Genomic DNA, 144,179 nt, shown 5'->3' with positions numbered 1-144,179 from the left:
AGTTCATAAGTCACTGCAATATGTAAAGTCTACTATTTTCATCAGAACAACACTAAATTTGTCTTTCTACTGTGAAGAACCCAATAGAAGGTCTATCACGTCACTAACAGTGTAATATCGTTCCTGTTTTATCAGTTTTCTTCTGATGATGTCATTATCTGCAGTAAAAGATGATTTATACCTGTTGTCAAAGGAGCTTTATAGACTGCGCAGAAGTTCCGTATCTACAGTAATTGATGCACCAACTCATTAGGACTTCTTCGATACAATAAAACGATTTTGAAAATTTTCCTTTGTGCAGTTGGCGACTGATGCAGTGCAGTTAGCGACTGATGCAGAGAGGGACTAAATCGACACAGCAGCAGCACTAAGTTTTGAGGTTGCACCATAATTGTGTTTTCTAGGTTACAACATTATTACTGTCTAGACTAGTGAGAATCCCGTGCTGTCGGAATCATTTTGCAACTACTTCATTATTCACCAGTTAGGGAGTCATTTTAAGTGGGCTTTGCTGAAAGTAATGTGAAGCTACACTTTCTTATTGACTGGTAAAGGTAATCACAGTTGCACTCACATCTGCAGTACCTCTTCTGGTATGCTATGTTCGTACTCAGCCTGTTTCTATCGTCTCTTCTATCGACTCTGTCAGCCAAATAGGCCTTCATTAGTATTATGCTACATATACACACACACACACACACACATCACCACAGTCTCTGGCTGCCAAGACCAAATTGTGAGCAACAGCACATGATGGGAGAATCAAACTGGGCAGTGGGGTTAAGGAGGAGGCTGGGCCAGGAAAGGGGCGGTTTATCACGATAGGGGCGGGGGACTGTAAAGAGCTGCTTTGTTGCTTTTAGGAGCATACAGGGATGAGGTGGGGAGACGGTAGTGCAGCTAGATGCAGTTTTGGGGCTAGATTTGGGGGGGGGGGGGGGCACGCGAAAAGGAGGAGAGCAGTAAAACGACTGTGAGTATGTTGGTGGAATAGAGGGCTGTGTAGTTCAAAATGGTTCAAATGACTCTAAGCACTGTGGGACTTAACATCTGAGGTCATCAGTCTCCTAGACTTACAACTACTTAAACCTAACTAACCTAAGAACATGACACACATCTATGCCCGCGGCAGGATTCGAACCTGCGACCGTAGTAGCCACGCGGTTCCGGACTGAAGCGCCTAGAACCGCTCGGCCGCCGCAGCCGGCGGCTGTGTAGTGCTGGAATGGGAACATGAAGGGGGATAGGTGGGTAAAGGACAATGACAAACGAAGGTTGAAGCCAGGATGATTACGGGAACGTACGGAGTGTTCCGATCTGCACAATCCAGAAAAGCTGGGGTTGGGGGAAGGATCCATATGACACAGACTAGAAGCAGTCATTGAGATGAAGAACGTTGTCATGAGCAGCGTGCTCAGCAACTGGTTGGTCCAGCTGTTTCTTGGCCACAGTTTGCCGGCCATCCATGTGAACAGACAGCTTTTTAGTTGTCATGCCCATGTAGAATGCAGCATAGTGGTTGCAGTTTAGCTTGTGGAACACATGACTGGTTTCGCAGGTAGTCTTGCCTTTGACAGAATAGGAAATGCTTGTGACAGGATTGGTGTAGGAGGTGGTGGGAGGATGTATGAGACAGGTTTTACACCTACTTCCATTACAAGGATATAAGCCATGTGGCAAGGGGCTGGCAGCAGGGGTTGTGATGGGATAGATTAAGGATATTGTGGAGGTTCGATGGGGGGCGGAATACTGCTATGGGAGAGGTGGGAAGGATAGTGGGTAGGACATCCCTCATTTCAGGGCACGACGAGAGGTAGTCGAAACCCTGATTGAAAATGCGATTCAGTTGCTCCATGGAGGCAGTGGGTGACTAGAGAGATAAGCACAGGATATCTGATTTTGTTCAAGGTTAGGAAGGTAAATAAAACTAATCACGTATGAATGACCAGGTAACTAACTCGTTTCATACCATTTCGATAAAAAAAAGTTTAAATGACCTACAGAACATATAACTACGTCGGAGATACTGTCGTCGGAAGGTTGCTTATGTTGTGACCTTGACACGAAGCAAAATTAAAAATACATTTATTAAGTCTATGACACGACAGCAGAAGACACAAATAAAATTTGTAAATGAGGATTAAATTTCTTTATTATATATGACAGTATTAGCTAAGAAAGCTGGTATTGCCAGGAATTCATTTATAGCTGTGCACTTCTTACGTGTGAAGTTTATTTATGACTCACAAAGATACTGTGTATACAGCGTTTGAAGCATTATGATAGGGGATATGAACAGAAAGCTTGTTTGTTGTATTAACACACGAAAGAGCCACGTAGAGCTGGCCATGTGAAAAGTAGCTGACACTAAGGTCCGCGACAGCAACACCCAAGTTCTGCCTTTGTGCTTTGTTTATGATAATGGCTTAACACAATCTCAACCGAATTTGTTCTCGTTTAAAGTAAAATGGTAAATTTTTAGAAATAAGCGGGACTTGGGATACAAAAACTGGCTTCTCTGAACAACTTCCTGTCAGAATTTCCGTTTCTGCGTTACTAAGTTGGAGAGAAGTAACTTAAAGCCACTGTAAGCGAAGAGTTTTGAGTAGCGAGACAATGCGTGACACTCCAGATCAGAGTCACGTCGCACTTCGCTTTCAGAAAGAGTTTTCATTAAGTCTCGCCTCAAGATCTTCATTGAATTATTGAGACTACTTATTCGTCGGTCTTTTAACCATTCTGTTGTATTCAGAAAGAGCCGCCAGTTTTATACGAATTTTTATTCGTAAACAAAACGAAATCAGTGTAATGAAGCACCTAAATAACAGAGCAAACTCAATAAATTCGTTTTTTCTAGCAAAGAACATAAACGTAACCTATCGGAAGAAGCCAACCAGTCTAGTTACGTTTTTACACTACTGGCCTTTAAAATTGCTACACCAAGAAGAAATGCAGATGATAAACAGGTATTCATTGGACAAATATATTACACTAGAACCGACATGTGATTACATTTTCACGCAATTTCGGTGCATAGATCCTGAGAAATAAGTACCCAGAACAACCACCTCTGGCCGTAATAACGGCCTTGAGACGCCTGGGCATTGAGTCAAACAGAACTTGGGTGGCGCGTACAGGTGCAGCTGCCCATCCAGCTTCAACACTATACCACAGTTCATCAAAAGTAGTGACTGGCGTTTTGTGACGAGCCAGTTGCTCGGCCACCATATACCAGACGTTTTCAGTTGGTGAGAGGTCTGGAGAACGTGCTGGACAGGGCAGCTGTCGAACACTTTGTGTATCCAGAAAGGCCCGTACAGGACCTGCAACATGCGGTCGTGCATTATCCTGCTGAAATGTAGGGTTTTGCAGGGATCAAATGAAGGGTAGGGCCTCGGGTCGTAACACATCTGAAATGTAACGTCCACTGTTCAAAGTGCCGTCAATGCGAACAAGAGGTGACAGAGATGTATAACCAATGGCACCCCGTACCATCACGCCAGGTGATACGCCAGTATGGCGATGACGAATACACGCTTCCAATATGCGTTCAGCGCGATGTCGCCAAACACGGATGCGAGCATCATGATGCTGTAAACAGAACCTGGATTCATCCGAAAAAATGACGTATGGCCATTCGTGCACCCAGGTTGTCGTTGAGTACACCGTCGCAGACGCTCCTGTCTGTGATGCAGCGTCAAGGGTAACCGCAGACATGGTCTCCGAGCTGACAGTCCATGCTGCTGCAAACGTCGTCGAACTGTTCGTGCAGATGGTTGTTGTCTTGCAAACGTCCCCAACTGTTGACTCAGGGTTCGAGACGTGGCTGCACGATCCGTTACAGCCATGCGGATAAGATGCCTGTCATCTCGAATTCTAGTGAAACGAGGCCGTTGGGATCCAGCAAGGAGTTCCGTATTACCTTCCTGAACCCACCGATTCCATATTCTACTAACAGTCATTGGATCTCGACCAACGCGAGCAGCAGTGTCGCGATACGATAAACGGCAATCGCGATAGGCTACGATCCGACCTTTATGAAAGTCGGAAACGTGATGCTACGTTTTTCTCCTCCTTACACGAGGCATCACAACAACGTTTCACCAGGCAACGCCGGTCAACTGCTGTTTGTGTATGAGAAATCGGTTGGAAACTTTGCTCATGTCAGCACGTTGTAGGTGTCGCCACCGGCGCCAACCTTGTGTGAATGCTCTGAAAAACTAATCATTTGCATATTACAGCATCTTCTTCCTGTCGGTTAAATTTCGCGCCTGTAGCACGTCATCTTCGTGGTGTAGCAATTTTAATGGCCAGTAGTGTAAAATACAAAGAGAAATCAGTAAATCAATGGTGTAAAGAAGTAAATCCACTGTTGGCTTATATTCGTAAAGATAAGATTGTGGTACTTATTTCTGTAAACTTTCTAAAACACATCTGCCACATAGAAAAATAACAGTGCCATCTTTTTTGGTGTGTTACTAAACTAACAGCGCCATCTATTGGTTCTTTTGTGCGCTACGCCATGATGACTAAAAAATCCGAACTACTAAGCTGACGATTTTAGATAACACTTTAAATTGCGATATTTTTTTCATGACCAGAGTTTGATGAAGTAATGCCTATACGTTACTCCAAGCTATTCGAAAGTTACCTGTGAAACGACGCAGTCATGTTTTCGATTCATGAGGGTCAGCAACTGATAAAAAAAATGGGGCCCCCGGGGTCCCAAGGTCGCGATGTCGGCGTCACTGTCCCTCCGAGATAATTTGTCCTTTAAGGACAATTATCTGAGCAAGCACCCACGCCAGCAAAAGGTTGGCGCGTGTAAAAGTTGTCTTTTTGGAGTGACACACATGTCAGTATTGATAACTGAAATTGCTTATCAACCGATTCAGTATATAATCGGCATGAAATTGTTGTCTTCACAGTATGTCCTCTGAATCCACTGCGAGAACGTCTATTGTCTCTGACGAGCTGCCAAAAACAGTAAGTACATTTCTGTATAATAGATTGGAGTTTAGCGTGTTCTAATAGACAGACAAGTTAGACACAACTGTTTTACAGTTTTATTACAGATAAAGTCTTCTCATCTGTAACCTACTGTAAGGGAAGTACTGCAGTGCGATCTTGACACTCTACATTTGTGTGTTGGTGAAGATGACACGATAGCTAAATATTTTACATTTTTCACGAAAACCAGAGGTGCTGCTGGTAGATGAAGAACGCACTAGCGATCTCCCGTTGCTGCATGAGCCAGTTTCACAGCACCTTTTGGGGCAAGTGGCCTGTAACGGTCTTTTCCCGAAGAAAACGGGAGCTGATAGCCTTAAACTGCGTGACTGCACAAAACACGCCACAGTCTGAGGCTCATTAGGATTTCCCTCGAAAGTCGTCCTCTTTCGTAAGCTGTGGCACTGCTGTGGAAAACTCGAAGTGACTCAATTTGTCCTTAGTCGTCAGAGGTTGTAGTAACTGCAGAATATGAGATTTCTATTTCGATTGAACCGGTAAGACGTCACACGCTGTCGACTGCGGAATACTGAGCTACCTCCTTGCTCGACGTGCAGCCTGGAAAACTTACGTGCACGTGGCCACTCATTTCTTCAGTCACTGTCAGCATTTTATAGGGACGTACAGTCCTTGTTGACTTTGCGTATCGGTACATCTAGCACTTACTGCATCTTTCTGAAACCTCGTTCTCATGTTTCGCTTCACCGCTGTAACAGACGAGCACATCACATACATGCACAGTATTTTTCACCATATTAAGTGATAGGTAACTGTTACACTCTCCTGGGTGAATGTGGTAACTGCTCCTATTAAAGCTTTATGAGTTCGGCCATACTATTTCGTCAAAAATTGCATTTACAACGTTAGACTTAAATAACTTTAAGACTATTGAAACGGTAGGGAGTTGGTAGGAGAGTGGACAGGTATTGGACCACCAAAGGAAATATATTTTAACAACAGTTTACATAAAAAACAATCAAAACATTTACGATTAGAAAAATACATCAATAATCAAACGAGAGTAAATGAAAAATTTTAAAGTTAATAAAAAATATTAGCAGTTCAGGTAGTTAGCAAGGAATAAAGATCAAGAATAACCAAGTAAAATGGCTGATCGACAAATAATAAGTGACTTGCATTACTAAGCTTAAAGTTTTGAATTGTCGTTGTGACCAACAAGGAATCACAATTCACAAGTAGTGGGGTAAAGTGTTTTCTGGTGCACTTTTGATGTCAAACTGATATGCTAATTAATGAAATTTGTCAATTAAGCCACCAATCCTTCCCCCTTCCTTTAACCTATTGTTGTACTAAGTAGTTGGTGACTCCCTGGGGTACCTGTTATTATGCTGATTGATTTATTACCCCCTGGGGTAGTCCGTCATTCTAGGAAACCCCCCACACTCTGGGCAAAAGGACACTTTTTTTTTCACCCATCCCAGCTCAGTTCTGAGCCTCTTTTCTGCCTCCCTCCCACACTTCCCCTTCCCATCCCCCATATGGAAATTGACAGGAAAAAGACAGCCTGTGCTAGAAAGGAAGGATCTCATGGTATGAAATTCAAATGAATCTCAATAATAATAATATATTGTTCAGTTCAATTTCCAAATTTTTTATTTGATCAGTTTGCGGGAGACAGTCTTCCCCACCTGGGGACAGCTGCACTTTTGATAGATTGCTTGCATATTTGTCCAAAAATATCTCATCAGATTGATTGATCATGTGGAATACTGCCATTTGTGGGAGAAACACTTGTCATATGTCTGATGTCTTGAATGCACTATTGTGTGATTACACAAGCACCTCCACCACCGCAACCCACATCTGTGGGAAAAAAATCTTTCTAATCACACCTTTGTACCGACAGCAGGTCGAACATGCACGGAACTGCAGCCATACCAGCTGCCTTGTGTATTCCTATACATGCTGGTTGGGAGAGAGGTCCACACACAGGGCTGGCATGTGTGCCACACAGATTGGAAGTTGTGCTAATCCTCAATCAAAGTGTCAGGTGATGGCAACAGTTTACACAGCTGTGTCGACAGGTAATAAGTAGTAGGAGGCACTAGCTTTTTGCTGCCACAATTATCAGATGTAATGCCGTGATTGTGCTATAGATTGGCAGTGGGAATAATATATCACAAAAAATCATCACCAATAAACAGCTAAACATTCCACAAAGATCGCAAAAATCGCTACGTAACGCATACACTCCAAATAGACCCTATAAAACGTGCACCACTGACAGCTCCAAGCAGATGCGTGGTGATAGAAAAATAACTCCCTTACTGCGCTTTTGCTGGGACAGTCATGCCAACACTTCCACTTGACATGGTGTCTAGAAGTCTTGTGCCCTGGTCCATGGACAACTAGCAAGCGATGTCAGTGTCCTAAGCACTAACTGGTGATCACACCACCAAGAGTGATGTGGTCCATCCGCACTTGTCTAGACAGACAAAAGCAAATTAAGTAATTATATTTTAAAAAACACTTCCCATATATCAGGGGTTTTGTATGCAGAGACATTTGAGAACACAATCAATCTCCTCCAAATGCTGCTGGTAACCCATGTGATAATGAAGGCAGCCAGATGCATACTGAGCAGTAGTTTGCTATTCAGCCACCCAGAAGATGTCTTGAGAGAGATGTTGGCATCCTTTGATATTTGATACCAAGGAAACCACGTCCATGCCCTCTCAAGTGGCTACTTCCTGTTGAACAAAGTGTCAAGTGGCGACAACCCTTTGATATATGATACTTGGGAAAGTACCTACACCCTCTCTCAAGTGGCAACTTCCTGTTTTTGTGTAAACCAACGTCTTACGCAGATGGAGGTTTTCATCCCTCCTCAGAATACTGTGTTCCTATTCGCTAATACTGGGGACAAACGGAGGGCTCATGCAATAGCAGTATAAAAAGTAGCAGGAAATAGTCAATTTGTATTATCCTATCAAATTAATTGTTTAACAATTTTACAGGCATCAAACACATCACTTAAAACACCGCCACCTTATGATGATCGTTTTTCATAATAAAACACATTTTCAGCATTTGTGAATCACATACAGACATAATGCAAATGAAGTAGTTAAATTTCCACAAACAGATAGTAGTGCTAAATAGTATATATGAGGTCTTGTATACACCAGCGTTTGAGAACACAAGCACTCTCCTCCACGACTGTTTCCACTAAATATATCTGGTGAAAAAACGTTCCAATCCCACACACTCTGTATTGTGGAGCACATGTCATCTGATGGCTTCTGGAGACCCACGACTGCACCAACCACGCCGTCAGTTGCAATCATACCAGACGCTTTAGGTCCAGATAGAGGGCCACCATGGCCATCCAGCCACCAATCAGTCGATTTACATGAGGGGGATTGATTGTCCAGCACAAACAATTGTCATATTACATGTTCTCGCAAAACACACACGTTCATTTCTGTTGCTGCTCTGCTAGAATGCTGAATACTTCACTACTGAACCGTTCAGAAGGCGCCGCTGTAGGGGCGTGCGCCCACCGCTTCAGGCAAGAACCGACAGGTCATTCCAGGACATTCCTTGTATCCGCCGCTTGCACGAGGCTAAGTAATGGCTTCTGGTCAGCTGCTGGCTGTGGACACTGCAAGACAAGCAGGTTCAGCTTGGACATATAGTTCTAACTCCAACTGACATAGATTCCCCAGATTAAAAAATCTACTTTACGCACTCCAAAATGGGGATCTTTTTGTCCTTAAACCTCGAATTTCTCATGCAAAATGTAGATTCCTACCTTTCGTATGAGTTATTTTTGAAGACTGGAGAAACTGTATCATACAAATGTTCTGACGTTGCTAAATTATCGTTACTTGTTGTGAAAATACAGTAGAGCAGTATGACATAAACTATATTTCCTCCAAGTATTTTCTTGTCTAGTAAAAAAAAAAATCTGTTCTTATCAGCTTAATATCTGTTATGTCCTGCGTCACAGCACTAGAATCATAAATTCGGTATTATAGCTGATTTTATTACTGTGACTATCTCTCCATGTGTATGTGGGAGATTAAAATTTCATTAAAAGATTTCGCCACTGTGGGAAAATGACTAATTAATGATGTTAATGATCCAAATCGCAAATCATATCAGTGGTACTCTCTCCCTTGCTTCCAGCCGCCTGGTGGCACATCATTGATTTCAAATTGATTGGCTAATTAGGTAAATTGATCATGAGAGCCCCTTTGAATGGTGAATAATTTTTATCTTGCAGTTGGATTATTACACTCGCCAGGTAACTCAAATCGGGATCCCTGGAGAGACGGTGATGTTCTCTTCCAGGAACCCTGTTGAGAACGAACATTTGAAGCTGACTATAGAAGGATTCCTCTGCCTTACGTAAAGATCACGAAGATAAGATATGAGAAATTAACGCTCGTAAGGAGGCATATAGACAGTCTTTCTTTCCCTCTCTCTATCTGCAAGAGGAATAGGAAAGTAAACGAGTAGTAGTGGTACAGGGCACCTTCTGCCATGCACCGTACGATGCCTTGCAAATTATATAATGTAGGTAGATCTAAATTCACTCTACCTATTAAGATGTCAGCCATCAATTTAGTGACACAAAGTTCACAGAAGAATGTTATCTCTTATTTATCGTGAAAACAAAAGACGGATCACCTGCTGCTGATTGACTCTTGGTGAAAATCTTCATATTAGCCACACATTTTCTCACTATAGTCACTTTGCGAGACATTTGTGAGAGGCTGTACTATGTTTGTCCACAATACTTAGAAGAAACGGTATAAAGCTCACATCTCAACTCCCCTTTTGTTAGAGTATTGTTTACCTGCTGTACTCCTACAAATCCAACAGTCTTCAATATATAGCATTTGAATCCACCGGATTTGGACAAGTAAGAAATGTCCCTCGCCAAATCACAGACCCTTGATAACTCTCTCGAAAGCCCATCAAGTTTTGACAGCACTGCTCCATTAGTTACATGACTGTCTAGTGGCGGTGGTGGTGGTGGTTAGTGTTTAACGTCCCGTCGACAACGAGGTCATTAGAGACGGAGCGCAAGCTCGGGTTAGGGAAGGATTGGGAAGGAAATCGGCCGTGCCCTTTCAAAGGAACCATCTCAGCATTCGCCTGAAACGATTTAGGGAAATCACGGAAAACCTAAATCAGGATGGCCGGAGATGGGATTGAACCGTCGTCCTCCCGAATGCGAGTCCAGTGTGCTAACCACTGCGCCACCTCGCTCGGTGACTGTCTAGTCCTTCACCCATCACTGACTAGGTAGCGAACTATCACAATGAGAAAGATAGCACACTAACGCGCAGAAGGGAATTCACAACTATTCAGAGCATATGTAGACTGCAAAAAGAAATTCAGAAGCATAACACATCACAAAATTCATTGATATTGAATGACTGTCTATATGTATCTTCCTGTACACGTCCTAATCACTTTTATCGTATTCCTGTGATCACTACATTACGAATACGACACTGCAAAGAACCACCTGGAAGTTTTTTTGCCATATACAGATTGAGGTGGTGGAAGCGGTGCTTGTGCAATCGCATGTTGGTGCATACATGACGTTGCATATCTGTGCTTTCCCACAAATAGCAATATTCCACACAGTCAATCAATTTGATGATATATTTCCCTCCAAATATGCAAGTGATCAATCAAAAGTGCAGGTATGAGCTCTACCCAAATGGGGGATTCTTGTCTCCTGCAAACTGGTCAAACAAAGAATATGCAAATTGAATTGAAGAATGTAGTATGATTATTAGTGTTGCTATTACTATTATTATTATTATCATTATTATTATTAAAATATTAATTTGAATTTCATGTCGTGAGATACTTCCTCTCCAGCACACTGAGTCTTTTTCATGTCTATTTACAGGTGACGGAGGGGAAGGGGGAAAGGAGGCTCAGAGCTGGACGAGAAAAGGGTGACAAAAAGGGTCCCCTTTCCCAGAGGGGTGGTGGAGGATGGTGAGTGGGAGGGGGAGAGGTTTCTCAGAAGGACTGATTATCCCCAGAGGTCATAAATCGATTAACATAACAATAGATATCCCCAGAGAGTCACAAATCACTTAGCAGAACAATAGGTTATGGGGATGGGGAGATGGAGGAACTCTTTAATTGATGAATTTAATTAATTGGTACAACAATTTGATATAACAGTACACCAGAACCTCCTTTACCCTACTAATATCACTTAATTGCTTTGTGGCTTTGGTCATAAGCAGAAGAGGAAATCAGGTAACAAACTCAGCAACTGCAAAATTGGCCCATTATCAGAAGATTCACACATACAGTAAACAGTAACAGATTAAAAACATAAATGCTGAAACCAGTGATTTTGCGCAATAAAACCTAATAATAGCGAAAAAGGCAATATCAAATTTTAAAAGGGTTACAAATTTTACATACACTGAACTTTAGTATTATTCAAATAAATAAAAACACGTATAGGTTAATTGAGATAACGGTCGGTGGCCACGCAAACAAGTTTATAATCAGTGGAGGCGCTTTAAGTTTTATCTTAAATTCTCCTAAAATACAAGGAATCCATTAGTAGGTATTGTGAGGTATATAGCACGATGGTCAGACAAACAATAAGCAGAACAAACACTACACGTCGCCTCTAGGCAGCTTTTCTTTACTTAAACAAAAACATTATTTTCATGTAATCACATGCAATTTCCATAACTGAAAAATTTTTCAAGTAAGCTTTTGTTACAAGAATACCTCGAACAAATATAGATTAAGAACATAAATACTAAAATTAACATTATAAAATTTTAAAATTTTGCTGACAATGAGCCGGCCGCTGTGGCCGAGCGGTTCTAGGTGTTTCAGTCTGGAGCCGCGCGACCGCTACGTTCGTAGGTTCGAATCCTGCCTCGGGCATGGATGTGTGTGATGTCCTTAGGTTAGTTAGGTTTAAGTAGTTCTAAGTTCTAGGGGACTGATGACCTCAGAAGTTAAGTCCCATAGTGCTCAGAGCCATTTGAACCATTTTTTTTTTCTTTTGCTGACAATGAGCTCTAACGATATTTTAAAAGAAAGGCATGTGCGTAATCAATGGCCGGCGACCATGTAAACAAGCTTTACAATTGGTAAAGGTGCTTTATGATTTCCCTGGAATTTGTTGAAAATACAAGGAGTCCAAAAGTAACTACACCCCAGGTTCCTGCCCCACATTGGTCAAGTGAAGCAGTAGCCTGAACCTATACTAAAGGACACCCTTAAGCGGTGATTGTTAAATTTATTAAAAGATCCAGAGACACGTTATAAATAAAGCACATATAAATTAAATAACTGAAATATTCCTGACGAGACCAACGCTAAATCTCAGGGATAGAAAACAACGGTTTAGCCGCTCAAATACACAAAAAGAGGGCAGCATGACAAAATGAACAATTAAAAATCATTAACAGACAGAGGGATAGATCGACAAAAACATGAGGCAAGTAATGCAGATTTAATGTACTCAGCTGGCCAGCCACCTGCTCAAAATTAGGTACCTTTTATCAGTTGTATTACAAAACTGTTTGCCGGCCGCGGTAGCTGAGCGGTTCTAGGCGCTCAGTCCGGAACCGCGCGACTGCTACGGTTGCAGGTTAGAATCCTGCCTCGGGCATGGATGTGTGTGATGTCCTTGGGTTAGTTAAGTTTAAGTAGATCTGAGTTCTAGGGGACTGATGACCATAGAAGTTAAGTCCCATAGTGCTCAGAGCCATTTGAACCATTTTGAACAAAATTGTTTAATAAATGTCACAGTCATATCGCCGATAAAAAAATTAATAAATAATGGGTAAACAGGAGTAAACGTTACTCAACTTAGGTATAAGCCAATGCTCAACCTTCAATAGGCCAAAATCTGAAAGCAACTGGACCATATCTAAGGGCTAAATAGTATTCGAATGAAAACTCAACGACTTACTTCACATTATTTTCGGTGAAGCATGACCTTAAAAAAATTACAGCATGAAATTTACAGAGCGAAATTAAGAAAAGCGCCTTAAACTCACTGCAGGCTGCCCGCGCCTTTCAGTAACGTGGCGACACACAACAAACTTGATGCACATTCGCGACAATTTGCCAAAGCATGCAGTACATGAAAATCACCGCCGGGCCCACATTACTTGACTGGAGAAAAGACACAAATACCAACATGGCGCGAAAGGGCCCAGGATGCACAAAATTAATGTTGCTATCAAAGGTCCTTGCTAAGGTTGACAATAGGGCAGGCAACGGTTCCCCTGGCCAGAATTTCTTCTTTCAACGACTGAGTAGCTCTCGGTTAAATTTCCAACCGGCAGGATGGCACCGAAAACACTCCACAGGAGAGACCGCATCTTCCCAGTAAGGTACAGCCAAAATGAAGCTCTCTCGCGCCCCTGGTAAACACGGACCTCCAACCACTCCTGCTGCCAGCCCGTCACCTCCTTACAGCAAACCGAGCATGGGTATGTGTCTCGTCTGCGGCGACCCACGTACGCAACTCTGGGGGCCCAGCGTCCCCTTGTCTCCCAACAACGGGCCAGAGGCAAACCTAGCGCAAATACAATCGATACCATCAAAGATGTCATGCGCTCACTGCATATCTATAAGATAATGAAAATTGTTTTTCAGAAAGTCAGAAGACAGGTCACAAAGCTGTTTTTACTTTCCAGGTATCAAATACTTGACGAAAAATGTGGTTACCATATAGGAAGTTGAGAGTGTATCCTCGTTCATGGAGACGAGCTCGGATACCCAAGCACAACGAAACTTTCAGACGCAGTATGAATGAGATCAATTCGTCCAAAGATTTGGGAACAAGTGCTCATCTTAAACTCACCAGACTAAATATTAGTCACCCGTTAACAGAGCACATTGGTCACGCTCCAATGAGCGTGTTTAGAACAGGTACCAGGCAGCCATGTAATCCTCCACCACTGTCGTAGGTCGTGGAAATCAAGTGGTGCGTATGGACAAGCCACTTGTCCAGAACCGGAATAGTAAGACGAGCCGACGTGAAGACATTACAAGATGGCAGAGTGGAGCTATCGTTGTTGGACGTACCCATGGCCACAGTATGAGTGAAGTTGCCCGATTTGCTGGTCCATGAATGTGGACTGTCCAACCTGTCCACAAGGAATGGTGTATAACTTAGTCATGTAACACTGCCTAATAACAGTGAATGCAGGTTCATCTCAACTGGTTCACGAGCGAATATTACGATGGGAACTTAATATAATGAACATTTGGAGTCGGTCTTTCGGAAAGAGACGCTGCTCACAGGGCACATAATGCTGTTCGTCTTCACAGGGTCAAACAACACAGACACTTGACAATCGCTGACTGGAAGTGTGTAATGTTGTTCGACGAGTCGCAGCTTTACCTCTTTTTTTTTATAGGGGTCATTGACTGCAAGTTTGAGCCAATGAGGCGTTTAACCTGCAACTTGTAGAGGGTAGAGCTCAGCGGAGGTGTTTCTGTGACGTTTTAGGCATGTTCTTTGTACCATGGTTTGTGCCCACTCAATCAGATTACCGTGAACATGTATCCGGATGTTTGTTCCAACATTTTCGGTGATCGAGTTTCACCCTTTTTTCTATATCTTCATGATGCCTCTGGCAGAAAGCTACAATGACACAGACATGGTGTGCTGGTGTGTTATCATTTTGCAATACGAACCCAGCACTGAAGTGTCATCTCCATACTCCGGTATGAAAATTATGAGGCTCCATAGAAATCCTGCATTTGGTGCTGAAGATCCCGATGCCTCGGATCCAGATTCCACCCTAGGTTTCCCTTCCTCACCTTCTTCGTGCAGCACGTCGTTGGGGAATTTCCACTGTTGCTCGTAATAGACACCTAGAGACAAAATTGAACGTGTACAGAAGGATGCCTACTGGCTTTCTCGATACAGACCTCCCACATTCTTCCAAGGCTATCTACAAGCTGTAGCTGGTAGGCAGTGATCAACATCCAGTATTGTCGACCGAGAGCGACCACTGTGAAGCATATTCCAGTGCTTTGTATCTCACTAAATCAGCTGAGAGCCAGAATGACACCTGTTTGGCGGGCATCATTCTGGTGCTGACAAGCATCATTGTCTTAAGCTTTTGATTGTGCCACTCCATTTGAAATTGTACACGAGTGTTCATAGGCGTAAGGATATTAACCTGGTTTCTGCCCTGAAATATACCTCTAACCACTATATATGACCAATTAATAATGCAGTCAGACAATAAGTTTTGGAGATGGCAAAACTTATGCAATGTGTAGCGATGGCTGGGTGGGCGTTGGGAGTGGGGGGGGGGAGGAGATATGGGGGTAGCTGCGAGGGGGGGGAGGGTGTTACTCGTGTAGCGGCACCACCGTTAAAGATGGGTAATATTTCGGAATGCACAAGTTACAGTGAGTCGCGGGCTTGTTGACAGTAAGTTACGCTACCAGTGGTTGGGAAGTACAATGGAGGCCATAGGGCCGTAGGCTCGCTGAAAAGAGTAAACACAGCGGTTTGCATGGTGCAAGTTAAAGGCAGAAGGGGCCCACTGGCCGAACCCAGGTGTTATGAGTACATGACTCGGAGTGGTGCGTTAGCAAAACATAGGCACAGAGCCCCGTATAAATAGACGCCAGTTCACTAACAAGGCGTTCAAGTGTGACAGCTCTCCTGGATGGCAGGGCGTGTAAACCACCAGCTAAACACAGCAGCAGATGATGTGCCACCGTACCAGTCCACGGCGGGTTGCTGGTTCGGCCCTCTGAGGCCAATGCGGGTTCCGCAGCCAGCCAGCAGCTGGCCACACAGCACCTCGCTTGTTGGCTCCCAACACATGCTGGAGGGATCCCAAGGGGAGGGCCGCAGATTCGGACGCCAGATCGCGAGCACTTGTTGTCGCCGCAATCTTAGCCACGCTAGAGAGGAAGCAGACAGCGGGCCACCCTTCGAGCAGTGCTGAGGCAACAGGGACGCAGACCGCTGAGTCAACTGCTGACGCCTCCAGACATCGTCACAACTTCCCAGCCATACAAGGCCTACACACCGCAGGGCGTCGCATGGGTTGCTGTGGCAGCCATTCCGCGCCAAGCCGTTTTGCAGATAGCAAAGTGGTGTCCTCAGCATTGTGGGACCCGGTGATGCAGACCGACAGAAACTGGGGCTGTAACAGGAAATAATAAATCTCTTGGGAAAATCGGACGAGTTCACACGAAGCATCCCGACAGTTTCCATCCTCGACCAACATTCCTCTACACTCGGAAGTAACACGAGTGATTTTTGAACCAGAATACTGACTTCGAACTTCATACTATACCGCTACAAAGTGCATTAAAACTGTGCTTTAGGGGCTCCATTTGTCCATGATAAATATATTTGTCGTATGTTCCCTATGCGACGTAATAATCTGATAAAGGGAGAGCTTGTGTGGTGGAATCTATGACTTATGATGACACCATCACAGCTACCGTATATCTGGAAGAATTGCATTGGTGACGCCCTAACTAAACCACTGGAAAGTTCTTACAGAAGATAAATGCAAGCACTGTTAACGCACATAGCGTAGTCCCTGAACAAATGAGGTAAGGTACACTTGGGGATTTGTGAATAAAGGAAAGGGTGTAAGGTAACGAATTCACGAAGCCTGAAGGTTTGATAGATCCAGCGTAATCTACGAATAATAAGGTATACAAAATTAACGTCATTAACAAACACAAGAATCAGATTAGAGCGTTTAACATCCCCTCTGAAGATCATAATGGAAAATTAAGTAAAAATAATTTACACACTTCTGAAAAAAAACCCTTGCAAATGAGAGAATCTAGTTGTAAGTCAATAGAATTTACGGATGGTTAACTCAGAGACGGGTACCGATCACCAAACGATTTGATAAGATTAGGAACGAGAACAAAGGCATAACAAACATTACATTTTCCCCTGAATTCCGAATGCAAATTGCAACGTGGAAAGAACACGATTTTACACAACCCCAGTACCTTCGTGATTTGCAGTCATGTAAATACAAACCGAATACTCGCAGCTTCTTGCAGTCTCATCATTATGCTGGTCAAATGCAGAATACAGAAAACAAACGTCTAAGTGAAGTGTGATAGAACCGCTCTTATTCCCTGTACGTACATAAATGATCTGACGGCCACGGTGAGCAGCAATTTACGGCTGTTTACTGATGCCGTTACGGTGTACTGAAGGAGCCGCCGTTGAGTGACTGTAGGAGTATACAAGATGATTTAGGCACAATTTGTAATTGATGTAATTAATGGCAGCTTGCTCTAAATGTAGAAAAATGTAGGTTAATGCGGAGGAGTAGGAAAAACAATCGTGCAGCACTCGAGTACGACATTAGTAGGGTGTTACTTGAAACAGTCACATCGATTAAATACGTAAGCGTAACGTAGCGAAGCAATATGAAATGCTACGGGGATATCAGGCTGGCAGTAGGGAAGCCGAATGCTCGAATTCGTTTTATTAGGAGCGCTTTGGGATGTGTAGCCCATTTATTATGGCTCTGAGCACTATGGGACTTAACTTCTGAGGTCATCAGTCCCCTAGAACTTAGAACTACTTAAACCTAACTAACCTAAGGACATCACATACATCCATGCCCGAGGCAGGATTCGAACCTGCGACCGTAGCGGCCACGCGGTTCCAGACTGTAGCGCCTAGAACCGCTCGGTCACACAGGCCGGCTCATTTATTATAAAGGAGAAGACATATGGAACGCTAGTGCGGCCCATTATTGAGCACTATTCGATTGCCACCAGTTTGGTTTAAAGGAACGCATCGAAGCAATTCAAAGGTGGTTTAAATGGTTCAAGTGGCTCTGAGCACTATGGGACTTAACATCTATGGTCACCAGTCCCCTAGAACTTAAAACTACTTAAACCTAACTAAGCCAAGGACATCACACAACACCCAGTCATCACGAGGCAGAGAAAATCCCTGACCCCACGGGGAATCGAACCCGAATTCAAAGGTGGCCTGCTACATTTGTTACCGATAGGTTCGATCAGCACGGAAGTATTACGCAGATGCTTCGTGAACACGAATGGAAATCGCTGGAGAGAAGACGACGCTCTTCTCGCGAGGCACTATTGCAGTAGTTAAGAGAACCGACGTATGAGACCGAGTGCAGAACGATTGTACTGCCGCCAACGCCCATCTTGCGTAACCTCTGGCGTGCCGCAGGGGAGTTGGGTTGGGTTGTTTGGGGGAAGAGACCAAACAGCGAGGTCAACGGTCTCATCGGATTAGGGAAGGACAGAGAAGGAAGTCGGCCGTGCCCTTTCAAAGGAACCATCCCGGCATTTGCCTGGAGCGATTTAGGGAAATCACGGAAAACCTAAATCAGGATGGCCGGACGCGGGATTGAACCGTCGTCCTCCTGAATGCAAGTCCAGTGTGCTAACCACTGCGCCAGCTCGCTCGGTGCAGGGGAGCGTTATGGGACCATTGCTTTTCACAATATATATAAATGACCTAGTAGATAGTGTCGGAAGTTCCATGCGGATTTTCGCGGATGATGCTGTAGTAAACAGAGAAGTTGCAGCATTAGAAAATTGCAGCGAAATGCAGGAAGATCTGCAGCGGATAGGCACTTGGTGCAAGGAGTGGCAAATGACCCTTAACATAGACAAATGTAATGTATTGCGAATAAATAGAAAGAATGATTTTTGTTGTATGGTTATATGATAGTGGAACAAACACTGGTAGCAGTTACTTCTGTAAAATATCTGGGAGTATGCGTACGGAACGATTTGAAGTGGAATGATCATATAAAATTAATTGTTGGTAAGGCGGGTGCCAGGTTGAGATTCATTGGGAGAGTCCTTAGAAAATGTAGTCCATCAACAAAGGAGGTGGCTTACAAAACACTCGTTCGACCTATACTTGAATATTGCTCATGAGTGTGGGATCCGTACCAGATCGGGTTGACCGAGGAGATAGAGGAGATCCAAAGAAGAGCGGCGCGTTTCGTCGCAGGGTTATTTGGTAAGCGTGATACCGTTATGGAGATGTTTAACAAACTCAAGTGGCAGACTCTGCAAGAGAGGCGCACTGCATCGCGGTGTAGCTTGCTGTCCAGGTTTCGAGAGGGTGCGTTTCTGGGTGAGGTATCGAATATATTGCTTCCCCCTACTTATAACTCCCGAGGAGATCACGAATGTAAAATTAGAGAGATTCGAGCGCGCACGGAGGCATTCCGGCGATCGTTCTTCCCGCGAACCATATACGACTGGAACAGGAAAGGGAGGTAAAGTGCCCTCCACCACACACCGTTGGGTGGCTTGCGGAGTATAAATGAGGATGTAGATGTAGAACTACCACGAAAATAAGCTGCGAGAAATTAGGGCTCGTACAGAGACATTTAGACAGTTGTTCGTCTTTAGCTCTTCTTGCCAGTGGAACATGAAGGGAAATGACTAACAGTGTTAGCTGGTATATCCCTCTACGCACCGTACAGTAGCCTCGCAGGGTATGTACAAAGATGTAGAGATCACTTCTGCTCGTTGCGCTGACCAGGAGGAAAGTGCTTTATACGTGCAGCCGAAAAATGCACGCCGAGAGCTCTGATTGGCCGGTACCAGTCAAAGCTCTGGCGTTTCCACAAGAGATGCCTGCCCTTTCCTGTCTGCAGAGATGTACCACTCGTCGGCTATGATTATCTGTGAGTTGACAAGTGACATACTCGTGGCGCGCGGGTGCGCGTTTTAGCCTTCGAAGGACGATCGCGCGACAAAGCGGCCGCCTTTTAAAGTGACAATGCACGTACGGCGTAAGATAGAAATTACTCTTCCAGACACGTACGCAGACTGAACAATGTGTACAGAAGCTGTGCTGTCCTACTCACTACTGCAGGCACGACACTCTATTGAACTACACTACAGGAGGACCGCGTCTACGCGTCATCACCGATTTCGTCCAGATTTATAGTATGTGATGGGCTTGCCCTGAAATGAATGTTACACAGATGGAAGCGCTATACAGCCAAGAAATAGCATTTTTGGCGAGGGTCGGGCGCGCCATGAGCGATGTACTGGTAGATTACGTTTGGGTAGTTTCCAGGCAGCGGTTGAAGCAGCGGGAAGAGTACATAATGATAATCCGGGGGTCATGGGATCAAGTCTGAGTGTAAAACCTTGTTTTCTTTTATTTCTTTTTATCTGCAGTTCTTTTACTTACACTACGAGTAAAGTGAAATAATGTTCAATATATTGTATTTATTAATACTTTCAGAAAGGGTATGAAAAGGAAACGCAATGGGAAATTTGCGATTGCAAATAAATTTCCAGGAAGGGATATTAAGGTGTACATGAGAACGGTATGTATAAAATTAGATACTTCATTATTTTACATTTTACGGTGGTGGGGTGACATTCATTGTAAAAACAGGGGAAGCGGTAGTTATTTCAGCATCTTGCACACGTTATAAAGTAGAATTTTTACAATTAAATGGTACTTTTAAAGTTTCTGTAGAAAAGCATCTTGGTTCACTATCATAAATAGGTTCACACTCATCACAATCTTCGGCAGAAAATCGTGCGTATCTCATAATTTCGTCAGATAAAGGAGAGGACACCCGGTTATGTACTGTGGACTGTGTTTTGATGTAGTCTTCTTGGGATGCGATTTCTTTTCTTCTCTCGATGAGCTAAGAGAAGTTTTAAAACTTTTTGATCAAATTATTTACCTGACGACGAAAATAGACATCGGAGGGCTGCAGTAGCGGAGTGCATTTGAGCGGTATCATGTTAATACTGCACATCACAACTCATTCTCATCTTGAAAAATCTCCTCTCTCGATTATGAATTTGTTTATACCCACAAGAGTCAATTAATTTAATGAATTTGTTCTCCTGTAGCTAGAGCTTTATTTGCAATCCCAAATCTTCCTGTCTAACAAAACTTTACCATCTGGCGAGCAAGAAGTATCAGACAGGCGAAATAATCTCATACTTCAAGAAGAATATAATAATTCCAATCCCAAAGAAAGCAGGTGTTGACAGATGTGAAAATTACCGAACTATCATTTAAATAAGTCACAGCTGCAAAATACTAACGCTAATTCTTTACAGACGAATGGAAAAATTAGTAGAAGCCGACCTCGGGGAAGATCAGTTTGGATTCCGTAGAACTGTTGGAACACGTGAGGCCATACTGACCATACGACTTATCTAAGAAAATAGAATAAGTAAAGGCAAACCTACGTTTCTCGCATTTGTAGACTTAGAGAAAGCTTTTGACAATCTTGACTGGAATACTCTCTTTCAAATTCTGAAGATGGCAGGGGTAAAATACAGGGAGCGAAAGGCTATTAACAATTTGTACAGAAATCAGATGGCAGTTATAAGAGTCGAGGGGCATGAAAGGGAAGCAGTGGTTGGGAAGGGAGTGAGACAGGGTTGTAGCCTCTCCCCGATGTTATTCAATCTGTATATTGAGCAAGCAGTAAAGGAAACAAAAGAAAAATTCGGAGTAGGAATTAAAATCCATGGAGAAGAAATAAAAACTTTGAGGTTCGCCGATGACATCGTAATTCTGTCAGAGACAGCAAAGGACCTGGAAGAGCAGCTGAACGGAATAGAGAGTGTCTTGAAAGGAGGATATAAGATGAACATCAACAAAAGCAAAACGAGGATAATGGACTGTAGTCGAATTAAATCGGGTGATGCTGCGGGTATTAGAATAGTAAATGAGTTTTGCTATTTGGGGAGCAAAATAACTGATGATGGTCGAAGTAGAGAAGATATACAATGTAGATTGGCAATGGCAAGGAAAGAGTTTCTGAAGAAGAGAATTTGTTAATATCGAGTATAGATTTAAGTGTCAGGAAGTCTTTTTTGAAAGTATTTGTATGGATTGTAGCCATGCATGGAAGTGAAACGTGGACGATAAACAGTTTGGACAAGAAGAGGATAGAAGCTTTCGAAATGTGGTGCTACAGAAGAATGCCGAAGATTAGATGGGTAGATCACATAACTAATGAGGAGTTTGAATAGAATTGGAGAGAAGAGAAATTTGTGGCGCATCTTGTGTAGAAGAAGGGATCGGTTGGTAGGGCATATTCTGAGGCATCAAGGCATCAAGGCATCACAAATTTAGTATTGGAGGGCAGCGTGGAGGGTAAAAATCGTAGAGGGAGACCAGGAGATGAATACACTAAGCTGATTCAGAAGGATGTAGGTTGCAGTAAGTAGTGGGAGATGAAGAAGCTTGCACAGGATACAGTAGCATGGAGAGCTGCATAAAACCAGTCTCTGGACTGAAGACCACAACAACAACATGAAAATTCTAATGAATACAAAAAACCGAGCATTATTTCGGTTTATTTGAATTGCTAATAACATAAAACTGAAAATAAAAAAGTGGTTCCGTGCAGAATGTTTACGTAAGCGGTTCATGTCTCGACCGATCCGTGTTCAAAATGTCGTTTTTCTCTACACACTTGCCCATATGGAGCTCCTACGTCTGTCACTTTCATTTCTCGGCAAGCCCTATATATAACATAAATATGGGCGATATCGGTGACGACAGATAGGCGCGGCACTCTTGTAAGAATAGGCGATTGTAAGCAGCAATCTCTTTCTGTCAAAAGAGTACTGAGAAAGCGGATTACGCTAAAAAAGAAAGAAATAAAACTAGAAAAAATGTCAGATCATAAGGTTGGAGAAAAACAGTTTTTGAGCAGCTGTATTAACTTTCAAGAGCTCCCATCACTGTTTCGATTCACAGGTAAGCCATTAAACTGACTGCTAGCAAGTACAGGGTGTGGCTGAAGAACGAGCTGTGTTAATTAGTCTCTAAAAGCGAAATGGTATTTTGGCAGCACTCAGTATCTGTAATTTGTTTCAAGTAATTACGCCATTTGCTGAAACGGAGCATCAGAGTGGGCTGTGAAGGACTTTCACAGAAACGTTGACCGTGTTCTGCTGCTAGAGGGAAATACCGTCGTCATTTCAAACTTTGTCCTGTACCATCCGCACATGCAGTCACGTTATGAGTGAAAAACTTTGAAGCAACAGGAAGTACACTTAAGCTGAACTTGCAAGGAAGGTCCAGAAGTTGTCGCTCATAGGAACGAATAGCGGGGATGCAAAATGTTGTAACCAACAGTCCAAAGCGTTCTGTGAAACAAATTGCGGCAGTGGTTGAAATATCCAGATGTAATGTGCACAGAATTTTAGTAAATGATTTACAGTTGCAACCGTACAAGATACAGACTGTGTAACAATTACATGAAAGTGATTACGAAAAGCGAGTGATTCGGTCTGTTGAACTGTTGACTAAACTTAGGGACAATGAACGCTTCTTAAATTTGCCGTTACTGTTGCGAAGATAATACCCACGAACTCCATCAACGCAGCTTACACAACCAAAAACTCGCAGAATGGTGTGATGTCTGTTCAATGTGCATAACGGCCTCTTTCTTTTTTGAGGTTGAACGTGGACGAGCAATCAGTCACATCTCAGCCGTCTGCTGTCATGGTTGACACATTCCTAGAACCTGATATTGTTCAGTTTCGTACAAATCGATATTGCTTTCAGCAAAATGGTGCTCAAATTTCAATGGCAGCAGCTGCCAGAGTATTTGGTAACCAAATCATTTCATGGAATGGGGACATCTAATGGTCTCCCAGATCTCCATACGTGCCGTTCTATGATTACTTACTTTGGTGGTTCCTGGAACACAGGATGTATGCTAGTGGTCTACACACAACTGCGGAACTACGAGGGTCACTGGAAAAGAAATGCACACAATTTTTGTAAAAATACAGTCTTCATGCTGCATGTGTGAAAGTTTTACAGTGTGTAGATACATCCTTCCCGCTTGTTTTCAAACTTATTTCAACCTGTTCCCGTGAGTGGCGCCGTCACAGCATGTCTTCAAGATGGCTGCTATACTTGAAGTTCGTCAGAAGCAACGTGCTGTCATAGAATTCCTGTGCTGTGAAAACGAGACAGTGGGAAACACCCACAAGAGGTTGAAAAAGGTGTATGGAGATGCTGCTGTCAATCGCAGTACAGTTAGTGCGTGGGCAAGCAGGTTACGTGATGAAAGCGGGCACGGCAATATTGAGGATTGTCCTCGCAGCGGCAGGCCTCGTACTGCACACACTCCAGACAATGTGCAAAGAGTTAACGAATTGGTGACTGCTGACAGGCGCATCACAGTGAACGAATTGTCACGCTACTTTGGGATAGGGGAAGGAAGTATCTGCAGAATTGGCATTAAAAAAGGTTTGTGCCAGGTGGGTTCCCAGGATGTTGACAGTGGCTCACAAAGACACAAGAAAAACGGTATGCAGCGAACTTTTGGAACAGTACGAGAATGGTGGAGATGAATTTCTTGGAAGAATTGTGACAGGTGATGAACATGGCTGCATCATTTTTTATCAGAGACAAAGAGGCCATCAGTGGAGTGGCATCATGCAAATTCACCCAAGAAAAAAAAAAAAAATTCGAAAGCACACCTTCTGCTGGAAAAGTTATGGCTACGGTATTTTTCGACTCCGAAGGACTCTTCAAAAATGGCTCTGAGCACTATGGGACTTAACATCTATGGTCATCAGTCCCCTAGAACTTAGAACTACTTAAACCTAACTAACCTAAGGACATCACAAAACACCCAGTCATCACGAGGCAGAGAAAATCCCTGACCCCCGCCGGGAATCGAACCCGGGAACCCGGGCGTGAAGGATTCTTGCTTGTGGCCATCATGCCAAGTGGAACCACCATAAATTCTGATTCATATGTGACGACAGTGAAGAAACTTCGAGCTCAACTGAGTCGTGTTCGACCACATCGGCAAAAGCAGGATGTTTTGTTGTTGCACGACAATGCACGGTCACATGTCAGTCAAAAAACCATGGAAGCGATCACAAAACTCGGATTGACAACACTGAAACACTCGCCTTACAGTCCTGAGATGGCTCCATGTGGCTATCATCTCTTTGGAAAACTGAAAGAATCTCTTCGTGGAACAAGGTTTGAAGATGATGGCTCCCTTGTGCACACTGCCAAACAGTTGCTCCGACAGGTTGGATCGGAATTTTACCGTGTGGGTATACAGGCGCTATTTCCAAGATGGCGTAAGGCAGTTGAGAGGGATGGAAATTATGTGGAGAAATGAAAATGTTGTTCCTAAAGGATGTATCTACACACTGTAAAACTTTCAAACATGTAGAATAAAAGATGGATTTAAAAAAATAGCGTGCATTTCTTTTGGAGTGGCCCTCGTAAAAGACACCATTCGTACAGAAATCAGAAATATTGCTAGACAGATGCATCCGTGAACGATTTACGTAGTAGATTGTCTGTGTATCAACGTAACAACGGTGGCCGCCTACAAGACATCATTTTCAGAAGTTGAACAGGGCGTGAAATGGCAGTATTCTAGTGTTTCTTTGTCGTGATTGAAAATGTTTTACAATAAAACCATCGACGTACTTCGCTATATCCAAATCGGCCTGTGTTTGTACCACACCATGTATAAAACAGGAGACATACCATCTGCGATCAAAAAGTAACGAAAATTTTGTCCCATTCAAAGTAATCCACCTCAGATATAATACACCTGTGCCAGCGGTTTTTCGAATCTTGGAAGCGCTTCTGGAGCTCAGTTTTCGGTATGGTTTTTCGCTCGTTCAGCGATTATGTTTTTATCTCATCAATGGTGGCGAAACGAAGTCCTTTCATGGTTTTCTTTAGCCTCGGCAATAGAAGCAAATTGCAGCGTGCCATGTCGGCCGAATATAGTAACTGAGGCAACGTTAAAGTTTTGTTTTTTTTGCCAAAAAATCGTGAACAACCATTGAGAAGTGAGCGGGAGCATTATCGCAATGCAATGGCCGCGAATGGTTTTGCCACAATTCTGGTCGTTTTCTTCGGACTGCTTCACGCAAACGGCGCATAATGCCCACGTAGTATTCCTTACTGACCGTACGACCATAAGGCAGGGACTCAAGATGCACCATCCCATTGTAATCGAAGAAATCAATGAGAAGAACCTTCAAATGTGATCGAAGTTATCGAATTTTTTTGGCATTGGCTCTTTAGGCAGTTTCCATTGGAATGAGTGAGACTTGGTTTCGGCGTCATACCCGTGTGCCAACGTCTCTTCGCCTGTTATAAAGTCCTTTAGAAGTCATGGACCGTTGTCGACTTCATTCAGCAATTCTGAGCGATGTATATGCGACGTCGTTTTTGGTCGAAAGTCAGCAATTTCGGAAGAAACTTTGCTGCCACACGTTTCATGTGCAAAACATCCGAAAAAACTGCTGGCGTGAGCCAAGGGATACGCCGACGTCATCAACAGCATCACTGATAGTGATTCGGCTATTTCCCAGAAACATCTTCTTTCAAAAAATGGTTCAAATGGCTCTGAGCACTATGGGACTTAACTTCTGAGGTCATCAGTCCCCTAGAACTTAGAACTACTTAAACCTAACCAACCTAAGGACATCACACACATCCATGCGCGAGGCAGCGGTCGCGCGGTTCCAGACTGTAGCGCCTAGAACCGCTCGGCCACCCCGGCCAGCCATCTTTTTTACTTCTTCCACATTGTCGTCAGTAACTGATGTGCTAGGGCGTCCAGGGTGGTCGTCGTCTTCACCCTCTTCTCGAGCCTCTGTGAAATGTTTATACCTCTTGTAAACTCTTGTCTTGCTCGTAGTAGATACACCAAAAGCCACAGCCAACATTTCGAAAGTGGTGCTGCACTTTCGAGCAAAATTTAATGACTATTCTTTTATCCATCTTTTTGGAAAGTAAAAATTCGGCGAGACTCGAAAACAGGTACAATCTTTCCGACTACCAACAATAAATTAAAAATGCAGAACAGCTGAAAATGCAAACATACACCAGGAACATGTGTACCAACAAGATAAAAAAAATTGAAAATCGGATGTATGAAGAACGCGAAATTAAAGAATTCGCTTTACAAAAGTATTCATTTTAATAGCTGTTTTTCATCACACTATGTCTAAATAATGGTAGAAGTTCCAAATGTAAGTAATTTACAAATCCTCAACAAAAAGTTTATAGCACAGTGTTATCCAACACGCATGAGTGGCGCGGTCAGCTTGGTGGGTCCACAGGGTGTCCAAGTGGTTGCGGCAGCGGCAGAGGCGGTACGCCCGCAGGTGGCCCGTTAAACGGCAGGTCGCGTGGCCCCACCGCGAAACCGCCGTAATGAAGCGCCGCAAGCGAGGCGGAAGGCGCTGCCCGCGGGGAAAGTGGACGGACCCCAGCTCAGCTGCCAAACGGAGCGTCGCCGAACAGCAGAAAACAGCGGCGCCGCTTTCGGAAAAACTTTCGATTCCCCAAGATCCGCACCGCGCCGCTCCAGCTGATTCCCTGCAGACACTACCGGCCGATAGGCGGGCCGCCCTTGGTGCCCCGCTGTAACGTCAACAGTTGCCAGAACGCTTGCTGTGGCCGTGAAAGGTCTTTTGTTTACTGTGTTACTCCACTGCCCTACTTTTCAACAATCGGCACGTTTGTAACCCGATCCGTTTGCGATGTTGTGAAAGCTGTCCATACACATTTGTGAAATAAGCTCACCCGATAAAGATAGTCACCACAGTGAGCACGCACAAATGAAAAGTTGAACCTTTACACATGGGGCACTGATCACGTCACGTGCTCAACCGTCGAGGCCAACGAGAAAGACAGGCCGCGGCGCGTACGTCACGAAGGTAGTCCTGCGCTCGCTCGCTCGCTCAAATCAGCAGAAAAACAACGTTTCTACACCTTTAACTCGTAACTAGGCGTGTCCGTAGAAACGAAAACTGCATCTTCTACTGGAATCCGCTATTATGGAATCTCACTGTTATTAGTCCTATAATGATGGGAACTCAGATTGGAATGTATACCGCAGAAACAGGCTGGACAGTGATGGGGGAGGCGTCTTTATAGCGATAAGAAGTGCAATAGTATCGAAGGAAATTGACGGACATCCAAAATGTGAAATAATTTGGGTGAAGGTCACGGTTAAAGCAGGCTCAGACATGGAAATTGGATGTCTCTATAGGCCCCCTGGCTCAGCAGCTGTTGTGGCTGAGCACCTGAAGGATAATTTGGAAAATATTTCGAGTAGATTTCCCCACCATGTTGTAGTTCCGGGTGCAGATTTTAATTTGCCGGATATAGACTGGGAGACTCAAACGTTCATAACGGGTGGCAGGGACAAAGAATCCAGTGAAATTCTTTTAAGTGCTTTATCTGAAAACTACCTTGAGCAGTTAAGCAGAGAACCGACTAGTGGCGATAACATATTAGACCTTCTGGTGACAAACAGACCCGAACTATTTGAAACAGTTAACGCAGAACAGGGAATGAGCGATCATAAAGCGGTTACCGCATCGATGATTTCAGCCGTAAATAAAAATACTAAAAAAGGTAGGAAGATTTTTCTGTTCAGCAAAAGTGACAAAAAGCAGATTTCAGAGTACCTGACGGCTCAACACAAAAGTTTTGTCTCAAGTACAGATATTGTTGAGGATCAGTGGACAAAGTTCAAAACCATCGTACAACATGCGTTAGATGAGTATGTGCCAAGATGGAAAAGAGCCACCGTGGTACAACAACCGAGTTAGAAAACTGCTGTGGAAGCAAAGGGAACTTCACAGCAAACATAAACATAGCCAAAGCCTTGCGGACAAACAAAAATTACGCGAAGCGAAATGTTGTGTGAGGAGGGCTATGCGAGAGGCGTTCAATGAATTCGAAAGTAAAGTTCTATGTACTGACTTGGCAGAAATTCCTAAGAAATTTTGGTCTTATGTCAAAGCGGTAGGTGGATCAAAACAAAATGTCCAGACACTCTGTGACCAAAATGGTACTGAAACAGACGATGACAGACTAAAGGTCGAAATACTAAATGTCTTTTTCCAAAGCTGTTTCACAGAGGAAGACTGCACTGTAGTTCCTTCTCTAGATTGTCGCACAGATGACAAAATGGTAGATATCGAAATAGACGACAGAGGGACAGAGAAACAATTAAAATCGCTCAAAAGAGGAAAGGCCGCTGGACCTGATGGGATACCAGTTCGATTTTACACAGAGTACGCGAAGGAACGTGCCCCCCTTCTTGCAGCGGTGTACCGTAGGTCTCTAGAAGAGCGTAGCGTTCCAAAGGATTGGAAAACGGCACAGGTCATCCCCGTTTTCAAGAAGGGACGTCGAACAGATGTGCAGAAACTATAGACCTATATCTCTAACGTCGATCAGTTGTAGAAGTTTGGAACACGTATTATGTTCGAGTATAATGACTTTTTTGGAGACTAGAAATCTACTCTGTAGGAATCAGCATGGGTTTCGAAAAAGACGATCGTGTGAAACCCAGCTCGCGCGATTCGTCCACGAGACTCAGAGGGCCATAGACACGGGTTCACAGGTAGATGCCGTGTTTCTTGACTTCCACAAGGCGTTCGATACAGTTCCCCACAGTCGTCTAATGAACAAAGTAAGAGCATATGGACTATCAGACCAATTGTGTGATTGGATTGAAGAGTTCCTAGATAATAGAACGCAGCATATCATTCTCAATGGAGAGAAGTCTTCCGAAGTAAGAGTGATTTCAGGTGTGCCGCAGGGGAGTGTCGTAGGACCGTTGCTATTCACAATATACATAAATGACCTTGTGGATAACATCGGAAGTTCACTGAGGCTTTTTGCGGATGATGCTGTGATATATCGAGAGGTTGTAACAATGGAAAATTGTACTGAAATGCAGGAGGATCTGCAGCGAATTGACGCATGCTGCAGGGAATGGCAATTGAATCTCAATGTAGACAAGTGTAATGTGCTGCGAATACATAGAAAGAAAGATCCCTTATCATTTAGCTACAATATAGCAGGTCAGCAACTGGAAGCAGTTAATTCCATAAATTATCTAGGAGTACGCATTAGGAGTGATTTAAAATGGAATGATCATATAAAGTTGATCGTCGGTAAAGCAGATGCCAGACTGAGATTCATTGGAAGAATCCTAAGGAAATGCAATCCGAAAACAAAGGAAGTAGGTTACAGTACGCTTGTTCGCCCACTGCTTGAATACTGCTCAGCAGTGTGGGATCCGTACCAGATAGGGTTGATAGAAGAGATAGAGAAGATCCAACGGAGAGCAGCGCGCTTCGTTACAGGATCATTTAGTAATCGCGAAAGCGTTACGAAGATGATAGATAAAGTCCAGTGGAAGAATCTGCGGGAGAGACGCTCAGTAGCTCGGTACGGGCTTTTGTTGAAGTTTCGAGAACATACCTTCACCGAGGAGTCAAGCAGTATATTGCTCCCTCCTGCGTACATCTCGCGAAGAGACCATGAGGATAAAATCAGAGAGATTAGAGCCCACACAGAGGCATACCGACAATCCTTCTTTCCACGAACAATACGAGACTGGAATAGAAGGGAGAACCGATAGAGGTACTCAAGGTACCCTCCGCCACACACCGTCAGGTGGCTTGCGGCGTATGGATGTAGATGTAAATGTAGATGTAGAAGTCCATGGGCCTACTTATAATTTGTTACGGCTGTACTAGCGTACAATAAAATAAAATCATGCTAAAATTATTATCAGTTGCATAAGGCACCACTTCCAGCATGTAATGAGTACTGTTAAGCAAAAGAGACTAAATGCTGTAAACAAGCCATTATACCATTTATATCGAGTATTGATCTTAAATTTCGCTGTAGTACTGTTGATCAGTAAGTCTTCATAATAGCAGATTCCCGTGGAAGATGCAATTCTAGTTAGTACTTACACGCCCAGCTGCGAGTTAACAGGTTTAGAAACGCATTTTGTCTGCTGAGCTGAGCGAGCGAGCGAGTTCAGGACTACCTTCGTGACGTACGCGCTGCCGCTTGTCTTTTCGTGGTCCTCGCTCAAGTGTGCTGTGCGTGAGCATAAGTAACGATCAGTGAGAGAGTTATGTTTCAAGCGGGCATTGTACGAGGGCCGTTAAATAAGTAACGCAACCTTTTTTTTTTGTAAGCCAGTTTCGGTTGAAAATATGCCGAATTTGCTGTGGGAGATTGTGGAATATTCGCGTTTCAGCTCCTATGGTTTCAAAAAGGCGTCTATAACGGAGTTGTTTTTCAAGCAGAGAACTGCCATAGAGATTAGTTTGACGGAAAGCCAGAGCATCGCAGATATTCGTAAGCGCTTGCAGAATATCTACGATCTGGCCGCGAACAAAAGCACGGTCACTCGTTGGGCGAGGCGTCCGTCATAATCGCAACACGGTCGCGCAAACCAGTTCGATCTCCCTCGTCCCGGCCATTCTCACGCAGCTGTGACTCGTGCAGTGCTGGAACGTTCGGACACTCTCATTCGAGGTGATCGACGGATCACAATTGTAAGGTGACTATAATTTCTCACCTTACAAGCACTCACCCACGCACTTTGCCGTGATCTAAAAATATAATTAGGTGTCATGTGATAGGTTGTACATCGCATATGTATAAAGGAGACTGACATTGTCATGTACGTCTTGTAAATAATTGTTAAAGCTTATTGCATGAAAGGTGACAGAGTGTCTTTATTACAAAAACGGCGTAATGAATCACTGCCTTTCCTACTAGAGGTTGGAACGCCGGTGGAAATGAAACGTTCAAAAATGGCTCTGAGCACTATGGGACTTAACATCTCAGGTCATCAGTCCCCTAGAACTTAGAACTACTTAAACCTAACTAACCTAAGGACATCACACACATCCATGCCCGAGGCAGGATTCGAACCTGCGACCGTAGCGGTCGCGCGGTTCCAGACTGTAGCGCCTAGAACCGCTCGGCCACTCCGGCCGGCACATACGGTGACATCGTAAACTGCTTCGGCTTATTAGGGCTATAAAAGCTAAACAGCTGCGATCACGTTAGGTTCCACACCGCCGTAGATCATATTTCAAAGTAGTGTCTTCTATTGTTTGCTACGCAGATGACATCAGTCATTCCGCGATATTGATATTAGACCGCGCAGTCACAATAGGGGGCAGAGTTGGGCGATTGATCAGTAATTTTACTTAGGAAATGTAAACTTTGTAATATAAAGGGATTTTTTAATCTACAGTAAATATATAAGCAGTAACAACGTTTATCATTTAGTAGGATTAGTTGCCTTCATCATTAATTTATGTTCAGATTGTAATTTATATGTTTAAGTCCATTAAGAGATCCTAAGATCTGCTTCAGGGGGTAGTGAGACAGGGCCAAATCTTCATTTTAGCGTTTAATATTTTCCGTTGCGCACATTCATTTTGCACCCGCCTGGAGTAGCATCTTGGACAATCACACACCTCGCTACGCAACTGGACGTCTCTATTGGTAGTCCAGACACATTTATCCACCAGTTGGGGTACTCCAAGATGTGTGGACGCAGAGTCCCTCGCCACCAAACAGAAGACCATAAAGAGTAACGAAGGACCATCTGTGCGGAATTGGTTGCACGTTACGACGCTGATCGTTACAATTTTTTGTCGAATATCATGACAGGCGATCAAACATGGCTTTATCACTTTCAACCGGAAAGAAAACGGCAATCTATGGAGTGGCGCCACGCTATCTCTCCGAAGAAAAAGTTCAAAGCTGCACTCCCAGCAAATAAGGTCAGGCGATGGTCTACGGAGACACTGAAGGGGTTATTCTGTTTGATGTCCTCCCTCACGGCACAACGACCACCTCGGAAGCGTGTTGTGCTACTCTCAGGAAACAGAAGAAACGACTTCATCCTGTCGTCCTTCACCGTGACAACGCAAGGCCGCACACTAGCTTGCGCGCCCCAGAGGAGATCAAAAAACTTCACTGGACTGTTTTTCCTCACCCACCCTACAGCTCAGATATCGCACCTTCCGACTTCCATATGTTTGGCTCAATGAAGGATGCACTCCGCGGGAAGCAAATGGGTGGCAAACAGATGCAATCGTGTTTGGCGGGGCTCGCTGTGTGAAGTTGCTGGATTTGTTGGTGTTTCGCGGCGGACTATTCGATGTGTCTACAAGCAGTGGTGTAACACACGTAGCCACGGAACACGGCACCATAATTATGGTAGCAAGAAGATCCTGAGAAGGAGCGGAAACGCGTTTCATACACTCCTGGAAATTGAAATAAGAACACCGTGAATTCATTGTCCCAGGAAGGGGAAACTTTATTGACACATTCCTGGGGTCAGATACATCACATGACCACACTGACAGAACCACAGGCACATAGACACAGGCAACAGAGCATGCACAATGTCGGCACTAGTACAGTGTATATCCACCTTTCGCAGCAATGCAGGCTGCTATTCTCCCATGGAGACGATCGTAGAGATGCTGGATGTAGTCCTGTGGAACGGCTTGCCATGCCATTTCCACCTGGCGCCTCAGTTGGACCAGCGTTCGTGCTGGACGTGCAGACCGCGTGAGGCGACGCTTCATCCAGTCCCAAACATGCTCAATGGGGGACAGATCCGGAGATCTTGCTGGCCAGGGTAGTTGACTTACACCTTCTAGAGCACGTTGGGTGGCGCGGGATACATGCGGACGTGCATTGTTCTGTTGGAACAGCAAGTTCCCTTGCCGGTCTAGGAATGGTAGAACGATGGGTTCGATGACGGTTTGGATGTACCGTGCACTATTCAGTGTCCCCTCGACGATCACCAGTGGTGTACGGCCAGTGTAGGAGATCGCTCCCCACACCATGATGCCGGGTGTTGGCCCTGTGTGCCTCGGTCGTACGCAGTCCTGATTGTGGCGCTCACCTGCACGGCGCCAAACACGCATACGACCATCATTGGCACCAAGGCAGAAGCGACTCTCATCGCTGAAGACGACACGTCTCCATTCGTCCCTCCACTCACGCCTGTCGCGACACCACTGGAGGCGGGCTGCACGATGTTGGGGCGTGAGCGGAAGACGACCTAACGGTGTGCGGGACCGTAGCCCAGCTTCATGGAGACGGTTGCGAATGGTCCTCGCCGATACCCCAGGAGCAACAGTGTCCCTAATTTGCTGGGAAGTGGCGGTGCGGTCCCCTACGGCACTGTGTAGGATCCTACGGTCTTGGCGTGCATCCGTGCGTCGCTGCGGTCCGGTCCCAGGTCGACGGGCATGTGCACCTTCCGCCGACCACTGGCGACAACATCGATGTACTGTGGAAACCTCACGCCCCACGTGTTGAGCAATTCGGCGGTACGTCCACCCGGCCTCCCGCATGCCCACTATACGCCCTCGCTCAAAGTCCGTCAACTGCACATACGGTTCACGTCCACGCTGTCGCGGCATGCTACCAGTGTTAAAGACTGCGATGGAGCTCCGTATGCCACGGCAAACTGGCTGACACTGACGGCGGCGGTGCACAAATGCTGCGCAGCTAGCGCCATTCGACGGCCAACACCGCGGTTCCTGGTGTGTCCGCTGTGCCGTGCGTGTGATCATTGCTTGTACAGCCCTCTCGCAGTGTCCGGAGCAAGTATGGTGGGTCTGACACACCGGTGTCAATGTGTTCTTTTTTCCATTTCCAGGAGTGTATCTTTTGAATCACAATCGCCTCCAAACCCGACAGGAATTCCCTCAGACAAGGCGGCCACTGTGGCCGAGCGGTTCTAGGCGCTTCAGTCTGGAACAGCGCTGCTGCTACGGTCGCAGGTTCGAATCCTGCCTCGAGCATGGATGTGTGTGATGTCATTAGGTTAGTTAAGTTCAAGTAGCTCTAACGCTAGGGGATTGGTTCAGATGGCTCTGAGCACTATGGGACTTAACTTCTGAGGTCATCAGTCCCCTAGAACTTAGAACTACTTAAACATAACTAACCTAATGACAGCACACACAACCATGCCCGAGGCAGGATTCGAACCTGCGACCGAAGCGGTCGCGCGGCTCCAGACTGTAGCGCCTAGAACCGCTCGGCCACTCCGGCCGGCTAAGGCTAGGGGACTGATGACCTCAGATGTTAAGTCCCATACTGCTTAGAGCCATTTGAACCATTTGCTTCAGGCAATGAATGAAGGTCCATCCCCACCTTTTAGCGAGAGAAGATTGCTACAGGAACTGCAGGAAATGCACATTAGGAGTCTGTCACCTCGCAAGCGGTCGTTGATCACACAGGTACGTAGAGCTGCTCGTCTCCAATGGGCTGGACGTGGCAAGAGCTGACTGGCGGAGCGTTATGCGGCCCTTCGAATTGCGTTTTTCCTCTATATTCAAGTGATGCACGCCGTCGAGGGCACCAGGAGGCCAAATGAAGCATTTCAACCTCAGTGTGTGCAAGGTCAGGTGCAAGTCGGAAGTGGGTCTGTGATTCTTTGGGGGGGGGGGGGGGAGAGGGGGGAGGGTTTCTTACCATGAATTGGCCCCGCTCAGTAAGGTGACCACTTGCATGAATCGGAAGATAAGTCAGTCTGCGTGACGAGTATGCTACTGATACACCTGTTTTTCAAGAGAATAACACCGAAGTTCAGCGGGTTGGAGAAATGTGTGACTGGTTTTGCTGAACACTTTCCCACCCTATTACATCTCGACTGGCCTTCAACATCACCTGACTTGCAGCCCATGGGAAAACCGTGGGGCATGTTGGAACACCGCCTAAAACGCCACCGACACCAGTATCCCGCCAATTTTATGGAATTGCGCGACAAAATCCTCAGCGAATGGCTAAACCGAGATGCGACGTACCTGCACAACCTTGTAGACTCATTTGATAACCGAATCCAGGTGGTCATCCAGTCCAGGGGCGGAACGACATAGCGTTAAATGATGCTTGTAATTATTTCTCTATAAGTGGCTAATTCTTTGTACCGTGAGCTTCCGCCATACACATCGGTTTGGAAAGGCTGCAGCTGGAGAACTGGTACTTTTCTCTTCATTTATTGTGCTTGTTGCCAATAATGGGTCTTACGCTTGCGAGTAGTTTCCCTGACCAGCATTCCAGACGAGCGAACCAACTGCGACATTACCTAATGTTACTTACACCTTAGGTGTTTAAAATAAACAGCTCGACAATGTCGGAAGGTCGAAGCGCAACACATCTGCATAGAAGCTAACTCGCTGCAAATAATAATCTGCAGCTGACATCGTCCAGTCAGATCTACTATACTAACGCCAGTAATTAATGCAGACGTCATCTGAGGTTCCTGTAGCATTATGTATATTCAAGAAGTGAATCTCAAATAGACGGAAAGTGGTCCTTCGATACTAGTTATAACACAGACTGAAAAATAACCGTATACAATGCAATGAACTTACATTGAGAGCGTTACGAGGATGATAGCAGAATCCCAAAGCTAAATAGTCACCGAAGACTTACAAAAAACTGTCCACCAGCTTAGCTGGTTGGTAACGTGCTCGCCTCCCATGCAAGCTGGCCCGGATTCGATTCCCGGCTGAGTTGGAGATTTTCTCTGCTCGGGGGGCTGGGTGTTGTGTTGTCCTCGTTATCATTTCATCCTCATCACCGGTGTGCAAGCCACCCAATGCGGCGTGAAATGCAATAAGACTTGCACTTGGCGAGCGAACTTCCCTGAATAGGGGCCTCCCGGCCAACGATGCCATACGCTCATTTCATTTTTTTCTTTGCAAAAAACTAAGTCCATTTAGTTATCACATTACACGAAACATTCACGAGTTCAAAATAATTCAGAGCTCAGAACGACAGTCTACACAACACCAAGCGGAAAATGTTGAAGTTCTGCACTGGAGCACATTCAGATCGGGCGGAAACTAGAGTCCCTCCCAAAGTGAAAGTATTGTAGCGGGCTTACGCCGCCCACAATCTATCACCAACACGACTCACGACTAAATAACACACGTTACCACAGGCAGGCCTGCTGTCTTCCCAATCAACCGTAAAAGTGCCCAGAATCGCTCTCTGAGTGTACCACTCAAAAGTGTCTGTCTTCCCTTCAGCAGTGTTCCCACACTGTGTACCTCTTATTAGTTGGAGGCCATCCCCACGAAAAATACATCATTGCTATGTTCTACAGACTTGACTTTGACTCAACTTGAGCACCTTCTGCACGAAATTAATTATTACAACAATCAGACACAAAGAAAACACAGACATTGGCTGCGAGCGGGCATTGATTGAAATCAATTGGAAAAGCTGAAAATTTGTGTCAGACCGGGATTTGAAGCTGGGTCTCCTACTTACTAGGCAGACGTTCTGATCATTAAGCCATCCAGACACAATGTTGCTAGGCCAAAAATGGTGTCTGTCGGACATGCCTGAAACAACAGACAAAACACATACACACACGCACCACAAAAACAACATTTAAATGAAGAAATGTTATAAACATTCGGTTACACTCAGCTCATGTCCAATAAATGTAAATAATAGTCCATTAAATTTCGGGCATGCAACAGTGCAAATAAAATTTCCTCCACTGATATTTCGGCCGCGTATCGCCCGGCCATCCTCAGAGTGAGTCACAAGACTGAGATGCCAAGTTCGGTCTTACATGGTATACCGCGGCAGTACTGCGCATGCAGGGTCAAAGATGCTGGTCGCGGCAAAGAAATACGCTTACTCATGCGCCGCCTGTGGCGAAGGCGTACAGACATTCGATTTGCTTATCGATGTATGATCGGCGGCGGTGACACCATGACGACTTTTCTGCAGTATAATTACCCCAAGAGCCGGATTCTTGTGACTCATTCTGATGATGGCCGGGCGATACGCGGCCGAAATATCAGCGGAGGAAATTTTATTTGCGCGGTTGCATGCCCGAAGTTTAATGGACTATTGGTTCAAATGGCTCTGAGCACTATGGGACTTAACATCTGAGGTCATCAGTTCCCTAGAACTTAGAACTGCTTAAACCTAACTAACCTATGGACATCACACACATCCATGCCCGAGGCAGGATTCGAACCTGCGACCGTAGCGGTCTCGCGGTTCCAGACTGAAGCGCCTAGAACCGCACGGCCACACCGGCCGGCTTAATGGACTATTAATTACGCCGCGTGAAGTTAAAAATGCACAACACAAATAATAGTTTTTTCATACATAAATAAGCTATTATTCTTATGGAAGTGAACTCACATTAAATAACAACGAATTATCGTTAAATATTGTTTAAAGAATTATTTATGCGTTCTTGATAGAAGCGTCTTTTGGCAATCGTTTCAATAGTGGTGTAAATAACTTTGGTTTTCTCATATTGGCTGTAAATGTATTTAAATAACGTTAAAAGGTTTACATATTTCTTAAGTAACTACACAAGTATGACATGTAGTGCACTTATTCTATTACTGTAGGGGGATTAGATGCTCTGACAACCATTTCCATAAGGAAAAAGGTCTAGAAACCTAGTAAATCATAAATAAAATGAATGCAAAGGTTTAGATTTCGAAGATGATAGCTATGGTACAATGCTATCATCTGAGATATCATTTGCTGAAATCGCACAAAGTGTTTAAAAGTTGTTGATGCTAAGGTTCATTGTGAAAATACTGAGTCACTGTACAATGTTAAGTTCTTTAGAATGAGATTTTCACTCTGCAGCGGAGTGTGCGCTGATATGAAACTTCCTGGAAGATTAAAACTGTGTGCCGGACCGAGACTCGAACTCGGGACCTTTGCCTTTCGCGGGCAAGTGCTCTACAAAATGAAGAGCTTGTATGAAGTTTGGGAGGTAGAAGACGTACTGGCAGAACTGAAGCTGTGAGGACGTATCGTGAGTCGTGCTTCGATAGCTCAGTCATAGAGCACTTGTCCGTGAAAGGCAAAGGTCCCGAATTCGAGTCTCTGTCTGGCACAGAGTTATAATCTGCCAGGAAGTTTCATTAAGTACTGTAGTTTTTTAAGTTGTTGAAAATATTATTGTTTCATTGGATGCGCCTCATTTTTCTGATGTCGCAGATGTATTGAGATTTGCTTTATTACGGGATATGTCCACTGTACGCTCCACTTGTGCAACCGACATGCAGCTTCCCCTACTTTGGGACTATTAATTTCTGGCCACACTGACTGGCTTGGTACCTGAGCTCATCTGGAGTGGCAACGCGACACCCACGTCCCGCCGACTCGCACTCAATCAAGCAAGCATATTAACCTCTCCTCAGTACCAACCCTAGGCGACCACATAGCTCGCCTAAATATACTGAAAAAGCCAAAACATTATGATTACTGCCCACTGCGACGTTGAATGCCGGCTGGTGGCGTTGTGGCCATGCAGCACCATAACCAAAGTATGTAAGCAGAGCAGACACGCAAGGGGGATCACCTGGCACCATAACAAAAGTATGTAAGCGGAGCAGACATGCACGGGGATCACCTGGCACCGTAACAAAAGTATGTAAGCGGAGCAGACACGCACGGGGGATCACTCGGCACCATAACAAAAGTATGTAAGCGGACCAGATGGGGGATCACCCTTACGAAGATATGGGCTGCAGATGGGAAAATCCACTGAGGTAAGCAACTTTGACAAAGGGCAGATTATTGTTACGCTGAGTCTGTGAACGAGTATCTCGAAAATGGCGAAGCTGGTCGACTGCTCACTGCTAATGTTGTGAGCAACAATGGAAAGAGGAAGTGAAACTATCACTAGGCGCTAAATTGTTGTAAGTCCACGACTCTTCACAGAACGTGGAGTTCGGACATTTGTCCGCTCTGTAAAGTAGGGTAGCTGGTGATCTGTGGCATTTCTGCAGAAAGAGCACAATGTTAGTGCACGAACAAGTGTTTTGGAACACAGCGGTCATCGTACATTGTTGAACGTGGAGCTCCGCAGCAGACCACCCCTACATGTTCAAATGCTGACCGAACGACATCGCCAGTTACGATTACAATGGGCGCGGGACCATGGGGATTCGACCTACGATCTATGGATACGCCATCGAGGCGAATGGGGACTCGAAACCTGCAGCGCGCCACGGATGCAGGCTGGTGGGGGCAGTATTATGCTGTGGGGGACATTCTCTTGCGCTCACATGGGACCTGTGGTAGTAATCGGAAACACGCTGACAGCTGCAAACTATCTGCATCCTTTCATACTTGATATCTTTCCAGCCGGCGATGCATATTTCAGCAGTATAATTGTCAGTGTCTCGGAGCCAGAACCGTGCTACAGTGGTTTGAGGAGCATTGCAGTGAACTCAAGTTGATGTCTCGGCTACCAAATACGCATGATGTGAATCGTATGGAACCGATCCGGGTCGCTATCGGGCTCCATCACCGCGGATCGCATATCAGCGGCCCGTTATTTTCGTGAATTACATGATCTGTACATAGACATCTAATGCCACATAGCTCCACAAACCTACCAACAAACAGTCGGATCCCTGACATGCAGAATCAGTGATGTATTTTGTTCCAAAGACGGACAAACAAGCGGCTAAGCAGGTGCTCATCACAAATGTAGGTAATACCAACACGATCTACACTCTATACGTAAAGAAAGACTACGAGGATTTCACACTGATAAGCCGCATTTGAAATTTGGTTGTTTGTAAGGTGTTGCGCTGTGCTTAGTGTAAGAAGGTATGTCTGGCACCACAAGTTGAGAGTCAACAGCGGCACGATTGTGGCCTTTCGGCAGTGTGATTTATCATTCCGCTATGTTACCCCCTGCGCTGGCCGGGAAGCAACGACAGCCATCGAATATGCAATAGATTGATTCGCGACTCCCGTACTCAACGCCACGTACGATCTGAACGGACGCATTCGACTATCACTGGAGAGTACAGACATTCTGTACGTATGACCACGCAAAATCATACAGCCAGGTCACATACGGTGAGTCAGGAAATTGGCTAATTTGCAGGGACACAAGTATCCACACTTGCGACTGCGTCTGCAGCACCATGGTCTGCCAGTGTGTGGACCATTTTTGGGGCTTCCCTTAATGCACTAACAGTGAGAGGCGTGGTGCGTCGAACGGCAGCACTGGACACAGGAATAGCAGCATGTCTTCTGTTCAGAAGAATCTCCGTTCTACATGCAGCATCATGATCGAACTATCCTCTAACGTGAATGAACATTGCCCAGCATCCAGCGCCACTTATTACACAACAGGATCACCTCTGCAAGTTTTGACGTGTTAAGATTGGTGGCTGTTCACCGTCTTCGAGGTCTGCATGAGGTCAGCAAGATAATCCGAGACCATATGGTAACTCAATTGTCCTGACATAAATCGATGCAGTGGTTGCTTGGTCAATACATTCTCCATATCTCTCACACTTTGAAAACATTTGGTTCAAATGGCTCTGAGCACTATGTGACTTAACTTCTGAGGTCATCAGTCCCCTAGAACTTAGAACTACTGAAACCTAACTAACCTAAGGACATCACACACATCCATGCCCGAGGCAGGATTCGAACCTGCGACCGTAGCGGTCGCGTGGTTCCAGACTGCAGCGCCTAGAACCGCTCGGCCACCCCGGCCGGCGGAAACATTTGGTCATAGGCTGCCAACAGACTGGCACAGAAGCACTTACCAGCCACTATAATTCATAAACTATGGTATAAAGTTGAAGCAGCATCGAATGACGTATCCTTATGTATCATCCAGGCTCAGGTCCTCCCGATGCCCAGCCGGTTATATACTGTATACACACAGTAAGTAGCATTTTGATATTTACTTCCCTCTTGTGTGTTGCAATTTTGATGGTCGGCAATGTTATTTTGCAATGACCATTTTCGGCTGTAAACTACTAATCTTCAGCTCAGTGAAAGAATGGTACTATCAAAGGACAAAAATGGCGAATATACTCCTGTTTAGCCGGCCGGAGTGGCCGAGCGGTTCTAGACGCTACAGTCTGGAACCGCGTGACCGCTACGGTAGCAGGTTCGAATCCTGCCTGGGGCATGGATGTGTGTGATGTCCTTAGGTTATTTAGGTTTAAGTAGTTCTAAGTTCTATGGGACTGATGACCTCAGAAGTTAAGTCCCATAGTGCTCAGAGCCATTTGAACCACACTCCTGTTTATTAAAAGGCTCTGACAGAGAAATGGAGTACCAGCTCCCTCATTCTACCTTGCTCAGCACCTTTAAAAATTTTCCGTAAATTTTGACATGCGAATGCATTCACGATCTTTCTAACATGCAACCCGCCTCTCATTTCCATGAGCTCCCGTAACTGTAACTCTCATTCACTAGTCCGTCGCTGTAATTTGCTTATACCCATCTACTCCCATTTGCCCAGTCTCACTCACTTATTGTCATTATTTCTTCGTGTCTCACTAACTGTCACTGTCTACTGTCTCACAGCCACAGTCTCCTACGTTCTGTCCTCCTACTACAGTTTCTTCTCACTGTCACTGTCTCCCTCCTGCTCTCTCGTAAGGTGGAAACGGTCTTGCCCCTTACATGAGTCCATTTAACGTGACTATAATCACTTTGCGAGTACTTTAGGTCAATAAAAATGACTGACAGCGGCGCAGTCGCTTTTTAGATAATTAGTCGTCGTTTGTTGGAGTAATACTCTCGATTACGGTGTATGAAATGTCTGTGGAAACGCTTCGGTACGCTGCCTATGTAATACAGGGAGAATTACGCGATTTTGTAATTATCAGATTTTGCGTCAATGCATTATATGCGAGGCAGCCTGACAGCGCGTCTCCAGGTGTGTAACCACAAGTGTTTACAAAACAGAGCAGTGGCTCGCTGGGCGTGCTCTCGCCTACTTTCCACTAAGTTTACGCTTTCGAGTAATTGAAGCGGGGCGGGCCAGGAGTCCCTTAGGAATCAAAAATTAAATAGGTATGATTTATCGTCAACACAACCACCGCAGACTAATTAGGGGTGACAGGGCGACATTTAAATCTAGCGTTATCCATTCCTGCGTACATCTCCAATCCAGATTTCTCTGTAAGTTCTTTGACAGGGGCGAACACAGGCAAAATCCAGACAAGCAACAGGAGGGGTGTTACACTCTCTTACTGTTACTGTCTCATTCATTGATTCCCATTGCTGCTGTCTCTTCTCACTGTCACTTTCTCTCTTTTCCTCGTTCTCGTTGTCATAGACTCTCTCTTGCTGCCACTGGTTCTCATCCACTTCCAGTTCCACTTTCTCCTTCTCTTTATTCTTCTCCCGCTGTCACTGTCTCCTTCACTGTTATCCTAGCACTGTACTGTCAATGTCAGCTCTGGTCCACTGCCATTGTGTCCCTCTCTATCTCTCACACTGCCACTGTCTCCTTCGCTCTTGTCATACCACAACCACTGTCTACTATGTTCCAGTGTTTATTCCTTTTCCGTCTCTTTCCCACTGCCAAAACCTCCTTCTGTCTAAGCATAAAAAAGCGCGGATGAGTTCTCAGTGCCAAAATTTGTGGTAACATTTTTAAAGGTGCTGAGGAAGGTAGTATGAGGTAGTTGGGGCCCCACTTTTCAGTCAGAATCTTTTAACAAACAGGAGCAAATGTGCCTTTTTGTGCTCCGATAAGAGCATTCTTGCACTGGTTCTCGTCTTTTCCCTACCACAGCAGGCCATGTCACTCACATAAAAGAACTTTATGGGTCAGTAAAACTTCGATAGTTTACTTATGTGAAATTGAAGTAATGCAAAACTATTTAATTTTACACCTCAGACCGGATTCTATGTGCACAAAAATTGCATATGCGTCAATATTGCAACAACATAGGGTCCCTAGAATCCTTCTGACGATAACGGAGACACTTTATAGCATGTTTTAATAACTATATTTTTGCCTCACGCCGCATTTTACGTGTATAACTAGGTTAAATTTGAACCTCTGTTCCTCAAAAATGGGTAAAGATATCTAGGAAATTTTCAAGTATGTTTAAGATCGATATCTTAGAAATATGTAGTAAAAGTTTCAACAATTTGCTGTGCATAACCGTCTCGGAAACCGCGGCTCGGTTTTGGTACCCAAAAAATATATTTTTTTGGATTTCTCAGGAACCAACCATGAACTAAATGATGCCTCCATAAGACGCACCGTAGACCACATCTAATAGAATCAGAACCAACCGATTAGCTCCATTTGCCTAAGCTGGAGAAAGTGTGTAATATTCAAACTTTAACCCTGCACTGTAGGATGGCAGCAGTAAGGCAGTCCTAGCACTTGACCCTACCTTTCCATCACCGACAGAATCTGAAATATGAGCCCAGAAAAATTCCCGTTTTTATGGGCGGCGTTTTGGAACACATTAGCTAACGCACGCTGTCACGTGCTTACCGGTCAGTGTTGGAGTATAACAAAGCGTCATAACACAGAGGCACAACGGTTTGCATGTCGTGATTGTTGTCAGGTTCAACAAAAGAAGAAAAAGATCAATTTATATACTCCCATAAGTCTAAAGGTGCGTATCCACTTGAGAGACCTCGGGACTAATTCTCGAGAGCCACTCTCAGTACTACGTCTATTTGATAGTTATCCTCGGCGAGGGTAGCCTCGCGGTCTGGGGCGTCTTGTCGCGGTCCGCTCGGCTTCCCCAAAATGGTTCAAATGGCTCTGAGCACTATGGGACTTAACATCTGAGGTCATCAGTCACCTAAAACTTAGAACTACTTAAACCTAACTAACCTAAGGACCTCACACACATCCATGCTCGAAGCAGGATTCGAGCCTGCGACCGTAGGGGTCGGGCGGTTCCAGACTGAAGCACCTAGAATCGCTCGTCCACCCCGGCCGGCCGCTGCTCCCCCCCCCCCCCCCCCCCGCCCCTCCCCCTCCCTTCGGAGGTTCGAGTCCTCCCTCGGGCATAGGTGTGTGTGTCGTCCTTCACGTAAGTTAGTTTAACTTAGATTAAATAGTGTGTAAGCTTAGGGACGGATGACCTCAGCAGTTTAGTCCTATTAGGCCTTACCACAAATTTCCAAATCATCCTCGCCGAGGTTTACTCTCTAGAGAATTGCACGACATTGCTAGAGGAAGAACGCGCTCTAGTGCTCTCCAGACCGTGTCAACCCGATAGTTTTTCAGTCACTAGCGGAGAGTTCTCATAAGAGATCGCGCGAAAGGCACGTTGCCGCTGCTTTGACAATAACTGCTTTCAGAAAAAGAAGAAAAACAAGTGTTAAAGAGCGTGGGGGCTTAACCGCGAATAGACTGAACTGGGAGCTGAGTTGCGCTCTTCCAAAACTATGGTTCGGTAGTTTTGCTACGCTATATTCACACATCAAAAAAAGTTTTGCATCACTTCGGTAACGAGAGTTCCGGAACCTGTACAGAAAATTGGAATAGAGATCAACATAAACATCATTTCAGCCCTTTTTATTGATCAGAAAACCACACATTGCATGTTGTACAATCATACAGCGAGACTTTCAGAGGCCATGGTCCAGACTGCTGTACACACCGGTACCTCTAATACCCAGTAGCACGTCCTTTTGTATTGATGCATGTCTGTATTCGTCGTGGCATACTATCCACAAGTTCATCAAGGCACTGTTGGTCCAGATTGTCCCTTTTCTCAACAGCGATTCGGCTAGATCCCTCAGAGTGGTTGGTGGGTCACGTCGTCCGTAAACAGCCCTTTTCAATCTATCCCAGGCATGTTTGATAGGGTTCATGTCTGGAGAACATACTGACCATTCTAGTCGAGAGATGTCGTTGTTCTGAAGGAAGTCATTCACAAGACGTGCGCGATGGGGCGCGAATTGTCGTCCATGAAGACGAAAGACTCGCCAATATGCTGCCGATATGGTTACACTATCGGTCGATGGATGGCATTCACGTATCGTACAGCAGATACGGAGCCTTCCATGATCACCAGCGGCGTATGTCGGCCCCACATAACGCCACCCCAAACATCAGGGAACCTCCACCTTGCTGCACTTGCTGGACAGTGTGTCTAAGGCGTTCAGCATGACCGGGTTGCCTCCAAATACGTCTCAGACGATTGTCTGGTTGAAGGCATATGCGACACTCATCGGTGAAGAGAACTTGACGCCAAGCCTGAGCGGTAAATTCAGCATGTAGTTTGGCCCATCTGTAGCGCGCTGTATGGTGTCGTGGTTGCAAAGATTGACCTCGCCATGAACTTCGGGAGTAAAGTTGCGCATCATGCAGCCTACTGCGCACGGTTTAAGTCGTAACACTATGTACTGTGGATGCACGAAAAGCATTATTCAACATGGTGGTGTTGCTGTCAGGGTTCCTCAAAGGCATAATCCGTATGTTGCGGTCATCCACTGCAATAGTAGCCCTTGGGCGGCCTGAGAGAGGCATGTCATCGACAGTTCCTGTCTCTCTGTATGTCCTCCATGTCCGAACAACATCGATTTGGTTCACTCAGAGACGCCTTGGCACTTCCCTTTTTGAGAGCCCTTCCTGGCACAAAATAACAATGCGGGCGCGATCGAACCGCGGTATTAACGGTTTAGGAATGGTTGAACAACAGACAACACGAGCTGTATACCTCCTTCCTGGTGGAATGACTGGAACTGATCGGCTGTTGGACCCCATCCGTCTAATAGGCGCTGCTCATGCACGCTTGTTTACATCTTTGGGCGGGTTTAGTGACATCTCTGAACAGTCAAAGGGACTGTGTCTGTGATACAGTATCGACAGTGAACATCTGGCTTCAGGGGCTCTGGGAACCGAGGTGACACAAAACTTTTTTTGATGTGTGTTATTGACTTAGTAAATGGTAGGATTACCGGTAGTACTTGTAGCACTGATAGGAAAGGAAACATAAATGAATGTATGATACAGAAACTAAGAGTCGACGATTTTTCTTTGTGTTTTGTATGTTTATTCGTTTGTTTTGTACATAATTAGAATCGCACATCTTTCAGTGTTAGTCCATTGTGTATTTTATATCCTTACAGAATGTAAATTGCATTTTATAAGTAATCAAAATTAGTTGATTGCGTAACTTCTGCGCTCCTATGTAGCCAAAGCAATTAGTTTTGATGCAAGTACAGTTTACATCCCCCCCTCATGAACCATGGACCTTCCCATTGGTGAGGAGGCTTGCGTGCCTCAGCGATACACATAGCCGTACCCTAGGTGCAACCACAACGGAGGGGTATCTGTTGAGAAGCCAGACAAACGTGTGGTTCCTGAAGAGGGGCAGCAGCCTTTTCAGTAGTTGCAGGGGCAACAGTCTGGATCATTGACTGATCTGGCCTTGTAACGCTAACCAAAACGGCCTTTCTGTGTTGATATTGCGAACGGCTGAAAGCTAGGCGAAACTAAAGCCGTAATTTTTCCCGACGGCATGCAGCTTTACTGTATGGTTAAATGATGATGGCGTCCTCTTGGGTAAAATATTCCGGAGGTAAAATAGTCCCCCATTCGGATCTCTGAGCGGGAGGACATCGTTATCACGAGAAAGAAAACTGGCGTTCTACGGATCGGAGTGGGGAATGTCAGATCCCTTAATCGGGCAGGTAGGTTAGAAAATTTAGAAAGGGAAATGGATAGGTAAAAGTTAGGTATAGTGGAATTAATGAAGTACGGTGGCAGAAGGAACAAGACTTCTGGTAAGGTGAATACAGGGTTATAAATCCAAAACCAAATAGGGGTAATGCAGGAGTAGTTTTAATAATTAATAAAAAATAGGAGTGCGGTTAAGCTACTACAAAGAGTATAGTGAACACATTATTGTGGCCAAGATAAACACGAAGCCCACGCCTACCACAGTAGTAAAAGTTTATATGCCAACTAGCTCCGCAGATGACGAAGACATTGATGAAAAGTATGATGAGATAAAAGAAATTATTCAGATAGTGAAGGGAGACGAAAATTTAATAGTCATGGGTGATTGGAATTCGATAGTAGGAAAAGTAAGAGAAGGAAACGTAGAAGGTGAACATGGAATGTGTGTAAGAAATGAAAGAGGAAGCCGCCAGGTAGAATTTTGCACAGAGCATAACTTAATCATAGCTGACACTTGGTTCAAGAATCATTAAAGAAGGTTGTATACATGGAAGAGGCCTGGAGATACTAGAATTTTTCAGATAGTTTATGTAATCGTAATACAGAGATTTAGGAACCAGGTTTTAAATTGTAAAACATTTCCAGGGGCAGATGTGGACTCTGACCACAATCTATTGGTTTTGTACTCTAGATTAAAACTGCAGAAACTGCGGGGGGAAAGAAATACAGTATAAGAAGAATGGGTAGCTTTGAGGGTTGAAGTAGTGAAGGAAGCAAAGGATCAAGTAGGTAAAAAGACGAGAGCTAGTAGAAATCCTTGGGTGACAGAAGAAATATAGAATTTAATTGATGAAAGGAGAAAATATAAAAATGCAGTAAATGCGGTAGGCAAAAAGGAATACAAACGTCTCAAAAATGAGATCGACGGGAAGTGGAAAATGGCTAAACAGGGATAGCTAGAGGACAATTGTAAGGATGTAGAGGCATATATCACTAGGGGTAAGACAGGTTCGGCCTACAGGAAAATTAAAGAGACTTTTGGAGAAAAGAGAACCACGTGTATAAATATTAAGAGCTCAGATGGAAATCCAGTTCTAAGCAAAGAAGGGAAAGCAGAAACGTGGAAGGAGTATATAGAGGGTCTGTACAAGGGTGATGTACTTTAGGACAATATTATGCAAATGGAAGAGGATGTAGATGAAGATGAAATGGGAGTTGTGATACTGCGTGTAGAGTTTGACAAAACACTGAAAGATCTAAGCCGAAAGAAGTCCCCGGGAGTAGACAACATTCCGTCAGAACTACTGATAGCCTTGGGAGAGACAGCCCTGACAAAACTCTACCATCTGTTGAGCAAGATGTATGAGACAGGCTAAATACCCTCAGACTTCAAGAAGAATATAATAATTCCAATCCCAAAGAAATCAGGTGCTGACAGATGTGAAAATTACCGAACTATCAGTTTAATAAGCCACAGCTGCAAAATACTAACACGAATTCTTTACAGACGAATGGAAAAACTGGTAGAAGCCGACCTCGGGAAAGATCAGTTTGGATTCCGTAGAAATGTTGGAACACGTGAGGCAATACTGACCCTACGACTTATCTTAGAAAATAGATTAAGGAAAGGCAAACCTACGTTTCTAGCATTTGTAGACTTAGAGAAAGATTTTGACAATATTGACTGGAATACTCTCTTTCAAATTCTGAAGGTGGCAGGGGTAAAATACAGGGAGCGGGTGGCATTGTAATTCTGTCAGAGGCAGCAAAGGACCTGGAAGAGCAGCTGAACGGAATGGACAGTGCCTTGAAAGAAGATATAAGATGAACATCAACAAAAGCAAAACGAGGATAAAGGAATGTAGTCGAATTAAATCGGGTAATGCTGCGGGAATTGTATTAGGAAATGAGACGCTTAAAGTAGTAAATGAGATTTGCTTTTTGGGGAGCGAAATAACTGATGATGGTCGAAGTAGAGAGGATATAAAATGTAGACTGGCAATGGCAAGGAAAGCGTTTCTGAAGAAGAGAAATTTGTTAACATCGAGTATAGATTTAAGTGCCAGGAAGTCATTTCTAAAACTATTTGTATGGAGTGTGGCCCTGTATGGAAGTGAAACATGGGACGACAAATAGTTTAGACAAGAAGAGAATAGAAGCTTTCGAAATGTGGTGCTACAGGAGAATGCTGAAGATTAGATGGGTAGATCACATAACTAATGAGGAGGTATTGAATAGAATTGGGGAGAAGAGTAATTTGTGGCACAACTAGAAGAAGGGATTGGTTGGTAGGATATGTCCTGAGGCATCAAGGGATCACCAGTTTAGTATTGGAGGGCAGCGTGGAGGGTAAAAATCGTAGAGGGAGGCCAAGAGATGAATACACTGATCAGATTCAGATGGATGTAGGTTGCAGTATATATTGGAGGATGAAGAAGCTTGCACAGGATAGAGTAGCATGGAGAGTTGCATCATACCATTCTCTGGACTGAAGACCACAACAAAAACAACAGTTTACATGCACGAACATATATAATTATTGTCTTTATTTTGTACTCGATAGAGCCGGCCAGGGTGGCCGAGCGGTTCTAGGCGCTTCAGTCTGCAACCGCGCGACCGCTACCGTTGCAGGTTCGAATCCTGCCTCGGGCATGGATGTGTGTGATGTCCTTAGGTTAGTTAGGTTTAAGTAGTTCTAAGTTCTAGGGGACTGATGACCTCAGAAGTTAAGTCCCATAGTGGTCAGAGCCATTTGAACCATTTTGTACTCGATAGAACATTCTTCATCATGATCGAACTCAAGTTTCCTGTTATTATAGGTAAATGCAAAAATTGTTTATGAATAACAGATATATGTTCTAGATAAGTTCGACGAAGTATCGAAGCGATGCCTCATGTATTTTTGCTTTCCGTTTCTTTTTTAAATTTACCTTTTTATTGAGGAATTTTCGTTCTCCAGCGCTATACGACAAACCTTTTTTTTTTTTTTTTTTTTTGATATTACTACATCTCACTCTTTCACATTAAAAATGAACAATTTTTGAACAAAACCTGAATTAAACATTGCAAATTTCAGTTCTTCTGTAAATACTATTTATTCTTAAGTAATAGAGTCACGGTAACAATTTTTTTCTGAGCGCAGATTGATTTGATTCGGGAGTCCAATACACCATATTATTCCCTAATCTTATGGCTGCAAAACCCTATTTTCAACATAATATACGTGCAATGGGACGGCCTTACGCCACCTCACTGGGAGGGCCTGTGTGCCCTAATGGTACCACTCTACTGGTCGACGTCGGAGACAACGCCTTGCTGCACCAGTAATCTCCCCATCGTCCACCTACTGCTAGCAACGGAGTGCATCCTTAAATGGTGGCGACGAACACGATGAAGTCGTTTCTTCATATTTCTGAAGGTAATATAATATACTTCAGAGATGATAGTTTCACCATGGGAGAGGGCACAAACACAATAACACCTACAAAGCCCCAGAAAACCGTCGCTGTGACTTTACCGCTTAGGGTAAACTTCCTCACGTTCCAGTATTGGAGTCACGACTGTGTGCAGCCGGCCGGCGTGTGGGAGATCGGTCAGGATAGCGCGACCTTGCTGCGAAGATGACACACGCCTCGCCCAACGAGACATCGTGCTTTTGTTCACTACCAAGTCTCCGTAGACATTTTGCAAGTGCCTATGAATCTCTGTGATGCTCTGGTTTTCCCACCATAAGAAACTCGATGACAGCTCTCTGCCTGGAACGCAACTCCGTTACGGACATCATTTTGAAGGTTACGTATAGTGCCACCACATATCGGAAGGTTATGAAATCACAAGAGCTGAATGGGAATATTTCACGACGTCCCACGAAAGATTCGGGATTCTTACAACCGATATTGGCCTACGTAAAAAGTGTTGCCTTATTTATTGAACACCTCTCGTATAATGAAAGTCAAACGTTGGTAACTTTTGATTGTGACTATACTTCGAATGCTACCGTTCTACTTTCCCTTTGTCGAGTCACACATGTATCAAATATGCTTAAATACAAGAAAATCTCCGAATAAACATGCATCAATAGAAACAGATAAGATATAGCAGTAGCTCTGTGTTGAAAATGGGTAAATAATTAAATTTCTTTGAGGGCTTTTTTTTTCAAGAAAAATGGTGGTTACAGTTTTTACAAAACAAAGTCGACTGTCTCAGAGTGACAGCAGACTTCTGAAGACACCTGGAATTTCCTTCATTGTCTTGGCGCACCTGTTGGAAAGAATGTTATCCCACATCTTCACCGAATAGAGAGAGCCTTTTTATAATTATAATGGACGCAAATCATTGTTCTTTTGGATATGGGAGACGCAAATTATGAATTGTTTTACGCCGATGTTGGTTGCAATAGGCGAAGATAGAGGTGTATTTTCTGAAGTTTTGTGTAATACCCTACAACAGGTAACTGGTCACGTCCCGAATCCTTCAGCATTCCCTGGTAGGATTATTCGAGTTCCGGACTTTGTCGTCGGGGATAATGCTTTCGCAATGTCCCATTTTAGTCGACGAAGTATCTCCGTCTCTATCGAACCTACCGGTAATAAATCTTGTAGCACGCCTCTTGGGGATTCCGGACACTCGAGCAGCACTAATGTCCTATAAGCAGGCTCCTTTACCGATGAACTACACTTTTCTCAAGTTCTCTCACTAAACTGAAGTCGGCCATTCATCTCCCCTACTACCATCCGTACGTGCGCGTCCCTTTTCATATTACTCTGCAACGTTAGGTCTAGATATGTAATCGACGTCAAGCAGTACACCACTAATACTATATTCGAACATTATAGGATAGTTTTCGTATGCTCATATGCATAAACTTACATTTTACCATATTTAGAGCATGCTGCCATCAATCACTCCAAATAGAAATTGCGACTAAGTAATCATGTATCCTCTTACAGTTAATCAAGGATGATACTCTCCCATATAAGACAGCGTCGTCACTAAACAATAGCAGATTGCTTCTCACCGTAGGCATCAGATCATTTATGCACATAGAGTGCGAGGGCGGGCCTATCACATTTCCGTGGGAATTTCTGACGATACCTTTGTCTCTGATGAACGCTCGCCGTCCACGACAATGCCCTGGGTTCTATCTTGTTGAAATCGTATCCTTTAAGAAGTCAGCCAGCAGGACAATGTGTTTTTAATTACCGCCTCTCCAGAGCTTGTATAACTGTTGAACACAGCTGTAACATTTTAGTTAACAGTTTTAGGGCACTGAGGAGGCCAATACACCCAGGCACAGTATTGGCTGGCTGTGCGCTCCAGTAATTTCTTAAAGACTGATAACAAATACTCAATAGTCCGTCGCATGCGATGCCGCTGGAATGGGTCGCTAGACATGACACTGTCACACACGAGCGATTTGCCAAGCATTTTTAACCTGTGTTACGAACGCCAATGCGTGAAGTTCTGCAGTGGAAAATGAACTACTGTGTGTAGCAGCAATGGCAGTTCATCACCTTAGCCATGAGAATACTTGGAAAAAAGGCATTTGTAAATTATTAAAATCTTTTCTTAAAACATACAGGTTACTTTATGGAATGTATTACATTTTTACTGACGCCAAGCGGGTTGCAAACATTTTTCCAGTACGCTAACAGTATTTTCCGTTTATTAGTCCTCAATTCTTTTTTCATTCATTGGTGTCATAATTAACATGCAAGTATTTAAAGAATTTGTTTTACAACTGAGATGTATCTACAGTAATGTCGTCAATAGCAGCACTGTTGATGGCTATTAAGTCTTGTCATAACATGTGTGAGTCAGTTAGATTATTTGAAATGGCAAGGGACTTGAATATAGCTATCTAATAGATTTAGTTTAAATATTTAAATTAAAATGCCCAATTTACCGTACTTTTTCTGCTTAGAAATTAAAAACTTTAATAATGTGTATGAGTGTTTCATAAATAAGTCAAAATCATCAGAAGGCGCCCAGTATATCGTGACTATTCCCATGAACTTCCCATCTATTCCACTTGTACCTCACAAGCTTCAAAATGTTAATCACTGCAAAATCGGAAGGTGTATTTTGTATTACTTCTTAATATAAATGGCACGTCCAGTCTCAGCTTCACTTCTCAGAGTGATTCTTGGTCCCTGAAAAACAATAAAGTCTGCCTTACAGTTGTTATTCGAACGTGAGCAAAACGAAACGAAACAAAACTACACAATCACACCTGTCAGGTAGGCAAATTCATATTACCACACACCGCATTTGATTCATCACACTGCCTGGAATTTCCATGTGATCAGCGATCAGCAATCGGTCACTGCGATATTTTCACACACGACATGATCGCATGCCCGTGTGACGGACTGTTGCAGTTCGTCACTCGTGTAATGGGTTGTATGACCTTGGACGTTTCGATTAACAGTTACAGAAGCGGGACCAGATTCTCCTATTTTTTGTCATATTTCTTTCGATTTGTTGTCGTTTTCCGTAAGCCTCTGGGCCACGGGGGCTACCAATATCTTACGAAACCTCAAACGCGCCATAGTTTAGTTACTACACTCCTGGAAATGGAAAAAAGAACACATTGACACCGGTGTGTCAGACCCACCATACTTGCTCCGGACACTGCGAGAGGGCTGTACAAGGAATGATCACACGCACGGCACAGCGGACACACCAGGAACCGCGGTGTTGGCCGTCGAATGGCGCTAGCTGCGCAGCATTTGTGCACCGCCGCCGTCAGTGTCAGCCAGTTTGCCGTGGCATACGGAGCTCCATTGCAGTCTTTAACACTGGTAGCATGCCGCGACAGCGTGGACGTGAACCGTATGTGCAGTTGACGGACTTTGAGCGAGGGCGTATAGTGGGCATGCGGGAGGCCGGGTGGACGTACCGCCGAATTGCTCAACACGTGGGGCGTGAGGTCTCCACAGTACATCGATGTTGTCGCCAGTGGTCGGCGGAAGGTGCACGTGCCCGTCGACCTGGGACCGGACCGCAGCGACGCACAGATGCACGCCAAGACCGTAGGATCCTACGCAGTGCCGTATGGGACCGCACCGCCACTTCCCAGCAAATTAGGGACACTGTTGCTCCTGGGGTATCGGCGAGGACCATTCGCAACCGTCTCCATGAAGCTGGGCTACGGTCCCGCACACCGTTAGGCCGTCTTCCGCTCACGCCCCAACATCGTGCAGCCCGCCTCCAGTGGTGTCGCGACAGGCGTGAATGGAGGGACGAATGGAGACGTGTCGTCTTCAGCGATGAGAGTCGCTTCTGCCTTGGTGCCAATGATGGTCGTATGCGTGTTTGGCGCCGTGCAGGTGAGCGCCACAATCAGGACTGCATACGACCGAGGCACACAGGGCCAACACCCGGCATCATGGTGTGGGGAGCGATCTCCTACACTGGTCGTACACCACTGGTGATCGTCGAGGGGACACTGAATAGTGCACGGTACATGCAAACCGTCATCGAACCCATCGTTCTACCATTCCTAGACCGGCAAGGGAACTTGCTGTTCCAACAGGACAATGCACGTCCGCATGTATCCCGTGCCACCCAACGTGCTCTAGAAGGTGTAAGTCAACTACCCTGGCCAGCAAGATCTCCGGATCCGTTCCCCATTGAGCATGTTTGGGACTGGATGAAGCGTCGTCTCACGCGGTCTGCACGTCCAGCACGAACGCTGGTCCAACTGAGGCGCCAGGTGGAAATGGCATGGCAAGCCGTTCCACAGGACTACATCCAGCATCTCTACGATCGTCTCCATGGGAGAATAGCAGCCTGCATTGCTGCGAAAGGTGGATATACACTGTACTAGTGCCGACATTGTGCATGCTCTGTTGCCTGTGTCTATGTGCCTGTGGTTCTGTCAGTGTGATCATGTGATGTATCTGACCCCAGGAATGTGTCAATAAAGTTTCCCCTTCCTGGGACAATGAATTCACGGTGTTCTTATTTCAATTTCCAGGAGTGTATATCCCTTAAAGATTACGTGTCTGCTTTATACTACACATATCCCTGATGATGGAAGTCCTCAACACCAAAGATGTTAGTAGCCGAAGCTACTGCTGACGAACGAGCACCGGCGTTTGTTTCCAGTGTTGAGCTCCCGACGCTGTTGCCACGGAAACCACAGAGTCGTCTTACCTCCTCGGCGCAGGCCGTTGATTTGGCTGCTGCAGCACCTGGTAAGTGTTTCAGTGTATCCTGTCTGTCTATACAGTAGAGCCGACGCTGAAAATGGAACTCCCTTCTGAATGTTACTGAAACATTTGTGAAGTGGGTCTACATTTTCAGTGAGGCGGATAGTCTCAAATTTCGCGGACATAGGGCTACTTCTACTGCAAAATTGTGGTTTGCTTTTGGTGCTACCACGAAGAAGTTTGAATTAACAGTACGATACATAGTGGTATAAATGAAGGTTTATGTGAAGTCATGCTTTCGCGCTTCTGCAGGAATAGTGTTCTTTCTTGTTATAAATATTCTTGATAGAATATCTCAAAATTATTCACATTAGCATGGTATTGGTTTAAAGACTTGTTCAAGAACCTTTCCTGCACTAGCTTCTCATACTTACAGTATTATCCACGAAGTTGTGCAAAATCTTGAACGATGTGTGTGGGCTTTCTCTCCCTCTCTCTCTCTCTTGTATCAAACTGAGTAAGACACTTGGTTTCCTTGTTGGTAACCGCCGTCTTTGTCAAAGAAGCGAAGGAATGGGGCGTCTACTCTGAGGTGAGAAAAGTCGTGGAATAGAGCCATGTACAGGGTGTTTCAAAAATGACCAGTATATTTGAAACGGCAATAAAAACTAAACGAGCAGCGATAGAAATACACCGTTTGTTGCAATATGCTTGGGACAACAGCACATTTTCAGGCGGACAAACTTTCGAAATTACAGTAGTTACAATTTTCAACAACAGATGGCGCTGCGGTCTGGGAAACTCTATAGTACGATATTTTCCACATATCCACCATGCGTAGCAATAATATGGCGTAGTCTCTGAATGAAATTACCCGCAACCTTTGACAACGTGTCTGGCGGAATGGCTTCACATGCAGATGAGATGTACTGCTTCAGCTGTTCAATTGTTTCTGGATTCTGGCGGTACACCTGGTCTTTCAAGTGTCCCCACAGAAAGTAGTCACAGGGGTTCATGTCTGGCGAATAGGGAGGCCAATTCACGCCGCCTCCTGTATGTTTCGGATAGCCCAAAGCAATCACACGATCATCGAAATATTCATTCAGGAAATTAAAGACGTCGGCCGTGCGATGTGGCCGGGCACCATCTTGCATAAACCACGAAGTGTTTGCAGTCTCGTCTAAGGCAGTTTGTACCGCCACAAATTCACGAAGAATGTCCAGATAGCGTGATGCAGTAATCGTTTCGGATCTGAAAAATGGGCCAATGATTCCTTTGGAAGGAATGGCGGCCCAGACCAGTACTTTTTGAGGATGCAGGGACGATGGGACTGCAACATGGGGCTTTTCGGTTCCCCATATGCGCCAGTTCTGTTTATTGACGAAGCCGTCCAGGTAAAAATAAGCTTCGTCAGTAAACCAAATGCTGCCCACATGCTTATCGCCGTCATCAATCCTGTGCACTATATCGTTAGCGAATGTCTCTCGTGCAGCAATGGTAGCGGCGCTGAGGGGTTGCCGCGTTTGAATTTTGTATGGATAGAGGTGTAAACTCTGGCGCATGAGACGATACGTGGACGTTGGCGTCATTTGGACCGCAGCTGCAACACGGCGAACGGAAACCCGAGGCCGCTCTTGGATCACCTGCTGCACTAGCTGCGCGTTGCCCTCTGTGGTTGCCGTACGCGGTCGCCCTACCTTTCCAGCACGTTCATCCGTCATGTTCCCAGTCCGTTGAAATTTTTCAAACAGATCCTTTATTGTATCGCTTTTCGGTCCTTTGGTTACATTAAACCTCCGTTGAAAACTTCGTTTTGTTGCAACAACACTGTGTTCTAGGCGGTGGAATTCCAACACCAGAAAAATCCTCTGTTCTAAGGAATAAACCATGTTGTCTACAGCACACTTGCACGTTGTGAACAGCACACGCTTACAGCAGAAAGACGACGTACAGAATGGCGCACCCACAGACTGCGTTGTCTTCTATATCTTTCACATCACATGCAGCGCCATCTGTTGTTGAAAATTGTAAGTACTGTAATTTCGAAAGTTTGTCCGCCTGAAAATGTACTGTTGTCCCAAGCATATTGCAACAAACGGTGTATTTCTATCGCTGCTCGTTTAGTTTTTATTGCCGTTTCAAATATACCGGTCATTTTTGAAACACCCTGTATATAGAGTGGTCCACTGATCGTGACCGGGCCACATATCTCACGAGATAAGTATCAAACGAAAAAACTACAAAGAACGAAACTTGTCTAGCTTGAAGGGGGAAACCAGATGGCGCTATGGTTGGCCCGCTAGATGGCGCTGCCATAGGTCAAACGGATATGAACTGCGGTTTTTTAAAATAGGAACCCCCATTTTTATTACATATTCGTCTAGTACGTAAAGAAATATGAATGTTTTAGTTCGTCCACTTTTATCACTTTGTGATAGATGGCGCTGTAATAGTCACAAACGTATAAGTACGTGGTATCACGTAACATTCCGCCAGTGCGGACGGTATTTACTTCGTGATACATTTCCCGTGTTAAAATGGACCGTTTACCGATTGCGGAAAAGGTCGATATCGTGTTGATGTATGGCTATTGTGATCAAAATGCCCAACGGGCGTGTGCTATGTATGCTGCTCGATATCCTGGACGACATCATCCAAGTGTCCGGACCGTTCGCCGGATAGTTACGTTATTTAAGGAAACAGAAAGTGTTCAGCCACATGTGAAACGTCAACTACGACCTGCAACAAATGATGATGCCCAAGTAGGTGTTTTAGCTGCTGTCGCGGCTAATCCGCACATCAGTAGCAGACAAATTGCGCGAGAATCAGGAATCTCAGAAACGTTGGTGTTGGGAATGCTACATCAACATCGAGTGCACCCGTACCATATTTCTATGCACCAGGAATTGCATGGCGACGACTTTGAACGTCGTGTACAGTTCTGACACGGGGCACAAGAGAAGTTACGGCACGAAGACAGATTTTTTGCACACGTTCTATTTAGCGACGAAGCGTCATTCACCAACAGCGGTAACGTAAACCGGCATAATATGCGCTATTGGGCATCGGAAAATCCACGATGGCTGCGACAAGTGGAACATCAGCGTCTTGGCGGGTTAATGTATGGTGCGGCATTATGGGAGGGAGGATAATTGGCCCCATTTTATCGATGGCAATCTAAATGGTGCAATGTATGCTGATTTCCTACGTAATGTTCTACCGATGTTACTACAAGATGTTTGACAGCATGACAGAATGGCTATGTACTTCCAACATGATGGATGTCCGGCACATAGCTAGCGTGCGGTTGAAGCGGTTTTGAATAGCATATTTCATGACAGGTGGATTGGTCGTCGAAGCACGTTCACTGGATCTGACGTCCCCGGTTTTTTTCTGTGGGGAAAGTTGAAGGATACTTGCTATCGTGATCCACCGACAACGCCTGACAACATGCGTCAACGCATTGTCAATGCGTGTGCGAACATTACGGAAGGCGGACTGCTCGCTGTTGAGAGGAATGCCGTTACACGTATTGCCAAATGCATTGAGGTTGACGGACGTAATTTTGAGCATTCATTGCATTAATGTGGTATTTACAGGTAATCACGCTGTAACAGCATGCGTTCTCATGAACGATAAGTTCACAAAGGTACATGTATCACATTGGAACAACCGAAATAAAATGTTCAAACGTACCTACGTTCTGTATTTTAATTTAAAAAATCTACCTGTTAGCAACTGTTCATGTAAAATTGTGAGCCATATGTTTGTGACTATTACAGCGTCATCTATCACAAAGCGAAAAAACTGGTCCAACTAAAACATTCATATTTCTTTACGTACTACACGAATGGGTAATAAAAAATGGAGTTCCTATTTTAAAACCCGCAGTTGATGTCCGTTTGACCTATGGCAGCGCCATCTAGCGAGCCAACCATAGCGGCATCTGGTTTCCTCCTTCAAGCTAGACAAGTTTCGTTCTTTGTATTTTTTTTTGTTTGACGCTTATTTCGTGAGATATTTGGCCCGGTTACGATCAATGAACCACCCTGTATATACAGATAGCGGTAGTATCGCGTACACACGGTATAAAATGGCGGTGCATTGGCAGAACTGTCATTTGTACTCAGGTGAAATGGTTTCCGATGTGATTATGGTCACACGAAAGGAACTAAGAGATCTTGAACGCGGAATGGTAGTTGGAGCTAGACGCATGGGGCATTCCATTTCGAGAATCGTTAGGGTATTCAGTGTTATGAGATCCATAGTGTCAATAGTATGCCAAGAATCCCAAATTTCACGCATTGCCTCTCACCACGAAAACGCAGTGACAGACGGCCTTCACTAAACGAACGAGATCAGAGGCGTTTGCGTAGAATTGTCTGTGCTAAAAGATAAGCCACACAGCGTGAAACAACCTCAGAAATGAATATGGGACGTAGGACGAATGTATCCGTTAGGACAGTGAAGCGAAATGTGACCTTAATGGACCGACGCGAGCGCCTTTGCTGTCAGCACGAGATCGCCTGAAGCACCTTTCCTGGGCTCGTGACCATATCGTCTGGATCCTAGACGACTGGAAAACCGTGGACTCGTCAGATGGAGTCCCGCTTTCAACTGGAAAGAGCTGACGGTAGGGTTCGAGTGTGGAGCAGAACCCGCGAAGACATGGACCAAAATTGTCAACAAGGCTCTGTGCAGTGTGGTGGTGACTCCATAATGTTTTAGGCCGTGTTTACATGGAAAGAACTGGGTTCTTTGGTCCAGTGGTTATGTTCGGCTACTCGGAGACCATTTCCAGCCAGACAACGATGGAATTTTCGTGGATGGCAATGCACCGTGTCACCAGGCCACACGTGTTCGGGAATGATTTGAAGAACATTCCAGACAATTCGAACGAATGTTCTGGCCAACAGGTTCGCTCGACAGGAATGTCATCGAACATTATGGCACATAATCCTGGAGTCATTCTTACACAAAATACTGCACTGGCAACGCTTTCGCAGTTATGGATGGGCTGAGACACAGCATGGCTGAATACTTCTGCAGGGGATTTCGAATGACTTGTTGAGTCCATGCCACGTCGACTTGCCGCACTATTCCGGGCAAGAGGAGGTCCTACGCAATTTTCGGATGTATCCTATGAGTTTCATCACCTTAGTGTACCATATGTGTTCGTCTCTTACCATTGACCGCTTGAGAACTGTCCCTACACCTATACCATAAGGATTATTATATTATTATTTTATTTACTTTCTGTGATATTTGTCTTCTTAGTATAAAGTTTCTAAATGTGTTGGAAGTCTCGATTCGCCTGCAGCATTTTGTTGAATAAAGGGGCAAAGCTTCATCCATACACATTACATTCTCCATTCTGTGCAAAATCTAACACTGACAGATATCATAGAAACACAGGTTTCTTTATAAAATTATTCTTACGGTTACGTTATGATGTCGGCCAGTACTACGATAAATCATCCGATTCTGGTTCACAGTTTGGTACTATTTTTAGGATGATAATCAAGTCTATGGAGGATGGTTAGTTTTGTGACAAGTTGAGCAAAAGATTACCCAAGGTCGCTCCAGTTTACAGTGGACGCAAGCTGGCGATCCAATAAGTTTACACCTCTGCAGGCAGTATTTACCTTAGCTGCGATGAGCTATCGTCTGCCTGGCTGCTCTCGCTCTCTGAAATTCCTATAAAACTACTTAAACCTTCGCTGAATTTTCCAGCAGAAACTCTCCCTGAACCGTAAAATTACTACTGGTTCACCAAAGGTTATTAATCTCAGTCAGTACACAAAATGTAAAGTGCAAGTAGGTGCCAAGGAATAACTGGTGAAATTACACACAATTTTCACTAACACTCTTTATTCAAATTTGGTGCAAGACTTCACGATATTTAAAAAAAACCAACAATCATTTAACATATAAGTCATAATTTATGATAGGAAAGAACTTTTAAATTATTAAATTATTATAAAAAATTTCACGCCAGTTAAAGGCAAGTACAGGCAAGCAATTTAACGTATACAACGCGACGCTGTATAATATTTCAAGCTCAGCTAAATTACAGGTGAATTTCATTCATTTCATTAAATGGCGCAGAATATATCTTGTCTGTAACATTTAAAGACAATCCTGTTTACAAAAGTTCTCAAAATAGAAAAACCAAAACGCATGAGTCATGCACACGGGGGGACATTCACAGTTAATAACATTAACATTTCCAAAATATATAAAAATTTTTTACAAATTTCTACCAGTTAACTTACGGCAAACACACACGCCAGGCAGGACTTGCGAACTTTTACAACATTCTCCTTTCAAGGCAACAATTTTTACCCGTAATGAAATGGCAAACTTCTGCATGGCAAGAAAACACAACTACCTGTATAAAACACATAAGCACGTTGAGAAAAAGCCTTAAAAGGTATTGAATTGGATAAACACACAACAGTTTTTGCTGACTAGAAGCAATATAAAAAGTCCACTATGGCGTACATTAACCTTGCTTGATTATAGCCAAATACACATAAACACAAATGTACGTTAAGTTACAGCTTCCAGATGAGCAGGAATTCGGTATGTAATTGACTAGTTTTTACCACGAGGCAAAAGGAATTTTTCTTCTTTCTTAGAGTACCTTTTACACGTGAGTCTAGTAATACTAGTTATGGCAGGCGAGAGAATGGATCAGGTACGAAACAACATTCCGAGAAATTCTGTCATAATCCGAGAAAAACATACCGTTAATACAAGAAGTACGTACGAAAACCGCAATAGCCGTAATAGCCAGATCAATAATCGTCAACTCGCTCTATCCATTTCGAAAGAAGAGTCACCAATTCGTATTTTTCGCCGAAACAAATCGTTAGATTCAACGACTTTCTTTGGCTCTTCTATGCTGCCATCCGATTGGTTACGACCAACAGAAACGAACTGCCAGTAGCAGCAGCAGCAGCTGCACACAGCAGAAGAACCGCCGACACTGAGTGGGGTAGCGCAGTCATCAGCACACGGGACTCACATTCGGGAGGATAACGGTTCAAACCCGCGTCCGGCCCTCCTTATTTAGGTTTTCCTTCATTCCTCTAAATCGCTTAAAGCAATTGCCAGGATAGTTCTTCCGAGAGGGCGCGGCCGGTTTCCTTCTCCAACCTTCCCTAATCCGAGCTTGTGCTCCGTCTCTAATGACTTCGTTCTCAATGGGACATTAAACACTAATCTCCTCACTCCAATAACCGCCACCCCTGTAAGTGCAGTTTTCCTTTTTCGTACAGTGACTTGAACCCATTTACCCACGGTGCTGTGAACGAAAATTTCTGTTCACGTCAACATTCTCGATGACCAGTAATTGTCCTCCCTTCTACATTTTCATGATGACGACTGTATGCTGTGGACAGCTCCCGTGTTCCAAGATGGCCACATCCGTGTTCACAGGCAGCATGCACACGTTCCTCTTCTTATGAACTCTCACGCACCCGTCGCTTCTCGACTGGCGCCTCTAAATCAGCCGATAGTAATGCCATAGGAAAATTCTGGGACTGTTGGAAACAAGGGGAAAAATCAGTCAGCATCCCCGCAATTTGGTACCTCTACGAGTTGAATCTGTTTCATCAGATGTACACAGCACATAGGAAGAAACTCGGGGTCATTTCTAGTGTCCGAGTCCACTCGTCAGCTTTGAACTATGATGTCACACGTAAGACAGAGACGCTATATAGAGGCAATTTCTGAAAGCAACTGACCATATTCGTAAGCAAAGGAATGTAGCATAAGATCAAAGTACAATCACGGTTCACGAGATTATTTACTTAGCCACAAATTATATCGGAATAAATTGAATGTAATGAAAATAAATAAGAACAGAAAAAAAGAAGTATACATGTCTGAAATAAATTATTATCGTAATTTATGCGAGTAAGAAAAGCACATAGAACCTTTAAATTCATTATAGTACAGCGCATGATAAAAACATAATTTTGAGAAATAGCGTTAATTTATAACAATAATTACTGAATATAACGGGACTAATACAGAAAGAACGAAAATTTACAAAATGTAGGGGATAACATATATTGGAATCGGTAACTAGAACTAAGCTAAATTGGTAAATTCTAGTCACTGATTCTAACCATTCGGTGTACATAATTTAGCTCTTTTCTCCAGCAGATGTATTCACTCAAATGCAATAGGATTTCTGCATTTGTAATTACTCTCAGAACTTCTGCCGGAAAATGACTAATTTTGGTATCGGTGACTAGAATTGACCTATAGGGGTCAATTCTAATTACCGATCCCAGCCATTCGGCGGTTCGTTATTTATAGAGTTAAAGACAGAGTCCACTGAAAAAAAAATGGCTCTGAGCACTATGGGACTTAACATCTGAGGTCATCAGTCGCCTAGAACTTAGGACTACTTAAACCTAACTAATCTTAGGACATCACACACATCCATGCCCGAGGCAGGATTCGAAACTGCGACCGTAGCAGCAGCGCGGTTCCGGACTGAAGCGCCTCGAAACCGCTCGGCCACAGCGAAGTGTTACATTTGGCACTTCTCTCTCTTCACTAGTATGAAAAAAAGAAAAATGTGGTAGCTGTACGTACGAATTTGTTACTTTTTCGCACTAGTTCTGAGATCTATAAGAAATCTACAGATTTTCTAGGTCAGTTCTAGTTATCGATTCCAACTATTCGATGGTTGATTAATTAGAGAGATTTTCAGCAGGTGTGTGTACTAAAATGCTGGCTAATAGGATTTATGCACTTGTAATTGTTCTCTGAAATGTTGTTCTGCAAAAAAAGTTACTAATATAAGAATCGGTAACTAAAATTGATGTAGAAGGTCAGTGCTAATTACCGATTCCAATTTTTGTTATTTTACCGCTGAAGTTTTAGAGAGAAATTACAAAGGTAGAAATGATATTACGTTTCAGTGCGTTCAACACCTACAAAAATATTTTAGATGTTAATTATGGAACAGTTGGACTCTATAATTGGAATTTATCTATATTGGTTAATTCTAGTTGTTGATTCCAATATTCGTTATCTTTTTTCGTTTTGGATTTTCAATAGTTGTGTACTGCCTTTTCTTTTAGAATTTAGAGCGTCGGTTTCTCCACATTTCGTGTTACTGTTTCATATTTGTTGTCATTCGTTTCATTTTCCATTTTTTCTGATACGCTTTAGTTTCTCCCCGTCCCAAACTACAACTTTCCTGTACTTCTCCCACTAGATTCTATATTTAATAGTAAAATTAAGGCTATTTTGTAGTAGTGTGACTTCACTATGCGCTTTACTGTAACGTAATTTAAGGGTTCTCCGTGCTTTTCAACTCTAATAAATTACGAGAATCGTTCTCGTCACACATGAAAATTTGTTTCTAATTTTTGTTCTTAATTATGTTCGTTATCTTCGATTCGTTTGGATGTAATTCATAACTAAAAAAATAAATGCGTGAAATGTGAATGCAATTTTATCGCATGCTTCATTCGTTTGTTTACGAGCATGATCCGTTGCTCTCATAACTTGCCTCTATGTAGCATCTTTGCCTTGTGTATGATGTCATTACTCATTTTAAAGCCGACGCGTGGTATCAGACACTAGAATTTATCCGAAACTCGTAGACGATCTTCCTCTCCGAAATGTGGCCGTTATCGAAACTAGAGACGTAGTTCACGACGTTAGGGAGACGCAGCTCGGAGGTGACTGGATTTCATTTACCCAGTGTGCCTACACGCGATTCGTAATTTGAGCGACGGTAATCGTCGTGCAGTTTTCAGAGACGACAGCATGATGGAGGAGCCTTTTCTGACGTACAAGCGCTGGCGATTGTCGTCTTCCCATCGTGGTTTCCACGGAAACGACAAAGCTCGCAGAATTCCTCGCGCCTGCAGCCGTTATCCAGCTGCACCACCACGGCGGACAGCTACGCGGAGTGAGTACTTCAGAACGTTCATTCTCTGCTAAGTAGAGCTGACACTGGGTAATTTCCAAGAATGACTGCCTATCGAAGTCGCGGGCTCCAAACGATACATATCGAACGCGCGAACGTAAATCGATCATGAGACTCCGGTGGCGGGCGTTGTGATCAATTATTTGTGATCATCATTTTTATCTGTTTCCCGTTCTTCCCGTAATTGCTTTAAATTACACACCTCCGCGAATTATTTGTGAGTTGGTAGGGAAACTCAGACGATCTATGTCGTTAGTGGGTGGGATGTCTGGTGTTCTTGATGCTTCTTCGGCGGATTCTCTCACATGGAAAAGTCTATTTCCATGTTTATCTAGCGTAGAAAATTGTTTGACTTTTTGTCGCAAATATGGGATATACCAGACAAGGGAAGAAGGGACTGTGTAGACTGTGGTGGTGCGAAGTGGGTAAAACTTCGTAATAACAGTTTCGATGCTGAAATACCGTTACAATTTCATTGCGGACAGTGCGGAAAACGAACGAGTACCAGGAAGAATACATGGTTCGACTCTTCCAAATTATCCATCCAGACCACCGTAATCGACTGTAACATGACGACAAGACCGACGCTACGGTCGCAGGTTAGAATCCTGCCTCGGGCATGGGTGTGTGTGCTGCCCTTAGGTTAGTTAGGTTTAAGTAGTTCTAAGTTCTAGGGGACTGATGACCTCAGATCCATTCGAATCATTTTGTTTTTGACAACACCGACGACAAGTAAGGTAAGGCGTTTCCTTTGCAATTGCAACTACTTTTGTAACGCTCTTCTTTTGTCATTGCTGCAGTGACCACCGTAAACATACTCATAACGCCCGCCACCATAGTTGCATGACTGATTTACGATCGCACGTTCGATATGTATCGTTTGGACCCCGCCACGCATTTAGAGGCGCCATGTAACTGACTGCGCCGCCCCTCACGGCGGAGGTTCGAGTCCTTCCGAGGTGTGTGTGTTGTTCTTAGCATAGGTTAGTTTAAGTGCGTAAGTGTAGGGACCGATGATCTCTGCAGTTTGGTCCCTGAAGAACTCACACACATTTGAACATTTTTTTTTCTTGTTTGGACCCCGCGACTTCGATAGACAATCATTCTTGGAAATTACCTGACACTGAGTGGTGACGCTGGTTTCAGAATGTTGCTTTGGACTCGCCAGTGCTGTAGTAATGCCAATTATGATTAACAGTCTTACACGGAGAAACTTTTTTTGCCTTTTTCCATGCAAGACTGTTAATCATAGTTTGCATGATAACAGCCGCTGAGAACTGCAGAGTGTACTATATAGTGCAGATAATACGTGTTTTTATTAACATTTTGGGTCTAGTGATGCAGGGGATACAACCCGTCGGCTTTGACCAATGACGTCATACATTACTCATAGATAATAATATCTCCACGTTCAGCCATAGATAGTAAAACAGTTCTGTTTTCCGGATAAGCGCTATCATTGTACATTAAAATAATTGAATGTGATTTGAAAAGAGATCGCTACATATTGCTCAAAATATTCTTCGTATGCATTTATTTAAATAATTGGTTGTTGGCAATTCATTCGGTATTTAATTTCATTCTTAGTGATATTGGGGTTATTTGGACTATCAGTTTCTTATTTTAGAACAACTTTTAGTATCTAATTTTCGTTTGTAGGTATGGATTTATCTGTTCCGATGAACCCGGATGATTTGAGAGAGGCTATGGGCGTAGACATGTTGGCCACGATTTGTTTTTTACAAATGTGTGGTCTCGTTGCCGAGTATGTTCGATGTCGTGTGTGCGGCGAACATAAGCGCCTCACAAGTGTATCTCGTCGCCGTACTCACGACTTATTCGCATGGCGCTGCAGCAAAGATCGGTTGTGGTGGCCCATTAGACGAGGGACGTGGTTCGAAAAATCTAAGCTCGCCTTGAGAGACATTATGAAAATCACGTACTGTTGGTGTTTGAGATATCCTGTGTGGCTGTGTGTCCATGAATGTCGTGTGGGTAAGCGTACAGTTTTCGATTGGTACTCTTTTTGTAGGGAAGTTTGTGGGGAGTACATGAAATATAGGGGGCCGTTGGGGGGCCGGGTGTTATGGTCGAAATTGACGAGTCGCATTTTGGCAAAAGGAAGTACAACAGGGAGGAACCTCCGGTGGGATTATGGGTTTGCGGGGCTGTAGTTTCAGGTCAAGAGCGTGACGACGTAGTGTTTAAAGTAGTACCCACTAGAAGGAAGGAAGTTTTGGTCAACTTAATTGGAGATCACGTTGCAGAGGGTTCCATTGTAATTTCAGATGATTTTTCTTCATATAGGGATTTAGGGGAAAGGGGTTATCAGTATCTCGTAATTAATCACAATATTGAGTTCAGAACATTATCCACAGGGGCTTGCACAAACAGCATAGAGGGTTATTGGTCAGCTGTGAAATCTCTTGTAGGGAAGGGGAAACGCCGGATTTCCGCACTTCAAAGTCACTTGTATGAATATTCATGGAGGCGTAGTAAACCCCAAACATATTACCCATTTAAATGTTTTGTTAAACATGTTAGGCAAGTGTACCGACCGAAATATGTTAGCTAATTTCACATTAGGATGGGGGTGGGGGGGGGGGGTGGGGGTTAATGTGTGTGTCTGTGCGCGTATGTGTGTCTATGTATGTGTGTGTGTGTGTGTCTGTGTTTTCGTAATGTTTTGTTTGTTGTGTATGTAGGTATGTGATTTTTGTTGATATCTTTCTAGGCGAGCTTCGGTTCTTTTAGGCGAGCTTCGGTTTTTCAAGAAGTTCCCGTGTGGTAAGTTCAGTTTACCATTTTTTCTTTTGTTGCATTTGACTGCTTTGGCGTATTTCATTCTTGTATTACACCATTACGTATGTTTTCGTGTACTCCAGTACGTAATAGTTATTTAGGAGCTGTCGTTCTTCTTTCGTTTCCCAGCACTAGTATCAGTACGATTCTCTCGGATCTGTACTAGCAACATTAAAGGCGAAACGCCTGACACAACTAAAATTTGTATCCCGTCCTTCAGTTGACCTTTACACTGACACTACCTATTCGAAAAGAACGACATGTAACATTGATGAGATTTACCTATTTATGTCAACTCGAGAGCAGGATACAAATGTTGTGTATAGCTATATAGCTGAACTAAAGAATGGGATACTGTTGTCACTGCTGTGATCAAAACTATAACTTTCAGTCGATACTGTTAGCATCGAAGGCGAAAAAAAACAAAAAAACTGTACCTCATAGTGAAGTACGGGATACAAATTGTATATGTGTCGTCTTATTGCCTCTTCGCGTTGTTCAACTGAGGTACAGGTTGCAAATGTAACGTCCGTCCATTTCCACGTTTTCGTTAGCAGTATGCATGTATATAGGTCAACGGAAGTATGGGATGCAAATATTATGTACGTAACTCCTTCTGCCATCGGTAGTACTACTATCTACGTAAGAACAGACTATTAGTGGTAGCGGAGGCGAAAGAAACAACACATGTAAATTTTCATCCCGTGCTTCAGTTGACCTATATACTTCAACTGAACAACAGGATATTAATGCTAACGAAAACGAAGAAATCGACGTACGCTACATTTGTATCCCGTACTTCAGTTAAACAGTACAGTTCGAATGAGGTTCGAGATACAACCCATATGTATGTGACTTGAGGTATTCTACGCTACCAATATTTCCATCCATTTTTCCCCTTCATTTTACACAGAAATAATAAGATACAAACACGCGATATCCTTATCGTGAAAATACTACTTGCTTTGATATATGTCAACTATATTTTTCGTCTCTCGTATTCCTTTGTTTCTGAACAGTCTTGCCAGTTCTTTCATCTGTGTAATAAATGCTCTCTGACCAATTCTGACGTCATTGGTCATAGCCGACAGGCTGTATCCCCTGCTTCACTAGCGGGAATGTTTCTCAAAACCCGATCCTCAGTCACTATCGAATTTTATCAGTCTTGGTTTGCTTATCCCTTTTCTTGCTTCTAGATTTGTGGCAATGTCAGTGTTCAATTTTTCGACGGACTGTCTTATAAACGCATCTTTGTTTTTGTTTCACGAGCAAAACTGTCTAGATCGCGTTTCTGTTTAAATGCAATGGTCGAGTTCACGCGCATCATGACGTCGTCGTCTTTTTTCTGTCCGGAGGTCTATTCAAGACTGAAAATCTCAGTCTGAGTAAGTGTACCAATTACTGCAAGCACACTCGCTGGCTTTATTATTGACTGTGTGTATGGATTTCCCACTTAAGTCGAGAGCACAAATCTTTTTACACTGTTACGTAAGTCTTCCTGTCTTCTAGTATCGGGACCATTGCAGATATCGGGTGTATAAAGCCACATGAGAATGAGCGAGAAAATAAGCTTTTGCAAAACACAGAACAGACGGAAAAATAAACAGATGGAACATGTGCTAAGTCGTCTAGTTGTAACTTCCGTGTTGCAGAGGATGATGAAAATGTGTAGCAAATGTAGTCATGTTAGTTAGTAACACCCATTAGCAATGATGTAGCATGTAGCTGGCAGGTGTAAGTGAAGAACTTAGTATCGGGGACACAGGGGTGAGACTGGGAACAGCTCCAATTCCGTCACGCCATCGATTCAAACTAAAAACGCCGTGGACGCTGTTTGCGATGTTCCTCACAGCTCCGTACACATTTTACTGGAATGAATATTAGCTCATACTAATGGGGGTCCGCTGACCACGTGTAACAGCTGTAGCTGTGACTTCAGTAATATACACAGCGTGTTTGTTTTAATCGAGGGAACTTAACTATCTCGGAAACGATCCACCGTACGCAAAAATTTTATAGGTGGTGATGTAATATTAATAAAGGGGATATCTGTCTGTCCTACAACTCGCCACCTCCTAACCACTCGTTCTGCGTGTTTTTAAGTGGGTAATTTTATTTTATTTTATTTTATTTATTTATAATCTTTTTTGCATATAGTCACCAACTGGTGACTTTTGCAAACGTCATAGCATTTTTATACAATTTTTGTACAAACTGTAGGAATTTGCAATTCACATGTACAAGAAGCCAATTATGGGTGATGCACATGGCTATATACGCTACAGTACTCCATACTGCAACATACAGTTGTTACATAGTGTAGGTATTTGAATTTACAGCATGTTGTTACAAAAATAATATATATTACAATCACCTCAGGATAGTACATCATATAGATAGAAGAGTTAGGCCTACATTTAAGAAGAGCTACATTTTAGTATCATTGTTCATTCAGTGAGTACAAACATTTGAGAGTTAAGAATGATTTTAATTTCCTTTTGAATACTTTGTGGCATCTTATAGCACTTGGCAGTTTGTTAAACTATATCAGGCCATTAATCCAAGGACTATGATCTGTTCTCTTTAGTTTAGTTCTGTTTCTCAAGAAGCAATCTTTTAATCTTGTGTTACGGGTATGCATATCAGAGCACTTAGTTTCATTATTTTTATGGTCCACAAAGAATGTTATTAATTTGTACAGATACAAGGAATGTACTGTTAGATATTTATGTTGTTCAAAGGTTTCCCTACATGAATCTCTGTATCCTAGCCGATGAGTGTCCTGACTGCTCTTTTCTGCAGTGTTAGGATTCTGTTCATGTGTCTATCAGTAGCACATCCCCATACCTCTATTCCATAATTAATATATGCAAATATTGTCCCATAATAAGCAGTTTTTAATGTTTGTTCAGAGATTAATTTTGATAGTTTGCTAATTAAGTGCAGTGAACTGCTGATTTTATTGCATACAAAATTGATGTGGTCTACCCATCTACCAATTTTATCGCTTATCCGAGTTGTACTCCAAAAATTTCGTACAATTTACTCAAACCATTGTTTCTTGTGCCTGCTAGATCGTGCTATAATCAACAAATATCGAATGTTTGTGTTTTTGCAACTAAGAAACGAAGCATTTGATTTTACATTTCATTTACGATGTAAATGTAAAACTTTGCGTTCTAACGGTTGAAACTGACGTTCAAACATTACTTGAGTGTTGCGCATGTAATATTATAAGACAAGTAATATGCTAGACGTTCATATTTCAGACGTATAAGCTACTTGCGTGGTAATGTAGTTTTCTATTCCCTACGTGCTTGATTGTGATGAATCCGCAGACCATCCAATGCTTGATTTCATTGTCAGCCCTCGAACCCAACCGTCAGGAAGACTGATTTCGCTGTGTGTTTCCATCCAACCGTCCTAACTCTTCCGCCGATCTCTAAGCGGCTACCGGTGGAATACAAACGACAGCCATTGTAATAGGGTATAGTGTCCATAAAACGATGGCGACAGGAGCACTTGCCTTGGATACTCACCGAAATCGTGCACCTCAATGTTGAGAGGAAAAGGGGACTCACCGAAATGAAGCAACCCAATGGGGAGAGGGAAGGGGAATTGCCGATGTCAACCATCCCGCTGGGAACAGAGTACGATTACATCCAAGTTGTTGTTACGGTATCATGTTAAACGTATTTTATATCCAGACTTTGAAACGGCAATCCGTATTTTACTGTAAAATCAAATTTGCAATGTTAAAGCAAATTTCGAACCTAAATACCAACCGTTAGAGCACAATGGTTTACATCGTAAATGAAATGTTCAATCAAACTCATGGACTCTTAACCGCAAAAATAGGCATACTTGATATTTTTCGATTACAGTGCCAGGTAAACATTCCCCCTCTTTTGCTCTGTCCGTTTCGAATCCAGCCAATGATGACGACCAACCAGTAGCGGTAGCAGGGATTTCAACCAATAACCCTTCTCAGAGTAAGTGTGGAACAGTGCCTTTCTGTCCAATGACGATGGGCCGCCAATGGTATCCACAGGAGATTAGCTAACAACGCCCCTTCTTCTGCATCAGAGAGGGAATATTAGCCTATGACTATGGCCCAATAATGGTAGCCATATGAATTTTAACCAAAACTATGATTTCTCCTGCACGAACGCGTGAAACTCCTCCTTTATAAGAGGACGCGACACTCGTCTCTGACAGTGTTCTAGCATTAGTGGACACCAGAAGATCCCGAGGAAGATCCCAGCAGAGGGGTCGAAACGTCGATCATTTTGGAAGAAACATGACGCGGTCTAATAACCCAGAAGATTTTAACTTCAGTGACAGCGGCCACGAAAGCCTGCAGACTTACATAACAATATGAGTAGTTGGTACGTATTTTTGGCGTAGTAACCGAATATGCAATAAAAACTGGGGAAGGGGTCCCATTCGAAAAGACAACGTTGACACTGCCCACTCAGTGGCCAGTTAATTCTAGAATTCACATTACTGCTTTCGGCAATTTATTCCATGTTCTGATGTGACTAATCTTACAGCTTCAAATGCTCTAAGCACTATGGGACTTAACATCTTAGGTCATCAGTCCCCTAGACTTAGAACTACTTAAACCTAACTAACCTAAGGACATCACACAGATCCATGCCCGAGGCAGGATTCGAACCTGCGACCGCAGCAGCGCGGTTCCGGACTGAAGCGCCTAGAATCGCTCGGCTAACAGCTTCATCATGCTGCATAAATTCAAGATGTGCTCTCTGAACGTGGGACGTGGTGTAAAATATGTCATTTAGCTAAACATCACGTCGTCACATACTAAAAGACAATCATCTATAATTCAGTCCTCCAGAATGCCAAGGCACTCTCTTGCTAATTGTACTATTTGAGGCGTATGCGCCGTTCCACCAAGTTGCCTAGTTTAGCTATGTTTTTCTCTCTTTCACAACATCAGCTTCATTCTGACTCTGAAGCTTCACTGAGTCTCTTATGCCTAGTCGCTTCTCGTACTTGGCACTTGGTCAACGGATTGTCACACTCCATATGATGAAAGTTGCGTTACTGACACAAAGCTACAAGTTGATCTGAGGCTCGTCATTGGTACCTGAAAAGATACAGTAAATGTCAGATAACGATCAAAAGCCTCTAGGTAGTTTAAAATTGACTGTGAATTAAGTATAGGGTTATAACCATTGTGAATTACAAAATTAATTTTTTCCTTTGTGCATAAAAAACCAACACGTCTAATTTTTGTAATTTTAATTATAATGCAGTTACGTTTTCTGATTTTACGCACTACGTTATGCTACACCATTTATATGCCATACGCCCATATGTGTTATAGAAGTGGATATACGTAGGGATGGGTGCATGTATGTACGCATGTATGTGTGTTCAACATCATCTCTTAAACTACTGGACCGATTTCAACCGGACTCTGTACACATATCACCTATTGTCTGTAAAGAATTGTTGTGGTTGTAAGATGCACCTATCTGTTGAATAGGTGGGGGTGAAAAAGAAGTGTAAAACACAATGCGCGAATACCCATACTTCATTCATCCAGTATTTGAGAATGAGAGCACTTAGTAACTCGCAACAAACTTTACACGTCATTTCAAACCTCTACGCAATTTTTTCTCACTGATAAACCACACACAATTACGAAACGAAGGAGTTTATCCTTACGACATTTTCTTTGTTCATCCAGTAAAGCTGACGCATCAAGCATAACATTTTAATTTATTACTTCTTATATATAATTCTAATTTTGCTTTATATATCCTTCAGCGCTAGTGCTCCACCTCCGACTGTGAGTTGTTATTGCACGTGGACGTCGAGCATAGGCGGTGGTCACATTAAAGTAATTGGACCGTGTATTTGTTGACTTTTAGGAAAACACGCTCTCCGAACCTCAAAAATAAAACACAACATGATGCAGAATGCCTCTCTTGCAGCGTCTGCCATTGGAATTGGTTGTTCATCTGTGTGACGCTTTCATTCTTACTAAATGAACCCTTAACGAAACGCACCGCCCTTGTTTTGGTCTTTTCCAATTCCTCTATCATTCCTATCTTGTACGGATCCCATACTGGTGACCAATATTCGATTGCCTGCCGGAGTGGCCGAGCGGTTCTAGGCGCTACAGTCTGGAACCGTGCGACCGCTACGGTCGCAGGTTCGAATCCTGCCTCGGGCATGGATGTGTGTGATGTCCTTAGGTTAGTTATGTTTAAGTAGTTCTAAGTTCTAGGGGACTGATGACCTCAGAAGTTAAGTCCCATAGTGCTCAGAGCCAATATTCAATTAATGAACGAAGGAGTGTTTTGTAAGCTACTTGCATTGTTGAAAGACTACATTTCCTGAGCATTCTTCCAATGAATCTCAGTTTTTCATCTACCTTACTCGCGATCCACTTTAAATCGCTATGTACTTGTACTGCTAGATATTTCGAGGTAGTAATAGCTTCCAGTGATGGTTCTGCATTTATGTAATCATACAGTAAAGGATCTCTCTGTCTATGTATTTACAATACGTTATGTTATGTATGATGAGGATTAATTGGTACTCCCCGCACCAAGCATGGATCTTCTGCAGATATTCCTGCATTTCGCTTCAGTTTTCCACCGTCGCGACTTCTCTGTGTACAACAGCATCATCCGCGGAAAGCCTCATGAACTTCCGACCTTGTGAAAAAAATTGATCCAATAACATTCCCCTTGGGCATGCCCCAAATTACTTTTATATCTGAAGACTTCTCTCTGTTCAGAATGACATGCTATGTTCTATTTGCTAGAAACTCTACAACCCATACACACAGTAGATGTGATATTCGGTAAACGTGTATTTTGTTCATCAGTCGACAGTGCGTAACTGTGTCGAATGCCTTCTGGAAGTCAAGGAGCGCGACATCTATCTAGACGCCTGCGTATGCCGATTTCTGAGTCTCGTGGGAGTACAGAGCAAGCTGGGTCACGTTATGTATCAAAGAACACGTAAAAGCAACCATTACGCTTGAACATTGTGGTTGTGTTTTCTGTCTGACAGCATCAAATGCGTTAGTTAAAACTGGGCAGGCGTATAGGAACTCGCAGATATGGTCTTCCATCCGATAGGTTTCAGGAGGGCCACACGTCTTCGGAGGCTCTGGTAACTACGGCCAAACTCAACAGAATATTGCACGAAACGGTCGTCAGATACGATTTCATCTATGTTAGAGAATTAAATTTGCAGCTGAAGTGTTTATGCTTTAGAGACGTGTCAGGTTTTGCTTTGTCGGTCCTTCTGTTAGCGAGAGGCCGCTGGTCAAAATGAAGGATTGCACGACGTCACTAACAGCTCCGCAAATAAAGTAATTAAGCCACTTCTCTGTGGAGCAATAGAAGAAAGGATCATGGAATGAGTCAGTGCACATTATGTTGCTGTAATATAGGCGTGTGTGATGTAGAAGAATCCTGTCAGAGTGGATTTAAACGTTAGAGAGCGTAGTTTTCTGCAGCGACATTGATGGATAGATTTTTCTCGATTGTTTTTCCACATCGTATTTGGTTGTATTCTAAAGCTTTCGACGATTCCCTCCGTACTGATTGCCATACTAAGAGACGGTGTGGTACCTTGGTATGTAGTTGACCAAATTATGTCACGGAGACATAACGAAGGAGGAGGAGGAGGAGGAGGAGGAGGAGGAAGAAATTAGTGTTTAACGTCCCATCGACAACGAGGTCCTTAGAGAGGGAGCACAAGCTCTAATGAAGGAAGGAAGGAGAAGGAAAATATAAACTGAAAGACTTAACTGCTGCTGCATTCTCAAGAAATTTTATAAATTCCAGGAACAGTGACACGAATCTCATCTCTTACTGAAGTGTCGGTAATTTTCTTTGGTGGTCGGAAATGGATAAAGTATGGTGTCTGACCAGGACCCTGCTCATTTTATTGAACTTAACTTCGAAGAAAGGAAAGACTGCTGTAAGATAACCATCATGTGTTGACTGATTATCCCCGTGATTCTGTTTCTTAGAAAAATGTAATCCTGACGACGATCACAGAGGAAGTGGTCGAAGGTTGGAGAATCCAAACAAATAAGATGCAGCAAGAGAATAGAGAAATATTTACCGAAAAATGTCGCCGTGAAAAAAAAATGCTGTCATGTTCAAATCCAGACCGTCGGCATTTCCCCTAGACACATACACCCATATTATAGCCACGTAATGTACCGTCGCTTATCATTGAACAGCCCTTTCTTCAGAATCTTAAGAGAAAAACGATCGAATCACTTATTGACATCGCTGTTAGCGACGTCGTGCACTCCTTCTTTTGATCAACAGCCTTTGGGTAACAAGAAGGCCAAAAGGACGAGTCCTAGAGCCTCTTGAAGGCGTGATTACCTCAGCTGCAAACTTAATTCCCTTCCATAATTAAATACTTATCTCACCACTATTTCGTGCAATGCGCTGCTGATTTCAGCAGCCGCTACTAGAACTTGTGAAGACGTGTAGGCCTTCGAGACTTAGCAGAGGAAGACGCCATCTATGAGTCACTACAGGACTGCCCAGTTTCAACTCACGCATTTGATGCAGTCCGACAGAAACACGCCCACACTGTTCAAACGTGCTACCTGCTCTCATGTATCCTTTGATGCACGACCTGACTTCTCTCAGAGATTTCATTGGTGCGTACGGAGACTTTAAGCCAGGAAGTGATTGCAATTCATGTTAACAATAACTCTGTTTAATTTCCAAGCAAGAAAAGAGAGATAAGGAAATACAAAAGGAATAGGAAACATAAAGTTCTCGGGCAGCCTGAAGGTGAAAAATTGGCACAAGTATCTCGGAAGTTATATCACAGACGATGATTGGGTACATGAATGTTAAAGCCAAAATGCTCCAAGCAAAATAATCACTTATCCGGAAAAGAACACTGCTGACGTCTAAAAGTGTGTCCTTAATTATAGGTGAAAACTATTTTTTTAAAATTATATTCGGAGCATATAGTCCAGCAGTGAACAATGTAAAAATTAGTGACACCGTAACACTTGGTATAAAGTTTTGTTTTCTTTTCCGTATGATAGATAGACATGAAAGAATTCTTTTCCTGGTCGGTGCCACTTTGGCACTGTTTGGCACAAATTTTTATGACGTCATATATTTGGTGTTATTACATACATAATATATAGCGTGTCCTGTTTTACTGACGATACTGAAATATATCATAAACTACTCATTGTATCAAAGAAAGTGAGTCACAGAATGTGTTGTACTGATTGTAGGAAAGAGAATGACGCGAAAACCGTTTGGTCCCCCTTCCTTCATTACGATTGGAGTGGGGTGAACAACTTTAAAATTTTCAATTAGACGTTTCATTTTTTTTGGTGCGGATTCAGATTTCCCAGGAAAATTATACTGAAGTGGTCTGTAACTTTTTTAAAAAAGTGTGTTCCTTATATATATTGTCAGGCAAAGCACGGCGAAAAGCAGTTAGAGGTACACATAAAGTAGTAACAGCTCTCCTTCGTACTTTCCCCACTAATGATCTTTCTCATACGAAAGAATTTAAGAAAACGTCAGAGAAAATTAGAGATAATCCTACCGGTACATTATGGGTACATATGCTTATTTACCCCGTAACAGTCATCTATCTCTTCATAAGATTGCAAAGACAAGGAGACTGGTAGTTAGAAGTGCATTGCTTAAAACGCAAGCTTCCATGCTATTTTGCTGCCGGCCACTGAAATTACGCAACGTGCATGACAATTTACGTACTAGAAATTAAAACTGCATTGCCATAAGATATGAAAATTCTTCTAAGAAAAGGCGCATGTATGTCGACACAAACGCGGATTTTGGAAATCTCTACCTCTCGACCAATTGGGTGAACAGACTTACATCAACTGTGGCTAAGCGAACGAGGGTCTTGTAGGGATGACGCTGTCTCCTGGTCAAATAATTGGATGGGTTCTTTCACATCACGTACGAGATAATGAAGTATCAATGTCAATGGACCTAATGTTTGAAACATAAAGAGGAACAGTAGCCACTTCTCACAAAGAGACGGGTAATCGTAGACAAATGTTAGTTGCCCGCGACAACAAGAAAATACAATTCGCTCTGTTCGCTCTCTCACAACATATACGTCATTTGTTAGTTGAGCTAGATGCTATAGTCAACACTGTCACTGGTCAGAAAGCTGAAAAAAGAGGAAGTGTTCATGATGCTCTAGCTATTGGTGACAGAATGACCACTGCTTTCAAAAACACATTACTTACTGGCTTTCGCAACACAGTTCATAAAGAAGTAACAGCCGTGGCTATAATGAAAAAAAGCATTACAGTTGAAAGAAAATTATGCTCCAGGAAAGATAAATGCTCATAAGTTACTTCTCGACAAAGGAAGATGAATCTGCTAAACGTTCTGAAATATGAACTGCCTGCAGTTCCGTTGTCATTATTTGATGAATACAATACTATGGGAAAAGGAAACAAAGCAGTTCTGCTAAAAAACTTGCTGTCACCATATTTCAGTAACTAATTCGCCACATGCTCAGCCCATCGATGACAATGCTTCGATACGTCATATGAATGCCCAAATGGTTCTAATGTGTCCCACTTTCAGTGCATCAAGATAAATGCTGTGAAAGGAGATTATGAAAGGAGATTATGACACATTTTTTATAGTTATGAGACAACAATGAATGAGAAGGACGCCTATCTGCAGGTGCTGATAAACAATTACTCCTTACATTGACAACAGCGCTTCCTACCCGCAATATTGTTTTAAGCAGCATACAAGGTAAATAACAGCTTATTGGTTTGCTATGCTTCATCGAATATGGAGGTAATCAAGTACATTTCGTCAATAAGAAAAAGTCATTAGTCGCTCATGAGAAAGCTGACGTTACATTGCTTTTCTACGCTCTACACATGGTGTTCTAATGTGGTAAGAAGAACATCCAAATCGTTAGTGACGGTATAGGCATGTTTGTTATAATGCTGTACTTTTATTAGAAACGGACAATTCCTTTATTTTGTACTATGAAGAGATTTAAGAGATAGACAGTTGTCATTATAGCAAGTGCTAATAATCTGGGCGACAAGCGTAAGAATATACTTCAGTAAATGCTGTAACAGGATGTGATTCTATCTCTTACCCATTCCGGAAAGGCAAGGCTTCTGCATGCACCTTGTTGCAGGTACATGAAGATTTTGGCATGGGATTATTAAGTGAAATTTACATTCATCATAAATAATGAAAGCTATCAACTTTTTTCACTTTGGTATAATGACAAAGCATGTGAATCAATGACTCAGCTATGACGCCAAGTGCTTACAATCAAAACAGAAACTTTCACCAACACATGAAGTCCTACAAAACGTGCTCACTTGCAAGTCATTTACTGGAAATCAGAAAGCAATTGTCGCCTCCTACATTATGTCTCGGTGTCGATGGTCTGAAAGTGGAAAATGACTCGTGTATACCCTTAACTGGGATTATTCTGTAGGGACTCGTGAATTGATGAAATTAGCAGCATGCAGATGTATGAGATGCGAGCGAAGTAACTGCAGTTTTAAATCTTATAATTTATGTTGTCCGAGATACTGTAAATGTCCAACATCAGAGACGTGTATGAATACTTTCACAGCCACCAGAAGCAGCGTGGACAGCATCAGCAGCGATTAAAATGATGTCGAAGGCAGTATCAACAATCTGTAGAGTCTGCAGCGTAATATAGGTCACAGTGTCACGTTTTAAATAATAATAATTTCCTGTTAGCCGCTAAAACTTTATTGTTCTTTTGCACTATAAGCTTATTTCGGCGTTTTTGGCATTTTATAGTGCAACGTTAAGTTGCTCATAACGTATGTACATACTGCATCAGTGTTGGTCGCTATTTTCTTGCTGTCATATCATGAACGAGTCTGTTCTTTCCTTAAGGTTTTATAGTTGGTTCTATTTTGACAACTAATTAACTTCGTCCTAGTTTACTTGCGTTAATTTTTTATAATGTATTTACGTACTGGATTTGTATACGGTCGTAATTCTCTTGCTGTCTTATATTGTGAACAATTACGTATTTACACTCCTGGAAATGGAAAAAAGAACACATTGACACCGGTGTGTCAGACCCACCATACTTGCTCCGGACACTGCGGGAGGGCTGTACAAGCAATGATCACACGCACGGCACAGCGGACACACCAGGAACCGCGGTGTTGGCCGTCGAATGGCGCTAGCTGCGCAGCATTTGTGCACCGCCGCCGTCAGTGTCAGCCAGTTTGCCGTGGCATACTGAGCTCCATCGCAGTCTTTAACACTGGTAGCATGCCGCGACAGCGTGGACGTGAACCGTATGTGCAGTTGACGGACTTTGAGCGAGGGCGTATAGTGGGCATGCGGGAGGCCGCGTGGACGTACCGCCGAATTGCTCAACACGTGGGGCGTGAGGTCTCCACAGTACATCGATGTTGTCGCCAGTGGTCGGCGGAAGGTGCACGTGCCCGTCGACCTGGGACCGGACCGCAGCGACGCACGGATGCACGCCAAGACCGTAGGATCCTACGCAGTGCCGTAGGGGACCGCACCGCCACTTCCCAGCAAATTAGGGACACTGTTGCTCCTGGGGTATCGGCGAGGACCATTCGCAACCGTCTCCATGAAGCTGGGCTACGGTCCCGCACACCGTTAGGCCGTCTACCGCTCACGCCCCAACATCGTGCAGCCCGCCTCCAGTGGTGTCGCGACAGGCGTGAATGGAGGGACGAATGGAGACGTGTCGTCTTCAGCGATGAGAGTCGCTTCTGCCTTGGTGCCAATGATGGTCGTATGCGTGTTTGGCGCCGTGCAGGTGAGCGCCACAATCAGGACTGCATACGACCGAGGCACACAGGGCCAACACCCGGCATCATGGTGTGGGGAGCGATCTCCTACACTGGCCGTACACCACTGGTGATCGTCGAGGGGACACTGAATAGTGCACGGTACATCCAAACCGTCATCGAACCCATCGTTCTACCATTCCTAGACCGGCAAGGGAACTTGCTGTTCCAACAGGACAATGCACGTCCGCATGTATCCCGTGCCACCCAACGTGCTCTAGAAGGTGTAAGTCAACTACCCTGGCCAGCAAGATCTCCGGATCTGTCCCCCATTGAGCATGTTTGGGACTGGATGAAGCGTCGTCTCACGTGGTCTGCACGTCCAGCACGAACGCTGGTCCAACTGAGGCGCCAGGTGGAAATGGCATGGCAAGCCGTTCCACAGGACTACATCCAGCATCTCCACGATCGTCTCCATGGGAGAATAGCAGCCTGCATTGCTGCGAAAGGTGGATATACACTGTACTAGTGCCGACATTGTGCATGCTCTGTTGCCTGTGTCTATGTGCCTGTGGTTCTGTCAGTGTGATCATGTGATGTATCTGACCCCAGGAATGTGTCAATAAAGTTTCCCCTTCCTGGGACAATGAATTCACGGTGTTCTTATTTCAATTTCCAGGAGAAAAATAGAAACTTTTTCACGATAAGACAGCAAGAAAATAGCCCCCAGATACAGATGCGGTATGTACGTATGTTATGAATAGCTAAAAATTTGTGCTAGAAAATGGTAATAACGCCGAAATAAGCTTATAGTACGAAAGAACAATAAAGTTCAAATAGTTACCATGAAATAACTATTCATTAACACCTAACATGTGACACACTTGAGGAAAATTTTTACTGATACCATAACGAGCAAAAAATGTAACGTTGAACGTAGCACATTGAAGTCAGTATTTTTTAACATATTATTTTATCTTTGTCGACTAAGTTTTTCATGTCAGAAATATAATATTAATCTTCTGGTGTACAAAAATGGAATGTAGTCGTAAATGTAAAACTGTAAACATACAAAATCATCAAAGGTTATTTTATTTGAAAACGATTAATTATTTTTTTTGTATTCTTTGTAACATTTCAAAACCACGAATAAAATTACATTATGAAGGAGTTGTTGAAGGATGCCGAAGTGGTATCCATCAAAATTAGCAGCTCTGAGTATCCCTTTATCATGTAAAAAAGAGAAAAAACCGAAATGTTATGGTTCGGGTCAGAAACTGCGCGAGTAATATGCTTGTATGGGGCAATAACTTGAATGTTGATAAAAGCGGCAAAGAAAGTACGTCAAGTTTTCGAACTGGGGTGTTGAAGAGGAACGTTGAAGAAACCGTAAGGTGACAGTCACTAGAAAAAAAAAATGCTTAGAGGAGCAGGAGAGACAAGAAACCTACTCAGAATAGTCATTTCTAGGAAGAAAAACATGATTAACCATCTACTTCGTCTGTGATTTCAGTTCGCTAATCTGATCGAAGGAATGACAGAGAGGAGAAGACAGACAGAATGAAAGAGACAAGATTAAATTGAATGTGGCAGAATATACGAGGGGATAATGAGGCGTAAATAGAAAAAAGGAGAAGGTATGAATGGGCTCACTATCTCCTGCGTTGAGCAAAAAAGGAGCTGCAAAGCTGTTTATGTCTAAATTTATCATAGGCAAATTGCGTCAGATACGACTGAGCAACAGCATCCACCTATTTGAAACTAGGATTAGACGCATGATGTGAACCACCTCCATGTGCGTATTTGACATCTAGCTTGTGTGAAGTAAGGTGAGGCATCGAGAATCTCCGAATAACAAATGACCAGACACCAGGGTTGGACAACCAATGACGCACGCTTGAACGTAAATGCAGATGCTACCCGTGCCTGCAGACTGCGCTGTTGTATTTGACCTTGAACGGCACCTGCGCAGTGTCCACAATACGTTGCAAGTGGCAACAGTGTTATGTGCAGCTGTGAGTGCATTATGCGGAGCCAAGTGACTTTGAACGTGGGCAAATTGTTGGTGCTCACATGGTGGATGCTTCCGTTGACAAGGTAGCCGTAGTGTTTGGTGTTTCAAGAGGCACCGTATCGAAAGTTTATATCGCACAGAGAGTAAACGAAAAAACTTCTTTTTCTAAATCAAGCGGGGACGAAAGTGTGTGTTATATGATCGTGACAGACGGCCTCTGAAGAACACTGAGCAGAAAATTAAGAGGACGACGGCTGCAAAAGTCGCTGCAGAACTGGATGTCGCACTCGCGAGTCTTGTCACCAACAAAACAACACGAAGGAAGCTCCACAAGCTGGGAATTGCAGAGCGAGCTCGGCTCTCCAAACCACTTATCACTGATACAAACGTCTGTAAAGGGAAAACATGCTGCCGAAGCCATGAAAGCTGGACTGTGAGTCTTGTTTCTCACAGTTTCCAACTTGCGAGGACTCGAACCTCCGGTGGGAGGGACCGCACAGTCCGTGATATGCCGCCTCAAACCGCACGGCCACTCCGGGCGGCGGATTGTCTTGTTAGAGAGATTGCAGTGAGCTCATTATGCACAGTTGTTCTCAAGTGTACAAGAAAGCAATGCCATAAGGCTTTGCACCGGAGAAGAAATTGCAAACAGAAAATACTGTGGTGGAAAATATCCATTTTCTAAACACACTTGCTGTCGCAGCGTGAGTTCAAGACAATTGAATGGAACAACCCCAATGTAGTCAATACTGCTGGCAGATACACGAGTTAGTCACACTAACACGTTGGCTACATGTCGGCGCTTATACAGCGTGGTTAGAAACATTCCGAAAAACTTATAAGAGTATTGCTGGACAGGTTGTGCTGAGAAATAATGGTCAAGAAAAAATTCTATACGTTGCGCCGTTCCTGCGTTAATTACACTGAAATTAGCCAATCAGGTCGTTCCGTGTGCAAATTCAAGCGATCCGCCAGATACATTTAGTATGAGATGTTGTCATAGCTCAGACGATCGCGCGAGGCTTCTCAGGCTTTGGCTCTTGTTCGAACCTTACTACCGCCCCATGCAGCTCTCTCTTTCAGCTTTAGGAAACCAAAACGAAGAATGAGTTTGGCGGCACCGTCTCTGGCGCGTAGCTCGAATTTGCGCCCACGTCTGCCTAATTGGCTAACTTAAATGCTAATTAACTCGGAAACAGCTCAGTGTGTCGAATTTTTTGCTTAACAATTATTTCTAAGCTCAACCTATCCTGTAACATCCCGACAAACTTTTGAGGCTGTTTCTGACCAGCCTGTACATCCGCAAGAGTGTCACGCTGGGTTGCAGATACGCTGTGGCAACGTCTTCAAACTCACGACTTCAAATGTTCAAATGTGTGTGAAATCTTATGGGACTTAACTGCTGAGGTCATCAGTCCCTAAGCTTGCACACTACTTAACCAAAATTATCCTAAGGACAAACACACACACCCAGGGAAGACTCGAACCTCACGACTTCGTGATCGCCCCTTATACATTGACTGGTAACTGCCTGGAACAGCTTGTTCGACAACCTACATACGAAAGAAATAATTTAGACCTCCTAAGTTACAAACATAACCGATCTATTTGGGGAAGTCACCAATGAGAGATGAATTAGGACTATGATGTTATTACAGCAAGAATGGTCACGAATGGAAAAAAAAGTTACCAAGAAAACTAGGGGAGTATTTTTGCTTGGTCTGTTATACTCTATCAACTTAATTAACGCACGAACTGAGAACATTTACTTTAGATGTGGCAAATGCTGAATAATTTTGGTGAACGCTCAAAGCTTTATAACCGAAAGTCCACATAAAGTGTGTTCCGAGAAAGGTAATAAAAGACGGCCTTGGATTAATGCTACCATTCGGAGAATATTGAAAATATAGAGATCACTACACTGTAGCTATAAAAGCGATTGTAGGTGTAATGATAGAGAAAACTTAATAACAACTCCTTCAACCGTAACAAGAGCAATGTGTCTTTCCAAGAACAACTTTCAGCCAGATCTCGGCGAAAGATCTATCAGGAAATACTATGAGCTTCTAGGCAATGAACGTGTCCAAACTGAGCCAATCCATAATAGATTATCGCAAAGCTCGGGCCACGCTACCCTGCCGCCTCGCTAGGAGGCGATATAGCCGCGCCTCTGCCAAATAAAGGAGCACGCAAAGCCCGGCCGTGTGCGCTCTAGGTCCCGTCTGCGTGACGCCGTACGAAGAGTGTCTGTACCACCGAGTCTGTTGTTGTTGCTACTTGAGGGAAGATCAGCTGGCAGATGATTGCGTGGTGCCGTTCCTTGGCCGACGCAGTGTATCTTACAGTTCAAATGGCTCTAAGCACTATGGGACTTAACATCTCAGGTCATCAGTCCTCTGGAACCGTAGCGGTCGCGCGGTTCCAGACTGAAGCGCCTAGAACCGCTCGGCCACCAACGGCCGGCGGATCTTACAGTGGAGTAACCATGGCAGCCATAGTGAATGGTTGCCGGACACGGCCTCTTAATAGAGGTACTGCACTTCGACGATCAGAGTTGTCAGCCTCTCCTCATATTAGTGGCCTGCTGCGGATGATTGCCGAGATATGTTCGCTGATGGAGAAGACAGCAACACTTTAGCGCATAGTGAGCGTCACGTTTGTATGCAAATAGTTTTTCACTGGCATTCGGACAAGAGGATCATTTGAGCTTTGGAAGTTCAAAAAAATGGTTCAAATGGCTCTGAGCACTATGGGACTTAACTTCTAAGGTGATCAGTCCCCTAGAACTAAGAACTACTTAAACCTAAGGACATCACACACATCCATGCCCGAGGCAGGATTCGAACCTGCGACCGTAGCGGTCACTCGGTTCTAGACTGTAGCGCCTAGAACCGCACGGCCACCATGGCCGGCTTTGGAAGTTCGGTTGTGTGTCTGAGTTCTTGAACTCTGACTGAGCCTAAGGCTTTGTTTGTTTAAGAATTTGTTGTTTTAAAAATAGGGGCTACACATTGTGAAATTTATTATGTGTTTGTTGACACAATATTTTCCAGGCGTTTTTGTTGCGTTGGCCCATTTATTTTAGTGGTGTTAAACTCTCTGCAGCTCTTCTTGAATTTAAAAGGTTGTGATGCTTGAAGCAACTTATGAAATATCTTGTGGCTTTCTGTCACCTGATTGTAATGAGCCGAATTGGAGTTTACGCAAACTGCAAGCGTTAAAATTCCACCTTGAGTTAAAGCGTACTTTATGTTAAAATTTCTGTTTAACAGTCCTAGGCATACCCCTTTAAGTGAATACTGAGTTTTACTACAGGTTCATAAGCTCACCTAATTTAATTTGATTTTTACCCCAAGACTGGTCAAGTAAGAGTCAAGCAGGTTTCCTTCGAATTATGTTGAATGATTATTTGCCAGTGTACTTTTTGTAATATTTTACTATCGTGTGTTTTAGATTTTACCTCCTTTGTAAACTGTTCAGTTTGTTATTTATTGGTAGTTAATTTTGAATAAATGCATATAAAATATGTGTTTTTCTCTGGATTTGTGTTCACGGTCCTTCCACGACACCTCAAAAATCTTCAGTTCACTCGCGAATCCGAAATTTGTTGAAACTGAAGGCTGGAAGAAAGCAAAAAATAGTAAATACCCCATCTGAAAAAGTATTCACGCAGTAGGGTACTATTAGGACCAATTTTTGCCCCCGCACAAACTCACAAATGACCTATATAGATGATAGCACCTCCGATGCGGAGAAACAGTTAAGACTATTCAAAACGAAAAAGGGGCAGGCTACGGCTGAATTCGAGTTATATTTTGCATTGAATCCGCTATCCGCTGTGGAAATATCCTCTATCCTAGCTAATATTTATTGTGAGTTCTTTGCGCAGCGCGGCAGCACAACCATACAACTCAGAAATTTACGAAAATTTAAAAGTAGTTAATAGGAAAACAGTACACATTACATGTCTTCCTCCCACCTCTGCCACACGTGAACATGGACACTGCCCCCACTCATTCGCTACCCAATAATTTAATGATTCTCACAGCCTCTCTTCAAGGTTCTGATGTATAATGGCGCAAAATTCCTGATTCCACTTCACTCAGAAACCATAGGCAGAAGTCGACATGCACAAGTCAACCTGGGCGTTTTAACTCATACACGACAGTAAATTTGTAAGGATTCAGTTGCAAGTCCTTTTTGATAGTGTTTCGACACGACGCTCTCTTTATTCTCACTAGCACAGATAAACAGCGCTAAGAATTTGTCGGACTTTGTTCCAGGTTTTCCTTCACTCGAACAATGTTTTCTGGTGTTCCGTCACTTTTCGATCGTTACGGTTTTTATTCACTGCAGAGTCCTTTTCGTGCCGTTTTACCACTAAGTTTTCTATTGCAGAATTTGCTGGAGGTTTTGCCAAAACACTTGCAGTCTTTAACTCTTCCGCAAACTGCTGCGCACATGTATTCCGTAAACTGTGCTTCATAGATCATTCGACTATGAACACGTGGTATTTCACCGTGAGGACCATACTGCCTGGCATTCAGCTGCCCACTAAACATGTCTGCTCCTCTCGCTCACTCAGACGTAATGACACAGCGAAGTACTCGGGACAGAGCATGCTGAAGATGCACATGCGAGGTCGTGTGACGGCAGCTGACTGATGCACCGCAATCACTGTTTCCATCATTCTCTGTGATGAGCGGTTCTCCTATTCATTAACGAGGGTCTTTTACGCGTCAATATTACAAATATTTTCTGGGTTAGTTTCATTCCACCCACCTTGTTTATAAGAGTAGCAGAATATATACACATTACACTAGTGATTTCTGTTCAAATGACTCATCCGACATGGCCGCGGAGGTAGCTCCAGTGTCCCACAGTTTTCGTGTGCCTAGATACACACATCAAAAAAAGTTTTGCATCACTCCGGTTCCCAAAACTCCTGAAGATAGAAGACACAGTCCCTTTGGCTGTTCAGAGATGTCATTAAACCCGCCCAAAGATGTAAACAACCATGCATGAGCAGTGTGTATTAGACGGAGGGGGTCCGACAGCCGATCAGTTCCAGTCATTCCACCAGGAAGGAGGTACACGGCTCGTGTTGTCTACAGTTCAACCGTGCCTAGACGGTCAATACCGCAGTTAGATCGCGTCCGCATTGTTACTGTGTGTCAGGAAGGGCTCTCAACAAGGGAAGTGTCCAGACATCTCAGAGCGAACCAAAGCGATGTTGTTCGGACATGCAGAAGATAAAGAGAGACAGGAACTGTCGATAACATGCCTCGCTCAGGCCGCCCAAGGGCTACTACTGCATTGGGTGACCGCTACCTACGGATTATGGTTCGGAGGAACCCTGACAGCAACGCCACCATGTTGAGGCCTTTTCGTGCAGCCACAGGACGTCGTGTTACAACTCAAACTGTGCGCAATAGGGTGCATGATGCACAACTTCAGTCCCGACGTCCATGGCGAGGTCCATCTTTGCAACCGCGACACCATGCAGCGCGGTACAGATGGGCCCAATAACATGCCGAATGCGCTGCTCAGGCTTGACATCACGATCTCTTCACCGATGAGTGTCGCATATGCCTTCAACCAGACAATCGCCGGAGACGTGTTTGGAGGCAAGCCGGTCAGACTGAACGCCTTAGACACACTATGCAGCGAGTGCAGCAAGGTGGAGGTTCCCTGATGCTTTGGGGTGGCGTTATGTGGGGCCGACGTACGCCGCTGGTGGTCATGGAAGGCGCTGCAACCGCCGTACGATACATGAATGCCATCCTCCGACCGATAGTGCAACCATTTCGGTAGCATATTGGCTAGTCATTCTTCATGGACGACATTCGCACCCCAATCGTGCACATCTTGTGAATGACTTCCTTCAGGATAACGACATCTCTCGACTAGAGTGTCCAGCATGTTCTCCAAAAAATAGTTTAAATGGCTCTGAGCACTATGAGACTTAACTTCTAAGGTCATCAGTCCCCTAGAACTTAGCACTACTTAAACCTAACTAACCTAAGAACATCACACACATCCATGCCCGCGGCAGGATTCGAACCTGCGACCATAGCGGTCGCGCGGTTCCAGACAGTATGTTATCCAGACGTGAACCCTATCGGACATGACTGGGATAGATTGAAAAGGGCAGTTCATGGACGACGTGACCCACCATCCACTCTGAGGGATTTACGCCGAATCGCCGTTGAGGAGTGGGACAATCTGGACCAGCAGTGCCTTGATGAACTTGTGGATAGTATGCCACGACGAATACAGGCCAGCATCAATTCAAGAGGACGTGCTACTGGGTATTAGAGGTATCGGTGTGTACAGCAATCTAGATCACGACCTCTGAAGTTCTCGCTGTATGGTAGTATAACATGCAATACGTGGTTGTCATGAGCAATAACAAGTGCAGAAATGATGTTTATGTTGATCTCTATTCCAATTTTCTGTACAGGTTCCGGAACTCTCGTAATCGAGGTGATGCGAAACTTTTTTTTGGTGTGTATATTTTTAATGTTATTTTGCGCTGAAAGGCCAGGAAACTGATAACCCCATTCATCACTGTGTGTATATTTTTAATGTTATTTTGCGCTGAAAGGCCAGGAAACTGATAACCCCATTCATCACTCTGCTATACATAGGAAACTGAAGAATAGGGATTCTGAAATTGTAGACTGTTTTGTATGAGCCAATATGAAACATAAAATATTCCAGAGGTTTGTTGTTGCATTTCATATGTATTGACACGACTCTATTTTAATCGTCACACTGCCTCCAAGAAGTAACATAACTGGAAGAGATCATGTGTGTTTGCTTGACAGGCCACCTGAAAGCTTCGAACTGTACCCATATTCAGGATGAATCGAAGTGTTCTTCATTCGTCATAGAGAGTGGTAAAATTACTTCAAATTTGAGATTTTGATGTAAAGTCTTTCCTGGAGATTATGTGATCAGAGCAGAAGTTGTAACAGTATGGTAATGTCTCGCGTGGTGTTAAGAGTTTCGTGGCTGATTTCTTTGGGACTAAGAGGCACAAATGTCTGGAGATTTGTGAAGCAGTGCAGCTCATGGGCAGCTGACGATACACCGCTACAAAACTTTCTTTTTCTTGCTGGATTTTTCCTCCTTCTATCATTATTCTGGGAAATTCCACACCTATACTAGACGATATACTGTTTATTTGTGTGTGTGTGTGTGAGAGAGAGAGAGAGAGAGAGAGAGAGAGAGAGAGAGAGAGAGAGAGAGAGAGACAGAGGAAGAGAGAGAGAGAGAGAGAGAGAGAGAGAGAGAGAGAGAGAGAGAGAGATAGTTGGTGGTGGTTCCACATGTTTTCCAATAGCTAAACGTCTGTATTTACACGTATTTCAGTCGCTTTGTATACTTTCCATCATCTTGTTTCTAAATCCACGGGAAATCTTGGGAACGTATCCGATATTTTCTCAGAGTTTTTGAGTAACTAAAAAAAGAGTGTTGTACACTTCTTTTTCTCATTGTTTTGAAATGTCTAAACCTAATTCATATCATTGCTCCAATAGTCTATATGGCGTGTATCATCCAAGCACAGTTATCAACAGGGTCAATAAAATTATAGTAAAGCTGGTGTATTTCGTACCAAACTGCCAAACACATTACTTGCTTACTTTTTATATTGTGAATGTACCGTGACTAAACTATTTGATACTCGCTAATCGAAGTCAATTGCTTCATGTTTCTTATGCAAGTTTATTATGTACTCCAATTTCAAGGACTACATTCAGGTCTTTAAGGGCCATTTGTTGGAATTTTATTCTTTTTTGGAGCCGTTATATGTTTGTAGTCCGTATCACTGAAAGTCCTCCGCATTTGTTCTTTCACGTCTTAGGCTAGGCGCGCACAGGAGATTTTCCCTCGCATTAGTTTGTCGCAAGAATGAAACACGGCGGCAGGAATACGAGCGCGCTCTCCTGTGATCAAACAGTAGCGGCGATTTAAAACACGCAACCTGCTCTACTTTATGTGCGACGCGATAGTCGTAGGTGTTGAATGGATCACACGCACTGGCAAGAAACCCGCGCGCCCTAACGATCTCGCAATGTGTCTGCATACAAATACGTTCTATGCGCCAGCAGAGTGTCCGATAACGAGAGTTGAGCTACAGAAGACATTGTAAGTTGTGTTGTCCACTCAGAAAGACCAATTGCAGAAGTACAAATGAGGACAGCTCTCTACGATTGGGAGTCAAAAGAATACAGTGATCGCAATTTGAAAGAGAATCTGTGGGGTGAAGAGCGCTAAAGCGTCATTTGGAACTGGACTGAATTGTCTGGACCAGAAAAGAATAACAAAAGTATTTCAAAGTTCACTAATTATACTCATTCATATAGACAATCTCATTACCACAATTTATATTTTATCATATTGCCAAGGCGGGGAGTTACAAAGTAATTTGCAAAATAATTCCTAATCTGCGTACCACACGTATCAGTTAATTTCTACTGGTTCACAGCGTTGCAGAAGACATTCGTATGACTCGTCCTCGATTCGTACACCGTCATTTCTTCTTACGAAATTATGTAGAATACAACACACTTTTATGATTATGTCTGAAAAGCGACATCCACATCGATAGGTCGATGAAACATTCTCCATTTGTTAGCCAAAATCCCGAAAGTACATTCCACCATCATATGAGAACGACACAGTCTATAGTATAAAACATGCTGTTTCATTGTCAGGCTCCTCTTGGAATAAGGCCGCAGAATATATCTACATAGTGCAGATGCTTCATCTCCTACAAAATTAAAAGGATGAAGTTCTCCTTCCTCATCGTGCAGGAATTCTTGAGGATTTGGAAAGTTTAGCTGATCAGCTTTTAGTTTTAGTTAGAAATTGGATTTCTTGAATACATTAGAAGCCCCACTGGCTCCGTGTGAGTCCACGTCTATCACAGCGAAAGAACGGTCGGCGTCCACAGTACGCAAAAGCGTTGTCCAAAAAAAATTCTTGTAATTACAAAACTCGGAACCACGGTTACAAGGTTTCTTCAGTCTTACACTCTTTCCGTCCACAGCACCAACGCAATTTTGAAAGTTAATTCTGTCTTAAAACTCTCATTCTTCTGCCATATGAAGAGGCTGTAGACATTTCCACAACTGTTCGCATGTATTCCACACACTTTTTCTGATTGTAGTGACTCCTAGCAGATTTTCCTAGTGCAATGAGCGAAAGCTATTTCTTGTTGCAAGATATATGGAAAAAATAATATTCAAAAACAGCATTAATATTTAATCATAGCAGTATTAGGCTACAAACTTACAATAAAATGTACACAGTGTTAATTTCATTCATGAGAGGTAAAGAAATTCAAAGGAAGTGGAAGAATCAGAGAGACTGTTTCACGAGAGAACTGGCGTCACAGAAAAAGTCTCCGTCTGGCGAGGCTGCAAGAAAACGGAGAGAGTGTCTGTACTTCGATGCAATATTATTTCTGTTCACTTAAATGGAAGACAGACTGACCAGCAGCAACATCGAAATTCTGCCAGCTACAAAGGAAACAAAGATGGATGTTCGACACCCAGGTTTTCTTTGCGAAACAATAACAACAATAACGACGCAACATAGGAAGCCAAGAAGGTTACTTAATACGAGGAATCTCCCTTAAATATATTAAAAGAGAAAAAATACGAAGAAATTAACGAGTACAAAAACTTTACTTTGATGCTTCTGCCCATGCTGACGAAATTAAACAAAGAACAAAAGCATTACGCGAAAGTGGAAATACTGAACGTGATGAGAAATGCCAGATATTATGAGCATGCACCAATATCTCCAAAGCATCGGAACATCCGTCATACCAACACCACTCAAGCAACTTATTCGCCAGCAACTTCGTTCGTTCAGTCGTATTCGTCAAATGTACTAAATGAAATGGAACCCCAACAAACTGTGTGCCTGTGCCCCATTACTGACAACCGCAACTCAGAAACTTCTATGCGCAACTTGGCTTTGCACTTTTCACGGGAAAGAAGTTCGCCAGTTTCGACTTGTAGTAGTGATTTTCTTGATGTATCTGATCAGTAATGTAAAAGTTATCAGAAATGTGAAGGGGAAATGCAAAGTGTCGAATGAAATGATGTGTGCCCACTTCAAGGCCGCCGGCCGCGGTGGCCGTGCGGTTCTAGGCGCTGCAGTCCGGAACCGCGGGACTGCTACGGTCGCAGATTCGAATCCTGCCTCGGGCATGGATGTGTGTGATGTCCTTAGGTTAGTTAGTTTTAAGTAGTTCTAACTTCTAGGGGACTGGTGACCTAAGATGTTAAGTCCCATAGTGCTCAGAGCCATTTGAACCATTTGAACTTCAAGGCCACTGATAACCGCTCCTCAGGTGGTACAGAGCTCCTCCATGTCGTGTCTTGTTTTGTCATTTTCGGTCCTATTGCCTGAAGCAGTACGTCCAAACTATTGTTACTCATTCGATAGTATTGAAGGAATTTATTTGGATGATTTTGTAACTCTTCCTGTAATTTGTGAGCAAAATGTATGAGACAGGCGAAATACCCTCAGACTTCAAGAAGAATATAATAATTCCAATCCCAAAGAAAGAAGGTGTTGACAGACGTGAAAATTACCGACCTATCAGTTTAATAAGTCGCGGCTGCAAAATACTAACATGAATTCTTTACAGACGAATGGAAAAACTTGTAGAAGCCGACCTCGGGGAAGATCAGTTTGGATTCCGTAGAAATGATGGATCACGACTTATCTTAGAAGATAGATTAAGCAAAGGCAAACCTACGTTTCTAGCATTTGTAGATATAGAGAAAGCTTTTGACAGTGTTGACTGGAATACTCTCTTTCAAATTCTGAAGGTGGCAGGGGTTAAATACAGGAAGCGAAAGGCTATTTACAATTTGGACAGAAACCAAATGGCATAAGAGTCGAGGGGTATGAAAAGGAAGCAGTGGTTGGGAAAGGAGTGAGATAGGGTTGTAGCCTATCCTCGATTTTATTCAATCTGTATATTGAGCAAGCAGTAAAGAAAACAAAAGAAAAATTCGGATTAGGAATTAAAATCCATGGAGAAGAAATAAAAACTTTGAAGTTCGCCGATGATATTGTAATTCTGTCAGAGACAGGAAAGGACCTGAAGAGCAGTTGAACGGAATGGACAGCGTCTTGAAAGGAGGATATAAGATAAACATCAACAAAAGCAAAACGAGGATAATGGAATGTAGTTGAATTAAATCGGGTGATGCTGAGGGAATTAGATTAGGAAATGAGACACTTAAAGTAGTAAAGAAGTTTTGCTATTTGGGGAGCAAAATAACTGATGATGGTCGAAGTAGAGAGCATATAAAATGTAGACTGGCATTGGCAAGGAAAGCGTTTCTGAAGAAGAGAAAGTTGTTAACATCGAGTATAGATTTAAGTGTCAGGAAGTTGTTTCTGAAAGTATTTGTATGGAGTGTAGCCATGTATGGAAGTGAAACGTGGACGATAAATAGTTTAGACAAGAAGAGAATAGAAGCTTTCGAAATGTGGTGCTACAGAAGAATGCTGAAGATTAGATGGGTAGATCACGTAACTAATGAGGAGGTATTGAATAGAATTGGGGAGAAGAGAAATTTGTGGCACAACTTGGCTAGAAGGAGGAATCAGTTGGTAGGACATGTTTTGAGGGCAGCGTGGAGGGTAAAAATCATAGAGGGAGACCAAGAGATGAATACACTGAGCAGATTCAGAAGAATATAGGTTGCAGTAGGTACTGGGAGATCAAGAAGCTTGCCCAGGATAGTGTAACATGGAGAGCTGGATCAAAACAGTCTCTGGACTGAAGACCACAACACACACATGTAATTTGTAAAAGTGGCCTTTCACCATCCTTTGACTTACAGTTGGATGCATCCAGTCCAGTAACGATATTTGCGCTGTTTTCTCGCTCTTCTTCGTAGCAAAAGCGCCACCAAACGAGCTGTTTCCATGAAATCCATGGCGACACTGAGAGTACTGTACTTGTGATTTTCCTTTCGCTGTTGTTGCACCATAATGTACTCATGCTTCCCCGCCGACAGAAAAGTCGCCTGGACGCGCCTAGCTGTAGCGGGCATTATATGAAATGCCGCATTCGTGAAGTATTAGTCCTTATGTGGAGGATTTCCTTTAGTGATGGAGGCTGTTACTCGGTTACTGAAAAGGCCGGAGCAAAATAGAAACAGATTATACGCAGGTGCGGCTAAACATTTCAGTACAGCCCTGGAGCAGACAGCTGAAACTGCAAAAAGGGCTGAAAGTGAAATACATAAACGTACAGGGTGGTCGGAAATTCCCGTTACAGACTCCTAGGACTTGTAGAGGGGAGTGAGTACATCGTATTTTGCATAGGAACCCATGTCCGGAAACGTCATGGAACGAGACTACAGAGCATCAAAGTTATAGGATCGGGCGTCTGTAAATGTACATATACACGAGGTGATTCCGTGGTGATGTTACAGACTTTCTAGGATGATGGAGAACGATAAATGCATTAATTTGAAGTAAGGATCCCTGTACCGGAAACGAACGAGTCGAAAGTTGTAAACGAAAACCGTCCTGCTACCTCGGAGAGTTGAATACGTGTACCGGTGCTTGTGTTGCGAAGAGTGTAGGGTTGGTAACTTTCAGTGGTGGTAGTGTGGACAAAAACGAGAAAAAATGTCGAACAAACGTGGGCTCTAAATTGCATACCTGAGGAGCTACGACCATTTGTTCATCTTCGCTAATGTGAAACACATCTCCTCTACTGAGCAAGTGTTCATAGCTGTTAAGGTACGCACTTTAGAGCCCACGTGTATTGGATATTTTTTCTCGTTTTTGTCCACACTACCACCACTGAAAGTTACCAACCCTACACTCTTCGCAATACAAGAACCAGTACATGTATTCAACTGTCAGAGGTTACAGAACGGTTTTCGTTTATAACTTTCCACTCGTTCGTTTCCGGTACCGGGATCATTACGTCAAATTAATGCATTTATCGTTCTCCATCATCCTAGAAAGTCTGTAACATCACCACGGAATCACCCCGTGTACACGTACATTTACAGACGCCCGCGCCTATAACTTTGATGCTCTGTAGTCTCGTTCCATGACGTTTCCGGACATGGGTTCCTATTCAAAATACGATGTACTCATTCCCTTCTACAAGTCCTAGAAGTCTGTAACGGGAATTTCCGACCACCCTCTGTAGTGACTAGAGACGGTTTGTAGGTATTAAAAACTTTAACCGAGGTAATGTTAATGTAACCACTGGGAGAAGACATTTTCCACCGTTTACGATTCATTATTTTGTGTCTATGTGCTTGCGATTGGGGGGTGGGAGGGGGGTGGGAGGGGGAAAGGGAGGCGAGAAGCGGAGATATGTAATGACTTTTAATTTTCACAGATGAAAAGAGGAGGGCACCTTTGCTGACGTACGAGCGCTGGCGATTATTGTCCTTCCTTACAGGTTTCCACGGAAACCACAAAGTTTGCAGCTTACCGCGCGACTTCATCATTCCTCCCGCTGCACGACCGGGGCGGAAAGCTACGCAATGTGAGTACTTCAGCACATCCACTCTCCGCTAAGCAGATCTGACTCTTCAGATGTACAGTTGTAGCAGCAGTACTTTTTCAGTGCACCTATATTTTTAGCGTTAGTTTTGTTCTGTCTTGTTAGAAAGGCTAGCGAATGTTTAATTGTAAAGTGTTTGTAGTTCACAACTGTGAATTGCAGCGTCCACGGAAGTTTATTTTGTGACACATGCTCAGATATATTTACAATTTTGTTTGTTAGTGCTGCGTATCAACATCTTCACTTGAGCTGTAAGGCTTTTTCGCGACATTATGCATTTTTTACGTAAGTCTTTTTATAAATTTGAATATCGTAGTTTTAACTAGAGCTACATGGCTGAAGTTTCTTACGCACGAATTTCTCGCAATAAAAATTGTTTCGTCTAGTGCAGGAAATTTAAGTTGAAAGGACTGTTCCCAAACGAAAACTCAAAACTCCGCAGATATGCTGTAAATTAGCTACATAATATGGCAGTGAATGTTACGGTATTTGCATTTGTGTTTCTTTATTATATTAACGTTAAAACGCAGAGCCCCATATGTTGGCAGAGGTCCCTATATTTCACAAAACATGACACTAAAGTCGGCTTAACGCCCATGTCGTTTAGCGGTTATTCACGAAATTCACAATGTCAGAGACGAAACGACATAACCTGTATTGTAATCTCCACGTCATCCAACAGAGGAACTGATTATGGCGTCATATTTTCGCGTTTCTGCAGAAAGAGAACTGTATTTTTTCTTGTTAGAGATAATCTTAATGAAATACCTCAAACGTAATCAGTTACCAGGTCTTGGTTGCAAGATTCATTTAAATGTGTTTCTTACGCTAGCTTGTCACCTGCACATTATCGTACACGACCTTGCGGAAAATTCGGTGCGATGTATGGCCTCTCTTGGGTAACACCTAATTAAGAAAGCCGCGGTTGATTGCGTTGAGAGTAGCGACTGGCAGTGTAGTGAATTTGTTGGCTATCTATTGAGAAACATTTAAATGAAGTATCAGGTATATGGCGCATCTTAGTTTGGTTTTGGTTTTGTTTTTGCTTTAGGGCGTAAAAAACAACTGGGGTCATAAGCGCCCAAGAACACGAAGACAGAGAAGAGTTAAAAAGCGACTATACGTCAGTCCCAATTGACATATTAGAAGACAGCTAAAAACAAGCACGTGGCAAAAGGGCTCAAAAAGACACCATACAGAAACGGAGGACCAAAACTAGAAATTAAATGGTCTTCGTCATACTGCTTTGGCGGATAAAAAGTAAAACGCTGTCGACAGGCACGCGTTATTTGCTAAAACGGCCGATAACTCAGGCGGCAAACCTAAGCTGGAACGTAAACGGTTAAAAAATGGGCATTCCAACAGGAAGTGGCGGATAGTTAAAACTTGGGCGCAATGTGTATAAAGAGGTGGGGTAGCGCCACTTATCAAATGACGATGGCTAAAAAAGCGGTGCCCAATACGCAGCCTAGTTAAAATAACCTGCTCCTGGCGGGAGGGCCGAGAGGAGGTTGTCCAAGCCGCTGGGAGAGGCTTAATAAGTCGGAGCCTATTCCCGTGAAGGGACACCTCCTGACAGACAGCAACACAGAGATCATCGCAGGGAATATAGGAACTCGCGGGCTGACGTACAAGGACTGCAGCCTCGGCAGCAGCGTTAGCAGCCTCGTTTCCTGGCAGACCGACACGACCAGGAACCCACAGAAACATCACACTGGCTCCACCAAAAGTGAGCAAGTGACCGTTTTCCTGGACCCGCTGCACTAAGGGATGGGCGGTGTACAGGGCACATAGAGTTTGAAGGGCGCTGAGTGAATCTTACAAGGGAACCTCCCCATCGCACGACCCTCAGATTTAGTTATAAGCTGGCACAGTGGATAGGCCTTGAAAAACAGAACACAGATCAATCGAGGAAACAGGAAGAAGTTGTGTGGAACTTTAAAAAAAAATAAGCAAAATATACAAACTGAGTAGTCCATACGTAAGATGGGCACCAACAAGGATAGTGTGAACTCAGGAGCGCCGTGGTCCCGTGATTAGCGTGAGCAACTGCGAAATGAGAAGTCCTAGATTCAAGTCTTCCCTCGAGTGAAAAGTTTAGTATCTTTACTTTCGCAAAGTTATGATCTGTCCGTTCGTTCATTGACGTCTCTGTTCACTGTAATAAGTTTAGTGTCTGTGTTTTGTGACCGCACCGCGGACGGAAGGACGTGCCTCTCCAATGGGAACCGAAAACATTTGATCGCAAGGTCATAGTTCAACTGATTCCTCCACAGGAAAACATCTGATATATTCTATACGACACTGTTGACGGCATGTGCGTCACATGACAGGAATATGTTGTCGACCCACCTAACTTGTACACTTGGCGAATGGGTAAAAAGATTCTTCTACCTTGCCCGATTTAGATTTTCTTGTGGATGTGATAATCACTCCCAAAAAAGTGATGAAAACATAAAAGTTTGTCACATAAACTGCAACAAATGAATGCAACAGTTTCACAGTCGCACAGTTTTCCCTGTGCGCTGTCAAAACGTTTTCAAATTTTTCCGTGTGTAGACCGTCAAATCCTGCATATGTCCAAGCAAATCTGAACATGTCCTGGAATTTTGGAGAGCGAAGTTGATTATGTGTGAGAGCCTGAACTTTAATAATTGTCTGAAAATAAAAAATTGAACTTTTCACTCGAGGGAAGACTTGGACCAATGACCTCTCGTTTCGCAGCTGCTCATGCTAACCACGGGACCACGGCGCTCGTGAGCTCACACTATCCTTTATGTTGCCTATCTTGTGCATGGACTATTAAGTTTGTATATTTTGCTTATTTTTTTTTATAGTTCCACACAACTTCTTCCTGTTTTCTCGATTGATCTGTATTCAGTTTTTCAAGGCCTATCCACTGTGCCAACTTATAACTAAATCTGAAGGGGGTGCGATGGGGAGGTTCCCTTGTTAGCATAGGACGCAATTGTAAAGGCTGTGTCGCTGGATGAACTCCATTGAGTGATACAGGGCATAGAGCTCGGCTGTAAATACTGAGCAGTGTGCCGGAAACCGATATCGAAAGACACGGGCGCCAATGACGAAGGCACACTCGACTCCATGGTCAGTCCGAGAGCCACCAGTGTGTACAAAGGTACTACTGCGAAGTTCCATGCGAAATTGTCGTAGCTGTGTTGGGTAAGTACCAGAGCTCCAAGCGCTAATAGAAAGCACTGATGCTCAAATCGTTATAGGCACTGAAAGCTGGCTAAACCCGGATATAAGCTCAGCAGAAATTTTTGCTAAGTAGCTAACGGTGTTCCGAAAGCATAGGCTAAACACGGTTGGCGGTGGCGTGTTTGTTGCTGTCCGACGTAGTTAAACTTGTCGCGAAATTGAAGTAGATACTTCCTGTGAGTTATTATGGGCAGAGATCATTGTTGGAAATCGCAATAAAATAATAATTGGATCCTTTTATCGACCTCCCAATTCAAACGATACAGTTACTGAAACGTTCAAAGAAAACTTGAGTCCGATTTCAAATACGTACCCGACTCATACGATAATAGTTTGTGGTGACTTTAATTTACACTCGATATGTTGACGAAAATACATGTTTAATTCCGGAGGTACGCATAAAATATCATCCGAAATTGTGCTAAGCGCATTCTCTGAAAATTATTTCGAGCAGTTAGTTCAGAAGCCCACGCGAACAGTAAACGGTTGTGAAAACACACTTAACCTCTTAGCAACAAATAATCCTGAGTTAATAACGAGCATCAAAATCGATTCAGGGATTAGTGAACACAGGGTTGTCGTAGCGAGATTGAATACTGTAATCCCCAAATCCTCGAAAAATAAGCGAAAAATATACCTATTCAAAAAAGCAGATAAAAATTCACTTGAAGCCTTCCTGAGAGACAGTCTCCTCTCACTCCAAATTAATAATACACTACTGGCTATTAAAATTGCTACACCAAGAAGAAATGCAGATGATAAACGGATATTCATTGGACAAATATATTATACTAGAACTGATATGTGATTACATTTTCACGCAATTTGGGTGCATAGATCCTGAGAAATCAGTACCCAGAACAACCACCTCTGGCCGTAATAAAGGCTGCAGTCATGGACTGTGCGGCTGGTCCCGGCTGAGGTTCGAATCCTCCGTCGGGCATGGGTGTGTGTGTTTGTCCTTAGGATAATTTAGGTTAAGTAGTGTGTAAGCTTAGGGACTGATGCCCTTAGCAGTTAAGTCCCATAAGACTTTTTTCGTAATAAAGGCCTTGATACGCCTGGGCATTGAGTCAAACAGAGCTTGGATGGCGTGTACAGGTACAGCGGATGGAAACTTTCCTCATGTCAGCACGTTGTAGGTGTCGCCACCGGCGCCAACCTTGTGTGAATACTCTGAAAAACTAATCATTTGCATATCACAGAATCTTCTTCCTGACGGTTAAATTTCGCGTCTGTAGCACGTAATCATCGTGGTGTAGCAATTATAATGGCCAGTAGTGTATAAGTGTAGACCAGATGTGGCTGGCTAAGAAATAGTATCGGCAGCACATAAATTAACAAACGACTGAGATGATCCTCCTTGGTACACAAAACGGGTTAGAATACTGTTGCAGAAACAAGGAAACAAACATGCCAAATTTAAACAGACGCAAAATCCCCAAGATTGGCGATCTTTTAGAGAAGCTCGAAATTTAGCGCGGACTTCAATGCGAGATGCCTATAACAGTTTCCACAACGAATCTTTGTCTCGAAACCTGGCAGAAAATCCAAAAGAGATTCTGGTCGTATGTGAAGTATGTTAGCGGCAAGAAACAATCTGTGCCTTCTCTGCACGATAGCAAAGGAGATAGTATCGATGACAGTGGTGCCAAAGCAGAGTTACTAAACACAGCCTTCAGAAATGCCTTCACAAAAGAAGACGAAGTAAATATTCCAGAATTCGAATCGAGAACAGCTGCCAACATGAGTAACGTAGAAGTAAATATCCTCGAAGTAGTGAAGCAACTTAAATCACTTAATAAAAGCAAGTCTTCTGTTCCAGACTGTATACCAATCAGGGTCCTTTCGGAGTATGCTGATGCATTAGCTCCATACTTAACAATCATATACAACCGTTCGCTCAACGAAAGATCCGTACCCAAAGACAGGAAAGTTGCACAGGTCACACCAATATTCAAGAAAGGTAGTAGGAGTAATCCACTAAATTACAGGCCCATATCGTTAACGTCGACATGCAGCAGGATTTTGGAACATATATTGTGTCCGAACATTATGAATTACCTCGAAGAAAACGGGCTATTGACGCACAGTCAACATGGATTTAGAAAACATCGTTCCTGTGAAACACAACTAGCACTTTATTCACATGAAGTGTTGAGTACTATTGAGAAGGGATTTCAGATCGATTCCGTATTTCTGTATTTCCGGAAGGCTTCTGACACTGTACCACACAAGCGGCTCGTAGTGAAATTGCGTGCTTATGGAATATCGTCTCAGTTATGTGACTGGATTTGTGATTTCCTGTCAGACAGGTCACAGTTCGTAGTAACTGACGGAAAGTCATCGAGTAAAACAGAAGTGATTTCCGGCGTTCCCCAAGGTAGTGTTATAGGCCCTTTGATGTTCCTTATCTATATTAACGATTTGGAAGACAATCTGAGCAGTTGTCTTTGGTTGTTTGCAGATGACGCTGTCGTTTATCGACTAATAAAGTCATCAGAAGACCAAAACAAACTGCAAAACGATTTAGAAAAGATATCTGAATGGTGCGAAAAGTGGCAGTTGACCCTAAATAACGAAAAATGTGAGGTCATCCACATGAGTGCTAAAAGGAACTCGTTAAGCTTCGGTTACACGATAAGCCGTAAATTCAACTAAATACCTAGGTATTACAATTACGAACAACTTAAATTGGAAGGAAAACATCGAAAATGTTGTGGGGAAGGCTAACCAAAGACTGCGTTTTATTGGCAGGACACTTAGAAAATGTAACAGATCTACTAAGGAGAGTGCCTACACTACGCTTGTACGCCCTCTTTTAGAATACTGCTGCGTGGTGTGCGATCCTTACCAGATAGGACTAACGGAGCACATCGAAAGAGTTCGAAGAAAGGCAGCACGTTTTGTATTATCGCGAAATATGGGAGAGAGTGTCACAGAAATGATACAGGATTTGGGTTGGACATCACTAAAAGAAAGGCGTTTTTCGTTGCGACGGAATCTTCACACCAAATTCCAATCACCAACTTTCTCCTCCGAATGCGAAAATATTTTGTTGACACCGACCTACATAGGGAGGAACGATCACCAAGATGAAATAAGGCAAATCAGAGCTCGTACGGGAAGATATGGGTGTTCATTCTTTCCGCGCGCTATACGATATTGGAATAATAGAGAATTGTGAAAGTGGTTCGATGAACCCTCTGCCAGGCACTTAAATGTGATTCGCAGAGTATCCATGTAGATGTAGATGTAGACGTAGAAGGTCGTGAAACTGAAGGCGATAGATCGAGGCTGGAGAAACGTCCTTAGGAACCGAATGAAGCCAAGGTTAGCAAGGGCCGCTTCACGAAGCCAAGATGGTGAAAAGTTCACACCCACCGGGAAAGTTGCAGGTAGCGTGAAGTTAACCCCCTGTAACAAGTGCCGAAAGTGGACTCCAGGAGGTAGCGGAGAAGAGGGACGAGCCCCATACTGGCGATCAAAGGAATCATCAAAGAAGGAGGCATAGGATGGGTGGCCATGTTTGGCAGGCAAACGGCAATTATACTGCTGAGGAGAAAGTCACGGCGGTAGGACAGTGGTAATTCAGCAGCTTCAGCATACAGACTCTCAACCTGGCTGGTGTAAAATGCGCCTGTAGCCAAGCGGATGCCACGATGGTGAATAGTGTTGAGACGGCGTGCAGACACATAAACAAAACACCCATAGTCGAGGTTCGAATGGACAAGGGACCGGTACAAACAGAGAAGGGTGGTTCGGTCGGCACCCCAGGAAGTAGGACATTGAGGAACCGCGTACAGCGGGCTTAGTGCATTTAAAGAACTTTTACGGAAATGTAATAATAGGGAGATATAAACCGAGTAGAATTATAATCAAGTGACAATATTATACCAGAAATTAGTGACCTAAGAATGAATCGTACCGATCCTTGTTACAATTCACAGTAGAATAAACCATTACAAACAACAAATAGTTTGCTGAATTACATTTTCTACGGAACTCCGTAACCACACTATACGAACAGTGCAAACAGGTATGCTACTCACTGGGATAACTCATTTGTCCGAAAATGATCTATGTTTAGGTCGAGAAGTTGTCGCTATTGTATTATTATTTATTAATGCAGGATTAATTAAGACAAATATCAATAACAATATTTTGCCGTATTCCTGTTATTTTCCGCCAAGCCTCTTCATTCGTGGCATCCTCCTCCTTGCATACACCGGACATATTGGATTAAGACAGAACAGATCCTGTACACGTAACATCTTCTCTGTAAGAACAGCTAATGAACAAATTTATAGCAGTAGAGGGGTGACGCATTGCCTCTGTATCTTTAATTATACCTTATGACACGGTTTCTAGAGGTTATTATTGAAATTTACTGAATTTATTGTGTACAGATTACAAGAGGATCAAAATTATCAGAACCTGTTAATGTCACAGCAGCACTGAGACAGGGTTACAGTATGTCATCCATCTTGTTCAATTTGTACATAGAAATGGCTCTCCAAAGGTGGAAGAATAGCTGTGAAGGTATGAGAATCATTGTTACTGATATACATGTGTTTTCTTTATGTTTTGCTAATAATGAAGCCGTTGTAGCACTAGATGAAAGCAACCATGAATTCGTGACGTGACGTTTATTTCAGGAATATGACAGATGGATATACGTATGAGTGTAACAAAAAACGTATATCTGGTAGTGAACAGTGACACTAAGTTCGAAAAGCACATCACTGATAGAGGTCTTATGAGACAGGTACAAAAACTAAATAATCGAGGACAATATATTGAAAAAAGTCGATAGCGTAATAAAGAAGTAGAACACAGAAATGAACAAAGCACAAAAATAGTTGGGTGTATGAAATCTTTAGCTGGGACAAGGTTATTTCTATCAGCAGTTACAAAAGAGTGGGTAGGCTAATTGTTGAATCTGTCTCATCAGAACTGTGCGTTATAAACGCTAACCTGAAAGAAGGATAATAGCTGTGGAAACTGACTATATAAGATAAGGCGCTATAATATCAAAAATCGAAAAAAAGCTAATTAAGTCTTTTGTAAAATGAGAGTAAATGAAAAAGTGATAGATGGAATCGAAATAAAATCATTAAAAGGGAGTGCGTATTTTGTTGCAAGTGCCAGGTGAACAAGGAAAACTTTTGAATGGAAACGACCACTTGACGTCAGGATAACGATCCGAGGTATAAGAGTGCAGTACAGTGTGTCCACATCACAGGGGTGATTTCCGTCTGTATGGTAGAGCAGACTTGAGCCAGTTAAAACGTGAAGTCAATGCAGAGTCACACAGATTCCTGCATCCTCTCAGAGAAACTTCATAGCAGTTAGACGAGTCCAAACATAATCGAAGAAAAGTAATTTTTAACTGTTTTCTGCTTATTATTTATTGACGGCTGTTTCGAGCTTCACCCATTTTCACAAGCCAAGCATTTTGTATATACTTGACGTGGATAGCTCTGCTTATGCTCAAATAAATTACGGGAATACAACTGGTTGACGTCGTCGACAACCGGAGATATTTCGATTGGAGCACACCTTGCCATTTTCAAGACTAAACTCTATCAAGTGAGCGTCGTGCAAGGGAATTTAAATCCTCGGTTTTTAGAGAAACTCCGGAAAGATAACACTCACACACAATGTAAATGTTAGCGCCATTGCAAAACCAATAGATGAACGACGTCAGACGTTATCGATAATGAAACACCGACACACACAATCACCTGCACGCACTATCACCCCCACACACATACACACAATGACACAGAAACGAGAAGCCACATTCAAAGAAAAATTTTGAAACAGCCTGGCCTCTGAACAAGTTCGACAGATACAGTTACACAACCCTCATTTCTTCGTTCTTCCTTTCCTACAAAGTTTTAAACTTCGATACCTTCCCTCTCCATTTCAGCAAATTACATACCTCATCGCCCACGTTAGACATATAAACATACACTACCAATGATATGCATATTTTCTGTTATAATGAGGAAGATATGAAGAAATAATATGCATACGGGAGGGAAGAAGCACTTTCAAGTAACATTTTGTAGACACCATTGTTCTGAACACCCTACCTTCCAGGTAAAATACGTAAATAGGCTGTATTTCGCTTTAGAGATGAAAACGAACATATACTCATTTGTGTCGAAATATCAGTTATACAATTACTAGCATGGCATCAAAAACTACACATACAAGAGGGAGTAGTCGCATAAACATCATAATTTCAGAATACCCAGGTCTACAAAAATGCCCCCCACCACAGCAAAGTGTTCCTAGTCTGCTCTCCCCCTCCTACCTGCTCATGCCTTACAGCCTGATATCTTCCCCTCTCTCACCCCTTCATGCAAAAGGATACATTCTAGACCTCATTGCACATGAAGTCAAACATACATTCATCGATATTTATAAAATAAGAACAAAAAGAAAGGAAAGCAAAGAAACATGCGAAAAAAGTCATGCAAAGAAAGACATGCAAGAAAACAAACTAAAATTGAGATAGAGAAAAAAGACATGCAACAAAACACTTTCAGAAAGAAGACATGCCAGAAAAAGACACGCAAAGAAAGAAACGCAAAATAATGGACGCCACAGAAAAATAATACAACATACCGTGCAAAAAAGACACATAAAGAAACGAAAATAAAGGATGTACAAAGCAGCACGCAAATACAATCATACTGATACTCTAACACATACAAACAACACCCACACACAAAACAACCACACCAACAATCACCCAAACACATAGAACCACACAATCACCCACACACACATACAGAGAATCATACAGGAAGTAGAAGCAAAGAAAAAAAATTTGAACAGATTCGCTTCTGGACAGGCTCGATAGACACAGATACACAATACTCCTTTCACCATTCTGCCTCTCCAACAATATTTTAAACTTCAATGCTGCCCTACCCCATTTCAAGCCAATTACATACTTCATCTCACACGCTAGAGATGGAAACATACACTACCACTGTTGCCCATATTTTCAGTTTCGATGAGAAGGGCATGAAGAAATATTATGCATACTGGAAATATTATGCATACACACGTAGTTCATGTTTCGCTTTAAGGATGAAAACGAAGATGTACCGTTGCTGTCTAAAGTTTAGTTGCAATTACGAGAATGACAGCGATAATTACAGGTGTAGGGGGGAGTAACTGCATAAACATCATAATTTTAGAATGCCTAGGTCTATGAAATCGCTGCTTACCACAGCAATTTGTTCCTATTCCGTTCACACCCTCCTACTTCACAATATTTTACACATTGATATCTTCCCCTCCTTAACCCCTTAATGAATATGCATGCATTCCAGATCTACTTTCACTGGAAAACAAACATATACATTCTCTGATATAACTATACTCTATTACAAATAGGAGCTCATCAACAATCATTACAAACATAAAAAATCACATCCATGTGAAAAAAGAAATGATAAAAAACGTGTTGAAAAGGTGTGGTAAAAGTGATCAAAAAGATGTGGAAAAAGACATGAAAAAACTAAAAAACTTAAAAAGAAGTACAAAATACAGTGTGCAGAAAAAGACTTGAAAGAGAAACAGATGAGCTACAAAAAGATGTGCTGAAAAGAGGTGCACAAAAGAGTGCAAGTAAAACATGCAAAAGAGATGTACAAAGAAAGGCATGTAAAAAGACACAAAAAAGACACACAGTAAAAGACACATAATGAAAGACACACAAAAGCACGTGGACAAAAAGGACTCACAAAGAAAGACATGCAAGGAAAAATATGCTAACAAGGCGAAGAAAGAAAAGCACACAAAGAGAAGAAAATAATTGATCCACAAACCAACAAAACACGAAGAAAACAAGCTCAAACAACACACATAAATAAACTTACACATGAATAAACTTACACACATGCACACAGACACAAAAACACACACACACACACACACTATCACACACACACTTACACACACACACAATACAAACACACACACACACACACACACACACACACACACACACACACACACACACACACACACACACCTGCATATGAGCACAACCACACACAAATACAATCACACATAACCCACACAAACACACCAACACAGAAAAACACACTCACACACACATAGAAACAACCAATCACACAAAAACCAATACACACACTCACCAACACATGCATACACACACTCACACAGGAAGGAGGAGCCACCTTCAAAGTAAAACCAAAGCAGAATAATCCTAGTTTGCTTAGCCGCCCCTAATCCCCCCCCCCCTCTCCCGTAAAGTTTTACATCTTGGCATCTTTTCATCATTCACCCATTAGTGGAAAAGCATTCGTTCCAGGTCTTATTACACATGAAGACATAGGTATACATTAGTTGAGATGTATGTCCTGACATACAGTTTTATATATATATATATATATATTATATATATCAACAGTCATTAGAGACATGGAAAAGAGCACCATATGAGAAAAAATGTGCTAAAGAAAGGACATGCAAAGGAGATGTTAAAAAGTATGTGCAAAAAAGATGTGGCGAAAAATACATTTAAAAAATGATGTGCAAGGAAAGACATACAAATACTTGTGCAAGAAGTGGAAAAAACCTTTCCAAGAAAAATGTGCAAAAAGAATGTGCAAAAGGCAAATGCAGAAAATACTCACAAAAATACGACAGGGAAGCACCTGTAAAAGAAGAGAAGAGAGAAAAGAAAGATAAAAAGACATGCAAAAAAGTAATGCAACAAAACAGACATGCAAAGAAAGAAATGCAAAAAACATGCTAGAAGTGACACAGACAAAGGAGACATACAACAAAAGACATGGAGAAAGAAGACATGCAAGAAAAAGAGACCAAAAGAAAAAGGCACCCGAAATAATGGATGCCACAGAAAAAGAACAAAAAAAATGACATAGAAAGCAACTGGGAAAAAAACAAAGAAGACATGAGGAAAACAAGGTGCACAAACGATACATCCTACTTCAAGGACAAAGAAGCTTACGCACACACACACACACACACACACACACACACACACACACACACACACACACACACACACACATACACATACACATACACCCCTCCACATGTGCACACAAAGACAACCACACACAAAGCACACACAAGCAAAGTCACTCACAAACATACCCAAAGATACAAACAACAAGACACACAATCATCAGCACACATAATAACCCACACACACGATCATACAGGAACGAGGAGGTACCTTCAAAGAAAAGTTTTCAGATAGACTTAAATTTGAACAGGCACACAATCCTCATTTCTTCGTTCTCCAACTTTCACAATGTTTTAACTTCTTTACTGTTGCCCTTCATTTCAAAGAAATTACATATTTCATCTCCCACATTACAGACGAAAACTTCAGCCTCCCTTCCCTTCATGTTTTACATCTTTATATCTTTACTTCATTCACACATTAATGGAAAAGCATACATTTCAGATCTCATTACACACAAATAGAAAAATATACATTAATTGATATAAAATACAAGAAAATATGAAGAAAAGACATGAAAAAATATATGCCAAAAAGATACAGAAAACAAGACATGCAGAAACAGATACTCAGAAAAACGACACACAGAATAAAAAGACATGCAAGAAACGGATATGCAGAAAAAAATACATGTAGAAAAGACACAATGAATAACACACACAAAAAAGTCACATCAAAAAGACACACAAAAAACACAAAAGAAACACGCATAAAAGAACATGCAATAAAACTGTAATGAAGAATAAACACTGAAGAAAAGATATTCAAAAAAGACAACATGTAAAAAAAAAGCCAAGCACATAAAGAAATGCAGTAAAAGACACATAATGAAAAACACACTAAAGCACATGGGCAAAAAGGATACACAAAAAAGGGACACAAAAAAAATGCTGTAAAGGTGCAAAAAAAAGACACACAAAAAGAAGAAAATAATTGATACACAAACCAGAGAATACACATAAACACATTAAAAAAGTTATGCATGTGTGCACATACATACACAACCACACACACACACACACACACACACACACACACACACACACACACACACACACACACACACACACACACACACACACACACACACGCAGACAACCACACATGCAATCACCCACACACACACACATACAACCAGAAACACACAATCACTCACACACACAAACAGGCAATCATACAGGAAGGAGGACCAAAGAAATAGTTTTCGAACAGATTCGCCTTTGAACAGGCTCTATAGACACAATTACACAATACTCCTTTCTTCATTCTGCCTATGTAACAATGTTTTAAACTCTGATACTGCCCTATCCCATTTCAAGCAAATTACATACTTCATCTCACACACTAGAGATGGAAACATGCACTAACATTGATGTGCATATTTTCAGTTACAGTGAGGAACATGTGAAGTAATATTACACATACAGGGGACAAGAACCGCTCTCAAGGCATAATTAGTCGATAACCTCTTTTCTGAACACCCCACCTTTCAGCCAAAATACATATGTAGTTCATATTTCGCTTTGGGGATGAAAACGAAGATGTACCCTTGCTGTCGAAATTTCAGTTACAATTATGAGAATGACATCTAAAATTACACATAAAGAAGGGAGTAATTGCATAAATTCCGTAATTTTAGAACATCTATCTCTATGAAAAGGCTGCTTACCATGGCAATATGATTCTATTCTGATTACACGCTCCTCCCTCACAATGTTGTGCACCTTGATATCTTCCCCACCTTAACCCCTTAATGGATATGCGTACATTTCAGATCTCATTTCACTTGTAAACAAACATATACATTCTTTGATATATCTATGCTCTATTACAAATATGAACTTATCAAAAGTCACTGCAAACACAAAAAGGACATCCACGTGAAAAAATAAATGATAAGAAATGTGTTAAAAAGATGTGGTTACAGACATTAAAAAACGTAGGAAAAGATATGAGAAAAACCATAAAACATAGAAAGAAGTAAAAAAAAGGGTGTGCAAAAAAGACATGATAGGAAAAGATGTGCTACAAAAAGGTGGGCAGAGAAGAGATGCACAAAAAAGTACATATAAAACACACAAACAAGATGTGTTAAGGATGACATGCAAAAAACTTGCGAAAAAGATATGCATGTAAAGACACAAAAAAGACATTGAAAAAAGGCACACAGAAAAAGACAGGCAGGAATGGATACACAAAAAATCACACAAGAAGACACACAAAAAAAGATGTACAAAAAAAGGCAAGCAAATGAAGACATGCAATAAAAAGACACATAAAGAAAAGGCATGCAGAGGAAAGTGATGTGAAGATAATGGTGCACTAGAAGAATTAAATACGAAAGGACATGCAAAAAAGGAGTGCCAAAGAAATACACACAGAAAAGGACAAAAAAGACGAAAATAAGGAATGCACAAAACAACTTGGAAGAATAAACCATAACAAAACACGAAAAAATAACATGCACAAACTACACACATGAAAAAACTTACACACTCGCACAGGGACACACACACACACACACACTCACACACACACACACACACACACACACACACACACACACACAATCACCCACACATTCAAACACAGGAAGAAAGAGCCACATTGAAAGTAAAACCACAGTGGAGTGTTCTTACCTTGTTCACCCCCTCCTCCTCCCCTGAATGTTTTAATCTTGATGTCCCATCTCATTAATGGAAGAGCATACATTCCAGATCTCATTACATATGCAAAAACATGTATACATTAGTTGACGTGTATATACTGAAATGCGCTTACTAATATATCAACAATCATTACAAAAGAAGATCCATACAAAAGAAGATGTGCTTAAAAGAGATATACAAAAGAATGCCTACATTTCACCAGTAATCATGAGAATGATGTCAAATATTACACATGCAAGAGGAAGTAACTGTATTAACACCATATATATATATAAAAGCTCAATTACAATTATGAACTTATGAAAAAACATTACAACAAAAATGTAAATGAATAAACAGAAAATAAGAAATGCAAAGAAAAGACAAACAAAAAAGACAAGCAAAAATGCACACAAAAAGACACACAGAAAAAACATGCATAAAAGCGACATGCATAGAAATACGTGCAAAAAAGACATGCAATGAAAGACATGTAAAAAAAGACATAGAGAAGCACATGGATAAAACAAACACACAAAAAGACACACAGAGAAAACATGCAAAAAAGGCAAAGAAAAACAAGACACTGAAAGAAAAGACATACAAAAAAGATGACAGTAAGTGATGCAGAAACCAACTTGGAAACAAAACCCAAACAAAACTCGATGAAACAACACACACAACCAATAAACATTAACAAATTCATGAAAACACACGCACACACACACACACACACACACACACACACACACACACACAGACATACACACATGCACACTAACATAACCATACTCAAATACAAAACATGAACAACCACACACAAAAACACCTACACACTAACACACCCACACACAAACTCTGTCACACACCTAACACCCACATGCACAATCACTCTCACACACAGGCAATCATACAGGAAGGAAGAGCAAAGTTAAATTTTTGAACAGACTGGTTTTTGAACAGGATGCACAGACACAAACGGACAATACTCATTTTTTCATTCACTCTCTCCAACAATGTTTCAAACTTGGATACGACCCTCCCCCATTTCAATAAAATACTTACTTCATCTCTCACATTAGAGATGAAAATATACACAACCATTGAAGATGTGGATATTTTCAGTTATAATGAGGAAGATATGAAGACATAAAATGCATACAGGGCTGAAGAACCACTTACAAATCACAATTTTTCGACATCCATTCATCTGAACACCCCACGCTTATGCAAAATACATACATAAGTAATATCTCGTTTTTGAGAGATGAGGCAAACATATACTCATTGGTGACTAAATTTCAGTTACAGTTAGGAGAAAGACAACAAATATTACACGTGCAGGAGGGAGTAGCTGCACTATCGGTATAATTTCTGAATAATTAGTTTTCTGAAAACACTCCTCATTGCAGAATAGTGTTCCTAGTCTACTTAACCCCTCCTACCGCCCCCCTCCAATGTTTTACACCATCATATCTTCCCCTCCTGCCCAAAATAATGGGAAAACATACATAACAAATCTCATTACACTCGAAAACAAACATATACATTCAGTGATATACATATGGTGAATTACAATTCAGAAATTATCAAAAATCATTACAGATACAGAAAAGTAGAACCATGGAAATAGATGTACTAAAAATATGTGCAAAAAGGAGATGTGCTTAAAAATGACATTCTAAAAAACACATGCTGAAAAACGTGTAAAAAACATGTGCAAAAAGGATGTGTCCAAAAGATGAGCAAAAAAGCACTGAGCAAGAAATATGTGACACACAAGATGTGCATAAAAGATCTGCGATAAAGGACATACAAAAGAAATGCAATAAAGACATAAACAAAGGATGCACAAAAAACTAGAAGAAATTGCGAATAAAACAAAAAAAAACAGGTGAAAACCATACACACCAATACTACCAATACTTGAATGAGTAAAGCTGCACACACACACACACACACACACACACACAAAAGTATACCCACACACAATCAGCCACATGCATAAACACCCGAACACACAAACAATGACTCACACAGTGAGCTGCACACACAGACACACAATCACGCATCAAGGGGAAGCCACATTCAAAGTAAAATTTTCGATAAGACTGGCTTCTGAACACTGACCCCATTTCTTCATTCTGCCCCTCCCACAATGTTTCAAACGTTGACACAGTCACCCCTCCATATCAAGCAAAATTACCTACTCCATCTCCCACATTAAAGATGAAAACAAACACAGCACTTGACACGAAAATGTTCGATTATTATGAGTTAGATATGAAGAAATAATACGCATAAATTATTGAGGAACCACTTTCAAGTCTCAATTTCTCGACACCCATTCTTATGAAAGTTCCAGCTGTCAGGCAAAATACATACATAGCCCGTAGCTCGCTTTTGAGATGACATCGAATACATAAACATTGGTGTCTAAATATTATACAATTACAAGAATGACACCAAATACTACACAAGCACGGGGGGACAGCTGCATTAACTCAATTTCAGAATACCTAGGTTTATGAAATTGCTCCTCATTGCAGCAATGTGTTCTTAGTCTGCTAACCCCCTCTTACATGCCAATGAGTTACATCTTTATATCCTCCCCTCCTCTACTCCTTAATGGAAAGGCATATGTTTCAGATCTCATTAGATATGAAGAGTAACATATACATACATTGTATTCTGACTGATTTGATGAGGCCCACCACGAATTCCTCTCCTGTGCCAACCTCTTCATCTCAGAGTAGCACTTGTGACATATATCCTCAATTATTTGCTGATGTGTTCCAATCTCCGTCTTCCTCTACAGTTTTTTCCCTCTACAGCTCCCTCTAGTACCATGGAAGTCATCCCTCCATGTCTTATCATCCTGTCCCTTCTCCTTATCAGTGTTTTCCATACATGTATTTCCTCTCTGATTCCGTGCAGAGCTTCCTCATTCCTTACCTTATCAATCCACATTATTTTCAACATTCGTCTGTAGCAGCTATTCTCTTCTGTTCCAGTTTTCTCATAGGCCATGTGTCACTACCATATAATGCTGTACTCCAGACGTATAGTCTCAGAAATTTCTTCCTCAAATTCAGGCCCACGTTTGATACTAGTAGACTTCTCATGGCCAGAAATGATCTTTTTATCATTGCTAATCCGGTTTTGATGTCCTGCTTACTGTGTCTGTCATTGGGTTATTTTACTGCCAAGGTAGCAGAATTCCTTAATTTCATCTACTTCGTGACCATAAATCCTGGTGTCAAGTTATTCGCCATTCTCATTTCTGCTACTTCTCATTACCTTCATCTTTCTTTGATTTACTCTCTATCCAAATTCTGTACTCATTACATTGTTCTTTTCATTCAGCAGGTCAGGTAATTATTCTTCACTTTCACTTAGGATAGTAATGTCATCAGTGAATCATATCATTGACATTCTTTCACCTTGAATTTTAATTCCAATCCTAAACCTTTTTTTCCATTGTTGCTTCTTCGATGTACAGATTGAACAGTATGGGCGAAAGACTACCTTCCTGTCTTACACCCTTTTTTATCAGAGCAATTCGTTCTTGTTAATCCACTCTTATTATTCTGTGTTGCTCATTGTGCATTACCCATCACTCCTTATAGCTCACCCCTATTTTTCTCAGAATTTCGAACATCTTACACCATTTTACATTATCGAACGCTTTTTCCAGGTCGAAAAATCCTATGAATGTGTCTTCATTTTTCGTTAGTCTTACTTCCATTATCGACAGCAATGTCAGAATTCCCTCACTCGTGCCTTTGCCTTTTCTAAAGCGAAACTGATCATCATCTAATACAGTCTCAATTTTCTTTTTCATTCTTCTGCACATTATTATTGTCATCAACTCGGATGCATGAGCAGTTAAGCTGATTGTGTGATAATTCTCCCACTTGTCAGTGTCTTCGGAATTGTGTGGATGATATTTTTCCGAAAGTCAGATGGTTTGTCGGCCAGAGTCATACATTCTACACACCGATGTGAATATTCGTTTTGTTTCCACTTCCGCCAATGATTTTAGAAGTTATGATGGAATGTATTTGATCTTAAGTCCTCCAAAGCTCTTTTAAATTCTGTTTCTAATACTGAATCCCCTATCTCTTCTAAACCGACTCGTGTTCTTCTTTTTTATCACATCAGACAGATCTTCCCCCTCATAGGGGCTTTCAGTGTATTCTCTCCACCTACAAGCCCTCGCCTCTGCAATTAACCATGCAATTCCTGTTGCACTCTGGATCTTACCATCCTTACTTTTAGTTTCACCAAAGGTTGTTTTCACTTTCCTGTATGCTGAGTCTATCCTACTGACACTCATTTCTTTTTCGATTTCTTCACATTTTTCATGGAGCCATTTCGTCTTAGCTCCCCTGCACTTCCTATTTATTTCATTCCTCAGCGGCTTATATTTCTGCATTTCTGATTTTCCCAGAACATTTTTGTACTTTCTCCTTTCATCAATCAGCTGAAGTATTTCTTCTGTCACCCATAGCTTCTTCGCAGTTACGTTCTTTATACTTATGTTTATCTTTACAACTTCTGTGATGGCCCTCTTTAGAGATGTCCATTCCTCTTCAACTGTTCTGCACACTGAGCTATTCCTTATTGCTGTATCTATAACCTTTGAGAACTTTAAGCGTATCTCGTCATTCCTTAGTACTTCCATGTCCCACTTCTTTGCGTACCAATTCATCCTGACTGATGTGTTAAACTTTAGCCTACTCTTCATGACTACTATATTGTGATCTGAGTCTATATCTGTTCTGGGGTATGTGTTACAATCTAGTATCTGATTTCAGAATCTCTGACCATGATGTAATCTATCTGAAATATTCCTGTAGTACTCGGTTTTTTTCCAAGTATACCACCTCCTCTTGTGATTACTGAACAGGGTATTCGCTATTACTAGCTGAACTTATTACAGAACACAATTAGTCTTTCTTCTCTCTCATTCCTTGTCCCAAGCTCATATTCTCCTGTAACCTTTACTTCTACTCATTGCCCTACAACTGCGTTCCATTTGCCCATGATTATCAGATTTTCATCTCCGTTTATGTAATTTGTTACCTTTCAGTATCCTCATATACTTTCTCTATCTCTTTGTTTCAGCTTGCGAGATCGACCTGTAAACCTGAACTAGCATTGTTAGTGTTTGTCTGATGTCGATACCGATAAGACCAACCCTATCACTGAACTGTTCACAGTAACACACTCTCTGCACCACCTTCCTGTTCATAATGAATTTTATTCCCATTATACCATTTTCTGCTGCTGTTGATATTACCCTGTACTCATCTGGCCAGAAATCCTTGTCTTCTTTCCATTTCACTACACTGACCCCTACTGTATCTAGATTGAGCCTTTGCATTTCCCTCTCCAGATTTTCTAGTTTCCCTACCACATTCAAGCTTCTGACATTCCACACCCAGACATGTAGAACATTATCCTTTCGTTGATTATTCAGTCTTTTTATCATTGTCACCTTCCCCTCTGCGGTCCCCTCCCAGAGATCCAAATTGAGGACTATAGTACGCTATCTTTTGCCAATGGGGACATCAACATGATACTTTTTCAATTACAGGCCACATGTCCTGTGGATACACATTACATGTCTTTAATGCAGTGGTTTCCATTGGCTTCTGCATCCTCATGCCGTTGATCATTGCTGATTCTTCTGCTTTTTGGGGCAGGTACCCACACCTAGGACAAGATAGTGTCCCGAACATCTGTCTGCTCCTCTGCCCTCTTGACAAGGCCATTGGCAGAAATATGGTGACTTCTTATGCCGGAAGTCTTTGGACGCCAATGCTGATTATTAATCAAAATATAAGGGTTGGTGGGAGTCGAACTTGAGACTGAGGACATATTGATTACTAATCAAAGACGCTACCCTTAGACCACAGGTGCAAACCCAGTGACATACATTGCTAAATGATAATGACGAACTTATCAACAATCACTACGAAAATAGAAAAGAACTGCTATACAAAAACGGATGTGCTAAAAAAGATGTGCTAAAAGAGAGACGTGCTAAAATGTACATACTAAAAAAGAAGTGATAAAAGGGTGTACTAAAAAGGTGTGCAGAAACACGATGTGTAAAAAAGTCATGCAAAGAACTGTTGTGCAAAGAAAAAGACATGCAAAAGAGTGAAAAAAATGAGGGACAAGGAGAGAAAAACGTGCAAAGAAGATATACAAAGAAACATGTGAAAGACAGACGATGAATTGATGTACAAGAAAAGACACACGAAAACGACACACAACAAAACATGCACAAAAAAATATACAAAGAAATTGACAGAGAAAGAGACACACAAAGAGAGGAACTCGAATTAAAGTGATGCAAACAAGATGTTCAAACGAAGAACATGCAAAGAAAAATTGCACAAGGAAAAAGAGGCAGAAAATGAACAATGATTGCCATCAGTAATGCTGTCATTCAAATTAATTCCTACTGTGTAACGAGGATGTGTAAATGCTCTGAGGCTGCCATTGATAATACCTTCATAGGCAGATAAAGGAAAAAAGTCGTAACACAAAACAATAAGCTATCTGATCATGACATACATAATCTTGTGTTAAATGTTGAATTTCATCAGGATAAAAAGTCTATTAAGTTTGAGTTCAGGAGGGCAAAAATCAGTTAAACATTGAGAAGTTTAGGAGACTGCTCAAAGAGGTTAACTGGATAGATGTTTAAGGTTCTTCTGACTCATATGCAAAATACAAAGGTATCATTAAAAAAGTTACTTCATCTTTTGAAAATGGTTTTTCCCTAAAGGTAATTTAAATCGAAGGGAAGTCTAAAAATAAATCTTGGATTACACAAGGAATAAAGATACAATGTTGGACAAAAGGGAGATTGTATCTACTATCTAAGACCAGCTCTGATGTTAGCATTGTAATGCATTATAAGTAATATTGCAAAATATTGAAGCAAGTAATTCAGAAACCAAAGCAGCTTTGTTATGAGATAAAGATAATTACATCAATCAACAAAATAAAAATTGTATAGGATATAGTGAAGACAGAGATAGGTGGGGCAAAAAAGAAAGAGGAACAAATAGCCCTAAAAGTTAATGAGACATTGGTAACAATTCCATATAGTGTTGCAAACCTAAACAAGTATCTGGTTTCTGTTTCTGATAGCTTGGGGTTATCAGGCTTGGTAAACAGTGCAATGGAGTATCTGAAACCAGTCTTTAGAATTAACTTAAGTAAAATGGGAATGACACGTCTCCAAAAGAAGTACCATCCATCATAAAATCGTCATACCTAACTAACAAGAAACAAAGGGTGTCATTGCAAAACACCTGTGCAGTAAGCAACCAGTCTTCATCAGATCAGGAATTAATTGCATATGGGGTCCCTGAAGATTCGATCTCAGGTCCATTGCTTTTTCTTATGTACATTAATGACATTACATTTCCATATGCTAAGTTTGTTTTGTTTTCAAATGATATAAATATTGCAATAAGTAGAGAGTGAAGTACATATTTAGAAATGGCTGCTAACCTAATTTCCACTGACATTAATAAACAGTTTAAAACTAATTCACTGTCATTTAACTAAGAAAACACTCACTACATGTAGTTCCGAACCTGTAAGAGTTTTCCTTCCACCAAGTGTATAACATTTGAAGATATGCAGATTGAAGAAGTTACAGTATTACATTTCTGAGATTACAACTCGATAATAAATTCAATTGGGAAGAGCATACCACAGAATTGCTGAAGCGCCTAAACAAGGCTGTATTTGCAGTGAAAATTATGTCAAATGTAGAAGATATAAGTACAAAAATCTTGCATACTTTACTTACTTTCATTCTATTATGTCATATAGCAACATATTTTGGGGTAACATGTCAAACTGAGCAAAAGTTTTTAGCATGCAAAAGCGTGTAATAAGATTGATTTGTAATATAAATTCACAACTGTTAGACCAGCATAAGTAAAACCATCTGTTAGATTTCATTTATGACATTACTTGGTCACAACTATTGTGACACATACCTACACCTACACACACACTCAACACACACACACACACACACACACACACACACACACACATATGCATGCATGTATAGGTGTATATACATGAACACAAACACAACCTCAGTCAAACATAACAAACATGATGACACACATAACCAACCCACATACAAACATACCCACACACAAACACCCACACACACTCACACACACAGAGACAAACAGCTACACACACACAGACACACACACACACACACACACACACACACACACACACACACACACACACACACACACACACACACACACATAAACAATTATGTGTGAAGGAGGAGCTGTATTCACAGCAAAATTTTCGAATAGACTGTGTTCTGATCAGGTTCCACTGACACACATACACAATCAAAATTTTTTCCTTCTGCCTCTCCTACAAAGTTTTAATCTTCAATACCGCTACCTTCCATTTGAAGCAAATTATATACTCCGTCTCTCATATTAGTGATGCAAACATGCACTGCTATTGGTGTGCAAATTTTTATTTATTATGAGGAAGATATTAAGAAATATTACAAATACAGGAGGAAAGAATTACTTTAACATCATAATTAGCTGGCACCTATTCCTCTGGGTGCCCCACATCTCAGGCAAAATACTTACACAAGCAATCTCACTTTGAAGAAGCAGACAAACATATAGCTGTTGGTATCTAAATGTCAGTTACAATTACGAGAGTGACACCAAAAATTCCACATGCAGGAGGGAGTAGCTTCATTAACAGCATAATTTCAGAATATGTAGGTTTATGAAAAATCTCCTGAGCACAGCAAAGCTTTCCTTGTCTGTTGACCTCCCAACCCCCCCCCCCCCCCCCCCCCCTCAATGTTTCACAACTTGATATGGAAAGAAAATATGTTTCACATTTCATTACACATGAAACAGTGTGCAATTAAATGTGTGCAAGAAAGATGTGTAAGAAAAGACGTGAAAACAGTGATGTACTAAAATAGAAAAATGTGAAAGAAATATGTTAAAAGGAAGCCACAAGAAAATATGCAAAGAATACAAACAAAAAAATGATGCAAGGAAGATATTAAAAAAGACAGCTTGTGCTGATGTATATATGCTCAGTTATAACTACAAACTTAACAGCAATCAACAGAAACATTTAAAAGGACAACCACCCAAAAAAGAAATACTAAAAAAATATAAGCGAAAGTGAGGCGTGCCATGAAAAAAGCACATCATAAAAACGACATCTTAAAAATGTGCTAAAAAGAGACTTTCTAAAAAAAAGATATGCTAAGCAGACTTGCTGAAAAAAGACCTGCAAATCAGAAATGTAAAATAGAAGTCATACAGAAAAGGATGTGGAAAAGGAAGATATGAAAATAAAAGAGGTGAACACAAGTGCAAAAAAAGTGGTGCAAAAAAAATGCCAAAAGAAGTGATGCCAAAAAATGGTGAAAAATATATGCAAAAATAGACATTTGATAAAAGATATCCAAAAAATGGCATAAAAGAAGTGGAAGATAAGACATGAATGAATGTGATGTGCAAAAATAGAACCATGTGCAAAACAAAGAAGACACAATGAAATCATATAAAGAAGACACACAAAAAGAAGACACACAAAAAAATATGATTAAAAGGCAGACAGACAAACTAAACACAAAAAAGATGCAAAAAAAGCCTGAGAAAATAAAGACACAAAGGAAAAAGACACAAAAAAGATGTACGAAAAAGACAGGCGAGAAAAACACAAAAGTAGGATACACAAAAAATATGCAATGCTCAATGGTCATACAAACACAACCACACACAAACGCAACCACACACTAACACACACATACACTCAATCACCCAAACACAAAATCACTTGTGTAGACTATCACACACCCAAGCAAACACACAATGACACAGGAAAGATGAGTGGCATGCGAAGTAAAATTTTCGAACAGACTGGCTTCTGTACAGCCTCCACAGACACAGATATGCAATCCTTATTCCTTCATTTTCCCACAATCGCAATGTTTTAAAACTTTGATAGAGCACCTCTCACCATTTCAACCATTTTGCCTGCATCATCTCTCACATTAGAGTTGGCAACATGCACACCCATTGATATGCATATTTTCATTTATAATGAGCAGGATAAGAAGAAATAATATGCACACAGGGGGAGAACCACTTTTAAGTCACTGCTTGTTGACACCATTCTATCTCCCTTCACATGTGGAAACAAATATATACACACTGATATCTGAATTTCAGTTGCAATAACGAGAATGACATCAAACATTACACATGCAAGAGGGGGTAGATGCATTAATACCTCAGTCTCAGAATACCTAGGTTTATGAAGAGGGTCCAGATAAATCTTCCTAGTCTGCTAATCCCTTCCTATCCCCTAATGTTTTACACCGTGATAGTGTACTTCCTTCATCTCTTAATGGAAAAGCATACATTTCACATCTCATTACACATGGAAACAAACATATAAATTCGTTGATGTACATATGCTAAATTACAATTACAGACTTATTAACAATCATTACAAACACAAAAAAGAAAAATCATGCACAAAAATGATATGACAGGAAAATATGTGCTAGAAATAAGATGTGCTGAGAAAAACCATACTCAAAAAGAGATGTGCTAGAAAGAACATGTTAACAAAGAATGCATTAAAAATATGTATGTGAAACCAGAAGTACATAAAAGATGTTTAGAAAGGGATGTAAAAAAAGATGTGTCAAAAAAATTTTCTGAAAAATTACATGCAAAGAAAGATGTGTGAAAAGTGTAAAGTGCAAAAAAGATATGTGCAAGAAAGGTATACAAAGACACATGTGCAAAAAATGATGGAAAACAAGTGATAAAATGATATTTAAAAAAGACACACAGAAAAGATATGCCAAAAAGGGCACACAAAATAAGACATAGGTAAAAGATGCAAACCTAGAAGTGCAAAAAAATATTGAAAAAGAGACAGAAAAGGACACAGAATAAAAGACACAAAAATAGACACCAAAATTACATCCAAAAAAAGACACAAAAAGAGTCGAAAATAAAGGATACACAAAACAACTTGGAAAAAATGAACAAAACGGTAAAAATCTGCATGCAGAAGTAATATACACTAATACATGTATACACACACACACACACACACACACACACACACACACACACACACACACACACACACACACAGACACCACAGATGCAAACACATACACACCTCCACAGAAACACACCCACACACAAATACACCCACACATGCAAACACACCAACTCACACAAAACACACCAACTCACACAAACACATCGACTCACACAAACACATTGACTCACACAAACACACTGACACACACAAAAAACCCCTCCACACACAAATAACCACACTCACAATCAGTTGCACACATAATAGCCCACACACTGCATCACACAATCCCACAAGAAGGGGGAGCCACATCGAAAGTAAAATTTTCGAACAGACTGGCTTCTGAACAGGCCCCACAGACACACATACACAATACACATTTCTTCATTCTGCCTTCCCAAAATGTTTTAATCTTTGATATTGCCACTCTCCATTTCAAGAATAGTTAGTTACGAAAATCTCATCAGGAGGGAGTAGCAGCATTAACAACATAATTTCAGAATACATAGGTTGCTGAAGAAACTCATCACACACTGCAAATTTTGCTGACTCCTGGCTTCCTCCAATATTTCATTCATTGTTATTCTGCCCTGCTCCCCCACCTTCTACCTATCATTACACATGAAAATAAACACATACAATGATTGATATATGCATATGAGCAGCTAGAACCGTAAGACTAGCAAAAGAGACATGTAACAAAAGGATATGCAAAAAAGACAGAAAAAACCACTCAAAAGGCACACAAAGGAAGACACAAAAGACACAAAAAGCCATGCAAAAAACACAAAACACACAAAAAGGCGCAACAAAGACTCTGAGGAAAAATTATACAAAAAAGAGACACAAAATAGACATGCAAGGAAAGATGCAAATAAAGGATGCACAAAATAATTTGAAAATAACTGAACACAACATAAACAACACACACATACAATAAACACTAGAAATCAGTACACACACACACACACACACACACACGCACACACACACACACACACACACACACACACACACACACACACACACACACACACACATACATACACACACACACACATGCAAACATGCATAACAAACACAAATGCACACAAACACAGACCCACCCACATACAAAAACACCCATATGCAAACACACCTACATACAAACACACCCACATGCAACAACATGCAACATACCCACATACAAAAACGCCCATATATACAAGCTCACACACATAAATACTCACAAACACAAACACCCATACACACAACCAAGAAGGCACACAATCACCTGAACATACAATCACATGATCAGGGAGAAACGAGGACCCAGATTCATAGTAAAATTTTCAGATGGGCTGGCTTCTGAACAGGCTGCACAGACAGAGACACACTGTCCTCATTTCTTCATTCTGCCTCTCTCACTATGTTTAATCTCTGATACTGCCCACACCGCATTTGAAGCTAGTTACATACTTCATCTGCCACACCAGAGATACAAAGACATAAACAATCATTGATGTGCATAATTTCAGTTATAATGGGAAAAATATGAAGAAATTATACTCATACAGGAGGGAGGAACCACTCTGAAATCACAATTTGTCGAAACCTACTCCTCTGAACACCCCACCTGTCAGGCAAAATATGTACATAAAATTCAGTTACAGTTACGAGAATAACATCATATATTACAAATGGACAAGGGAGTAGGTGCATAAGCACCATAATTTCAGAATACATTGCTTTATGAAAAGTCTTCTCACTGCAGCAAAATGTTCCTAGTGTGCTCATCCTCTCCTACCCCGCAATATGTATCACATTTTTATCTTTCCCTGCCTCATTTATTAATAAAAAAGTATTCGTTACAGAACATGAAAAGAAACAAAAAGATTCGTTGATATGCATATGGTCAACAACAAATACGAATTTATCAGAAAGTATCACATTCATAGAAAAGACCAATGACACAATAAAAACGTGTTAGAAAAAGAAATGTGGAAAAAAGAAGACATGTTTATAAAAAGTTGTGCAAAAAAGATGCATTAATAAAAGACATGAAAGAAAAGAAGCGCAAAAAGATAAACTAAATATAGATACACTAAAAAAGACATGCAAAAGAATTGTGCTAAAGAAAGATGTGGCATAAAAGGACCTGCAAAAAAGATGTGCAAAAGAAATATGAAAAAGGTAGGCAAAGAAAGGCAAGCAAAAGAACCATGCAAAAAAGATGTGAAAATGCAACAAAAAAGGTGTGTAAGAGAAATACATGCAAAGAAAAGACACAAAACAACGACATACAAGAAAGGGGCACACAAACAAGATACATGTAAGGAAAAGAAACGCTGAAAAAGGGGAAAAAATTCAAAACAGACAAGCAGAAAAGGCACTTGAAAACGCCTAAAATAAAGACATGCAAAGATAGACATTAAAAAAAACAAAGATACACAAAAAAGACAGAAAAAAGACGCATTAGAAATACATGCAAAAAGTACGAAAAAAGACATGTAGAAATTATACATGCAAAAGAAGGAGATTCAGAAAAAAAGAGGTGTAAAAAATTTAACATAAAAAAGGTACATAAGACAGATCCAAAAGAAATACATGCTAAAAAAGCGATCCACAAATTGCATGCAAAAAAGGAAGTGTAACAAGAGAGCGCAAAAAAGACATGCAAAAAATGACAGAAGAAAGATATGCAAAAACAGGTATGCTTGGACAACCACAAAAGAAACCATGTACATAAAACGGCACACAAAAAGGAAGACATAAAAAAGATGAAAATAAAAGCTACAGTCAATAACTTGGAAGTCAAAACCAAACACAACTATGAAAAAAAACAGTACACACAACAATACACTCTACACATGCACGAAAATCTTACACATGTGCAAGCACACACACACACACACACACACACACACACACACACACACACACACACACACACACACACACACACACATACAAATGTGCACACAAATACAGTCACACACAGATTCAACCATGCACAAGCACAATCACATGTCCACACAAAAACATACCCATACACAAGCGGCCACACACACCAACATGCACACACAGAAAACACATACCCACATGCATACAATAACCTGCACATGCACACATCCTCACAGAAAGAAGGAGCCACATTAAAAATTTCGGACAGATTGGCACCTAAACAGGTTCCACAGATGCAGATACACAATACTCATTTCCTCATCTCACCTACCCCACAATGTTTTAAACTTCTAGTTTTTCATCAAGCCTCTGTTTCAAACAAATAACATACTTCATCTCCCACATTGGAAATGAAAACATACGCAACCATTGATGTGCATATTTTCACTTATAATGAGGAAGGTATTAAGATATAATACGTATACTTGAGAAACGAAATACTTTCAAGAAACAATTTGTCTACACCCATTCTTCTGAACATACTACTCTTAGGCTAATAAACAGTTAGGCCATAGCTTGGACTAAAGATGAAAAGGAACACATACCCATTATTGGGTGTAGAAAGATTTTCACTGGACATGAATGTATAAACACCTGAGGATGGGCACAAGCCTGAAATTCGTCATGTGATGGAAAAAACTCCTTTATTGTGACTGGTAGCGGAAATTTTTCTACACCCTATAAAGGAATAGTCATCAAGTTCAACAGCATCCACTATGGATAAAATTATTATACATATTGGTATATAAATTTCAGTTACAATTACGAGAATGACAACAAATATTAAACAAGCAGGGGGGGGGGGCGTGGCTGATTTGACACCATAAATTCAGAATACCCAGTGTTCCTCATCCTGCCCATCCCCTCATAGCCGCCTGAGTTGTATGCCTTGATATCTTTCACTCCTCCACCTCTTAATATAAAGGAATAGGTGTCACATTTCATTAGACACGAAAATAAATGTATACATTCATTGAGATACATTTGCTCAGTTACAGTTAAAAACTTATCAACAATCATTACAAACATAGAAGAGAATAAGTAGAAATGAATGTAAAAAATGCACAAAAAACACATACATAAAGAGAAGAGAGAAAAATAGATACAAAAGTATGATCCAAAAAAATGCAAAAGAGGAGATGCAAAAAAAGACATGCAAGTAAAAACACATGAGAAAAAGACAGACAAAAAGTAGAACACGCAAAAAATATGCAAAAAGATGTGCAAAAGATATGTGAAAAAACAGATTTTTTTCTATATGTGTTTTTTTCAAAGTTCTTTTGTGCATGTTTATTTGCATCTTTCGTTTGTGTCTCTTCTTGCATGTTTTTATTTTGTGTTTATTTTTATGTGTTTTTTGGAAAAATAGAAAAATATGCAAAGAAGGTGTGGAAAACAAGTGCAGAAAGAGAAATGAAAAGAGGGACACAGGAAACATACAAAGAAAAATACCCAAAAAACCCCCAAGAAAACACCTGCAAAAAATTTGACAAGCAAAAAAGTAAGGCAAAAAGAGATATGCAAGGAAAAATGCGCTAAAGTGAGAAAAATTTGCAAATAACACATGCAAAAAACATTCAAGAAAGACACACAAAAAGACAAGCACGAAAAATGAATGCAAAGGAGGATGTAGAAAAAGATAAATATGCAAAGAAAGAAACAAAAAACGCAAATAAAAGAGGCACAAAATAACTTGGGAAAAACCATCGACGAAACCCACGAACAGTCAATACACTCTAGTACATGTATTAGAAAATTACGAATGAGCAATCGTACATGCACACACAAACACACACATACACAAACACACACTCAAACATCCAAACACACAATCACCTGCACACATAATCACTCTTATACACACATACCTGGACACTAACAAACCACAATCACATAGAAAGGTGGAGTCATATCTAAAGCAAAATTTTCGAACAGACTGAAGTTCTAAAAAGTCTCTACAGAAACACATACACAATCCTCATTTCTTCCCTGTGGCAAATTACTTACTTTATCACGCATATTGAATATGAAAACATACACAACCATTCATGTGCATATTTTCATTTATAATGTGGAAAATATGAAGAAATAATACGCATACACGTGTGAAGACCTATTTTACGACACAATTTGTCGACACGCATTCTTTTGAACACCCCTCATTTCAGGCAAAAGACATACATAGGCCATATCTGGCTTTAAAAATGAAACCGAACGTGCACCCATTGGTGTTCACATTTCAGTTACAATTACGAGAATTACATCAAATATTCCACATACAGGAGGGAGTGGATACATAAACACCATAATTTCAGAACATCTAGGCTTATGATAGGACTCCTCACCACAGAACAGTGTTACTAGTCTGCTCAACTGCACCTACCTCCCAATGTTTTACACCTTGATACCTCCACCTTCTTCACCTCTTAATGGAACAGCATACTTTAATATCTTATTACACATGAAAACAAACACCTTCATTGATATACTGATCCTGTTACATTTACATACTTATCAACAATCATTACAAAACAGAAAAAAACAAACATGCAACAAGATATACTAAAAACACATGCTACATAAGAGACATAATAAAAAGGAAGATGTACTAATGAAAAATGTTCTAAGAAAAGATGTGAAAAAAGACATAGAAAGAGGACATGGAAAAAGAGATGCAAAAAGGCTGCCAAAGAACATATGCAAAAAAATTGTGCATAATAAAGAGCAAAAAGATGTGAAAAAAGACATGTCAAAAATCTGCAAAAAATGTGCAACAAAGGTGTGGAAGAAAACATGCAAAAACAGAAGGAAAAAAGAAGCACAAAAAACATGCAAAGAAAGACACCTACAATACAAACACAAAAGTCACGTATAAAAGATACATTAAAAAAGAGACACAAAAAAGTCTCACAAAACACTTTCAAAAACAGAAATGTAAAAAAAGACACACAAAGAAAGACAAGCACATGAAAGAGACACACAAAAAAAATGAAACACAAGCAGAAAGGCATGTAAAAAATACGCACAGGGAAATACACAAATAAAGTATTCACAAAAGAACTTCGGAAAGAAAACCATCAGATGAACAAAAGAAAACCATGCACAAGTATTACCCACTAATACATGCAAATAACTTATGCGGAATGGACATGCGCACACACACACACACACACACACACACACACACACACACACACACACACAAATAAATGCAACCACATGCAAACACAACAACACACAAACACACTCACACACATATACATACACACACAAATGTACACACACATACACAAACACCCACACACACAGAAACACACAACACAGGTAGGAGAAGCCACATCAAAAGTAAAATTTTCGGACGCGCTGAGTAGTGAACAGGCTTCACAGACACAGATACACAACACTCATTCCTTCATTTCGCTTCTCCCACAATGTTTTAAACTTTGGTTCTGCCCCCACCCTCCTCTAATTCAAACAAATAACAAACATACTTCTCCCACACTGGAGTTGAATGAACATACTTTGATGTACATATTTCCAGTTATAATGAGGACATTATGAAGCAATAACTCACATACAGAAGAGAAGAATCACTTTCAAGTCATAATTTGTTGACAATCATTCCTCTGAACATTCCACCATTTATGCAATATAAATACATAGCCCATACCTTACTTTATTGTGGCAAGGAACATATTCCCACTGGAGTGTAAATTCCAGTTACAGTTATGAAAATGACATCAAATACTACACATGCAGAATGGAGTGGCTGCATTAACACTGTAATTTCAGAATACCTAGGTATATGAAATGACTCACTCCTGTAGCAAAGTATTCCTTGTCTGCTCATTCCTTCCTACCCATTAATGTTGTACATCTTGATATCTTCCCATCCATCACCTCTTAATGTAAAGGAACATATGTCAGATCTCATCAGACCTGACAATAACCATATACATTTAGTGATATACACATGTTCAAATACAATTAAGAACTCATCAACAATCATTACAAACACAGAAAAGAACAACCGCAAAAAATGCACTAAAAACATCTTAAAGAGAGGACATGCTAAGAAAGAGGACAGTCTAAAAAAAGGCTACAAAGAGACTTTCTCTAAAAAGACATGCTGAAAAATACATCGACAAAGCAGGTGTGAAAAAAGATGTCCAGAAAGAGACATAGGAGAAAATATGCACAAAACATCATAAAAAATCAAAGAATTCAAAAATAGCCATGAAAAAAATCTCATCCACTAATTGGACAAGCGAAAAAGACTTAACAAAAAAGGTGAGCAAGAGATGATGTGCACAGAAAGATGGCGGAAATGAAACTGTATTATGTGGCAAAAACAAGTAAAAAAGACACACATAAAAGCTTATGTAAGAAAAAAAAGACACAAAAGAAAGATGTAAGTAAACATGCAAGTAAAAAAATGAAAAGAAAGGCACAAAAAGCTTCCAAAGAAGGAAACAAAAACTCATACAATAAAGAAAAAGAAATAACAGGTGCACAAAAGTACTTGAAAAAAGCCAAAAATCACAAAAGACCAAGATTTACCATCAATACACTGAAGCACATCTATGAAAAAATTACTGAGAGGCATGCACACAAACAGACACGCACAAACACTCTCCCCACTCCCCCCACTTGTAAATTCACAAAACACACAAACACACACACACACACACACACACACACACACACACACACACACACACACACACACACACACACATATATATATATATATATATATGTTGTTGTGGTCTTCAGTCCTGAGACTGGTTTGATGCAGCTCTCCATGCTACTCTATCCTGTGCAAGCTTTTTCATCTCCCAGTACCTACTGCAACCTACATCCTTCTGAATCTGCTTAGTGTATTCATCTCTTGGTCTCCCTCTACGATTTTTACCCTCCACGCTGCCCTCCAATACTAAATTGGTGATCCCTTGATGCCTCAGAACATGTCCTACCAACCGATCCCTTCTTCTGGTCAAGTTGTGCCACAAACTTCTCTTCTCCCCAATCCTATTCAATACTTCCTCATTAGTTACGTGATCTACCCATCTAATCTTCAGCATTCTTCTGTAGCACCACATTTCGAAAGCTTCTATTCTCTTCTTAGCCAAACTATTTATCGTCCATGTTTCACTTCCATACATGGCTACACTCCATACGAATACTTTCAGAAATGACTTCCTGACACTTAAATCAATACTGGATGTTAACAAATTTCTCTTCTTCAGAAACGCTTTCCTTGCCATTGCCAGCCTACATTTTATATCCTCTCTACTTCGACCATCATCAGTTATTTTGCTCCCCAAATAGCAAAACTCCTTTACTACTTTAAGTGCCTCATTTCCTAATCTAATTCCCTCAGCATCACCCGACTTAATTAGACTACATTCCATTATCCTTGTTTTGCTTTTGTTGATGTTCATCTTATATCCTCCTTTTAAGACACTGTCCATTCCATTCAACTGCTCTTCCAAGTCCTTTGCTGTCTCTGACAGAATTACAATGTCATCGGCGAACCTCAAAGTTTTTATTTCTTCTCCATGGATTTTAATACCTACTCCGAATTTTTCTTTTGTTTCCTTTACTGCTTGCTCAATATACAGATTGAACAACATCGGGGAGAGGCTACAACCCTGTCTTACTCCCTTCCCAACCACTGCTTCCCTTTCATGTCCCTCGACTCTTATAACTGCCATTTGGTTTCTGTACAAATTGTAAATAGCCTTTCGCTCCCTGTATTTTACCCCTGCCACCTTTATAATTTGAAAGAGAGTATTCCAGTCAACATTGTCAAAAGCTTTCTCTAAGTCTACAAATGCTAGAAATGTAGGTTTGCCTTTCCTTAATCTTTCTTCTAAGATAAGTCGTAAGGTCAGTATTGCCTCACGTGTTCCAGTGTTTCTACGGAATCCAAACTGATCTTCCCCGAGGTTGGCCTCTACCAGTTTTTCCATTCGTCTGTAAAGAATTCGTGTTAGTATTTTGCAGCTGTGACTTATTAAGCTGATAGTTCGATAATTTTCACATCTGTCAACACCTGCTTTCTTTGGGATTGGAATTATTATATTCTTCTTGAAGTATGAGGGTATTTCGCCTGTTTCATACATCTTGCTCACCAGATGGTAAAGTTTTGTCAGGACTGGCTCTCCCACGGCCGTCAGTAGTTCCAATGGAATATTGTCTACTGCGGGGGCCTTGTTTCGACTCAGGTCTTTCAGTGCTCTGTCAAACTCTTCACGCAGTGTCATATCTCCCATTTCATCTTCATCTACATCCTCTTCCATTTCCATAATATTGTCCTCAAGTACATCGCCCTTGTATAGACCCTCTATATACTCCTTCCACCTTTCTGCTTTCCCTTCTTTGCTTAGAACTGGGTTTCCATCTGAGCTCTTGATATTCATACAAGTCGTTCTCTTATCTCCAAAGGTCTCTTTAATTTTCCTGTAGGCGGTATCTATCTTACCCCTAGTGAGATAGGCCTCTACATCCTTACATTTGTCCTCTAGCCATTCCTGCTTAGTCATTTTGCACTTCCTGTCGATCTCATTTTTGAGACGTTTGTATTCCTTTTTGCCTGTTTCACTTACTGCATTTTTATATTTCCTCCTTCCATCAATTAAATTCAATATTTCTTCTGTTACCCAAGGATTTCTACTAGCCCTCGTCTTTTTACCTACTTGATCCTCTGCTGCCTTCACTACTTCATCCCTCAAAGCTACCCATTTTTCTTCTACTGTATTTATTTCCCCCATTCCTGTCAATTGCTCCCTTATGCTCTCCCTGAATCTCTGTACAACCTCCGGTTCTTTTAGTTTATCCAGGTCCCATCTCCTTAAATTCCCACCTTTTTGCAGCTTCTTCAGTTTTAATCTACAGGTCATAACCAATAGATTGTGGTCAGAGTCCACATCTGCCCCTGGAAATGTCTTACAATTTAAAACCTGGTTCCTAAATCTCTGTCTTACCATTATATAATCTATCTGATACCTTTTAGTATCTCCAGGGTTCTTCCATGTATACAACCTTCTTTCATGATTCTTAAACCAAGTGTTAGTTATGATTATGTTGTGCTCTGTGCAAAATTCTATCAGGCGGCTTCCTCTTTCATTTCTGTCCCCCAATCCATATTCACCTACTATGTTTCCTTCTCTCCCTTTTCCTACGCTCGAATTCCAGTCACCCATGACTATTAAATTTTCGTCTCCCTTCACAATCTGAATAATTTCTTTTATTTCATCATACATTTCTTCAATTTCTTCGTCATCTGCAGAGCTAGTTGGCATATAAACTTGTACTACTGTAGTAGGTGTGGGCTTCATATCTATCTTGGCCACAATAATGCGTTCACTATGCTGTTTGTAGTAGCTTACCCGCATTCCTATTTTCCTATTCATTATTAAACCTACTCCTGCATTACCCCTATTTGATTTTGTGTTTATAACCCTGTAGTCACCTGACCAGAAGTCTTGCTCCTCCTGCCACCGAACTTCACTAATTCCCACTATATCTAACTTCAACCTATCCATTTCCCTTTTTAAATTTTCTAACCTACCTGCCCGATTAAGGGATCTGACATTCCACGCTCCGATCCGTAGAACGCCGGTTTTCTTCCTCCTGATAACGACATCCTCTTGAGTAGTCCCTGCCCGGAGATCCGAATGGGGGACTATTTTACCTCCGGAATATTTTACCCAAGAGGACGCCATCATCATGTAATCATACAGTAAAGCTGCATGCCCTCGGGAAAAATTACGGCTGTAGTTTCCCCTTGCTTTCAGCCGTTCGCAGTACCAGCACAGCAAGGCCGTTTTGGTTATTGTTACAAGGCCAGATCAGTCAATCATCCAGACTGTTGCCCTTGCAACTACTGAAATGGCTGCTGCCCCTCTTCAGGAACCACGTGTTTGTCTGGCCTCTCAACAGATACCCCTCTGTTGTGGTTGCACCTACGGTACGGCTATCTGTATCGCTGAGGCACGCAAGCCTCCCCACCAACGGCAAGGTCCATGGTTCATGGGGGGATATATATATATATATATATATATATATATATATATATATATATATATAATGGCATACTTCATCTCCCCCATTGGAGATGACAACAACAGATGTGCATATATTCAGTTCCAATGATGGCGATATAAAGAAATAACACGCATACAGGAGCGAAAAACTAACTTCTAGTGATAGTTTGTCAACAGCCATTCTTCAGAATACTCCACCTTCTAGGCAAAATAAATACATAGGCCATATCTCCTCTTAGGGTTGGGAAGGAATATCTACTGAATGGTATCTAAATTTCAGTTACAATTATGAGAATGACATCAAATATTACATATGCAGAGGCAGATTGGGGGGGAATGGTTGGCTACATTGACAGCATAATTTCAGAACACCTAGGTTTATGTAAGTGCACTGCACTGCAGCAAAGTGTTCCTCGTCTGCCCATTCCGTCCTACCTGGCAACGTTGTATACCTTCATATCTTCTCCTCCTTCACCTCTTATGTAAATTAATAGGTTTCAGATCATATTACACATGAAAAAACACATACATGCATTGATATACATATGCTCAATTTCAGTGAAAAACTTATCAACAATCATTACAAACAAAAAAGAACAAGTGGAAATAATTGCACCAAAAAAAGATGTCCTAAACCAGAGGACCAGCTGAAAAATGAAGTGCTAACCAAGACACACCCGAAACAATTGTCCAAAACAGACGTCCAAAAAAAGACCTAAGAAAAAATATGTGCAGAAACTTATGTGCAAAAACTGAACAAAAAATCATGAAAAAAGCCATCCACAATTGTGACATTCAAATTTACTAGTATAGAAACAAATACAAGAAAAGATGTGCAAAAAGTCTGAGCAAAACAAAAAGCAAAAAAGTTGCAAATAACACATGTAGAAAAAGACACCCACAAAATACACACAAAATGGAGACAAATATAAAAAGAGAAGCAAGAAAAAGAGGCACAAAAGGATGATGCAAAGAAGAAGTGTAAATAAAAAATGGAAGAAACCACACAAAAAAGAACACACAAAAAAGAGTTGCAAGTAAAACATGCACTAAACGAATTAGAATAAATATCACCAACAAAACACAAAAAACCAACATGCACAACCTATACATTTATGTACATACTTGAGAAAATTATAAAGGGGCATACTCTCATGAACACATGGACGCACACACACGCACACAAACACACACACATGCACACAAACACACAAGCACACACACACACACACACACACACACACACACACACACACACACACACACACATACACATGCACACGCACAAACAAACATGTAAACAAACACAATGATATACAAATGCAATTGCACACCGGCATGCCCACGTACAAACACAATAGACACAAACACAAACACACACACACACACACACACACACACACACACACACATACACACCGAGAAATACAACTGAAACAAGCGCTACCACACATGCAAACACTGCCACACACACAAACACATTCACACACACAAACACACAACCCCATCTCTTAGACAAAACAAATACATAGTCCATATCATGCATCAGGGAAGAAAAGTATCTAATACCTGTTAGTGTCTAAATTTCAGTTGCAATTACGAGAATGACAACAAATATTAACTTGCATGTGGGAGTATTAGCATTAACGCCATAATTTCAGAATAACTAGTTCCATGAAAAGTGTTCCTAGTCTACCTGCCCTGTCCTACCCTCCAATGTTATACACCTCAGTATCTTCGCCTGAAAGCAAACATTTACATTTATTGGTATACATATGGTCAGCTAGAATTAGGAACTTATCAACAACCATTAAACACAAAGAAAAGATCAAACATGCAAAAAAGATGTACTAAAACACAGGTGTAAATAGGAGATGTGCTTAAAAAAGACATGTCAAAAAAGACATGCTAAAAGAAGATGTACTAAAAATACGTGCAAAGGAGCCATGTTCAAGAAATATGTGCATAAAATGTGTGTGAAAAAGGACATGCGAAAAAAACACACAAAAAGATGTAAACAAAGGATGCACAAAACAACTCGAAGTAAACAAACAAAACACAAAAAAACACGCTCAAAACAAACATACCAACACTTGCACGAATAAAGTTGCACCTACACACACACACACACCCACACAAAAGTATAGCCAAACAAAACAGCCATACACATAAACACACACACCAACAATGAGTCCAACAATCAGCTGCACATACAATCACCCACACACACAGTCACACAGGAAGGAGGAGTCACAACCAAAGTAAAATTTTCGGAAAGACTGACTTCTGGACATTCTTCACAGATACAGACACACAGACTCCATTTCGTCATTCTGCCTCTCGTACAATGTTTCAAAGTTTGATACAGTCACCAATCCATTTCAAGCAAATTACATACTTTATCTTCCACGTTAAAGATGAAAACATACATAACAGTTGATGTGAATATTTTCGATTTTAATGAGTTACATACTAAGAAATAATACTCATCTGTTAGGGAGGAACCACTTTCAAACCACAATTTTTCGGCTAACGTTCTTATGGAAACTCCAGCTTTCAGGAAAAATACATACATAGGCCATATCTCGAGATTAAACTGAATGTATAACCGTTGGTGTCTAAATTTCAGTTACAATTACAAGAATGACATGAAATACTACTCAAGCAGGAGGGAGCAGCTGCATGAACACCGTAATTTCAGAATACTTACGTTTGCGAAAACGTTCCTCACTGCAGCAATGTGTTCCTAGTCTTGTAACCCCCTCCTACATGCCAACGATTTACATCTTCATATCCTCCCTTCCTTTACTCCTCAATGAATGAGCATAAGTTTCACATCTCATTAGACTTGAAAAATAATATGCACATTAGTTGACCTTTTTTTCGGTCATCAGTCTTCTGACTCGCTTGTCGCGGCCAGCCACGAATTTCTCTCCTGGGCCAAACTCTTCATCTCTCGAGTAGCACTTGCAACCTATGGCCTCAGTTATTTGCTTGATGTATTCCAATCTCTGTCTTCCACTACAGTTTCTGCCATCTACAGTTCACTCTAGTACTATGGAAGTCATTCCCTCATGTCTTAACAGATGTCCTATCATCCTGTCGCTTCTCCTTATCAGTGTTTACCACATATTCCTTTCTTCTCCGATTTTGTGCAGAACTTCCTCATTCCTTACCTTATCATTCCACCTAATTTTCAACATTCATCTGTAGCACCTCATCTCAAATTCTTCGAATCTCTCCTGGTCTGGTTTTCCCTTAGTCCATGTTTCACTTCTGTACAATGTTCTGCTCCAGATGTACATTCTCAGAAATCTCTTCCTCAATTTAGGGCCTATGTTTTTGCCCTTGCTAGTCTGCTTTTAATGTCCTCCTTATTCTGTCCGTCGTTGGTTATTGTACTGCCTAGGTAGTATAATTCCTTAACTTCAGCTACTTCTTGACCATCAATCCTGATGTTAAGTTTCTCATTGTTCTCATTTCTGCTCCTCCTCATTGCTTTCGCCTTTCTTCAGATTTTGTACTCATTAGATTGTTCATTCAATTCAGCAGGTCATGTAATTCTTCTTCACTTTCACTCAGGATACTAATGAATCTATGATACTAAGTGAATCGCATCAGAGATATCCTTTCACCTTGAATTTTAATTCCACTCCTAAATCTATCTGTTATTTCCATCATTGCTTCTTCGAGATACAGATTGAACAGTAGGGATGAAAGACTACATGCCAGTCTTACACCCTTTTCAATCAGAGCACGTCATTCTTGCTCAGCCACTCTTACTGTTACCTCTTGGCTCTTGTATGTACTATACGTCACCTGTCGCTCCCTGTAGCATATCCCTAATTTTCTCGGAATTTCGAACATCTTGTACCATTTTACATTATCGAAAGCTTTTACCAAATTGAAATATCCCATGAACGTGTCTTGATTTTTCTTTGGTCTTGCTTCCATTATCAACCTCAACATCAGAATTGCCTCTCTCGTGCCTTTACCTTTTCTAAAGTCAAACTCATCGTCTTATAGCTCACCCTCAATTTTTTTATCCCTTCTTCTGTATATAAATCTTGTCAGCAACTTGGAGGCGTGAGCTGTTAAGCTGATCGTGTGATATTTCTCACACTTGTCAGCTTTCACAGTGTTCGGAATTGTGTGGATGATTTTTTACCGAAAATCAGATGTTATGTCATCCAGACTCATATATTCTACAAAACAAAGTGAATAGTCGTTTTGTTGCCATTTCCCCCAATGATTTTAGAAATTGTGATGGAATGTTATCTATCTTTTCTGTCTCATTTGATCTTAAGTCGTCCAAAGCTCTCTTCAATTCTGATTCTAATACTGGAACGCTTATCTATTCTAAATCGACTCCTGTTTCTTCTTTTATCACAACAGACATATCTTCTCTCTCATAGACACTTTCAATGTATTGTTTCCACCTATCCGCTCTCGCCTCTGCATTTAACAGTGAAATTTTCGCTGCACTCTTAATCTTATCACCCTTGCTTTTAATGTCACCGTAGGTTATTTTGACTTACCTGGATGCTGAGTCTGTCCTCCTAACAATCATTTCTTTTTCGATTTCTTCAGGTTTTTCATGCAGCCATTTCGTCTTAGCTTCCCTACACTTCCTATTTATTTCATTCCTCAGCGACTTGTATTTTTGCATTCCTGATTTTCCCAGAACATTTTTGTTCTTCCTCCTTTGATCAATCAGCTGAAGTGTATCTTCTGTTACTCATGGTTTCTTCGTAGTTACCTTCTTTGTAATTATGTCTTTCTTTCCAACTTCGGTGACGGCTTTTTACAGATGTCCATTCCTCTTCAACTGTCTTCCCACTGAGTTATTCCTTATTACTGTATCTACAGCCTTAGAGAACTTCAGGTGTATCTCGTCATTCCTTAGTACTTCTGTATCCCACCTCTTTTCTTATTGATTCCTCCTGACTAATGTCTTAAACTTAGCCTGGTCTTCATCACTACTGTATTGTGAACTGAGTATATATCTGCCCCTGGGTATGTCTTACAATTCAGTATCTGATTTGCGAATCTCTGTCTGACCACGATGTAATATAACTGAAATTTTCCTGTATCACTCGACCTTTTCCAGGTATACCTCTTACTCTTGTTATCCTTGAACAGAGAATTCGCTGTTTCTAGCTGAATTTATTATAGAACTCAGTCTTTTTGCTCTCTCATTCCTTTCCTCAAGCTCATATTCTCCAGTAACCTTTCTTTCTACACCTTCCCCTACAACTGCATTCCAGTCTCCCATGATTATTAGATTTTCATCTCCCTTTATCTACTGTTTACCCTTTCAGTATCCTCATACATTTCCTCTATCTCTTCATCTTCAGCCTAAGACACCGGCATGTATACCTAAACTATCGTTGTCAGTGATTGTTTCCTGTTGATTCTAATAAGACCAACCCTATCGCTGAACTATTCACAGTAACACACTCTCTGCACCACCTTCCCATTCATAATGAATCCTACTCCCATAATACCATTTTCTGCTGCTGTTTTTATTACCCTATACTCATCCAACCAGAAATCCTTGTTTTGGTTCCATTTCACTTCACTGATCCCTACTATATCTAGCTTGAGCCTTTACATTTTCCTTTTCACATTTTCTTGTTTCCCTACCACGTTCAACCTTGTAGCTATCTACGCCCCCATTCATAGAACGTTATCCTTTCGTTGATTATAAGTTTTTTATCATGGCCACCTTCCCCTTGGCAGTCCCCTCCCAGAGATGCGAAAGAGGACTATTACAGAATCTTTTGCCAATGGGGACATCAACATGATACTTTTCAACTACAGGCCACATGTCCTGTAGGAACACATTATGTGTCTTTAATGCAGTGGTTTCCATTGCCTTCATCAACATCTAAGTGATTACTCTGCTATTCACAATACAGTGCCTGGCAGAGGGTTCAATGAACCACCTTCATGCTGTCTCTCTACCATTCCACTCTCGAATGGCACGCGGGAAAAACGAGCACTTAAATTTTCCGAGCCAGCCCTGAATTCTCTTATTTTATCGTGATGATCATTTCTCCCTATGTAGGTGGGTGCCAACAGAATGTTTTCACAATCGGAGTAGAAAACTGGTGATTGAAATTTCATGAGAAGATCCCGTCGCAACGAAAAACGCCTTTGTTTTAATGAGTGCCACTTCAGTTCACGTATCATGTCTGTAACACTATCTCCCCTATTTCGCAATAATACAAAACGAGCTGCCCTTCTTTGTACCTTTTCGATGTCATCCATCAGTCCCACTTGCCATCCTCATGCCATTGATCATAGCTGACTCGTTCGTCTGCAGGGGCAGTTTCCCACTCCTGGGACTGGAGATGGCCCTAAACCTCTGTCCACTCCTCTGCCCTCTTTACAAGGCCATTGGCAGAATGACGTTGATTTCTTATGGCAGAAGCCTTCTGCCGCCAACGCTGACTGTTAATCAAAATATAAGCAGTGGCGGAATTCGAATATGGGAGTGACGACGTTGTGATTACTATTCAAAGACGCTACCCCTAGACCATGGGTGCAATCTCATTGGTATATATTGCTAAATAACAGCTACGAAATTATCAAGAGTCACTACAAAAATAAAAAAACACACAAAAAAGGATGTGCTTAAAAAAAGATGTGCTAAAAGAGAGATGTGCTAAAAACACCATGCTAAAAAATGTGATAAAATGTTCAGAAAGAAGATGTGTAAAAAGATTTGCAAAGAAGTGTTGTGCAAAAAAATAGATGTGCAAAAAAGATATACCAAACAGTGAAAAAATGAGGAAAAAGAAAAAGATGTGCAAAAAAGACAAGCAAAAAAAATGTGAAAAATGGACAATAATGTGACATGCAAGAAAAGACACACAAAAAAGACATGCACAAAAGTATATCCTCTATAAGACACAAGGAAAAACACAGAAAAAGAGACACACAAAGAAAAGTTCATAAAATAAAATCAAGCAGAAAAAGATGGGCAAAGAAAGTACATGCAAAGAAAAACATGTAAAGAATGGTACACATGAAAAGAGAAACAAAATGAAAGACATGCAAAGAAAGACGAAAAGAAATGGTGCACAGAATAACTTGGAAAAAACTTGAACACCAGCTGAGTGGTTCTAGGTGCTTCGGTCTGGAACCGTGCAACTGCTATGGTCGCAGGTTCAAATCCTGCCTTGGGCTTGGATGTGTGTGATATCCTTAGGTTAGTTAGGTTTAAGTAGTTCTAAGTTCTAGGGGACTGATGGCCTCAGATGTTAAGTCCCATAGTGCTCAGAGCCATTTAAACCACTAATATTTTTAAAAAACTTGAACAATATGTTAAATCTTGCAGGGTTGAATTAGTTTTTTACTTCTGTAGAAAAGATATGGAGAAAGCAGGAGTTGCCACATTGCTCAGAAACTATTGAGATTACCGGAATGTTGATATTAATAAATTTGGTCAGAGCAGCACTTAGAAGCTTCTGCAACAATAGTAGTATATCATAACAAGCCGTTCATAATAGTATGTATATAAATTCACATTCAGAAAATATTGATCTCTTCATAAGAAGTATACAAGCTTGGTTGTCCAATGTCACAGTTAAATTTATTTTTACAAGTAACTTAATTAATATGGAAAATGACACATCTCCCAAAAAGTGACATCCATAAAATCATCAGATCTAACAATTGGAAAAGAAAGGCTGCCATTGCGAAATAACTGTGTGATCAGCAGTCAGTCTTCATCTGACTGGGAATTAATTACGTGTGTTGTTCCTCTAGATTCTGTCTTTGGTCCATTGCTTTTTATTATGTACATTAATGACCTCTTGTCTGTTACTTTGACAGATGCTAAATTTGTATTGTTGTCAGATAATATAAACGTTGCAATAAGTAGCGAGTCAAGATATCTAGAAATGGCTGCTAACCAAGTTTTGACTGACATTAATAAACGGTTTAAAGCTAACTCACTGTCATTAAATTTAGAAAAGCCTCAGTATATGTAGATCAGAACCTGCAGGAGATTTCCTTCCACCAAGTGCATAACATGAAGACATGAAGATCGATGAGGTGACAGTGTTAAATGTCTAGGATTACAATTCCTTAATAAATTCAATTCGGAAGGACAGACCACAGAATTGCTGAAGCTCCTAGACAAGTCTGTATTTGCAGTGAGAATGGTGTCAGAAATAAGAGATATAAATATAAAAACTTGTACACTTTCGTTACTTTCATTCTGTCATAGGGATCACATTCTGGGGTAACTCATCAAACTGAGTAAACGTTTTTACTGCACAAAAGTGTGTAATAAGATTGACTTGTGATGTGAATTCAAGAACATAATCTAGAAATCTGTTCAGGGAATTTTGTATTCCAACTACTACTTCTCAGTATATTCATTCCTTAAAGACATTTGTTGCAAGCAATATATATCTATTTCCAACAAGTAACTCAATACATAGTATCAATACTAGGAACAAGAGCACCGTAGATAGATACCTAACATCACTTACCTTGATTCAGAAAGGGGTTAGTTTAAGTAAAGATGTCTCTTAGATTTCAGTTTTGACAGTACTTGGTCACAGCACTCAAGATTATTTGTGTGTGATAAATTTATTAAAAGTGCATAACAATGTTTCATTCTGATGGGAGTATTAATTCTGTAAATAGTAACAGGTACAGTTTACTGTATCATATCCATCTATTTTCACGATCTCCTAACAAATGATAATGGTAGTGATTATTATATTCGGTCATTTTATGTATTTTATGTTATATATCTTGACTTATTCCACACCCACGAGACTCATCCCATTCTTGGGCCTATGGAACGAAAACCAATCTAATATATTCTCACCAAAAAACACGAAAAAACACACACATACTAACACATTACCACATTCGCGAAAAAACTGATGCATTTATGTACACACACACACACACACACACACACACACACACACACACACACACACACATGCACACAAACGCAACCACAGTCAAACACAATGACAAACAAACATGATGACACATTAAAATACCCACACACAAACATACTGACACACACAAGCAAACAATCATACAGGAAGGATGAGCCGCATTTAGAGTAAAATTTTCTAACAGACTACCTTCTGCCTCCCTCCAAAACATTTTATTCTTCAATACTGCCACATTCCATTTCAAACAAACTACATACTCCATCTCCCACATTAGTGATGAATATATATATGTTCACATTTTCATTTATAATGAGGAAGATATAAGGAAATACTACCAACACAGGAGGGAAGAACTACTTTCATATCATAATTTGCCACCAGCTACTCTTCTGAAAACCCCACCTTTCAGGCGAAATAGGTACATAGGCAAGGTCTCACTTTAGAGATACAAACGAACATATACCCATTGGTGTTTAAATCTCAGTTCCAATTACAAGTACGACTCCAAAACTCTTTCATGCATGAGGGAGTATTTGCGTTAACACCATAATTTCAGAATACCTAGGTTTATGAAAAATCCTCTGACCACAGCAAAGTTTTCCTTGTCTATTAACCTCCCAACCCCACCCCTCCCACCCCAAGTTTTCCACATCTTGATATCTTCCACTCCATATTTCAGATTTCATTGCACATGAAAACGGCATGCAATAAAAAGTGTGCAAGAAAGACGTTGAATAAAAGATGAGGAAAAAGAGGTGTGCAAAATAGCAATATATTCAAAACAAAGTCGTGAAAAAGAAGACAAAAGGAAAACATGCGAGGAAGACATACAAAATGAAGACACACAAGGAACATATAAAAAAGACAGCATGTGCTGATATATACATGCTTAGCTACAATTACAAGCTTATTAGCAATCAATAGAAACATTGAAATAGACAACCACACAAAAAAAGAAATGCTAAAAAATATCTGTGAAAATGCCATGCCATGAAAGACAAATGCCAAATACGAGGGCTAAAAAATACCTAAAAAAGCATACTAAAAAGGAATTTCTGAAAAAAGTTATGAAAATCAGAAATATAAAAAAAGACATACACAAAAGAATGTGCAAAAGAAAGACATACAAATAAAAAGTGGTGAACAGATGTGCAGAAAAGTTATGAAAAAAAGTACCAAAAAAATGTTGCCAAGAAAATTGTGGAAAAAATATATGCAAAAATAGAAATGCAAAAAGGTATTAGAAAATGGCATGGAATAAAAGGTTGCATTAAAGATGTGAAAGAAAAGACAGGAAAAGATATGAAAAATAAGAGACACAGAAAACATGCAAGGAGGACATGCAAAAAGAAGACATGCACGAAAGATAAGAAAAAATACAGCAAAGAAATATAACACAAAAAAAGATACAAAACAGCCAGGTAAAATAAAGACACACAAAGGTGAAAAGACATGAAAAAAGATACACAAAATAGACATGCAAGAAAAACGCAAAGAAAGATAAAGACAAATTATAAGGAAATGAAGGATAG

The sequence above is a fragment of the Schistocerca americana genome, chromosome 8 (genome assembly GCF_021461395.2).
Source record: "Schistocerca americana isolate TAMUIC-IGC-003095 chromosome 8, iqSchAmer2.1, whole genome shotgun sequence".
Lineage (NCBI taxonomy): Eukaryota > Metazoa > Arthropoda > Insecta > Orthoptera > Acrididae > Schistocerca > Schistocerca americana.
Note: the sequence above shows the minus strand (reverse complement) of the source record.